The sequence below is a fragment of the Caretta caretta genome, chromosome 1 (assembly GCF_965140235.1).
Source record: "Caretta caretta isolate rCarCar2 chromosome 1, rCarCar1.hap1, whole genome shotgun sequence".
In the NCBI taxonomy this organism is placed as follows: domain Eukaryota; kingdom Metazoa; phylum Chordata; order Testudines; family Cheloniidae; genus Caretta; species Caretta caretta.
The window spans coordinates 191,201,641-191,326,470 of NC_134206.1; the positions used below are offsets into that span (position 1 = coordinate 191,201,641).

At 42.2% G+C, this 124,830-nt stretch overlaps 3 protein-coding genes across 9 annotated transcripts; 1 reads left to right on the forward strand and 2 right to left on the reverse strand.

The window, feature by feature from the left end:
- Positions 1-1,683: 1,683 nt before the first annotated feature.
- NSUN3 (NOP2/Sun RNA methyltransferase 3) lies at positions 1,684-31,132 on the reverse strand. 4 transcript variants are annotated; one of them, XM_048870100.2, is made up of 8 exons: positions 30,988-31,132; positions 23,757-23,860; positions 20,949-21,292; positions 20,620-20,667; positions 19,509-19,663; positions 18,744-18,865; positions 3,575-3,663; positions 1,684-3,038 (listed from the first exon to the last, which is right to left on the reverse strand). In XM_048870100.2, the coding sequence occupies exons 1-8, from the start codon at positions 31,081-31,083 to the stop codon at positions 2,839-2,841; spliced, it is 1,158 nt and encodes a 385-aa protein (XP_048726057.2). In that variant the 5' UTR covers positions 31,084-31,132; the 3' UTR covers positions 1,684-2,838. The 4 variants fall into 4 exon arrangements, with proteins under 4 accessions (XP_048726057.2, XP_048726084.2, XP_074974217.1 ...); XM_048870127.2 differs by lacking the exon at positions 30,988-31,132 and adding an exon at positions 30,559-30,948; XM_075118116.1 differs by lacking the exon at positions 20,620-20,667 and having other exon boundaries at positions 30,988-31,130.
- Positions 31,133-39,032: 7,900 nt separating this feature from the next.
- On the reverse strand, positions 39,033-119,161 carry ARL13B (ARF like GTPase 13B). Of its 4 annotated transcripts, XM_048870172.2 has the most exons (12): positions 118,973-119,159; positions 115,363-115,548; positions 113,195-113,265; positions 107,645-107,894; positions 72,621-72,726; positions 60,849-61,051; positions 58,983-59,097; positions 52,350-52,581; positions 51,690-51,806; positions 50,404-50,472; positions 49,298-49,338; positions 39,033-40,924 (listed from the first exon to the last, which is right to left on the reverse strand). In XM_048870172.2, exons 2-11 carry the CDS (start codon positions 115,419-115,421, stop codon positions 49,331-49,333), a joined length of 1,230 nt encoding a protein of 409 aa, XP_048726129.2. In that variant the 5' UTR covers positions 115,422-115,548; positions 118,973-119,159; the 3' UTR covers positions 39,033-40,924; positions 49,298-49,330. The 4 variants fall into 4 exon arrangements, with proteins under 4 accessions (XP_048726129.2, XP_048726101.2, XP_048726139.2 ...); XM_048870144.2 differs by lacking the exon at positions 49,298-49,338 and having other exon boundaries at positions 118,973-119,160; XM_048870182.2 differs by lacking the exons at positions 49,298-49,338; positions 50,404-50,472 and having other exon boundaries at positions 118,973-119,160.
- Positions 82,894-96,659, forward strand: STX19 (syntaxin 19). Its single transcript, XM_048870208.2, has 2 exons — positions 82,894-83,157; positions 94,551-96,659. Exon 2 carries the CDS (start codon positions 94,619-94,621, stop codon positions 95,498-95,500), a length of 882 nt encoding a protein of 293 aa, XP_048726165.1. The 5' UTR covers positions 82,894-83,157; positions 94,551-94,618; the 3' UTR covers positions 95,501-96,659.
- Positions 119,162-124,830: the final 5,669 nt, after the last annotated feature.

The following is a 124,830-nucleotide window of genomic DNA, read 5'->3' on the forward strand; positions in this document are numbered from 1 at the left end:
GGGGGTGGAGGCAATGATGTGTTTGATCACTGACTCTTCTTGTTCCGTGCTTGTTTGCTGTCTTGCTGGAGGTCATTCTTGTAGACTGTGCTGACTAGTAATTGGCACTAGCGTGCTGGAGATCTGTGCTCAATGCATCCTATGCATGCCTGCCTAGTGCGAAGACATTTTCACGCTCACATTACCTGCTCTTGATTCCACAATGTGCCAAGAATGTGCTGATACAAGACTTGATAACGGTAATATAATTAATGCAAATCAACATGGATTTATGGAAAATAGATCCTGACAAACTAACTTGTAATATCATAAAAAAAAGTTATCCAGTTTGGTTGATAAAGGTAATAGGGTTGATGCAATACACTTAGACTTCGGTAAGGTGTTTGACTTGGTACCTCATGACATTCTGATTAAAAAACGAGAGAGAGATGTAAAATTAACATGGCACACATTAAATGGATTTAAAATTGGCTAATGGATAGATCTCAAAATGGGAATTGTCATTGAGCAGATGTATTTCCAGTGGGATCTGTTCTTTTCCCTACACTATTTCACATATTTATTGATCTTTTCCCCCAAACTATTTAACATATTTATTCATGACCTGGAAGTAAACATAAAATTATCACTGATAAAGTTTGCAGATGACACAAAACCTGGGGGGATGGTAAATAATGAAGAGCACAGCTGACTGATTCAGAGTGATCTGGATCGCTTTGTAAGCTGGGCGCAAGCAAACCATATGCATTTGACTATGGCTAAATGTAATTGTATACATCTAGGAACAAAGACTGCAGGCCATACTTACTGCATGGGGGACTCTATCCTGGCAAGCTGTGACTCTGAAAAAGATTTGGGAAGTGTGGTAGATAATCAAATGATCATGAGCTCCCAATGTGACATTGTGGCCAAAACAGCTAATGTGATCCTTGGATGCATAAATTCTCGAGCAAGGGCAGAGAGGTTATTTTACCTCTTATATTTGGTGTGACAGCTGCTGGAATACTGTGTCCAGTTCTGGTGCCCAGAAGGTTATCGATAAAATTGGATAGAGTTCAAGAAGATCCATGAGAATAATTAAAGGATTAGAAAACATGCCTTATAGTAATAGACTCAAGCAGCTCAACCTAAAGGTTAAAGGGTGATTTGATTACAGTCTGGAAGTATCTACCTGGGAAACAAATATTTAATAATGGGCTCTCCAATCTAGCAGAGAAAGGTATCAAATGATCCAATGACTGGAAGTTGAAGGTAGCCAAATTCAGACTGGAAATAAGCTGCACATTTTTAACAGAGAGTAATTAGTCATTGGAAAAATTTACCAAGGGTCATTGTGGAGTCTCCATCACTGTCAAGGTTCCTTCCCCACTCTGAACGCTAGGGTACAGATGCGGGGACTTGCATGAAAACCTCCTAAGCTTACTTTTACCAGCTTAGGTTAAAACTTCCCCAAGGTACAAATTAATTTTACCCTTTGCCCTTGGATTTCCACTGCCACCACCAAACTTTATCTGGGTTCCTGAAAAAAAAACAAACGGAGTTTGGACACGTCTTTCCCCCCAAAATCCTCCCAACCCTTGCACCCCACTTCCTGGGGAAGGTTTGGTAAAAATCCTCACCAATTTGCATAAGTGTCCACGGACCCAAACCCTTGGATCTTAAGACCAATGAAAAAGCATTCAGTTTTCTTACAAGACGACTTTTAATAGAAGTAAAGGAATCACCTCTGTAAAATCAGGATGGTAGATACCTTACAGGGTAATTAGATTCAAAACACAGAGAATCCCTCTAGGCAAAACCTTAAGTTACAAAACAGACACACAGATAGGAATATTCATTCTATTCAGCACAGCTATTTTCTCAGCCATTTAAAGAAATCATAATCTAACACATACCTAGCTAGATTACTTACTAAGTTCTAAGACTCCAATTCCTGTTCTGTCTCCGGCAAAAGCATCACACAGACAGACCCAAACACTTTGTTTTTCTCCCTCCTCCCAGCTTTTGAAAGTATCTCGTCTCCTCATTGGTCATTTTGGTCAGGTGCCAGCAAGGTTACCTTTAGCTTCTTAACCCTTTACAGGTGAGAGGATTTTTCCTCTGGCCAGGAGGGATTTTAAAGGTGTTTACCCTTCCCTTTATATTTATGACAATCACTGACCAATTTTAAATCAGGATTGGATGCTGTTCAAAAAGTTATGCTCTAGGAATTATCTTGGGGAAGTTCTATGGCCTGTGTTATACAGGAGGTCAGACTAGATGAGCACAATGGCCCCTTCTGGCCTTGGAATCTAGGAATAAGCATCTACTGGACCAGGGTCTCTCATCCTGTCCTATGGAGTGTAACATGTGACACCCTCATCTGCTTCCTTCATGCCCCAAGAGATCCAGTTTACCCTTGTTTACTCTCCATCATATTCTAGTGCAAGAAAACACTGGGGATAATTTTTCCTTTCTTCAGGGTTCTCTGACCCCTGAAACAGTTATTCATAAGCAAAAGGCAAAAGGTTAAAGTTTCCTTTATAGAAAACAATATAAAATGTGTGCATTGTACTTCGACTGCTTCCCTGATGTACAAAATGTCTCTGTAGACTAAATCCTTACATTGTATATCTGTCTTCCTGTCAGCAAATTTTCATTATGAAAGTATTCTAGGATTTTTTTTTTTTTTTTTTAAACAAAACAACTTGTGTTTCTTTTTTCATTAGCAGGAATGCAAGAGCATCAGGTTTGACATACTGACTCCCTGGGACCACTTCAAAGCCAGCAGAGGTGAAAGAACTCTGCATCCTCTTGTGAAAGAGTAGTTAAGTTCTGTGCAGGTTTATTTTGTGCAGGTCAGTCACATGAGACCATGGCGAAGGTCCTGTCCACCTCAGGCAGGCACCGAAGATCCTCAGGCATTACTTTGTGAGGATAGGGAATGTTGTGTCTGATGGCCTCCAGCCAAAATTTCCTCTCTTCTTCACCGTACAGCAAGGTCTGTGTGAGTTGGCTGCTGCCCTTCACCCCAAAAGCAGATGCATTTCTGCCATGTCGTTATATAGAAGGTTAAGTCCTTTTGGAATATTCAAGATGAAACAATATATAAATAAGATATTATGGAAGCTTCGTGATCTGGAATACATTTGCTTCTGTAGACTTATACATTAATGGGCTCCACATGGGTCCAGATGCCAGAGGTTTGTGCAAGCAGATATAACTGCAGGCTTGGGCCATACTGGATATTGTCCTAGTCACAAATTAAACCTCAAATTTAATGATCGTTTGACAGCGTCTGGTATACCAGTTCACAACTCTAAATCCAGGCTACTTGGACAAATATTTGGCTCAGATGCATGAGTACAGTGTATTAAAAATAAATAAGAATTTGTCAATATGGCTTACAAATGCCACCTAGACTACGTTTTTTTTAATTTAGCTACATACATAGGCCCCCATGCTTTCCCCCTTGCTGGAAGCACTAAAAGTTCATGTGGCTGGACACCAGCAACCAGAGTGAACTCATCGGAAATGACATTGGCCAGTTCACTTATATCTACAGGCAGAACATTACTGCAGGAGTTTAGGATATGACTGATTACGTCACTGTTTTCTGCCTTCGAGAGAGTGCACGTAGAATAGACCACAGATCCTCCAGGACACAAGGCTTTAATGGCAGACCTGTAAGTAACCAAAAAAACCCAAATTTAGATCTCTCAGAGTTATTAAACATAACCAAATGGGGGAGTAGGGGACCACCAAAAAAAACCCCAAAACACCACACCTACAGGAAATAAACCTTCATCAAATTGTCATAACTGAGCATTTCATTGATAATCAGGTAATTACCTGTGTTATGTTCTGCTCTCTCATTTAAGTGTGTATTTTCAAAGTACCCTATGATATTCTTAAAGGCATATAATAATTTACAAGTAGCATTTTAATATATGATTCCAAGCGTACTTCAGAATGATCATCTTACCAACGCTTAACCAGTACTCTTTGGACCTGATTTTCTAATGGGCATGCACAACTGCAAGTGTTGTGATTGTGCATACAAACTGGGTGACAGAACATACAAATGGCCAGCTAAATACCTAGCTGGCCATTTGCACATGCAGACACCAAAATGAACATGTAACTGGAGTAACAGCACAGAATTATTAGGCTTGCAGTTTGGCATGCATTTCTGCAAATCAGACTTCCTGCTTTACTTGAAAGGTACCCTACTACTGTATCATCTTACAATCTCCCTATGATGGGTCAATAACTCTGTTTAGTAACATATTTTGGGGCTGATCCAGAAGCTTTTCCATGTATTTAACAGCTGCAGGATTGGGTCCTTAATCAGCAAATGCTTTGTCTAATCAAATGTCTCTAATTGCATGAAAGCTAAACGTTAAAATGCACAATCGCTCTATTGACAAAAATAAAACCATAGCAATTACATACAATCTCAATGTTACAAATGGCATCTGTTATTTTTCTTCAACCTCCAAACACAAGAAAAAGAAACAGGGACCCTGTTTGCTTTCAATTAAAGCAGACATCTTATTAAGGGGGAGGAAAATACAACACAATAATTTCTTAAAACGCTGAAAGGAGATCTCTGAGGCACATTCAACTACCACAGAGTAAATGTTATGGGAGCAAGGGGAAAAAAGCCATGCTACAATACAACCTATTTTTTCCAATCCTGTAGCATTCTTCATACCTAGCATCCTTAAATGTTTAAGAGAGTGACTTTTGTTGGTAAAGCTGTTGTCCTAAAACCATCTCTCTTCTAGCAATTTTCACCCGAAAGGATCCTAAGAATGATTTAGAAACGGATATGTAAACAGATCACTTCAGTCACTACTGGAATATGGCCACCTCTGGGTGAAAAGTGCCCACTTCAGTAGTTGGCAATACTAAACGCAAGTTTACTGAAGCATACCCTTCTCATTTGAAAAGGCAGCTGAATGCAATTAGTCAACGTGGAACAAAGTCCTCAACATTTCCAGAGGGCTATGCAAATATTAATGCATCTGAGTGGTCAGGACGCAGTTTTATAGCTCCTCTGGAAGACTGCACCTGCAGAGGCAGCACTTTCTAGGACCACGCTGGCCTACTGACTCAGTCGTGATCCAGTAGGAAGAACACTGCCGCCGCCGCCGCCACCACCTAATCCTGTGTAACACCATGGAGTTCCTTCCAGGGATCTCCCGCAAAACAGGCTTAACCAGACCGTGCTTCACTTTTGAGATCTGATGGGATAGGTCGTATTAGAATATATATTTAATCCGCAGAAGATATTTTGAAAAAGTGGGAGTAAGCGATGTATGATGTCTCTAAGAAACAGTTATAACAACGTGGGGAAAAAGGGTTTCAACCATTTCTCTTTTAAAATACTGCTCTTGTAGTGTCATGGAAGAATAAAGTCATATTTTGGTTTCCTGGCTTTTCATACAAAACATAATGATATTTATATCCTAGGAGCATACTTAAAACACTATTCAGCTAGATGCTTTGTTTGAAGAGGAAGTTAAAATGAGAGGTATAATTTCACCCTAGACCAATGGGGGGAGCTGTTCAGGGCAGCTCCCACTTGGCAGAAAAGTAATGCCACTTCAGAATGAGAACAGGTGGAGAAAGGAAACCGGACCTTGAAGAAAAGAACGGGCTTTCAACTTGATTGGGGGAATTTCCCCCTTTATTGGTGAAACCTCAGTAAAGAGAAGCCCAATCCAAACCAGGTTCAGGATAAGTCAAGGGTTAGAGGAGCTCTGCAAGGAAAGGAAAGCCCTGCTCAAGGAAGCGAAGGAGGCACCAGAGAGAGCAACTCTTTCAGTGATTGTTATTACAGTAAAGTTCTGTTCAGCTTCCCAAGTGAGTGGGTGTTGCTGAGTATTCCTGCCAACCCTCCTTTCTGTTCAGAGTGCAATATTCACTCCCTTCCTCCCACAAATCCTATTTAGATTTGTTGCCAGAACGAACACATGGCTTCCTGTAGTTTAATCTAATGCAGTGCTAGCAAACCTGCCATTTCTGCACATCATTCTTAGCAGGAAAATAGGGACGTGAAGTGCCCGTGCTGGCGCCAAACACACTGCGACTTCTCTGTCCTTTCTCTCTCACCCCACCCATTTGCCTCTTCACCCTCCTCTTCTCTCTGCATCTGTCTCCATTCTCTCACCATCCTATTGTCTGTAAAAGAAATGGGGCAATGTTTAGGCCAGCCAAGCCACCAGAGTGCACCTGGACGAGTGGAGCACAGCTCACTGGAAAGCAGGGCAGGTAGCCAGCAACACACATTTGACTCCACAAACAAGCACGTTGAGGGGAGTGCTGTAAATTAAGTAATATTCTTTCCTGCTTAAGGACAAGTTAGACCAGGTGCTTTAGTGCCTCTGTTGGCTGCCTGTTCTGCTTTGTTTTCATTCTAGCATTTGCAATTTATCTTTCTGAAAGGAGTTAGTTAAGGCTCAGTTGGTAGGACTGTCTTCTAATCCAAAAGACTTTGTGGTAAAGTCTCTCTTCAGAATTCAGGCTAATGTCTGACACTACAGCACAGTATTTTGAGAGGAGGTAGCACTGCTCACAGAGAACTCAGTCACTAAAAATCAAGTCCTGTCAGATGCTCAGTGCCCTCATCTACTGATACAATCAATGGCTGATCAAAAATAAAAATAAAAAAAGATAAGGCACTTGTCACCTGTCATGAGGTGCTCTGCACCTTTAAGAAACGGGCTCCAAATCTACAGACGTAATAGCATAGTTCACTTATACATCTACTACTTATTTCTAAAAATGTATGATTAAAATGGAAGCAATGTCTGGAGGGCCCTAAAAATACTTTGGTGAAAATGAAATTAAAGTACATTGCTTTAAAACAATCAGACTGCGATCATATTTGCTCCCAGCAATGCAGTTTCCTTTAATTATATTTCTTAAAACATCATAAGTCAACCTTTAGTAAAAACTTAACTATTAAAATATAAAACTAGTTACACTAATTGTGTTTTCAAAAATTTAAATCCAAGTTCATGTATTCACCATACCAGATTAAAAGTAGTATAAATTTGCACATAATTGAAATGGCTTGGAATTGAAGCTTTACTTCTTTATATTGAAGCCCTAGTTCAGTACAGGAGCAACTGCTACTTTAAGCCTTATTTTGACCTAAACTTTAAAGTAATCCAATATACATTCCTGTAAGACTATTTGTTTAAAAAGTCGTAAGAAAGACACCTGTGACTGCTTATTAACAAGGACGGGCAATTGTTAACAGGAGACTCTGTAGTACTTTTGTTGCACGTAATATCTCCATTTTTGTTCTATAGACAAGAGAAACTGTTAATAGCACTAACATTTAAATGCCTACTAACAAATCACTGCTATCAAAAGATGACCTGCACAGCAGCCTGCAAAGGCAGCTTCCTAGTTTGCCAAGTAGGTGCCTAAAATAATTACACTACTTCGGAAGAGCCAGCTTTTTGGGGCTTCAGAGGCTAACAAGCCATTGAGCATGGAAATGTACCTATATTTAGGATGCTAAAGAAAGTAGCATGGTAAGTTGCTGAGGCTCAATTTTATCCTTTAACACGCTTCATTCACAATTTCCAGGCCTACTCAGAGATATCCTCTTCCAGGTAGCTACCACTTTCAGGTGAATAATGCACATCTGTAGGTGTATAGGAAGAGAAGCTGCAAAAGATGCCATTAGGTTTTATAACAGGAGGAGAACAAGCCGAGAAGGAAGGGAAGAGAGGCACTGAGGAAGAAAATAAAATGTTTAGAGGCAAAAATAAATCCTTCCTTGGGTGTCATATGTTACTTTACAAGATATCGGAATAGTACAATTTATGGGACCCACTGTGATATCAAATACTCACAACCATTTAATCATGTTTTCAATCACTAAAGGACTGGGACATGGCAAATTAGATTTGAGGGAGACTGGCAGATATGTCTGTGGAAGTTTGTGTGATGCTTGCCCACACTATGCATGGCTTAAATAGTGATATCAACATTGCTGGATAAATAAATTACAATATTTCCAAGACAGACATATGTAATAGTCAGGGCATAGCTGTATACCATTTTTCAGATGGATGTTTAGCAAACCCAGGTACAACTCTCATGCAATTAAGAGGAGTGTAAATTCCTCTATGGTAGAAATTATGCATTTACAAAGAATTCATTGTCACTCATTTTTTACTGAATATCTCTTTCGAGACAGATTTACTAACATGCATATTGAATTACAGCAGCCAGAGGTGGAAAAGACCTATTAAGGTCATCTAATCTGACCCCCTGCCAGTGCAGGGTTGATGGATGTGATTTTGAAAAACTACATCGTATTCTAACACATACTTAATGTTTTCTTTGGTCGAAGTCTCAAGATTCACATTAAATGTAACAGGAGAGGAAACTGACACTTAAAAATTAAATTAGAAATAAAGAAAAACAGAGCAATAAGATTACTTCAGTATCTCAAAAAATAAAAAGATCTGTTAGAATCATAGAATCATAGAATATAAGGGTTGGAAGGGACCCCAGAAGGTCATCTAGTCCAACCCCCTGCTTGAAGCAGGACCAAATCCCAGTTAAATCATCCCAGCCAGGGCTTTGTCAAGCCTGACCTTAAAAACCTCTAAGGAAGGAGATTCTACCACCTCCCTAGGTAACGCATTCCAGTGTTTCACCACCCTCTTAGTGAAAAAGTTTTTCCTAATATCCAATCTAAACCTCCCCCACTGCAACTTGAGACCATTACTCCTCGTTCTGTCATCTGCTACCATTGAGAACAGTCTAGAGCCATCCTCTTTGGAACCCCCTTTCAGGTAGTTGAAAGCAGCTATCAAATCCCCCCTCATTCTTCTCTTCTGCAGGCTAAACAATCCCAGCTCCCTCAGCCTCTCCTCATAACTCATGTGTTCCAGACCCCTAATCATTTTTGTTGCCCTTCGCTGGACTCTCTCCAATTTATCCACATCCTTCTTGAAGTGTGGGGCCCAAAACTGGACACAGTACTCCAGATGAGGCCTCACCAATGTCGAATAGAGGGGAACGATCACGTCCCTCGATCTGCTCGCTATGCCCCTACTTATACATCCCAAAATGCCATTGGCCTTCTTGGCAACAAGGGCACACTGCTGACTCATATCCAGCTTCTCGTCCACTGTCAGCCCTAGGTCCTTTTCCGCAGAACTGCTGCCTAGCCATTCGGTCCCTAGTCTGTAGCTGTGCATTGGGTTCTTCCGTCCTAAGTGCAGGACCCTGCACTTATCCTTATTGAACCTCATCAGATTTCTTTTGGCCCAATCCTCCAATTTGTCTAGGTCCTTCTGTATCCTATCCCTCCCCTCCAGCGTATCTACCTCTCCTCCCAGTTGTAGAGTTGTAGAGACATGCGTTCAATGACTCTAATACTTAAATGTCACAAAAACTTTGGCGTTATCTAATGCCAAAAGGTGGGCATTTCACACTAAAAGTAAATTAAACAATGTGATAGGTTGCCATTTTATCCCTTTTTTTAAAAAATGGCATTACAAACCCAGCCTTTTATAAAACAGACATATAAGTGGATATCAAAACAATATAATATTTCGTATTACCAATCCCACGTCCCCAGATGGCTCTTTCTGTGCATGATTATATGTTCTACATCTTTTTGGAAGGGTCAGTATTAATATCACTAATTTAACCATTTTCAGTGTTAAAAGAAAGATTATATGGGTTTCAGGGCAAGTTACAAAAAATCTAACATTTCAACAGTGCCATCTTTTGGTCACTAAGCAGAAAATTGATTTTTCTGGTTTTGATCGGGGAAAAAAAAAAGCAAGGAATCGCTTCTAAACCATTCATGCAGCAAAGAATCTGAAGTCACATTTAATTCATCCACGCCCCTTCTCATTTGAGATGAATCAGACCACGCATTCCCCTCCCCCATTTCTTTAAAAATCGAACTGAGCCCAGTCCTCCCTAGAGTCATGTCAGTTATATCCCATAGTTTTTCCAAAATCAAGCTGTCAAGGCCAGGGAAATTCCGTGTGTCTACAATACCTAATTCACAATATATTGTGATGACAGCAAGGCATGGGGATGGCGTGACATCAGTACAAGTATTCTCTCTGTGTCCCAAGCATGATGCTTTCCTCTCTCCTCATTACAGTGAGCTTTGCTGCCATACAGAGACAATGCTGTTCCAAACAATAATTAAGATAAAAAAAGAAGTTATATCAAGTAATTTTTTTTAAAAAGGAAAATCTCACCTGTTTTGTTTTCCCCAGCAGCCTGAACACTTTGAAAGACAACAGGCCCCTATTATTCTGAGGCAAGCCTGGAGATGATCCTCTTGCTAACAGAGAGCTACTGTATGTCATTTATAACACCAGAAATACAGAAGCCCTGTAATAGAGGCCGACTACCTGTTTCCTTCTTGCTCGCATGCCGGTTTAACCATCAGAATTGTAACAATCAGCTGTGTAACATTCAGATATTTTATTTCCATATTAAATGTCACACCTGGTTTGCAAGTTCCCACTCTGGGTTTCCATGCTGCCATCATCACAAGTGGCAGTGCTATTTTTAGCAAGACAGCCCCTACCAGCAGGAGGCATTCCACATATGCCGCAGTCACAAAACTTAAATACTCTAGTCATGTAATCGTAATGGAAATGGCTTCTTCTCTTGCAAACTTTCAAATGCCTGAGCTGAATGAATGTTCTTTTTTATGCCAACAACTTAGTTCCCTAATTAAAAAACACCATGTTCGTTTACAGCCCAAGCAGCACTTCCTCAACAAGGGAAGGGAGAACAAAAGACTCACAAAATCTCCTAGGGACTTCATCCTGCAGCCCTAATTATTCCAGGCAGCACTACAGGTGGGATATTAAAAAGCCCCAAAGGGAGTTAGAGCTGGTCAGGAATTTTCTGACAAACAGATTTTCCTCAGAAAATGCCAATGTGTCAAACACAAAATGTTCAGTTTCAACAAAATTCCAATGAAACACATGCAGGGCTCTGTCACAAACTTGTCTGATTTCCTGCCAGCTTGCTCGGGGACCCTGGGCTTCCAGGGTCCACAGCTCTAAAGGAAATGGGTGACATGATGCATTACTGCAATAAGACACTCATATTTATGCTTCTAAGTCACATAGGGGCTTTTGAAAATCCCTCTCTATAATGATCAAAGTCAGGATTTTCTATAAGAAAAATTCATATGTATCCACTTAGCTATGCAGTCAGTTTTCAAGTACAGTGAAACTTACAGTTTATAAGGATAAACTAGATTTTTCAGTCTTTTCATACTGAAAAACAAAGATGCTAACCTTCCATTCTTTTCTCTTTTTCTACTAAACTTAGGACAAGTGAAAAGCAGCAAACTGACACCACAGGAGACTGAAAACTCCACGGTACAATCCTGCCCACGTGCTCTATCCATGCACTGAAACACCACCGCTGACACCCCTGGGTATATCAACACAGCAATTAAAACCCCGCGGCTGGCACGTGCCGGCTGACTCAGGCTCCTGGGGCTCAAGCTCAGGGGCTGTTTAACTGTGGTGTAGATATTCAGACTTGAGCTGGAGCCCAGGCTCTAGAACCCCGCAAGGTGGGAGGGTTCCCAAGCTTTTAATTGCTGTGTAGATGTACCCCATACATTTTGTTCACCCTCCAGATGCGTTCAGTTCTTGGCCTCTCTGCTGAGACTAACAGTAGTGCCAAATTAATGCCAATTATGATATTTTTGTGACAAACACACACTTGTTCATTAGGAAATTAACCAATTCCTATTTAAATACATCACTGAACGGCCTTTAGACAGTAATACTGTAGCTTTGATGTCACTCCTGACTTCAGCTGGACTTGAATGGAAGGGCTAAAGGTGAAGAGCCCTGTATCCAACTGCTACTCTCTTGAGCTACTCAAACCACTGAGATACAGACCTTGTGAAATATATTTATTTTCTGGAGTAAATTCACTGCTGTTAATTGTCACTTATAGTAGTTTTACCCTGGCTACACTGGGGTTTGTGCTGGTGCAGATACACTGATGACAGTTCGCTGATGGCTAAAATAAGAGCAAATCCCCACTGGAGATAAGACCTTATCTGGTTAACTGAGTGAAAGATGACTTCAAGAGGACTACTCATTTGCTTAAAATTAAGGACATGCTTAAGTGGTTTACTGCATGAGGACCATAGCCATCATCTGATCAAAGAGGGACAACTAACTGTAAGGAAAGGCTGGTGTGAAATGGATACAGTAGAACCGCAGAGTTAATGAACACCAGAGCTACAAACTGACTGGTCAATCACACACCTAAAATGGAACCAGAAGTACATAATCAGGCAGCAGCAGAGACAAAAAAAAAAAAAAGAGCAAATACAGTACAGTACTGTGTAAAACAAACTACTAAAAAAATAAAGGGAAAGTTTAAAAAAATATTTGACAAGCATATTTCTGTGCTTGTTTCATTTAAATTAAGATGGTTAAAAGCAGCATTTTTCTTTTGCGTGGTAAAGTTTCAAACCTGTATTAAGTGAATGGTCAGTTGTAAACTTTGGAAAGAACCATGTTTTGTTCAGAGTTATCAATATTTTAGAGTTACGAAGAGCCTCCATTCCCAAGGTGTTTGTAATTCTGAAGTTCTACTGTACATGTAATCAGAGAAATCGTGTGACCCTCTTTAGCAACATATGAAAGAAGAGTTCAATCTCTGTACAAAACACTAGAAGGCAGCAACAAATAGCAAGACTTTTTTTAAAAAACAAGAGGCTTACAAAAAATGTGAAAGTGAAAAAAACCCAGTTTTTCTCTTAAGTTTAAATAAAGCATCAGATGAAATACTCACCTTAGTTAGGACCGGGTTTAGTGATCTGTGTACCTTGTACTGCCCAATGCAATTAAATGAGTGAGTTATAACTCCCAGAAAAAAAGATCAGAAATTAAAACAGTCAACCTTTTCTGCATTACTGGATGCTGCTCTAGTAAAATAAAGTATTTTACCTATTCACATAGAGACAGAAAATCCATCTCTCCTCTGTCTGAACAGAAAGCACGATAAAAAATGACAATGAGTGGAAAGCAGCACTGTAGTTTATTTCCAATCTTGTTAAGAAAATTCACCACCTCAATGGAAACGTGCAAATAACCTAGAAATTTTGAGGGGGGAAATATATCTGGTAATGTACAACATTTACTACATATTAAATGCCCTTTTTCATTAAAAATGAATAAATTCTTCAGTGAGACCACATCACTATTTTTCAACTGCTGGAGAAAGCAGATAAACATATAATAGCTGTGTTTTGAAAAGCAGTAGTCAGCTCATTCTCTTTCAGAGGAAAGAACATTTTCAAAAGGCTGGACTCAAGGGGACAGTGCAGGTTAGGTGGTATATTAGGTTACCGTACTAGAGATTCACCTGGAGAACGGTGCTGAAAATCCTATCTTATGGCACATGGGCAAATGATGAACTCATCCTAGTCCACCCATTTGTGTAGATCTCTAAGCCATTATTTAGCAATCTCTGCTCAGGAGAAGCCTAAGACTGAAGCAGCAAGAGTAACACAGACCAGAAGCTTTGTGAGGAAGCTTGTGCAGCATTTACCTATTTGTACCTGCATTTACCTAATGCTATTAATTCCCTATTTTTCTGAATTCACTCTTTTAAGTGAAAGCATGTGTATGCAAACTTACAGAAACAAGAAGTATAAGTGGTTTTGGTAACCTCCTGGCTTCCAAAAAGAGAGGCTAACCGAAACCATTTAAAATACCATATGATTACCAACATTCCTACTAACATTGAAGTTATATATACACACAGGCACATACACAATACTGCACTTCCGTTGCATAACAGTAATACTAAAAATACATATTATGGAGTACCTGTCACAGTTCCAGAGTTAAGGTTGAATACTGTACTGCAATTCAAACACTTCATTACATACAAAGAATACAGCGTGTCCTCTCCAAAATTTCAGCTCTTATCCTGAGTACAAGATGAATTTTCCAGAAGTTTACAAATAAATCAATGAGTGACTTAAAATTAAAATAAGACCTTTAAGAAATTTAGCATTCTCTGTCAAAACATTTTTCGAACAATCTGAATAAGACAGACTCTTCAAACTTCCAATATAGTTAAAATGCACTGAAATCCTGATCATTGGCTACATTTTTAAAAGGATTACCAATTAATTTTGGCCCAAACAACCTTAGCTCTGCTGTGCAATGACATCATAAAGCAAAAAGGGGTTGGGGGGGGGGGAAATCATATTTGCCTTTAAAAATCAGTTCTCTCATCTGGGCCTGCAAACACTACTATACAGTAATCATAATTGTATGGTCATTACAAGTTGTTACTACAAGTAGGAGTTACAATTGTTTGGCTCTGCATTTCTATACCTTAATTTGAAAGTTGATTTAAAAAAAAATCACAAATTTTGGGCCAAATTTGATCTCACAGTATTAATTTATTTCATTTGCATTTCATCCATTTTATTATTATTCTCTTTCCTTCTATAGTTCATAATTACCACTAAACAATGTAAATGCTCAGCCTTTACATAGAACTAATTAATCCTAATAAAATCTCTGAAGCAGGTAGGTATTTATCCCTGTTTTACAATTCGGAAAACTGAGGCAGACACTTTAAACAACTTGCTCAAGATCAATGGAAAAGTCTCTATCGAGACAGGATTTGAACTCAGTTCCACAATCTTAGTCACACACAAGCTGTCAGAACAAGTAATTGACAATGAGTAGACCAGTATTCTCTTATTATTGCTACCACTGAATTGCTGACCCTCCTTGCACAAGTCACTTAGCTTCTCCCTGACACTGTTTCATCCTTTTTCTTGATGGGGTGTTGTGAGAATTCATTAGTGTTTGTAAAGCATCCTGAGATAAAAGATACTATAGAAATCCAAAACATTATTAAACCATTTACTGAACTCACTGAGACTATGCACACGCTTAACTACCTTGCTGAATTAGGCTCTTAATCCTTGACATGCCCCTGACAACAGGAGCCTAATAAAAATGATTTACTCTCTAAATTCCAAAATCCAGACAAGTGAAAAATTACAGTGCATATGTTGTTGAATTTACAGTCTGATTGAGCCCATTGGAAGGAAAGATATATTAATATTTTTCTACTGGAAGTTACAGATCAAAAATATATTGTCCTCACAAATCCAAATGTTTGTTGCTGCTACTGTTTGAGGCTAGTTCACTGCACATTCAGCAGATGTGATGTTTTTCTCTTCTGGATTTAGGGATAACTGTATTCAATATAATTGGGGGTGACAGGCACTTTTTTGGCTTGCTTTTAAAAACCAGGTTCCTGCTGTCAAGAGTTTTCTACATCAGGATTATAATCCAGAATGATTTATACAAATTTGGAAAATTTCAGTGAATGATGTATGCTTCCTTTTGCTAGAAGTTCACAAATTAGATTTTACATGTCAAATATTGAAAAGAGAAAACCGAAGGAGGTCAGTGTTTCAAATGTGATTGATTTCTTCAAAGGAAATGGGTGACATGATGCATTACTGCAATAAGACACTCATATTTCGGTTATCAATCATAGGTTTCTGGAAGGCCTTTTTTCTCTGGAAGTCATGCAAAAGTATCTTACACTGTTCCTATGGAGCCTTCCATAAAAAAACACTCTTTAAAAAAAAAAAACGTTACTTTATTCCTCTCTCAATTTGCCTTGATAGCTGGATACTTCTGAAGTGAATCATTGTGCGCATTTAAAAGTTTAGTGTTTGATCAATAGCTATAAAACAATACACAGCTGCAGAAACTATTTTTTGGAAAGAAAAATAATTCTTCTTTAACCCAGCTCCAAAACATGTTCATTTTATTATACTGTATTGCATTATTTAATTGTTCGTTTAATCTTTTAAAAATTATTTTCTAACACACATATACAAGGACAACAGTTGTATTAATAGTAAACCAATAGGAAAAAATATTAATTTTCATGTGGCTGGAGGCAAAAACTAAATTGCTGCTAAAATAATAAACTTTCAGGACTATTCCTTTTTCAACAAAATATAGTCAAACCAAATCTGAAAGGTATTGTCAAGGCTGAATCCCCACTCTGTCACTCCGAGTGCAGAAAGTGGGGGCCCGCAAGGATTCTAAAAATTAACACTTGCCACTCCGGGCTTGTATTAAACTCCCAAGGTTACAGCTTTTCTCTGGCCTGGGCTTGGTAAACGCTGTCACCACCCAAATGCAAAAAAATCCCTTGGACTCAGGAAGGAGCATTTGGGAATTCCTCCCTGTGGGGTACCTTCAAGCCCTTTCACACACACACACACACACCTCCGGGGAAGAGCTGAGAAAGACAACAAAGGAAATTAGCTGTTACCACCAGCTAATCAAACAGCATATGCACAAATCTCTTAGGACACCAAAAATCCAATCCTGTTCCTAAAAAGGGTGAATTTTATTAAAAACAGAAAGAAAGAAAATACATCTGGAACTTAGGCTTTTGCTAGATTTTAAAAGAGCAATTCCAAAAGTCAAGCACCCAAAATAGCTTTCTTGGGGGTTCAGTTTAAAGGTTACAACCAAACAAAAGCATCTGGGGTTAGCACAGAGGAATCCACAAGCCAATAAGAAATAACCCTAATCGCATCTTTTTAGACATTTCCTAATTTTCTTACATATCGGCGGCTCCAGCTAAGTAGGTTCCAGGTATAAATTGATAATCTATAACAGGGGCAGGCAAACTTTTTGGCCTGTGGGCCACATCGGGTTTCTGAAATTGTATGGAGGGCTGGTTAGGGGAGGCTGTGCCTCCCCAAACAGACAGGCATGGCCCAGCCCCTGCCCCCTACCCGACCCCCACGCTTCTCGCCCCCTGACAGCCCCCGGACTCCCCGCCTTAACTGCCCCCCACCACCCCATTCAACCCCCCCCTCCTTCCTGACTGCCCCCTCCTGGACCCCTGCCCCATACACACCCTCCACTCCCTGTCCCCTGACGGCCCCCCGCCGCCCCATCCAACCCCTCCTCTCCTTCTTGACTGCCTCCCCGGGACCCCTGCCCCCATTCAACTCCCGTTCCCCACCCTCTGAGTGCCCCGACCCCTATCCACGCCCCTGACCACCCCCTGCCCTCTATCCAACCCCCCCGTGCTGCTCCCTGCCCCCTTGCCACGCTGCCTGGAGCACCAGGACAGGCAGCCGCGCCATGCAGCACAGAGTATCGGTCAGGCTGGGCTCGGCAGCCCCCCTGCCCAGAGCATTGCACTGCAGGGCGGCATGGCTGCAGGGGAAGGGGGACGGTGGGGGAGGGGCTGGGGGCAAGCCTCCCAGGCCAGGAGTTCAGGGGCCAGGCAGGATGGTCCCGCGGGCCACATGTGACCCGCGGGCCGTAGTTTGCCCACCTCTGATCTATAATCATAACTGGCTTAAAGCTGCTTACAGCATTACTGCTCCATGTCCCTGAAGCCCAGAGAACAGAAAAGGGAAAGTTTCTTTCCCAATTTTAAAAAGTTCTACCTTCCCATTGGCTCTTTTGGTCAGGTGCCCACTACTTTTCTATAACCTGTGGGCTTGTTAACCCTTTACAAGTAAAGCAAGCAGAGAACAGACCAAGAGGGATTTTACAGCTAACTGGCCGGCTAGGTGTCCATCAAAGGGAGCTACTCTCTACCCCATGTATCACAGGTATTGTGGAGAAGCTTGCATTGCTGTTTCTCATGCTCTGGATAAAGAAAGGGCTTAAGTTTTCTATACTGCTGGCCTATATAACCTTGTAGAGGAATGAAATTCCTTTTCAAGTAAAATGTATAGCAAGCCTGATTTCGATTAAATTGCAAATTTTTACATAAACACTACAATTTGTATTGCTGTTTAACCTCTTATTTATAGGCATGTGCCTCAAACCCTGCAAAGCTATAACAATTCCACAGCAGCAGCAGACAAGCTAAAAACTTATGGTTCAAGCCTACAAACACATGCGCTCACATGGGTAAACCTACTGAGTTCGTGTATGTAAGTGTGGACAACACTGGGCCCTTATGCTCCTCCTGGAAACAGTCCAAATAACACAAACAGAGAGGCAGAACAATCAGAGATCTAGTGTGACAACTCTAGTGGTAACCATCACTGACTGGCATGTTTGTCATCAAATTAGCCTAAAAGTGAACTTCAAGTGATAATTCTGCTGAAAAGTAACAGAGAAAAATGCCTGATCAGAATTTCCACGATTGGACATGGATTCAGACCACTTCACTGAAAGTGGACATGGATTCTTGCCGGGTAAGCAGGCATTATAAAATGGTTTTTAAAAACAATTATAAACCATACTTAAACCTCTGCTTAAAACGGGGAATACGGCCAGAATCAAAAATACCTCTAAAGCCACAATGAACTTTTTAGGTGCTCCCTCTGTGTTTGTTTCTGTATCATAGCAGGGTGTTTTGAATCATTCTGCAAATGAGGCAAGTATTAAATGAAGATGCACTCTTAATGAAGTCAATAGAATGGCACGGACTGTACGTCAGTTGATAATTTGGACCCTGGTGTTTGTATTGCAGTTCTACATTTAAATGATTCTACATTAACTCTTATTGAATTTTAAAATTTAACAATATTACAGACTGTAGCACATTCTGCACTTACAGAGTAGGAGGAGTACTGTACATGAAACTTGGATTTGGTTGTTACACATACCGAATCTTGCCACAATATTATTTAATTTAATCACAAGAAAGCTTCTTTAACAGCTTTTCTTTCCACTTCTCACCTTAATAGCTGAACCTGTAGAGCAGACAACTCCTTCCTTTGGATGAGTCTAAGTGTAGCTTGCTGAATATCAGAAGAGAATAACCAACTTCTGTCATTTGAACACGGAGCATCCAGCAGTACCTGTACAGCCAATGAGTAAAAGAATGAACAAAAGTATTACCTGTAAAGAAGTTAACTATCTGTGCAATGCATCCTATTCGAAAGTATTGGAATATAATTTCTGTAGAAAATTTACAGCATCATTTTTTGCATTTTAGAAGCGTGAAGAAACAACCAGTTTAAAACATTTTACTGTTTTTGTGCATTTCTGAGACCAACCACACCCTATTTACTGCACCATGAACATTATTATAATTATCACCTGAATAGCTCCCACCCTTGATCTCCCTTGCTTATTCACCTATTTAAATGTTACAGAGTACTAACTGCTGTGCACTATTCATAATTCAATGTGATGAGTCAATAAGCAACACCATGTAACGTATGCTCAAACACACATGCACGAAGTCTCAACAGTTCAAAGTTTAAGGTATGCAGAAAACATCTGGTCAACTCAGTAGACTCCTCCCAGACAAATCAGAAGGACCATCAAATGGAGAATAAGTTTTAACATTAAAATAAAAAGTTTCATCTTCCCTTCATGAGCATTTCACGGGACATGGTCAAACAGCTACAGATTACAGGTTACAGTAGGAAAGGAAGGAACAGAACAATAAAAGTATCATTTTAATTCCATCAGCCTGTCAATACATAATGGTTCTACCTTGTCGTACAATTCAGGATAGAGATCTCCCATCTGTCTCCCATCCAGTTCAGAGAGAGTAATTAAATTCATCAGGGGCTCTGGGATGAAGGATTCTAGTGTCTGCTTCAGCCACCTTGATCTCAGACTATCATACTCATTGCAGCGAAGATGACCTAAACATAAATTAACTAGAATCAGTGCTCTTAAATTTTTATCCATATTAGAAGTTACAATTACGGATGTTTCAGTATTTCCCTGGGATTGTCAGAGATTATAACGTGTGTGCTTATATTACTGCACATTCTACCACACTGACGGATTTTTATAAACTTTCAACATGCTCCTAAAAGGTGATCCATAAATATTTAGTAATAAATACCTACAGAGTGGAAAACTTTCACAGTAAAACAAACTTAAAACGGTAACCCATATTCAAAGAGCAGTGGTATGAGTATTTTTCTGAGATCTTTCTACTGCTATGAGGAGGATACATGTCATTTTTTAATTCATCACAAGCTTGGTCCTCATCTTATGTTCCCAAACAAAGCATTTCAATTCCTCACCTACCAGAGGCTGGTCACCTACTTATACTGACATAAACACAGTTGCTTTTTTTATTTCTAGTCCTATAGCCATGACAATTACCCATTTAGATTAAACCTTGCTGTATACAGGCATTGCTCCAAGCAACAGAATCTCATTTTCCTCCTGCTCTTGCCCTTAGATACTCAATACTCCCATTCATTTTCCTTGCCTTTAGTCCCTCATGACACCACAAGAACCATAGCAGGCTGTGGATATGACCTATGTATACCATAACACGCACTCTCTTTCGGTTGAAATCGTCCTCCTAAAGCTTATTAATTACTTTTGCCAACAATCTGACCACCTTACAGCTAAGGTGTAGAACAACCCCCGGCACAAGTACTCCCTCCTCCAAAGATTCTCACTCTGCTAAATGAACTTGGGCCCATCCCTTTTATGCACCATCTACACACCCTGAGATTGCTTTATGTTCTTGTCCAGCCAACCCTGTGCAATTAACATACCGTATTATCACAAAGATGTAAAAATATTTGACACTTGGAAAAAGCTTGTTTTCCTGCACTAAGAACTCTGATTAACTTACAGTTACAGGAACATGCTTGGCAGCAGTACACGATACACAGAGTACATTCTAGACAGGAAGAAAAAGCAGCACCACTTGGTTTTTCAATCTGCATTAATATGAAGCCCATTTACATAGTCACATGTCCAAGTTTTTGTCCTTACTAATACTAGGACAAACTGACTTCACAATATTCTGATTTCAACAATCTGAATCTACTGAGTACAGCGTCCCTTTTAAACTAAATTTTAATCTCACAACATACACAAACATGCCTTCTAATAACTTTGATAACTGCTCCTGGAACCTGATTTCTGTATTTTAATTGGCACAACAATAAAATACATTACCTGGCCAGGCACACTGCAGCATAGCTATTGATTTACCGCCTGGAGCAGCACACATATCCAAAATCCTTTCCCCATCCTTTATTTCCAATGCCAGCACCGGCAGAAGTGAAGCAGCATTCAGCAGATAATATTCCTTGAGTTTACCAATCTGGTGTTTTTGTGCAGGGAATCTTCCAGGAGTTCTACTGATGTAACATTTTAATGATCCTGGGAGATAGGGTAAGGTTTCCTGAAAGAGACTACGATATCCCTTCAAACGCAAGTTGTTCTTCAGTTCAGAGGAAAAGCTGAATTTATTAAGCAGAACAGCATATTGCCAGCACAATGGTGATGTGAGCACCTCCCTGGAGGTTTAAAAAGGAAAAACAAAGCAGAGTTATATTTAATAAGTGGCAGGTTACAGTTAAGTTTCCATAACGTAGCAAGCCCTTCATCTCAGGGAATTAGAGCAAACACCACAGCTAGGTTTTGTGCTCGCCCACAGTTATGGTATTTTAAGTGTGTTCCGGTGGTTTGAGCCTGTTTCCACAGGTTAATTATGAATTATGTAATGAAGAATTTCCTTCTATAGTTTTAAATGTGTTACTTTTCAATTTCATGAAATATCCCTTTGTTCTCATGTCAAGAGAAAGGATAAATAGGGATACTTGGTTTACCTCCATTATTGTTATAAACAGGAACTCAGGAGTGTACAAACATAGAGAAGCTGTGAACTCATTTGTAAAAAAGACAGAAACAAAAAACCCTAATGCTGCTCCCAATTAATCTTTCACCTTGCTTTTTTAAATCAACCCTTCATGTATTCTTTAATAACCAATGTATAATACTGTGGCTCTCAGAAATAAAAGGTATTTTGCTCCATACTAAAACTTGTCACATAGTAAATGGTCTCTGCAAATAAGGAAATTTTCATGTCTGAAATCGGGGGCTGGGGGAGGGAGGGGAGTTTAATGCATTTGGTTTTCACTGAAAAGGATAACAGTGTTTGCTGATTTGGAATCCTTTTTGCATTCTTTGAAAAAAATAAAACCAACAGGGCTTTGTTAGCATTTACATTTTGGGAGACGTAAGTCAAACAATGGACTGATCTGACTGATACTGACTAGCTGAATCCATAAAACTAAAAAGTGACTCCAAGAGCAGATCAAATGGGCACTACAATAAACACACTTCATCCAACATCCATTATAATCTTCTTTGAAGTTTTCTGAAAATAAACACGCAAACAAAACAAAAAAATAAATATTACAGATGGTCTTTTAATACTAGGGAAAGTTACCAAATAAATCAAATGCAAATCTGTTTATATATTAGGCTCCCCAATCTTCTTTGAAAACTGTTAGGAAACAATTCGGAAGGATGTGGTTTAACAATGTGACTAGCCAATGAGGACAGAGACAAAAAGCATCTGATAAGCAGCTCTGACTTACACTAAAATATTTTGCAGCACTATCCCATCGTGGCTTGGCCCTGTCCACATGGTACTAGAAAACTATCTAATGAGAACTATATTCTAATTATGTTTTGCCATCCTGCCAATTTAGAAAATAATGTTCTCCAACTCTACCTCTAAGGGGCAGATCTTCAGTTGTGTAAACTGTGAAAGCTCTGTTGAAATATCTTGGGGATGTCACGTAATTTCTATGTGACTCCGTTTTGCCGTTTGTAACATAGGAATAATGATCTCACCACAGGATGTAGCAGGAGAAGAAGCTGAATAGTGAGAGAATGTTATTTTAATAAAACAGAGCTCAGAAAAGTACCCAGGGAAATAAATATAATTCATGATCAATCAAGTTACTTCTCGTTCTGTAATTGGAGTGATTCCTCTTTTATACCGGTGAATATTTCTGAAGTTCATTTTATCTTTTTTTGGTCACCGTCTCTGATATAATTATTGTTTCCTCATTTTTCAGTAAATTGCTACCGAAGTATAAAATATGAAACTCGCTGATGCATCTCCCCTCCTTTGAACACATAAAGGGTTTTCCGTAGGCCAAATCCTGGTGCTACTGGAGTCAAAGCAAAAATCCCATTGACTTCAGCCAGACCATAATTTGGCCCTAAGTATTGTGAGGAGGAAAGAGAAGGAAGAAAGAACAGAAAGAAAAAAGGAAATCAGGAGGGAGGAGGAGAAAAAGAAAAAAAATATATTTGTTTCTCTTTACTTGTCATGGAACGTTACAGAGAGACTAAGGAACTGTTTATCTTATTTCTCTTAAAACTGGCTGTATTCACAATTGTTTTGCTTTTTTGACATTATTCAGACACGTTCAAGATAAAAATAATAAAAGCTATTTTGTTATGAAATATTCCCTCATTTTAACTGTTTTCCAGTTTGTAAGTCTGTCTTGAAGGTCATCATGACACTCACTGATGAAGCAATTCAAGGCTATGACTAATACTTAGCTTTCAGCTCATACTATTGTCTCTTTTTCTTTCCACAACTAAGCGGAAACTAAGTGAGTTATGGATAAGGCATCCAGCCTTTATATTTTCAATTCCTTGAGGGGATTTGTGCAAGTGGGATAATGTCCCATCAAGAATGAAAAGATAAGATTCCATATGTTAATAAAAGGGTCATGTCACCTAAATGTATCTCTACATCAGGCGATGTGATCTTTCCTGCACATTCCCTCATTTCCCAGATGCTTGACTAGAATTATTAAAGACAAGTGCTCATCTATCATTCCATGCTGGTATCCTAGTTTCTCCATAAAATAATCAGAAGCACAATTTCCAGTTTGTATGAATTCTATATAGTTCTTTGCAGTTATTTTATGGGGTCATAAAAAGAGAAAAAATAACCTGACTGTGCTCCATGCCTCTCCCAGCTCCTTCATGTATTGCTTCTCAAAGTGATCCAGAACAACTTGGCAGATCTGCTTTTGAGGCTTCCCTTCTGATTTCAGCTTAGAGGGAGGGGGAAAAAGTCACCATGAAAAACTATTAGCCTAAGATTGCAGTACATCAGATTTTAAATACATCTGTTTGGATTAATAATGACATTAAGGTGCTCAGGTACCCCACTGATGGGCATGGTATACATATTTTCAGGGCTGGCAACAGGAATTTTGGAGCCCTCTGTAAAATATGATGTATGAATACCATCTCTCCTGACCTGTGAACAAATCATCCAAACTGTATGCTCAAGATGCTCCGTCCCTGTGATTGCCAAATAAATTACAAGGATCCTGGGGCGCCAACATACCAGGAGCAAAATAAACAAACCATCATTAAGGAGATTATATCCCTAGAAAATTAGCACCCCTGCCAAGGAACCCCTCTCAACGTATCTAACTAAAAGACAGATGTTAAAGTGCATCCTTGTGCAAGTCATATGGAATCCAATCCTGCTTTGAAGAATTATAGTAACTGCTTTCTTCTAGGAGTGAATAAGAATGGTAGAATTAATTCAACTGTACGTTTTGTTTGTTTTACTTACATACACAAAGAAAATTCCTAGCAATATTTAGGGACTCATTCTACAGAATCAATCCACTGAGGTAGCTATTTGGTCTTCTGTACCAGATTAAGCTATTTAAAGAAGTTCTGCAAAGGAAAACACTGGGTTTGTGCTCTTTTTTTGCTTTTTTCGGGAATTCTGTGCCAAAAATATAAAAATTCTGCGTATTTTATTCATAAATAAATAAATGTGGAGACTCCAGCATGGCAGTGGGGAGGACAGGCCACCAGCTGCATGAAGGTGGGAGGCCACCCTGCAGCCCTCGCCCCAGGACACGGACTTGGTGGTGAGGCTGCACCTGACCCTGACACAGTGCAAGAGCCGGGCCTGCCCCAGAAGCACCCCGGGCCCTGTCCCCCTGCTCCAGATGCACCAAGATAGCAAGTGAGAGGGACAGACACTCACACATCCAGGTATGGGGCAGGCAGGCTCAGCCTACGCAGGAGCCAAGTGTGGAGGGGCTTAGTGTGGGGGGATCCAGGTGTGGGGAGAGAGGATTCTGTGTGGGGCAATCTGGGTGTGGGTGGCTCAGTGGGGGGGGAATCTGGATTCACAGTAGAGGTGCCAACCCTCCAGGATTGTCCCGGTGTCTGCAGGAATTAAAGATTAATCTTTAATTAAAGATTATGTCATGTGTTGAAACTTCCTGGAATACAACCAACCAAAACTGGCAACCCTAATGCACAGGGACTAGTTGTGGGGTCCAGGTAAAGGTAGTTCGGGCTCAGCAGGGCAGGTCTGGGTGTTGGGAATGGGCTCAGTAGGGGGGTCCAGATACTGGGGGCTTAGTGGGGAGGTCTGGGTGCAGCTGGTTGGAGCTCAGTGGGGGTGGGGGTCCAGGTGTGGGGTGCTTGTCAGGATGACCCAGGTGCAGGAGGGTGGGACTTGTCTGGGTGGGGGTTCAAGTTCGGAGGGCTCAGCGGAGAATAGTCTGGGTGCAGTGCTGAGGGGCTGGATGCAGGGGCTTGGGCTTAGCCGGGGGAGGGAGGGGAGTTCAGGTGCAGGGGGGGTCTGGGAGCACGGGGTGAGGCTCAATGGGGTATGTGGCTGGGGGACTTGGTAGGGGGATTCTGGGTGTGAGGGGTTGAGGTTTGTTGTGGGGGGGTCTGGGTATGGGGGGGTCCAGATGCATCGGGGTTGGGCACATGGGGGAGCAGATCCCCATACAGTGACTCCTCCCCCTGCAGCTTAGGAGCAATTGGGGCAGGAAGTGCCGGGGGGGGGAGAGAGGGGTGGAAATACGGAGCTTCCTGCATTTCCTCAGCCACTCCTTGCATGGGAAGAGGAAGTCCCATCCTACCCAGCCCAGCCGGGACTAGCAGATGAGTGCTTCCCTGTAGTGATTTACCTCCACACGGGCTGGTCTGGGGGTGTGTGAAACTACATGCCCACACTGCTGTGGAGGGGTGCGTGACCGCTCTTGCAGCTTCCCTTTGCTTCCCCAGCATTTTTATGCGGGGAAGCAAAGAAATCTGCCAGAGACATGAATTCTGGTGCAGAATTCCACCCAAAGTATTCTTTAGGCCAGGGGTAGGCAACCTGTGGCATGCGAGCTGATTTTCAGTGGCACTCACACTGCCCGGGTCCTGGCCACAGGTCCGGGGGTCTCTGCATTTTAATTTAATTTTAAACGAAGCTTCTTAAACATTTTAAAATCCTTATTTACTTTACATACAACAACAGTTTAGTTATATATTATAGACTTATAGAAAGAGACCTTCTATAAACATTAAAATGTATTACTGGCACGCGAAACCTTAAATTAGAGTTACTAAATGAAGACTCGGCACACCACTTCTGAAAGGCTGCCGACCCCTGCTTTAAACTATATAAAGAGGGGACTAAAAGGCTGGAAGGAAAAGTGCTTTTAAAAGAGGAAGGATTGGAGTGGTGTTTGTTTGTTTTTTTTTAAATAGAATTGAGGTCTTGTGTTCCATTTCCCTTGGAAGACTTCGGATGACTGGAGAACTAGTTGGATTAGTAAATCAAACCTACTATGGCAGTGAAGCTTGAGCGATTGAGAGAAGAAGGGATTTTTAGACAGCCTGTTTACAATGTTGCTTTTGTTTGTGGGCATTCGTTAAGCATCTGCGTTAACAAAAACATCTAACACATAATTAGGAGGAAAAATCTCTTGGCTAAAGAGTCAATACTCCTGCACCTTCAATTAACAGATATGAAAACTTCTCTTTCCAGTTCTGTGGCTCAGCAAGGAGACCTCCAGCAAAAAGCAAGAAAGCAAAACTTGATAATTCTAAGGCATAAAAAAGCCAAGAAAATAAACTGAAGAAAAAAATTCATTTTTTTTCAGGTCTTCTTCATATCTCATAAAGATACAAAAATAAAAACCAGCACCAACATATTCTTTCTCCTTCCTCCCCTCCCCACACACACTTTGTAGATCACCTTTAAGCAGGGAAATTGACAGAACTATGGAACCAACATAACCAATTTGTGCAGATTATTATTATTTTACAGAGATGTGTAATGGGGCTGCACATGTGTATCTGAAAATATAATCTGAAATTAACAGGTATAGTTGAGAGCATAATTACATCAGCAGAATCTCTATCACTGGTGATAATACAAAAGAACAGAGTTTGACTGTCAGGCTATTTATCTACACTAGAAAGGGTTGTACTTGTTTTCAGCAATGATGCAATTATATTTTTGCTGAAAACTGTTATAGATTTTTCTTCCTTAAAACATAAAGTACATATGTGGGGCTGGTATGTAGGGGGGGAAATTTACTTGCATATTAAGTAAGTCTTATTTAAAATCAGAGTGGCACACTGCATATGGACCTCCACATCGTCATTTTAGTATGTCACTTTTCAGGGTAGAAATATACTTGTAAGTACCCAATGAAAAGCTAAGCATAGGAGCCCTGAAGTATATAAGGAGGAAAATAAAAACACAGTTATTTATAAAAACTGGCTACTGTTTACAAAAGCTCTGTAAAGCAGTCAGTTGGTTTAGATTTTAGACGCAATAATTTAGGACCAAATTGCAGGCAGAGAGAAGTGGCCTGATACACAGGAGCTGGGATACACCTACTGTATTTCTTCACCTGCTAGTTCTGTGATGTTAAAAGTTAAGGCCCCAGTCCTGCATGTGGGTGGACCTCTGGGCCTACGCAGAGCCCCTGAAGTCAATGTGGGTCTGTCCAAAGGGTACTCTATGCAGGAGTGGGACCCACAATATCTGAGCTGGTTGGAATATTTTTGACCACCAAAAAATGTCAAGACCACTTTTTCTATTTTCTGGCCCACTGAGCCCCAACCAGCTTCACCTGGACCCCCACCCAATCAAGCCCCACTCCCCCAGCATCCAGACACGCCCCCACTGAGCCCCATCTCCCCACACTCAGACCCCCCTGCTGAGCCCCAACCTCCTTCACCTGGATCCCCTGCAGAGTCCCATTGCCTCTGCACCCGGACCCCCCAAACAAGCCCCTGTGCAGCCAGATCCCCCACTGAGCCACCCGCACCCAGACTGCCCCACACACAGAAACCTCCCACCCCACACTAAGTCCCTCCACACTTGGATCCTGCTGGGCTGAGCCTGCCCACCCACACCTGGTGCACCTGGCACAGAGGGGCAGGCCCAGCCCTTGCATTGTGTCCGGGTTGGGTGCAGCCTCACTGCTGAGTCCCTGTACCGGGGGAGGTGGGGGCTCCAGGGTGATCTCCCATCTCAATGCAGCCAGTTGGCCAGTGCTCCCTACTGTCATGCTGGAGCCTCCACATTTATTTATTGACAAATAAAATATGCAGAACTTTGCAGAATTTAAAAATATTGTGCGCATAATTTTTATTTTTTGGCACAGAACTCCTTCAGTAATAAAAAAATCAAAAGTCAGGGCCCTCCAAAACCATAAGACTGGCTTAAAAAAATCATGAACCACTAGTTTCAAGTAGCTTTTTCCTCCACCTCCTTTGTCAGGGCTTTTGTCAACACAGGGAAATTTGCCAGCATACCTATAATAATTATACCAGTATGACTTTGTGTGTGGACATTCTTATTCTGCAAGAAGACTATCCACTCAGGGAGCTACACTGGTAAATGGTGGATGCTGTATAACTTGAACTGCTTAACTGTGAATTCGGTGTAACTGTAGTCTTTAAGCCATGATTTGAGGACGCCGATAACTCAGCCAGAGGTCAGGGGTCTATTACAGGAGTGGATGGGTAAAGTTCTGTGTCCTGCATTGTGCAGGAGGTCAGACCAGATGATCATGATGATCCCTTTTGACCTTAATGTCTATGAGTCTGTAACTATAGTAGAGGTTCTCAAACTGTGGGTTGGGACCCCATTTTAATGGGGTCGCCAGGGCCAGCATTAGACTTGCTGGGAACCAGGGCTGAATCTGAAGCCCAAGCTTCACCTGGGGCAGCAGGGCCAGGATCTACCCCCCAACCTCCTGGGTCATGCAGTAATCATGTTGTCAAAAGGGGGTCGGCGGCAAAATTAAGTTTGTGAACTCCTGAACTATAGAAATATAATCATACCAGTACAGGTAAGCCAATGACTTTCCCACGTAGATGAGCCCTTGCCCTCTCTCCACTGCACACAGGAAAACTCAGAAAAATCATGTGATGTTAAAGAAAGCTCCCTGTTACCCAGCACTGCCGACATGCAGCATTCAAAAATCGTGAGTCAAACTCTAAAAATTCATCAGAGTGGCTTACCAAACCCACCACCATTTCAAACAACGAAGTTGGGGCTTTTTTTTCTTTGCTTTCCAAGGCCCCTACGCACATTTAGATCACAATATAAAAGCTTAATCCCACAATCAAGAATAAAAGGAGTACTTGTGGCACCTTAGAGACAAACAAATTTATTTGAGCATAAGCTTTTGTGAGCTACAAAGTGAGCTGTAGCTCACAAAAGCTTATGCCCAAATAAATTTGTTCGTCTCTAAGGTGCCACAAGTCCTCCTTTTCTTTTTGCTAATACAGACTAACACGGCTGCTACTCTGAAAACAATCAAGAATAGGGCCCTACCAAAATCACGGTCCGTTTTGGTCAATTACACAGTCATCGAATTTTTAAAATAGTAAATTTCATGATTTCAGATATTTAAAACTGAAATTTCAGTGTCATAATTGCAGAGGTCCTGACCCAAAAAGGAGTTGGGGTGAGGGACAAGGGTGTATTATTGTAGGGGGGCTCATGGTACTTCCTTACTTCGGCGCTGCTGCCTTCAGAACTGGCCAGCTGGAGACCGGCGGCTGCCTGCTCTGAGCCCAGCGTCAGCCAGAGCACAGAAGTAAGGATGGCATGTTATTGCCACCCTGACTTCTGCACTGCTGCCCTCAGAGCTGGGCCCTGAGTTGGCAGCTGCCACTGTCAGGCCACCAAGTTCTGAAGGCAGCAGTGCAGAAGTAAGGGTGGCATAGCATAGGCGCCGACTCCGTGGGTGGTCTAGGGCTGGATCACCCATGGGGAAAAATTAGTGGATGCTACACACTCACTGGCAGCCAAGCTCCCCCTTCCTCGCCTCTTCCCCCCAGAGCGTGCTGCGTCCCCACTCCTCCCCAGCGTCCCCACTCCACCCCAGCGCTCCCCCGCCCCCCTGCTGCTGCCACCTAACAGCTGTTTGGCAGTGCTTAGGACTTTCCAGGAGGGACGCGGCACACTTATGGGAGGAGGTGGAGAAGAGGCGGGGCAGGGGCGGGGAACTGGGGGCAGGGGTGGGGCCAAGCACCCACTGGGCAGAGGGGAAGTTGGCACCTATGTGGCATGGTATGGTATTGACAAGAGCTGGGCGCCCCGCCAACAGCCACCACTCTCCGGCCACCCAGCTCTGAAGTCAGTGCAGAAGTCAGGGTGGCAATACCATGATCCCTGTAAAATAAATTTGTGATCCCCCCCCCCCCCCGCCAACTCCCTTTTGGGTGAGGACCCCCATTTGAGAAACGCTGGTCTCCCATGAAATCTATACAGTATAGAGTAAAAAGCACACAAAAGACCAGATTTCGCAGAGGGAAGACCAGTCTTCACGGTCCCCGACGCATTTTTCATGGCCGCGAATTTGGCAGGGCCCTAATCTTGAAGGCCCAGTGGGAAAAAAATGGAAATGAACACCAAGGTTGTCACAACCCCAGGAACTGGCGCTTTAAAAATAAAAAAACAACATACTCCGCGCGAGTCTAGCCGTGGAGATGGCAACCCTGGGAGGCAGCGCTCACTGCAGCAGCCCTGGAGAAGAGGGGAGGAAGAAGCGGTGCTGGACCCTGCTGCCGCTCTCCTCCCTCGCGCCCCCGCCTGCCCACTAACAGCTCGGGGGGTTGCTGGGGTCGAGCGATTTCTCCCCCAGCTTCACTCCGGACTCTTTGCAGAGCGGAGGCCGACTCCCCTCCGGCGCTCAGCGGCCCTGCCGGCCCGGCCCCAGCGCAAGCTTGGGGGCGCAGTGGGGCAGGAGGAAGGGCTCTTTCCCAAGGGCAAGGGGGCCCGACTCCCTCCCCAATCTCCGGAGCTGTTTGCCTACTGCCGGCCACTGGCTGTTGCTACCGCACACTGGCCCACCCCGCGCAGCAGCCTTCCCGAGGCCCGGCCCCCGCCTCTCACCCGCTCCTGGGCCAGGGAAGGGGCCCCCCGCGGCCCACAGGAGGCAGCGAGCTGGCGGCACAGCCGGGCTGGGGCGCGCAGCAGCAGCCGCCGCATGGGGAAGAGGCGCCGGGCCCGGCGTGTGGGCCGCGCTCAGGGGAGGGGCCGCGTGGCCGGCTGCGCGCCCTGGCGGGGGGGTCGCAGAGCGGGCGGGGCTCAGCGCCAAACAGCGCCGCCCCCACAGAGAGGACACAGGCGGGGCGAGGCCGGGCCGGGCCGGGCTCAGCTGAGCTCGCTCAAGGGCTGCGGCGCCACCTCGCTGCTGCTGGAGCTGGGCGGGCCACGAGAAAGGCCGCTGCGGTGCACTGCTGAGGCTGGAGCACCGAGCTGCCCGGGCGGGCTGACAGGCCATCTCACTGACCGCCTCCCCTCCTGGCGCCCTTGCACACGCAGCTGCCCGCTCGTGTGTCATCATCCCGAGCCAAGCTGCTGCTCTTGCTCGCAGAAAGCGGCACCTCACAGCATCGCTCAGTCCTGCGATCGAAATCTGCCACGCTCATTTTCACAGGGCAAACACGAAAGGAGGACTTGGAGCACCTTAGAGACTAACCAATTTATTTGAGCATGAGCTTTCGTGAGCTACAGCTCACTTCATCGGATGAAGCTGTAGCTGACGAAAGCTCATGCTCAAATAAATTGGTTAGTCTCTAAGGTGCCCCAAGTCCTCCTTTTCTTTTTGCGAATACAGACTAACACGGCTGTTACTCTGAAACCTTTCACAGGGCAGTTTCCCCTCCCCCTCCAAAGTCACATGAGGAGGAATTCCCCACCCTGCAGGCAAAGACGCTCCCTCTCCACCACCTCAATCCATCAGTCGCGATTGCCAACTCCACAGAGAAGGAAGTCACCAGACAAACCCTGAAAGGTCGCTAGATGTAGCTGTTGAAGCACTCAAAAAGAGTCAAAAATGTCACCGAAAAACTTCCAGAAAATTCAACAGAGAATGATATATATACACACACAGGTGAGTATAGTCACAAAATCATTCACAAGCAGCTCAACAGTGTTAATAAAATCTATTCCATGCTCCTCTTACTACATTGTGTTGCACACCAGAAGCAACAACAGTATGCATTCGATGAAGTGAGCTGTAGCTCACGAAAGCTCATGCTCAAATAAATTGGTTAGTCTCTAAGGTGCCACAAGTACTCCTTCTCTTTTTGCGAACACAGACTAACACGGCTGTTACTCTGAAACAGTAGGCTGTCATCACCAGGAGGGCGCCCTCTGCTCATGGTAAAGGGCACATTGTACACTGCAGCGCTGGTTAATTTCAGCGGAGGCCAGGGTTGGTTAATTTCAGATGAGCCTCCCTTTCTTGCCAGCCTGGATTTGAGCAGACAGGTTAGTGAAAGGGAGGGCCCAGAACAAGGGGTAAGAGGACCTTCGCTCGGCGCTGCAGAAAGCCAAGAAAGTAGACTTAAAAACAAAAATCCGTTAGCTGGACCCCTTCCCTCCTGCTTCCAGGATTTCATTTCTCAAAACAGCTGGGCAGCTAACCCCAGGCCAAGCCAAGGGAAGGAGTAAAGGGGAACTGAAATCAGGCTAGCTTCACTTTTGATCCTGTAGTAAGGGCTTAATTCCTGGGGGCACAGTGTCCAGTCTCATCCCACCCCATCTTCCAGCCATGGGGCTCTCCTCACTGGCTAACCTGCCTCCCCCTCCCAGCCTGCTTCATTAGCCATCTTTCCCTGCATCACAGAGTGTACTATCTACTACAAAGAAAGAACACATTTGGGTAAAAACAAGCCCTAGCTAATGTGCTGCTGTCTCCAAAGCGTGTCTGGCTTTAGCGAAGTATTTAATTGGCCTCCACAAACTTCTTTTCCTCACCTGCAGATTATAGTGATATCAGCCCAAGGAGCCCTAGAATGTGCTTCCTTCCAAGGACATGCTCAAGTGAGATGTAATGACAATGATGTAGTGTGCAACAGAATGTAGTAAGAGGAGCATGGAATGGATTTTATTAACACTATTGAGCTGCTTGTGAATGATTTTGTGACTATACATATTGGTGACTTCTTTCTCTGAGTGTCACTGTAATTGGCAGTAAAAGTCACTAGATTTGTCAGTGGTCACTTCAACACTTATTTTCTCACTAGGGAAACCAAACAGTCATTAAATCTAGTGACAAAGTCGGTAAGTTGGCAACACATCTCCCCACAATATGCAATCCTGCCTCCTCCACTATCCTCCTCCAAAAATACCTCTGGAACCTGGCTCTCACTCTGTGGTGTCTCCCTGAATAGCTTCATTTGTGTCTGTTTCTGTTGATTCCCTCAGTGGCACCAGATCCTCTTGGGAACAGAGGGCCCTTCAGCAGCAATCCTAGCAACTGGGGGATCATGGTGGCAACCTCAGCCCTATAACTTTAAAGACCTGTCTCTTGCAAAAATAAGTGGCTACTAACATCCTACATTGAAATGGTGCAAGTAGCGAAGGCAAGGGAGCACACAGAATAATGTGAGGTTGAGGCCTTATCTCATGGCCAATCAGAGCTAGGAAAGCTCCTAGCCCTTTGAGGTTTCTGGCCTCACATTGCCACAGCTCAGCTTCCATTTCTGGTGTTTCATGAGATGGTGTAGAGTAGAACCTCAGAGTTACAAACTGACCAGTCAACCACACATTTCATTTGGAACCGGAAGTATACCATGGGGCAGCAGACAAAAATAAAAAAAGCAAGTACAGTACAGTACTGTGTTAAACGTAAACTACTTAAAAAAAAAGAAAGCAGCACTTTTCTTCTGCATAGTAAAGTTTCAAAGCTGTATTAAGTCAATGTTCAGCTGTAAACTTTTGAAAGAACTATAACATCTTGTTCATAGAATACTAGAAGATTAGGGTTAGGAGAGACCTCAGGAGGTCATCTAGTCCAACCCTAGCTCAAAATTCAGAATTACAAACATGTTGGGAATGGAAATTGTTCGTAACTCTGAAATGTTCCCTGAGAGTAGAAGTCTGAGGTTCTACTGTACATTAAAATGAGTGCTGGTTACAGATACCAAGCCAAAAAAAAAAAAATACAACCCATTTACCAGAAAATCCAGGATGTTTTCAGTATGTTGATAATTCAGCCTCAGGGGGGAAAAAAAAAAAAATCAAACAACAAGAACAAGCAAGATGGAAATACTAAATAGTATAGGTTAAACAAGTCCTCTTAAAATCAATCCTATCTATTTTTAAAGAGCTGAATTCGTCTGGTACAGTACTTGGCCTTCAAATTTATTACTTTCACAATGAATTCCTTTATTTTCATCTTTTTCATTCGTGAGGCTAGCTTTATAAAAAAACTAAGAGCATGCCTCCTACAAAATATTGTCACCAAATTTAGAAGCTTGTCTAAGATTAGTCAAACCAAGCCCCAGAGAAAGAGACAGAAGTCAAAATAAAGCTTTATATATACACTCTCAAATATCAACTGCAAAAGGTCTGGGGATTTTTTTTTTTAATTAAATGCCAACTTCTGTAAGATACTGAACGTGGATAAAAATACTCATGGTGAAACATACAGGGCCAAGTTCTTTGCATTGTAACTCCATTAAAGCCAATAATTGATGCCAGAACTGATCTCCTGTTTACCTTACTTATCAAACAAATACCATAAACATTTTGAAAGAACCATCCCACTCTAAACATTTATCAGTCCATTAGTGTGTGGTGCTGCTAATGTCACCCACTGTGGCAGAAACTAGGATGTCTGCAGCACAGTTCTCAGGATGTTAGAAAGGCAATTTGGTTAAAATACATTACTTTTGCTTTATAAAAATAGACTTTTTTGAATCTTACTAATTAACTTTTTAGCAGAACCTTTGGTGGCCCATGGACTGCAGTGGAAGTTGAGCTCTGCAATTTTTGAAAAACCAAGCCACAGCTATTAATACTAACAGTTTCTGCACCATAAACAGTACAGTAAGTTATCTGCAGTACTGATCTGGGGGGGTTACTTTGGATGAAAAGTTAAACAATGTCCCCTACAATGACTAGAAGTCAAACTAGCTTCTTTCAAGATTCCGGGCTCCATTTCAGGGAAGCAGAAGCGAGGTGGACTAGCTCTCAAAAGCCTCTAGCATTTTCAGAAAGAGGGGCACAAGCCCAGATATCTTGGACTAGAGAGAGGTCAACATTCAAAAATACCAAAGGCAGTGCCACCCCTCAGCAACTGTGCACCTGAATCCTCAGAGAGTACTCCCATGCTCTCCAAAGAAGGCATGACATTGTGCCAGTGCGGATTTCTTTACCTCTGCACAGTCCAGCTGCAAGGGTTGTGGGGTTTCTCTTCTTCCCCCTGAAGCAAAGTAGAATGCTGGGACCTTGGTGTTTCTCCTTTACAAGCTAAGACACAGGCCTTCAATGTTAGGTATAACACCTGCAGGTGGGCATGGTCCTGGATGGTCAGATGAGGTTAGATTTAGCAAGAGTCCAGCAGATGTTACTGAAAGTCTGAATCATATCCAACATATCTTGATTGCAGTGGGTAGCAAATTTAAAGCTTTAGTTGAAAGCTATCCAAAATTTAAAATTACAGGATCATGTAAATAAATGCTATCCTCCTAGAGCCCGTAATGGGGAAGTTGCTGAAAGTTTCAAGATATTTCTTCCTCCCACTGAATAATGAATGTGTTGGGGCTAGATAAATTTTGAGATACTGCTTATGTGCAATAGTACACTGTATCCGGGGAAGGCCGATTAGGAAACAATTTCCAAGAAGCCTGCAAAATATGCCACATTCCAAGGAACAGGAAAATACAGAAATAGATGTGTAAAGCAGACATTAGCGGTCAAGAGTGAGAGGCACCTCATTTTCTCAAGCATTACAGTATTTTTTGGCACAGAAAACTATTTGGCCATTCATACAAGAATGAATAAATCTGGCTCTAAACCGATAACTTTAATAAAATGTGAGCGTTCATGCTCCAGTAGTGGGCCAGGCTGACAGATAAATAACTCAACATTGTCTCCATAGGTGCTGACTCTGTGGGTGTTGTGGGGCTGGAGCACCGAAGGGGAAAAATTAGCAGGTGCTCTGCACCGCCAGCAGCCAAGCTCCCCCGCCCCCACCCCTCCATCTCTCCTGAGCGCACCGTGTCCCTGCTCCTCTGCCTCCCAGCGCTTCCCACCCGCTGCCTAATGGCTGTTTGGCAGTGCTTAGGACTTTCCGGGAGGGAGGGGGAGGAGTGGGGATCCAGGGCGCTCGGAGGAGGAGGTGGTAAAGAGGCAGGGCAGGTGAAGGGACTTGGGGGAAGGGGGTGAAATTGAGGCAGGATGAGGGTGGTGCATGGGTGGGCAGAGCATCCATGGGGCAGAGGGGAAGTCGGTGCCTATGATTGTCTCTATACAGAATAAATGCTGAGCTGAAGCATGGATATTTATTTTAGAAATTTGGAGCACAAACATCCATTTCATATAAACACTTATGCCAAATTTTAAAAATAATAGGACTTCTAACCTGAGCGTCTGGATTTCCACTTCTCAAGAAGAGAGGAAATTCAAAATAGAGGCCATACGGGACACTGCAGTCAACCAAGCACAAACAGTTTAGTTTATATAAACATCCTAGGTATGCGACTTTCAAAAGTGCCCAGCATGTGTCTAACTCTACTCGAGCTGAAGTCAATGTTAGGCCAATGCTGAGTGCTTTCGAAAATCTCATGCTACAGTTTCCCAGTTAGAGATCAATCCATTTTTATGACAGTTGGTGGGGGGTGTTACTGTGTGAAACAGTCACAATCCTATAATCTTTCCTCACAACCAGTGCAAGGGGAGTGAAGTCAGCACCATATTCACTGGGGAGCAGGCAGTGCTTTGCAGCTTGCCACAGTGCATTATTTTCCTAAAGTAGTTTGTTGTGGAGTACAGATCACCCTCTAGTAAGTGCCAATGTGATCTTAGGTAAGATAGCAAAGTGTATCCAAACAGCAGGAAAAAAAAAAACTTGAACATGTCTCTGCCCTAATGGAAACTTTTATTATTAGCTTTCTAGTCACTTCTATGAATCTCATTAATGGCATTTCTATTGAAATAATTTAGGATGGTGTTTCCTTTTGAGGAAACAACAGTATCCTGAGCTGAATGAACTCCAAAGGTGGCAGCCAAGGAGACAGTTATCACAAAGTTAGCAATGAAGCACCCTGAAGTTATCATACTGAACATCATTGCTATCTGAAGTGGCATCACTAGGCCAAGAAGCACGGCTTTCAGGCCAAAATATATATATATATATATGTTTGTGATGGAGAGAGAGAAGAAAAACAAGTACAGAATAATCTCCAGCTGGTAAAGTTATCATTGTGTGTACCTTTCAATGGTAAGATTCTGTGCAGTGCCTCTAAGAAGCCCAGCACAGAACCACAGCCCAAGGGGGTGGGAGCTAAGATGGCTTTAAATCCTACAGGGCTGTCTAAGTTACCCCAAGCCTCCTCATGCTGTCTTATGGGGCAGAGTGCTGTTCAGAATCTCTGCAATGCTGCAGCCTTTGCAACTGACACCCCCAACATCCTCTTGATTTGACAACTATCTACAACTGCCTTTTGCAGTTCTCACCCTGTGTGAAATCTTCTGGGACCTCTGTAGATTTCTTTGTCCCCTTTAGCCATCATAAACGGCTGCAACAGGGTGAGGTGTCTAATGTTATGAGTATCCATTATTTCAGATCCAGTTTTCTCCTGCTCCCATGTTAAGTGTGGGGTTCTCTCACTTATTGTAAATGTACATGAAAAATGATAAATCAGAAAAATGTGGCTGTAGACAACGTGAAGCTTTAATGATTGCACTGCACTTTTAGAACACAAAGTTCTAAATATTATTTACACTAAAAAAAATTAAGCATTTCAGTAAACTTTGTGTCCTCCTCCCCTTCCCTTATTTGGAACAGGGTGAAAGGAGTTAAAGAAAAAGATTGATTTGCCTTTTGAATCATTAATTATATTTTAACATTAATGTAGCATTTGCAGCCACTATTTCCCATATGTTATGAAGCTATGTGGGGGTCTTCTCTCACCTATCTTTTCGCATGTCCCATAAAGAAGTTAAAATGTTACATAGATAGCGACTTTATCTAAGAGAACAGTTGCATGTGCAAATCATCCATGTATTTAAGAGCAAGTGCTCTTAAGAGTTGAATACATTGATAAATGCACAAGGATAAAATCTCAAACACACAATTTAAGACAAATACAGAACTTCACTAGCCCAATTTTATAGTTTGCTCAAATCTGGTAGTACCTCCTACTGACTCAAAGATTAATAGTTAAGTGCACTAGTGAGGCCTCAAGAAGTATTTAAAATAGTATTTTTTTATAATATACGACAAATATAAATATAAATCTATAACTGTCAAAATACATGAAGTACTTATTTTGGCTGGGTTTTTTTTTGTTTGTTTTTTAATTTGTTCACTCTCTCACTAATTCATGGTATTTAGCAATGCAAATTGCAAAATGGTTCCCACAGTCATTAATAAGAATTCATGAGGTTCTTCTGTACTTGCCCCCCAAAAGTATTTAATATGTAATAAAGAAAACACTTAGATGCTGTACATTAGTTTTATTCTATACACAGTGACCGTCAACAAATAAAAAGCTGATGTAGTATAAAATAATGAGAAAAACAATGCTGTCAATTACAGTACACTTTCATATATAAAACTGTATGAAAAATATTTCTAGTAATTTGGTCTCATAACAATATAAATTTAACAGTAGAAACAAATTTTGAATATGAGAAATATCATTGTTTTAAGTTTCAGTTTCTCATTTAATTTCCCTGCCAGCTTTCTTTTTAGTTGCACTTTAAAAAGAGAAACAAAGACTTTCATTAATTTAATTTGTTTTGCATATAGATAAAGAAAAAACTCAAAGGTCAAGATGAAACTGAAAAAAGTGTCAAACTGCAGTACATAGACCCCTCAAACCAAAGGAATGTGTATGACAAGGTAACTAATTACATGTATGTGTATGACATGGTAAGATTAATGGGATTATGCGTGTAAACTTTTAAGGAAAGAATGCTAAATATTAAGACATGTTTATTGAAAGCAAGCCAAAGTACATCACAATAGTATCATTATTTACTCAAACAGAACCCTGTCACCATACCAGACCCTTTACCACTACCAGGGAAGTATTCTCCTGCTATTTCCAGTCACATTCAAATGGTTTTATACATACCCATTACTCACTGAATTTGAGTTCTCTCTCTTCCCAATGCAATACACATCCTTAATGTTAGTGACGGTTTTGCTTTAGTTAAAACAAACTAATATTTTAAACCATTAAGTAAGGGTTACATTTCAAAAGAATTGTGTGGGGTTTTAGCTGTCACTCCCATTGACTTTAACAAGAGTCATGTGGCTAAAACCTCATGCAATGCTTTCAAATGTTAAGGTAGCTGATGAATATATTTCACTGCATTATCACGGCCTAGTGTTTTTTGCTAGTATGAGATGATGGGAAGCTGGTAGCGTAATAGAAAGTCACCATTGCCTGCCTATTCCAAAAACCTTTGATTTAGGACCTGTGCTTTTTTCACAAATGCTTTCAACCTCACTATAACGTTGTAGGGAAGGTTTTCCAGTCACCAGCAACTAAGTAGTAAAATTATACGTACACATATGGTATAGAAATTATTCTCCCAAATGTAACAGAATACAAACTTATATCAAAACATTTGAAGTACAGTAAATCCAATTCTCTCCTCCAACACACCACTCCCTTTTAAAAAAATAAATATGACAGGGGCACATTATTTGGAAGGTTAGAATTAGGCTCATTACATTGCCTTAAAAATCTCTGCTTTTTACATTTTCAATATGACATTTTTAGTGTTTTATATAACACATTAAACAGACATGTATGCTAACTGATTTGATTTTTCACCAGAATTCTTAGTTGAAATGAGTTCAAAATTTCAATTGTGTGCAATTCTATGTTATAGCACATAATATAATATTCAATTAAGATATTTGAAAACATATTTACTATGCATATCAACTCCCATTTAACAAAACAAAAAAATGATCCATAAGAAGAAAACTTTTAGGCAGTCCATTCAAATACCATAATTATGTGTAAAATCCGTTTATCTTAAAAACCCCAGAGACTGGCAGAAGGGCAATATATGAATAATTAGGGCAACTGGTGACATAAATCCCAACCAAAATGTATTGCTATTATAAAGTAAACATAAAAGTCAATATATTCATATGGGTAAAGCTATCAACAAATTTTTAACACTTTCTAGACACCATTTTGATGGCGAGTAACAGGCATTAATGTTAAATCAAATTCCCAAATAAAATATTAGAAAAAATTATAAAAATATAGTTAACGTTTGTAGCATATAATTCTCTATATTCACTCTAACATGCACACATCTTACAAAATGCCTTAAAATTATTAGCTGTAGAGATATGGATTACTACACAACATATGAATGACAGTCTTGATGTGCACACCCAATCCATTTGCATTTGGTCTTGAAGGTGTTTTTCTTCAGGGTTATAGCTATATAGTCTGGCAAGTAAACCCCAATATGAAACCCAACAGTACTAACCTGATCCCAAATTCCACGTGCGTGCAAGTGCTCTCAAACATTTCTGTTCTCCATGTCCCTGTTAACCCCTGAAGAAGAGCTGGTGAGAATGTGAACAGTAACTAATAAGCCAAGTAGAAAATCTCATCAATCCAGTCCAGTAGAACTAACCCGTGGCAGAAAAGAAAATGGGTTCTTATTGTCTCATCTCACAGCAACTCTTTAAACAGTATCCAAGTAGGAAAAATTGTTATAATTTTGTGATTAAGTTAAAAATGTAGAATGTGATCTGGTTAAGAAATGACATCATGGGTGTCGCTGTTAGGTCTCTGCCGTATAGTCAATGGAGGTAGCGGCTTTCCATAGAAATCTACATAAACAACATACCAGAAGAAAAACATGTTAGAATCGAATTTACATCATCTTTTTCAAAAGGACAGATTAATTCTGTTGAATTCTTGCTGCTTTAAAAACCAGGCAGACCACAATTTTAGGGCCAGATCCTGCAAACAATTACTACCCTGTGTAGCATTTACTAATGCTAGTAGTACTATTGATTTAAATGGGGTTAATCACATTATTAAGCATTATACCCGATAAAAAGTGTTTGTAGGACCAACCATTTAGAAAAGCATCCAAACACAGCACTGTTGAATACTGCAGGCATATACAGGCCTGACTAAGTCTAGCAATTATGCAACTGCAAAATCAGGGACAGGGACACCTCTTCTAGTAAAGAAAATTAGGCCTAATTTTTCAAAAATGACCAGTGATTCTGGGCACTTGACTTCACACACCTTAACAGGGCCGGATTTTCAGAAAGTACTGAATGGCCACTCTCTGAAAATCCAGTGTTCTAGTGGTGTCTCAGTTTGGGCAGCCAGACATTAAGGTATCCGAAATCACTAATTACTTTGGAAAATGTAGACCCCAATCTTTAATTTTGACACTACAGCGTGCGTGCGTATTTCTGCTTTCTTGGTCTAAACATCACCAATAAAAATAACTTCATAAACATGTGCTGCTATTACCAAGTTCATTTTTCATTTTCTGACCATATTGACATAGGACCACAACTCACATAGACATGCTCGAATGATCGGATGACTTGATTGGGTGACCTAAAATTATGGCAAATTACAGGTATGCCATGTTGCTCTGGTAAGATATAAATATTTCATATGAATTAAAAATGGCAGTTATTTTATGCTTGATTATTATGTTTCCTTGCTCATATAACTTCTATTATAGGGTAATCATGTTTACAGTGTCCAGGTTAAAAATCACTCATCTTGGTGGTTGTTTTGCTCAAAATCTCCAAGTCATTGTACAATACATATTAAGAAATCAGTACTTTGGAGTAAGCCTACTAATGGATTGTAAGAGTAACTTGGAAACAATAACTAAAAAAAATATATAGTGGTTAGATTACATGGCTAGGCTTTATTTTGTTTCTCTTTCCTTGGAGGAACTGCTCAGTTCCTTCAGGAAGATGCATAGACCAGATCTTCTGGTCTCAGCTATGTAAAGTCTTGGAAACATGCTGAACACTGCACATTCTGAAGAAGACAGAACTGAATAGATAACACCACTTAAAATAATAATAAAAATTAATAATAATTCATAGGTGACAGAAATTGGCAAGTGCTACCCAGACCTTGCAAGAAGAAGGTATAAAAATTAGAATTGCTGGTGTGGTCAAAATGGCATTGCTCCTCAATGTTTGTAGTTTTCAACTGTGCCGTTTAATGAATTACATACATAAAATTTGATAGAATTTGACTGAAAACTCTTCTTTTATTCTCCTCTAAGTGAGTATGTGTCCAAAAATCTGAAACCACTTATATTTTAGTTCTTATAATAATCATGCTAGCCCTCTGAATCGGATATTGTAATCATTTTTAGCCATCAGTGCAATGAGTTTGCTGCCAGCAATGGGTTTTCAGGTGCGAAAATTTGCTTTCCAGCACCAAGTTACAAGCATGACACAACAAGGAAAGAGGTCCTGCCTTACATAAACAGTTATTTTTACAAACTTGCATGCAAATTAGTATATGCAAAATATTAAAAATAAAATAAAGTGTCAAGAATGGTTGGTAACAAGAAACAGGTGGAAAACAGGAAAATGTACAAGCAACTTTTTGAACCCTTTGAATCTCAATTTCAGTAGTATTGACAATGGAACTGTAAATCTTAAACCAATTATAGCTTGCCATTGCAAATTTTCAAATTTTTTTTAAACTCACAACATTGAATATATATTCCAATTCACATTAAAAATATATGCCTTTACAAGAGTTTTTATCTATAAATATAATGACCTGTGGTGAAGCAGTTTTTAGGATCTAGAACTAACAAAGGCAAGTAAATTCAGGTCTTACTCCTTAAGTACATGTATACATGTTAGCAAGATCAGGGTTTTATTTTTCCCCATTGTACTTAGGATAAGATCGGTTACTGAAGACTAGTTTTACACTGATGTAAATTCATTGAGTTACTCCCATTTTACAGCAGTGGTGAGAAGAGAATCAGGAGCACAACATTGACAGAACCATTTTGAATCCTAACAGGGTAAATGAAAGCTTTTGAGAGGCTTCTGTTATAGTCAGCCTCTCACTAAGTGTAACTAAAAAGGAATTTTAAGAAGATTGGGTTTGGAAGGCAATTTAAGCTCCTGCAGATAAAATAGGAGAGGATTTATGCAAATACATCCTTCATCAGGAATAATGTGACATTCATTTACAAGTGTTGTGCTACAGTAACTTGCATAGTTGGCAAAGTTTCAAACTTTAGTTAAAATAATTGCTTAATTAAAGTTTCATATAACTGGCTATACTGCCTGTTGGCTCTGCCTAAACATCCTTCATACAACTCTCCACAAAGAACGATGGAAGAATGATAAGATTCAGATCCTAAATAACCTGATCATCATGTTTACTGTATGTTACTATAGTAAGTCAACAGCGGTAAGTAAAAATTTTATTCTCTGATAACACTCAAACAGCATTATAACCAGAGCCTTGCAGGTTTCTTTTACTGCATAGTACACAGTACTGATTTTTAGATCTCTCTATATTGCCATCACTGTACTATGTGTCTACTACACATCTAGAAATAGTCCAACATTTTTAAAAAGATAGATACAAATATTTCAAATTACTCTCCTACTCTTACTAACATAGATTCACACAAAAGTGAATAGGAATACTAAGGGAGCACTTGTGGTATTTCATGAGCATAGACAGAAACTAAAGCCACAGAAGTCACATTTAAGGGGGTGGAGGCTTTAGATTCCCGTATGATGTGCTTGCTTTATTGACCTATCAAATATTTTTATAATACATTCTTTACAAGTGACTTGGGTAAAAAAACATGTTATAAAGTTATGACTGTGCATGAGTACGAGATGCAGTTTGAAGTTTAACAAATTGGTTATTTTCAGTGGATTTTTCTTGGCTAAAAGGCCCCAGAACTACTCTAAGGGCTAGTCTACATTACCAGGAGGATTGACTGGCAGCGATCGATCCAGCGGGGGGTCGATTTATCGTGTCTAGTCTAAATGTGATAAATCGACCGCCAAGCGCTCTCCCGTTGACTCTGGTACTCCACCAGAGTGAGAGGCGCAGGCGGAGTCAACGGGGGAGCATCAGCTGTCGACCAACCACGGCGGTAAGTAGATCTAAGTACATAGACTTCAGCTACGTTCTTCACGTAGGTGAAGTTGCGTAACTTAGATCGAACCCCCCACCACCACCCCAGTGCAGACCAGGCCTGAGTAGAGCACCTGCAAAAAGAATTCTCTCATCCTACAGTAATTGTGGTTCTTTGAGATATTGCAGTTTGTGTGGATCCCACTGTAGGTGTGCATGTACCTCATGTGCATGAGATGGGATTATTTGAAAAGCAGTGTCCATTGCCTCCTTGTACTCTTATGAGAGGGCATAAAGGGTGCAGCACCTGCAACTCTCCCCAGTTCCTTTGCAATTCAAAGCCTGGGCTAGCTCAAGACTGTGAAAAACAGGGATGGAGAGCAGGTTGTGAGATCCACACTGACTACCTCACCTTAAAGGAACTTGCAGTAACTGTCTGTTAAGTAACCTTTCTTCTTTGAGTTTGTCAGTGCAGATCACACTGCAGGTGACTGGCATGCTGTATCCCCTCAGGATGGTGGAGATGAAGAGTTTCAACTGTATCAGTCCAACAGCGACTGTAGAACTGCTCTCCCGACCTTTCCACCTGATCTAGCTGCTGACTACAAGGCACCGTGTTTGACAAAGGAGGTTACTTGTTGCTGCCGTACAGATCTCTGATATTGGCATACTTGTGAAGCAAGTGGTGGACTGCTGCTTATGCTCCGGTTTAGCATGCTTTGCAGTTTGTTGGAAGAGGTACAACATCCAACTGGGAACACAGCTTCATTGCTATATCCTTCATTACCTGCAACATGGCCTTTAGAAAACCCTGGCTGTGACTAGATATAGACAGGGTGACCGTCTGAACAGCTCAGTCCTCGAAACATAATAAAGTAAACTCCTGAATACCTCTAGTGTATGTAATTTCTTTTCTCACAGTTCAGTATGGCTTTGGGAAGAAAACTGGAATGTTGATTGCTTAAGGCAGTCTCAGAATTTCAACTAAGGAAGCAACTTATGGGGGGAGGGCAGGGGTATCAGCAACACCTTTTCACTACGGAATGTTGTATGGACAGAATCAGCCATATGTGTTTGAAGCTCCCTCACTCATCTAGGTGAAGTGAGAACACTAGGAAGACAGTATTCAGAGCAAAGTGATGCAAGAGCATTCTGAGAGAGAATAAAATGGAAACTCTATGAGCCTCGGGGGGACTATATTGAGGTCCCAGGCAGGGGGTAGGTTTTCTGACCTATGAGTAAGTATGTAATAACACTTTGAGAAACTTCAGTACTGAAGATGGATGAGAAAGGGAAATAGGTAGGGGGGAAGATATGGAAATGAATGGGATAGCCATGGGCAATGATGTTCAACACCCACTTGTCTGAAGCGATATCAGACCAAGCCCGATGGAACAGGCAATGTGGCTTCTTAAGATGGCTGCTGTCTCCTGATCATTTCTGATGTGGTTCCTGACATTCCTGTCAAATCTGCTGTTTAGCTGCTAGGGTGATGGGGGCGATGGAGGAGGCAAATGATCTGAAGTATTGCAATGGTTTCTGCGGTGGTTAGACCCGATATCTACCCTAAAAACAGGGGTGAGCCTGCTGTCTCTCTGTTCAGGCTGATATTTGTAGGACTTCCTAGAGGGGGTAGTGTATAAATCCCTAGTGACCCCAGAGTGGCCCTTAAATTTTTCAATTACTGGAGTGCTTTGTCCGTTCTTTTGCTGAAGAGCTCATTCCCTCGAGCAGGTGGTCCTATATGGTGTCTTGGATCTCCTTTGGTATTTCAGATATCAAGAGCCATGGTCACAACTGTGGCCATACCAGAGGCATCTATGGCTGCCCAGAGAGCTGTTCTAGAAACTGTTTTTGCATGTCAGGAAATTACATCTGGCAAACAACTCGTCTTAGTTTGCCACACAGACTTGCAGTCAGGCAGATGAGTAGACTTTGCACCCATAAAGGTCCAGTTTTTGGGGGTGTTTGTTCTTGGGCTTGCCTTTGTTGAGTTTTGACTTTTCTACCTCTGATGTTGGTGGTCTGGGTAGTGATGTCACAAGGGAGCCTGTAGTCCTCCTCTTCCTGGAGGTACAAGAGGGAAAGCTGCTGAGACACACCTGAGATGGCAGCCCCCATTCAGGCCAGCGTGGCCAGGGCAACATGTTATACAGGTACTGGCCAGTTGCAGCTGTTGGCCCAATGCCACTCATACCTCCTTTGTAGCAGTGCCCTGAGAGAGGGATCTCTGGTACAAGCTGTAGGGTTGGCTCTCAGAAAGTAGAGAACCATCTCTGCTCAACACCATGGAGCAGGCGTAAACCAGAGATGGTGAAGAGTAAGACCCTTCAAATGACAGTGCCATGGAGTAAGGGTTCAGATCCAGTTCTGGTGCTGGGTACTACCCTGATACAAATGATGTTCCCAGAGGGGATCTCAACAGTTGAGAAAGCATACATAGGGCTTGTAATTGGCAGGGTGGTTGGTGCTGGTGCCTTCATTGATACTAGTTTACTGCATTTTGCTCCTTCCTCAGACTCTTTGACCTTGGAGGAGTGAAGATGCTTCTCCTCCCTATGGGATGGTGTCTCCTGATGCTCAGAGCTGTGTTTGAGCTCCACTTTCTTTTGGTCTCACCGCTCTGTTGGTGCACCAGTGCTGGCTCCAATGATGACACTGTCTGAGCCAGAGGCGCCGCTGCCAAAGATGGGGTTGTCAACACTGGCATCAATGCAGTGGTGACCAGTACTGAAGGACTTGGTCAATGTCAACATAACCAGTGCCAATTTTGGCATCATCTTTCCTGCCATTCTTTCATTACTGGACTTTGTGATATTACTCCTGAGGGCATTCTGCGCCAAAAAAATAAAAATTCTGCATACAATATTTTAAAATTCTGCAAACTTCTACACATTTTATGTGTCAAATAAACGTGGAGGCTCCAGCATGGCACTGAGGAGCACAAGCCACTGGCTGCACCGAGATGGGCGATCACTCTGCAGCTCTTCCACTGCCCTTCCCTCTCCCCCCAGGCCATGGACTCAGCAGTAAGGCTGCACCCAACCCTGACACAGCACAAGGACCGGGCCTGCCTCAGAACCACCCCAAGGCCCTGCCCCTCTGTCCCAGGTGCGCGAGGTGTGGGCAGGCAGGCTCGGCCCGACAGGATCAAAGTGTGGAAGGGCTTAGTGTAGGGGCATTCAGGTGTGGGTGAAGAGGGTTCAGTATGGGGCAATCTGGGTGCAGGCAGCTCAGAGGTGGATCCGGGTGCAGGACGGGATCTGGATGCACTGGGGTTTGTTGGGGGGTTCTGGGTGCAAGGGTAATGCGACTCTGCAGGGGAGTCCAGGTGAAGGTGGTTGGAGCTCAGTGAGTGTCTGGGGGTGGGGGAGAAAGTTTGGCAGGGGGTCTGAGTGTGGGGGTTCAGATACTGTGGGGAGTGGGGCTCACAGGTGGGGAATCCAGGTGCAGCTAGCTGGGGCTCGGTGGGGTGGAGATCTGGGTCCGGGTGACTTGGCAGGTTGGTCCAGGTGCAGGGGGAGTGGGGCTCAGCATGGGGGGTTCTGGACAGTGATCCTTCCCCCTGCAGCTGAGGAGCGACGGGTGCAAGAAGCAGGGGCAGTTGCAGAGCTTCCTGCAGCCTGGGGAGAAATCTAGGGGTGGGTCTGACCAACTCTGGATGCTGCTCAGGGGAAGAGGAAGTTCTGTCCAGCCCAGCTGGGACTACCAACTGAGCCCAGCGCAGGGCAGGAGACACCAGCCAGGTCTTTCCCAGTCCAGCCTCCTGCCTCACAGTGATTTACCATTCTGCTGGCTGCCCTGGGCACCCAGAACATACTGCTGGAGAGGGTTGCATGACCACTCTTGTGGCTTCCCTTTGCTTCACCATCAGAAAGTCATTTTTCTGCAGGGAAGCAAAGAAATCTGCAGGGGACATGAATTCTGTGCATGTGCAGTGGTGCAAAATTCCCCCAGGAGTATGATATGGTGTCTGCTCAACAGAGCACTACCTAATGATAACTCTTTCAGTTGCTCTTTGGAGGTGGTCATCTCCTCTGCCTCATGGATCACTCAAGTAGGTGTAGCTTCAGTCAGGTGTAGCTTCCCTAGACTTGAGAGTCCCTGGGGAGAAGCATTTGGATACTGAACACCTATTAGGAATATGGTTCTCCCTCAGACAGAATAGACATCAACTATACCTATCAAAACAGGGATGAATCCGTCACAGGTTGGGAAGGGATTAAACTGTGAAGGTTTGGAGTCTGCCATGAGAGTACTTTGTTAGTGCAAAGTACAGAGGAGAGGGCTGGATGGTAGCTTTTTAAAAAAATGTTCAATGACGGGAGCATGAAAGTAAAGATTTGTTCACAAAGTTGGTTGAAAAGAAATGATTTAAAAGTGGGTTGAACATTCACCAGGTTCCGTCTTGCTGCCATAGGCAAAAAGAAGGAACTGAAGGACGGTCACAGCCGTTCCGCCCTTTATGCCCTAGCATGGGAGCATGAGGCAGCACAGGGACCATGGTAGCCCCAACAGACACTGTTAACCATGTGATCTCATGCACCAGAATGCCTAAAGTGGGAGTCACACTAACATACTCGAAGAACTACTTCAATTTTTAAACTTCAGCAAATATTATGTATAGCTGGGGACAAAAGGACCTGAAATCACAAAACAAAATGGATTTCATTGCTCTAGGATTTAAGAAGTTGTTTCACAGAGCTAGTTACTGGGAAAATTTTGCACTAGTTAAATAAATCCCTGAGAACAAGGGTAAACAATGTTTTTGCCCTTGCTTAGATCCAAACTCCCATAATCTTCAATGGATACCTCCAGTCAATAGGAGTTCCTCTCAAAGCATCTTTCATTCAAGGATCTCAAAGTGCTTTTAAAGTATTATCACAATTTTACAGATGGTAAAACTGAGGAATACAGAGGTTAGGTGACTTGTCAAAGGTCACACACAACTAGTGGCAGAGCTGGGAATAGAGCTTCGGTCTCTTGATTTCCAGTCCCGTGCTCTAGCCACAAACCAGAAAGTCTCACTTATGAGCAAATCAGATGTAAGCAAAGAATATGACCCTTTCCCTTCCCTTCCCTCCCCTCCCTACCTCTTTTCTGGCTTTTCTTTCTCTTTCTTCTCTTTAAACTCCTTAAAAGAAGAGTAAGATTGTTTTATGATAAGATTTGATTAATATAAACTACAGATTACTTCTTTTATTGCACGTAACAGTGTCTCCTGTAGAAAGTAATTTTTTTCTTTTAAAATCTCATTTCACTTATATCCATTTGATCAGAATTTGAAAAAACACTAACATGCAAGAAAAATAACGTACGCTATAAAAGCCTCTGTATGGCACTGGGAACAGGCTGTAATACCAGACAATATAGAAAACATCTCCTGCAGGGTCTGCCATAAAAGGAGATGTTTTATGCAAACAAAGAATACTGAAATTATTTCTGCCCTAAATAAATACTTAAATTGTTATTAGAATTAAGAGAAATAATAATTCAGCTCAAGGAGGAAAAGTTAAAACCAGGAATCTCCTACATTTTAATACAAGTTACTAAGCTTAATCCTCCCAGCATTTGCAGTTTACAGGGACTTTTCCTATTACAGTGTAAGCTATCTAATTCAAAGGTGCACAGATGCCTTTAATTTTCATTCTGGCAATAAAATGTATCCAGATCTATGCCACAGTACACATGGATGATGCCCATAACAAGTTACCTTTTTTTTTTTTTTTTTTTAAATTAAATGCAGTTTTGTTTTAAAATATTTTGGAACTGTCAAATTATAGTTCCTCACATTCAGGATGTTGCCAATACATATGGAAAACTGAAATGTATACTTGATTTACTTCTAAGTTTTAAAAAAGTTTTAGACTACTATGAAGTAAAAAAAAGTGTTTGATTTTGAAATGTTTAGGGATGGGCCCTGTTACTGCAGTATTATATGGTATATCATAAGAGGTAGGTGTATGCTATTGTACAAACATCCTCAAATGATTTATGACACAACATGCTTTGAACTCCTATTGGGGGAAAAGGAAATAAAGAGAACACACATTAAAAAAAAAGAACTTAAAATCTAAAAGATGCTTTTAACAAGCAAAGGGTTAGTTTTTGGTTGAAGGTATTAAAGAAATAAAAAAGTGAAGAATGGAACGAATGTATAAGAGAACAACGAATAGTGCTCTTTTTTTAAAAAAATTACCAGTATGACGGGTTTCACCAAGAGGTTCAAGTTTTCGAAGTCTATTAACTTTGGGGGTTCCCCAGCCAACTAAAGAAAAACAAACACATTAAAAAAAGTACCACTCTGTCAAAATATTTGGCTCTGAAGAAAAGCTGGGAGGGAGGGGGAATCTTTCTCCTCAGGAGACAAGAAAGTATTAGGGGGTGGGGGAAGGAATACTTTATATATGGTGTATTAGTGAATCCACTGAAAACAAATTATTATTTAAAATGCAATGTAAAGCAGCAGTGAAAAATATCTTAATATTTTAGAGAGTTGCACTTACTGAATTTTCTTGAACTTTTGTTAATGCAACAGACAAAACACTTTCCCTGTTTCCCCAGTTTTACACTTTCAATCTAATACTAACTGCATACACTGTAAGAGATTCCATCAATAGATGTAGTTACTGAAAAAATTACCCAAATTAAAAGCTGGAAGAACAGTGTACTTCAATCAGATAGGAGAAGCAGATCATCCTGAAAATCAGGACAGTAGCCATTTGTAAGACAAGATATCTAAATCATCTCTGAAATATTTTTGTACCTGCCTGTTAATTGCTGTAGGTACCATCAGTTTTTTTTTTTCCTGTCATAGAAGTAATGTTCAAGTTATACCAAGGTGCATGATTTCCAAGATCTGTGAGGAGTTCAAAAGATTAAGTTTTCTACTGGCAGCTTTACATATTAATAATCAGATTTTTCCTACTCAGCACATTATGAGCTTTCTTGGAAGGATGTCACTGGGCCTTCTTTTGGCTTTCTGGAAAGCAAGTGATTGTGCGTTTTCTCCAGCTGTTCCTATTGAAGAAGCTCACAATATGACGAGCAAGAAATCAGAATGGTCACACGTTACATTTAAGTAATATTAACAATTTATAAAGGGTTATTATTGATATATGTAGTTATACCAAATAAATTACATCTAAATGGGGAATTATTGAAGCATAGTATATATTACTCTTCTACAGCCATGCTGGTCAATTTTCCCAACCCCTAACTAGGAACTGAGCAAATATACCCTGCAGGTTAGCTTGCCCTTGTGAGTTGAGAGACTTAGGCAAAGCCTACTGACAGAATGATAGTGCTCAACAGCCTCGTACAAGTGGGGATCTACATGGGCAATTCTCAAAAGAAACTAATCAAACTATGATGGCATAATCCTGGGTGAAAACGGTTTTTCTCTGCATGTTTAAAAAGCCAAGTCTTTTAAGGGCCCAGCTTTCATGAACTGGCACACTTATTACCACAAGGTATTTAACTCACCTGGTGGAAGAGGTGGAGGTGGGGTCGGATTTTTGGGAACAGCTTCCTCTGCATTGACTGGTTCCACCCTGTGACTCCTTTTTAACTTCAGTTTCTTTGTTTTCTTTTTACTGGTATCTACAACAAATGGAAAGACAATAGTTCATGGACCACACATTTACTGTTAAGAATGAACTCTACTATACTGTACAGATGTGTCCTTTTGATGACTATAAGCATTGGGATGGACCGCTCTACGTATTTTCATTCTGTATGCAATGAACAGCAGTCCTGACATGATATATAACACACACAACTGACTTTTAAACCTTATTACTGTAAATAATCATGTATGTACATGTAAGATCCAAAGTTTGTCTTTAGATAGGTGAGTACAACTCATTGATATTAATGCAAGGTGTGGTATGGATTTGAAGGTACTGGTAAAAATGGGTCGATTGTAACTGGATAAGACTGATGAATACACTAATTCTTGGTTGAATTATGACATTCCTCTGTACAGTAACATAATTGTGCATTTGTATCTTTCAGTTATTTGTGTTGTGGCATGCACAAAGTCATACAGACACAGGGAAGAGTTGGGTGAAAAATAAGAATCAAATTAAATATAACAATGGTAGTTAAGACAGTAAGTGGCTATATTCAAATTGGAGTTATCACCTGAATCAAGGCATTCTGAGGTTTGTTGGTCACCCTCTTCTTCATGCTCCAATTGCTGTGCGAGTGCAGATTTGTATGTTTCTATCAGTCTATAATCATTTGTTTTTTGGCTACAGCTACTGGTCAGGCTCTGTGTATCCATTTGTTCCTGCTCTGCTTTAGGTTTCAAGGCAATGGCATCTTTTTCAATCTCCATCCTCTGCCTCTTCTCTTGTTCAATTCTTTTTTCATTCTAGCAAAAGTAATACAAGACATCATCTTAATATTTAGTGTCAGAGACTGCTCTAAAAAGATAGGAATAGGATCCTAAACACAGGGGGGTAAGACACAGAGACCGTTTTTAAAAAAAATTTTCATGTGTAGCATAATTAACAAGTTTCAAGAATGTGCAAAAGAGGAAATAAAACCCCAAGGTTCACAAGATGCTGCTCAAGATTTAACCTGGAAAAATGAACAACTAAAAGCTCTAGAAGTGATTTTAGATTTCTGAGCGGTAACCAGTTTAGGGAGGAATGGCTGCATACAGCTTCATGACCAAAATGTGTTTTCATTCTTTTTACTTTTTTTAAATGCCATGCGAGAAAAAGATAAAAGTACAAATAGCGTCAATACCCCAAGCCAGAGAATTAAAAACTTTTACTAACTTCAATTTCTATTCGTTTATTTTGTTTTGAAAAACACACACCTTTTGAAATACCTTGCAAATCACCATTTTGTCTTGGTGGAACACTGATTACGTAATGCAGACTTGATAGAGTATCTGCTCTATAAGTTTCACATAATCAGCAGCTCTGCAGCACTTGTAGCACTCTTCTTCTCCCCCCGCCCCACAGATGTGCAGTACTGTAGGATCCTGTGAAATCTGTCATTGTGCACATAGCTGACTTTACAGGATATGATCGTGTGGATGCTTGTACTGGAGAGTAGGACCAAGCCTTGATTATTTACATTTATCAGAGCTCACTATTTTTTCTATAAGCACAATATCTTAAATTAAAAAACAAAGAAAAATATGGTACACTAAATATGAATCTGATGACTATTTGAATTAAAAGGATGTGTCTGAAGAAAACTATTTATACAGTTTTCATATTTCATAACACACAATTCCAACAGCTCTAAACCAACCAAAAATACTGTATTATGCCGCAAGTCTGTATGGTTAAGTAAGGGATGGACCCTATATGACTGGGGCACATGGTTGAAACAGCTCCCATAAAGCCAAAATAAAAACCCCCTTTTGCAACAAAAATTTAAAAAAAAAAAGAGTGAATGAAGCTGATTCCAATTAAATGGGAAACCGAAAATGGCTTCTTCTGAACACTGCAACAGTTTATTCTGAAAATTCTGCAGTAAACTGCATGGCAAACAAAACATTTTTCTTAAACCGGTACTAAGATATTTCTTTATTGTTAGATTACTGATACAACTTCACAGCACACAAAAAACACTTACTAACCTTTTGCAACTTGTTCTGAGATGTGTTGCTCTTGCCCATTCCAGGTTAGATGACTCCCAAGCAGTACCCCAGGAGGTGGGCTCAGAGTTCATGGACACTCTTCTGTAACTGCCTTGGGCAATGCTGTAGTGGGATGCGAAGGTATGCACCAACCACCAGGTTGCGACTCTGTAGATGTCCTGAATTTGGACCTGCGTGAGACATGCTGCCGATGAAGCCTGGGCTTGTGTGGAGTGAGCGGTTAAGGACGGACGGAGGCAGGACATTCGCCTGCTCATAGCAGGCCCAAATACAGGCAGTTATCCAGGACAAGATCTCTAGTTGGACACAGGAAGCCCTCTCATCCTTTCCGCTATTGCTACAAAGAGTTGTGTGGACTTGCAGAAGGGTTTTGTCCTTCTCAATATAAAAAGCAAGGGCAAGCCTAACGTCCGAGTGAAGCCGCCATTCCTCAGAGTTCTTGTGATATTTCTGGAAGAGACTGGTAGGAAAATGGCTTGCTTGTTATAGAATTGTGACACCACCATTGGTAGGAAAGCCAAATTGGGGCACAGTTGGACCTTAAAGAACACAGTATAGTAAGGCAGTTCTGACATAAAGACCTGGATTTCAGAGACCCTTCTGGCTGAGGTGATCACCACTAGGAAGGCAACCTTCCAAGAGAGAAGTAGCAGGGGGCACGATGCTAACTGCTTAAAGGGGAGACTTGTGAGTCTTGACAGAACCAGGTTTAAGTTCCATGGGGAGGTCGGCTCACGGACCTGAGAACACAGCCTCTCCAGCCCCTTGAGAAACCGTATGGTCATCGCCTGGGAAAACACTAACCTGCTGTTCACTGGAGGGTGGAATGCTGAGATGGCTGCTAAGAGTACCTTGATAGATATGAGAGCCAGGCCCTGCTGCTTTAAGTGGAGGAAACAGACCAAGATAGACTGGAGGGAAGATTGAGATGGAGAGAGAGTGGATTGAGAAGCTCAAATCAGGAAATGCTTCTACTTGCCCAGGTAGGTAGCCTTGGTGGAAGCCTGTCTACCTAGAAAGATCTGCTGGACCTGTTCCGAGCAAGCCTGTTCTTCTGGGTTCAGCCATGCAGCATCCACGCAGTTGGGTGCAAGGAGACGAGGTTTGGGGAAGCAACCAGCTACGGTCTTGTGAAATTAGGTCTGGATCGAGTGGGAGTGAGAGAGAGTGGGGTTGCCGCTCTCCAAGAGCATGCCAAACTAGTGTTGATATGGCCATGCCAGGGCTATCAGAATAACTCTCACCTTGTCCCGTTTGATTTTTAGGAGGACCTTGTGAACCAAGGGGATCGGGGGAAAGGCATAGAATAGGAGATCTGTCCATGGGTGGAGGAAAGCATTGGAGAGGGAGACTGGGCTGTGCCTGCGCAGCAAACAAAACTGATGGCACTTCCTGTTCTGCCTGGTAGTAACCAGGTCCACCTGGGGAGGCCCCCCCCCTTTGGAAGATGAACCTGATGACCAAAGGTGAAAGGAACACTCGTGGTGAGAGAAAAGGGAACTGCTGAGCTTATCAGCCAATACATTCTGCGCTCCTGTGAAATGGGACACCTCAAGATGAATGGAGTGCTTTGCACAGAAGTCCCACAGATGGATGGCTTCCTGACACGGGGCCAGAGATCAAGCCCCACCCTGCTTGTTGATGTAAAACATGGCCACAGTATTGTCTCTCAGAACTTGCACCACCTCGCCTGAGATCTGGGGAAGGAACACTTGGCATGCTAAGCGTACTGCCCTGAGCTCCCTGACATTTATGTGCAGGGAGAGTTCCTCTTGGGACCAGAGGCCCTGAGTTCTGAGTTCGACTCCCCACTCTAAGTCTGACACATCCGAGATTGAAGTATATGCTGCCATGTGCCTCAATAGCTTGAAGCAAACCTGAGCTGTCATGATTGGGTGGACCTTGACACTGGATATCAGGTCTGACATGGGCTTGAATCAGGCCTCCAGCAGAAAGGCTCTGGCTTAGGTTGAGTCGAGCACCGCCCCAATAAATGTTATTCTCTGAACTGAGAAAAGAGTGACTTCTGCTCGTTTATCAACAGACCCAGCGATCGGAAGGTGGCTCGGACCATGCTGATACTGTTCTGTACTTAAGCCTGCTACCAACCTGTGATCAGCCAGTCAAGGTACGAGTAGAGCTGGACACCTCACCGTCTGACGAAGGCTGCTACTATCGCCATACATTTTGTGAAAACTCGGGGGGCTGCCAATAGGCCAAAGCGAACAGCAGTGAATTGGTAATGGTATTGACCAACTATAAAACTAAGAAATCTTCTGTGGCCAAAGACGACAGAAATGTTAAAGTATGCATCCTTTAAGTCGAGGGTGGCGAACCAGTCTCCTGGATCCAGGGAGGGAATGATGGAAGCCAGGGAGACCATGCGGAACCTCAGTTTCTGTTGAGGTGATGCAGGTCCAAGATGGGCCAGAGGCCTCCTTTGGGATTAGAAAATACCAGGAATAAAACCCCCTCCCTCTCAAGTCTTGTGGAACCTCCTCCACAACCCCCATCCGTAGGACAGATTGAACCTCCTGGACGAGGAGTTGCTCATGAGATGGGTGCCTGAAGAGCGATGGGAGGGAGAGGTGGATAAAAACTCACGGGTATACCTGACTGTCCCTGTACTTGGGACCCAATGGGTTGATGTTATGTATGACCATGCTGGGCTGAATAGGGACAGACAGTCCAAAACAAAAAGGGGAGTCAGATCCGAAATGGTGACTGGCACAGTGCCCTCTGACACACCTTTAAAAAGCCTTCTTAGGCCCCCCAGAGTACCTCTGAGAGCCCGACGGGAGTGGTTGGTGCCATTTATAACCTCTCCCTTTACTCTTGTAGAAGCTGATGGAGTGTAAACGCCTAAAGACCATGGGGTGGCTCTCGAGTCCTTTAGGCCATGAAGTCTCGCGTCTGTCTGCTCCGAGAAAAGAGAGGAGTCTTCAAAGGGGAGGCTCTGGATGGACCGTTGGACCCTGTGAGGAAGCCCGGAGGACTGGAGCCAAGAATAACGCCTCATGGTGACAGTGAAGGCCATTATCCTAGCTGCTGAGTCGGCAGCATCCAGACCCTCCAGGAGAGAGGTCCTGGCCACATTCCTACTCTGCTCCATGAGGGCAGCAAACTCCTGCCTTGAATCTTGGGGTAAGGAATCCTAAAACTAGCCAAGGAGTCTGATAGATTATAATAGTATTTCTCCATCAAAGCTTGCTGGTTGGAGAGATGCAGTTGAAGGGTACCCGTTGAATAAACCTTTCTTCCAGAAAGGTCCAGTCTCTTAGCGTCCTTTTGTTTGGGGGTTGCACTCGACTGGCCCTGCCTGTCCCTATTTGCTGCAGGCACCACCAGGGACCCTGAGGAGGAAAGGGTGTGAGTACATGTATTTGAACCATGGGTATAATACTTCTTCTCTGCCCTCTCTGAGGTGGGGGACAGAGAAGGAGCTTGCCACAGGGACTTGACTGGTCCCATTACTGCCTCATTGATGGGTAAGGCCACTTTGGAGGGAGCTGCTGCCACCAGGATATCAATAAGGCTGTGTGATGCCTCTGAGCTACTCAAATTTCGAGACCCAGGTCCACAGCCACCTGATTCAGAAGGTCTGATGGGCCCTGAAGTCATCCTATGGAAGCAGGCTACTGGGTCCCGGGACAGCCTCGCCTGGGGAGGATGAGGAGGTAGCTTGCATCAGAGGGGCTCCTTCCTCTTCCTCAAGTATGTTCACCTGAGTCAACTCCTGAACATTGGTATCGGGGTCAGTATCGCAGTCGGGGTCTGGTGCCAAGTGGGAAGGAGCAGTAGCCCATCTCTTGGAAACCACCAAGTAGGAGCGATGGGAGGTAGGACCTGGTACTGGGGAAAACCCTCAGGGATTCCAGTAAGGCTATGGCATAGGCCAGTGGCCCATTGGTCAGGTGCTGGCAGGGGGACTGGAACTGAAGTCCAGTGGCAGATAGGCTGGGTACTGGTGAAGGGCTTTAGGTTGCACATAAGGTCATCTTGACACCGGGATCAGGGATGGCTTTTCCTTAGAGGGTGCCAGGGGGCCAAGTGCCGGGAAGAATCCTGACGCTCCTTGTTCCCTCCTACTTCCGGTCACTGGAACTGACAGATGTCCCATTGAAAAGCCCCCAGGGTCTATGGATCGGTCAGACCACTGGTACCACAGTGGCTTCCAGGTGTCAGAGGAGGGTCCCACACTGGACTTAATGCTTTACGTGGAGTCGACGGTGCCATCACAGGACCAGGAGAGGAAGAGTAGCCTGGCATGGGTCTCACTGTGCTGCCTTCCTCCGCTTGCCTTTTTTCTGCACCAGTGAGCACTTTCTGTCGGTGAATTGCCTTTTCTGCTTCTTCCTTGGCACTGGAGATGGTGAATGGTCCTGGGAAGAGCTCAGTGCCAGAGTGCTTCACGCTGACGCCAGTGTGCTTGGTGCTGAATCCATGAGGGCGGCTTCCATTTGGATAGCTGTCAGCCTAATGTCCCTGTCTTTTTTAGTGCAGGATCTGAAGTTCTGACACATCTGGCACTTGTCTTTCAAGTGAGTCTCCTGCAAGCACTTCAAGCAGCTGGAGCGTGGGTCACTCACAGGCACAGGTTTGCCACAGAAGGTACAAGGCTTGAAGCCTGGGCACCAGGGCATGCCCAGGCCTTGGGGTGAAGGAGTCCCAGGAACTACATATTTACACTATGTACACTAACACTAATTACAAAAACTATATACACTGAACTATGATAACTAAGAATGAAGTTAGAGTCCAAAAACCACTGACAAGAAAGCCTTGCCAGAGCAAGTGGGGTCGTTCCAGCAACCGTCATGGGCGGTAAGAAGTAAATGAGAGGGTACGTGGCTGGCAGTGCCCCTTATAGCGACACATAAGCACGCAGCTGCAGAGGGTGCTAGAGCCGGCCTGACAGATACCACTGAGGGTAAAATCTCCAGCAACAGTGCATGTGGCATGTTACACAGGTAACATGGAATGGACAAGAACAAACACTCAAAAGAAACCAAGATTCTCATGATGAAAGCTATCACAATGTGTATGCAACTTTATAGATGAACAAAACTCTCAAGAGCCCAGATTTGTATAATTGCTCAGATACCTCTGTTAACTGTAGGTCCAATATGATTGACATTTCTAAATATTCCTACCTCAGTGATTACAGTAGATATTGGCTGGAAGGGGTTGCTAGAAATTGGCTCAGAGTCAACCTCCTTAGGTACATTTCTTCCTTCACATTCAGTTTCTTTTCTCTCCCTTTGTTCTCTATTTTTTTGGTTAAAAAACAGAAGAATCTTGAAGCAATAGAATCAGAAATATTAGAACACTTATTAGGTCATCTAATTCATCCCCCAACTCATGCTAGATTGTTTTTTTTACAGTATGTCTTTGTGTTTTGAATACTGTACTCCAAACTGATGGAGTTTTAAGCTAACCTAAAAAAAGAAAGATTGAAAACTAACTCCATAAAATCAATTATTTAGCTCTAAATGGCCTGGGACCAGGCTACCTGAAACTGCCTCCCTCCTCACAACATGCTGCCACAGTTATGATCAGCAGAGCTACAGGCTGATTCCCCCTCTACAAGCTACAGACAGGGCTGCTAGCAGGATGTTCTGAATAATGGCTCTGGAATGTCCTCTGATCCCCGCTGTGCTTTAGCCCATATTTGTCCATTTTCACTGCATCCTTTCTACAGAGCCCACTTGTTTCACCTGGGCTTTGACATGAGTTCAGGAAGAATGAAGTATTGGCCAGTACATTGGGGTGTTATCTGTATTTAGAGCAGCTGCTTGGTAGAAAGGGCCTGTACTACATTAAATCCTTGCAATTTATCTAGCACGGCTTTTCCTTGGATTAATACTAAGGTAAATGGGGGACTGCTGATAGCTCAGCATTGGTACTACAGCACTACATTTCACAGAAGTCCTTTATGGGTAATTCTAACTGGCTAATTAAAGCCTTGCATGAGAACTTTGGTTGTTTGTTTACTTAAATTTATAATCACTTGAACAGCGCACACCCAAGGCAATGCCTGGGAACAGGTGTAGTGCTGATTAAAACTGATGTGAATAAATTCTCTGGCTGATGCATTCTGAAGTAACTGCACTTAGAGGGAACTCTTGGGGAGACCTGTCTGAATGGAATTGCAGTAACCAATCTGGGAAGTTATTAAAGTATAGATTGAAACAGAATTCCACCTGAGTTATTAATACATACAAATATCTCATGACAAGAGATTTATCTGATGCAAATAGCCAAATGAAAGTTCCATGATAACTGTTAAATCTAAACCCCCAACTGCTGTCAGAAATAACAAAGTCTACAGCTGGGAGGATGACTCACCATCCCTGCCCATCCTGGCTAATAGCCATTGATGGACCTATCCTCCATGAACTTCTCTAGTTCTTTTTTGAACCGTTACAGTCTTGGCCTTCACAACACCCTCTGGCAAGGAGTTTGACAGGTTGACTATGCGTTGTGTGAAGAATTACTTCCTTTTGTTTGTTTTAAACCTGCTGCCTATTAATTTCATATGGTGGCCCCTAGTTCTTGTGTTATGAGGAGTAAACAACACTTCCTTATTTACTTTCTCCACACCAGTCATGATTTTATAGACCTCCAGCACATCCCCCCTTAGTCATCTCTTTTCCAAGCTAAAAAGTCCCAGTCTTATTACTCTCTCCTCATATGGCAGCTGTTCCATACCCCTTATTTTTGTTGCCCTTTTCTGAACCCTTTCCAATTACAATATATCTTTTTTGAGATGGGGCAACCACATCTGCATGCAGTATTCAAGATGTAATCGAACCATGGATTTATATAGAGGCAAGATGATATTTTCTGTCTTATTATCTCTCTCTTAATGATTCCCAACGTTCTGTTAACTTTTTTGACTGCTGCTGAACACTGAGTGGATGTTTTCAGAGAATTCTCCACAACGAATCGTTAACATGACCGTTTTATTCATGGAACCCCTTCATGTGGAGGAAAGAAAGCCAAGGAAGGTAGAATACCTTTCTTCTCGTATCTTCCTTACTCGTTCAGCTCTTTCTCGCTTCTCTTGTTCCTCATATGCTTTTTGCTCTGTTGTGTCTTTTTGTACGCGCTCATTTAAGGCATCAAAATCTTTTGCTATAGTATGTAGCAGCCAATACAGACCTTTTCTTATAGATTTGTCAATTTTTTTCCCATAGCCCATGACAGCTGAGCAAGGCTCCTGTAAATTTAATAGAGAAAGTAAAGGGGAAAAAGAATAATTATATCTCTGATCACATTCCTAAATTATAAACAATGAAGTCTTAGCAAATGGTTAGTATGTATTCAAAATATTGTTTCAGCTAAAGCACTACACATTTAAAATATCTTGTAAATTTAAGAGTTTTTTGCCAACATGTAAATCATGAGTTTCATCCAAATTCCTTATTTCCAGTCCCACTCCAGTAACAGTAGAATTCTCTAGAGTCAATAGAAAAGACGGGCACACAATTCCTCTGTCCCACTCACAAGTACCATGAGAATCCAACCATATTCTTCTCACAATAGCACTGCTTTATGAGTAGTCTAAATTATGCATTCCATCTTTTCCTTGCAAATCCAAATATAGCAACTTCAGAAGTCGATCCATTCTCTAATGACTGATTGACCCCTTAAGCCTTCCTCTGCATAACAGCTAAACTGTTCATGCTACTTTAAATATGAAAGAAAAAAGTTTTCCATTAATTGTTTTCAGAATAAAGTAGTTAATTCTCCCGCGATTATATCACCAACCAAATGTTCATGCCTTTGATACACTATTTTTTTAATTATACATAAAGCACCAAAACTGTGCATGGAGTTTATAAACAACTTACAGAAGAAAACAATATTACCTGCTAAGGACCTACTACACCACAATCCCAGTTTGGCTCTAACATTATATGCTCCTGCACTCTAGAGAGCTGTGTTCACCTTCCTAGGTTTAAATCAGCATGTTGTTTACCAGTGAAAGCTGCAGCATCTGATGGTAGAGCCAAATCACTGAGAAGATCAACAGGTAGCACCATCATATCCTCTGACTTGGTTTCCCTCATTAGCTGTTTACAGGGCTTTCTGCAGCATGGCAGTAACTAACTCCAAAGTCTCACAGAGACTATATCTGGATATAGGAAGTGACAGTATTTTCAAATTAATAGATACTATAATGGTAAATACATTAAATGTAACTGGGGGTTACAAATCACTTGCTTGTTGGTAGGATATCTGCAAGTTTCATTGTGAGTTTTCTTTAAATCATTGTTTTTCTGCATAATAAAATGAATGATGTTGGAAACTGTCAACACTCTGAGCTAAGGGGAAAACACTGTGCCCCAAGACTAGCATGACTTTTATAAGGGATGAAGATGCTCTTGACTGACCATATCAAGTTGCACAGAAGTCAATCTTTTCTGTCTAGGAAGTGAAAACGACTATGTAGTGTGTTTTGTAAAAAAGACAAATAAGACCTACCACACTTAGCTTCCATAAAACATTCTTTGACACACGAAGGACCAATACATTCCTTACAAGTACGTCAGTGTTCTCAGTTCGTAAATTTCTTTGATCTAACAAGACAGAGCTGACAGCTCTGTGCATTTTGAGAAAAAAACCTCTTTGGAAAAGTTTATTGAGAAAACACTTCTTAATTCCTATCTTGGCATGGCATATATTAGAAAACTAGGGCATGTCTTTCACAGAAACTTGTGACATACTACTAAAGTTGAGCAAGAGGAAACAAGTTAGCTTCCTGGTTCTGTTAGAGATAATGGAATGTAGGAGACATTTCCCTGTAGGAATCCATAATCTTAAATACTTTAGCAAGAGTTTTAAATGGAGACATTAAGGGCCTGATTTTCAGAAATGCTGAGCACCTGCAGCTCTTGCTGACGTCAGTGCTATGGGCCCTCAGTACTTCTGAAAAAACAGGCACTGTATCGTTTCAGGATATCATGCGCCCAGCCCCCGCTCTCAGTGGCTCCCGACTGCAGCTCTGGGTGGAGGGCACAGACAAGTTCCATTGCGGGCAAGGGGCTAAGTTCCCTCTAAGCTGCACAGCTGGCTATAAAGGGCCGCGCAGGTGGGGAGAGGAGCCCCTCCCCTGGCCCTGCCAAGCACAGCCCCACCAGAGCTGCTGTGGCTGCGGAGAGGTGCCTATCACCTGGCTTCAAGTTGCTGTGGCAAGAAAGGGCTTCGGGGGAGTCCTCTCTCCCTGCCGCAGCCCCAGGGGGCCTACATCCCAAACCCCTCATCCCCAGCCCCACCCCAGAGCTTGCACCCCCAGCCAGAGCCTTCACCCCGCCCCCTGCATTAGAACCCTCTCCCTCAGCCCTGACCCCCCCACACACACTCCCAACCCCTTGGCCCCACCCCCACCACACATCACCTCCATATTGGTGCACATAACAAAATTCATTCCACACATGGACCTAAAAAATTAGAGGGAACACTGGTAAGGGGCAAGGACAACAGAAAAAAGTTGGGGGACCACTGGCTTAGACCACTTCAGAGTTTTGAGAAAGAGGTTACAGCAGTTTTTCAGATCTTTACAAAACATTCTGTTAACGCTTTTAGAGAAAGTGTCCTTGTTATAGGTATTCCTCCAGAAATTGTCTCTAACGTGTACAGACTTGTGAACAGTCAAGGCTTGTGCGGTCTTAGAAGTTTCCTAAAGACCCTGTTTTTCTTTGCTTTCTTATGCTCCAAATATAGAGTGCAAACCACCTATATCAGGGGTAGGCAAACTATGGCCCATCAGGGCTTTGGATCCAGCCTGCGGGATTGCCACCCCCATGGTGCTGCAGGGCCCGCGCCACTTCCATTGGCCGGGAACAGGGAACTGCAGCCAATGGGAGCTTCGGGGTAGTGAACTGCAGTCGAGGGGAGCACATGGAGGCCTCTGCCCCCCGTCCTCCCCCAAGGGGCTGCAGGGACATGGTGCTGTCTGCTTCTGAAAGGGGCGCAGGGCCAGGGAGCCTGCCTAAGCCCCACTGCATGCCGCTGCCACCCTGGAGCCGCTCAAGGTAAGCAGTGCCGCACTCGGCCGGAGCCCACACCCCAAACCCCTCCTGCACCCTGAACCCCAACCCCCTGCCCTGAGCCCCCAGCTACACATCTCCTGCACCTCAACCCCCTGCCGCATCCCGGACCCCTCCTGCACCCCAACCCCCTGCCCTGAGCCCCCTCGTACACGCTACATCCCTCCTCCGCCCCAACCCCTTGCCCTGAGCCTCTTCCTGCACACCACACTCCCTCCTACACCCCAACCCCCTGCCCCTGCCCCAGCCCTACATTCATGGCCCCTCATGCAATTCCCCCACCCAGATGTGGCCCTCGGATCAAAAAGTTTGCCCACCCCTGACCTATATAGTAAGATATACTCCTCCTGCTATACTGTCAAAGTTCTAAAAATGAAAAAGCCTGCACTAGACAGAACGGTGAGAGTCCACACTCATTTCATGACTCTGGAGAGCAGTCAAATTAAAACAGGCATTTTACATTTAATCATAGATTTCACAGTCATCACCTCTAACTGAAAGGAGTAAGGGACTAGGATGGACTGCAGGTCTGATCCAGTATGGCAATTCTTATGTTGCTAGGAAACAAAGCTTTTTTTAATCCAGTCATACACTCTATCCAACCTTTACTGAATTAATTTTGGAGACAGGTTGGTTGTTTGGGAATTATCCTTTGAGCGACGGGAAAGCCCTTCTGAGCCAAGATAAAACAACTAGGCTAAGTCTCAGACTTCCTAGAGACAAAGGGAGAAAAATCCCAACTTCCGGTTCTTCAGGATATGCAGTGAGTTCTCTGCATTTGCGTGTCTTGCTACATAGAATCATAGAATCATAGAATATAAGGGTTGGAAGGGACCCCAGAAGGTCATCTAGTCCAACCCCCTGCTCGAAGCAGGACCAATTCCCAGTTAAATCATCCCAGCCAGGGCTTTGTCAAGCCTGACCTTAAAAACCTCTAAGGAAGGAGATTCTACCACCTCCCTAGGTAACGCATTCCAGTGTTTCACCACCCTCTTAGTGAAAAAGTTTTTCCTAATATCCAATCTAAACCTCCCCCACTGCAGCTTGAGACCATTACTCCTCGTTCTGTCATCTGATACCATTGAGAACAGTCTAGAGCCATCCTCTTTGGAACCCCCTTTCAGGTAGTTGAAAGCAGCTATCAAATCCCCCCTCATTCTTCTCTTCTGCAGGCTAAACAATCCCAGCTCCCTCAGCCTCTCCTCATAACTCATGTGTTCCAGACCCCTAATCATTTTCGTTGCCCTTCACTAGACTCTCTCCAATTTATCCACATCCTTCTTGAAATGTGGGGCCCAAAACTGGACACAGTACTCCAGATGAGGCCTCACCAATGTCGAATAGAGGGGAACGATCACGTCCCTCGATCTGCTCGCTATGCCCCTACTTATACATCCCAAAATGACATTGGCCTTCTTGGCAACAAGGGCACACTGCTGACTCATATCCAGCTTCTCGTCCACTGTCACCCCTAGGTCCTTTTCCGCAGAACTGCTGCCTAGCCATTCGGTCCCTAGTCTGTAGCTGTGCATTGGGTTCTTCCGTCCTAAGTGCAGGACCCTGCACTTATCCTTATTGAACCTCATCAGATTTCTTTTGGCCCAATCCTCCAATTTGTCTAGGTCCTTCTGTATCCTATCCCTCCCCTCCAGCGTATCTACCACTCCTCCCAGTTTAGTATCATCCGCAAATTTGCTGAGAGTGCAATCCACACCATCCTCCAGATCATTTATGAAGATATTGAACAAAACCGGCCCCAGGACCGACCCTTGGGGCACTCCACTTGATACCGGCTGCCAACTAGACATGGAGCCATTGATAACTACCCGTTGAGCCCGACAATCTAGCCAGCTTTCTACCCACCTTGTAGTGCATTCATCCAGCCCATACTTCCTTAACTTGCTGACAAGAATACTGTGGGAGACCGTGTCAAAAGCTTTGCTAAAGTCAAGAAACAATACATCCACTGCTTTCCCTTCATCCACAGAACCAGTAATCTCATCATAGAAGGCGATTAGATTAGTCAGGCATGACCTTCCCTTGGTGAATCCATGCTGGCTGTTCCTGATCACTTTCCTCTCATGCAAGTGCTTCTGGATTGATTCTTTGAGGACCTGCTCCATGATTTTTCCAGGGACTGAAGTGAGGCTGACTGGCCTGTAGTTCCCAGGATCCTCCTTCTTCCCTTTTTTAAAGATTGGCACTACATTAGCCTTTTTCCAGTCATCCGGGACTTCCCCGGTTCGCCACGAGTTTTCAAAGATAATGGCCAATGGCTCTGCAATCACAGCCGCCAGTTCCTTCAGCACTCTCGGATGCAACTCGTCCGGCCCCATGGACTTGTGCACGTCCAGCTTTTCTAAATAGTCCCTAACCACCTCTATCTCCACAGAGGGCTGGCCATCTCTTCCCCATTTTGTGATGCCCAGCGTAGCAGTCTGGGAGCTGACCTTGTTAGTGAAAACAGAGGCAAAAAAAGCATTGAGGACATTAGCTTTTTCCACATCCTCTGTCACTAGGTTGCCTCCCTCATTCAGTAAGGGGCCCACACTTTCCTTGGCTTTCTTCTTGTTGCCAACATACCTGAAGAAACCCTTCTTGTTACTCTTGACATCTCTGGCTAGCTGTAGCTCCAGGTGCGATTTGGCCCTCCTGATAACATTCCTACATGCCCGAGCAATATTTTTATACTCTTCCCTGGTCATATGTCCAACCTTCCACTTCTTGTAAGCTTCTTTTTTATGTTTAAGATCCGCTAAGATTTCACCATTAAGCCAAGCTGGTCGCCTGCCATCAGCTGGTCGCCTGCCATCAGCTGGTTTGCCAACTCAACATAAGCCATTCAAGTGCAACTGTATTTGGCAAAATTAGTGGGGGGGAGTTTTGTCTTTGCACTCTTTACTAATTTTTGTTATCAGAATTTTCTCTGGAGAGCATGTCTACATTACAAAATTAAGTCGACTTAAGTCAACGTACAACCACTGCAGCGATTAATTTGATATTTAATGTCCACATTATGCTCCTTCTGATGGCAGTGCGCGTCCTCACCAGGAGAACTTGCACCAATTTAACTGACAGCCTGGGGCATTGTGGAGCATTTGCGGCCCAGGGCTGACCGCCTGAGCCCTGCCGCCCAGGCTTTGGCTCTCCTCCCTCACTAGGAGGCAGCAGCAGGACTCCAGCTGTCAGCCTCAGGCAGCAATAGACAATGTAAGCAACACTGTCTATATGGACACTGCGTCGACCTAACTACATCAACTTAACATTATACCTCTTGTGGAGATGGAGTTATTAAGTCAGAGTAGTGAGCAACTTACATTGGCGGGAGCGACATTTTAGTGTGGAGCCTTACAGAGTTAGCTCAATGTAAGCTGCCTTATGTCAACCTAACTCTGCAGTGTAGACCAGTTAGATTCTTGAAGAACATGGTGAAGCGGCCTGCTGTAGATCAAAGCTGCAGCATGGATAGAACTGCTTTACGTGACAGTACCAAATATATAAACTAGACGATAAACTGAAGGATGAACAATCTAGAGAGAAAAGTGAATATTCTTGGAGAGATTATAGCAGTGCAATGAGTCACTTGGAAGTATCTTCCCTACAAATATTTCCTTATGTGAAAAAGACTTCACACTATCAAAGCTAGTGTTATAAAGTCAAATCCTCGTTACATCAAGTGATCTTGATGCTAAATCCAAAAAAATATGCCGTCATTCACTGCAACTTCTTGTAACAATATGTAACTCATTAATAATCTGACTGCCATTAGCTTTAAAACTAAGGTAATTTTACTTTATAATGCTTTTGTTTCCACTTTAAAACTGATGATACAATTTGGCAATGTAGGTGGGTGGGTGCAGGGGGAAGAGCAGGAAATCAACTCAACTACAGGTTATACTACTCTGATTCAAAATGGATCACTGAAAGAAAACATATAACTAGGTAGGCCTACATGGCTCAGGGGATTGGTAGTGGAATTCAAACCAGTGGCCCTTGATGTTTTTGTGTCAGTTACACTAGGTAGCGACCAAGATTTGCTAGCCCATGTTCAATGGTTATCATCTGTTCAGCTTTTGAAGCACTGTTTTGAAAACACACAGTTTGAGCCCCAATGTGGACACATGGTAAATTTGAGACCCTAATTATGTCTGAGATAGCCATAGCCTTGGCTGTGATTATTTTCTTTGTGAACACTTCTTTACTGGCAAATTGGACTAAGACCAACCAGTCCCCAATTTTTTTCACAAAAAGATCCAGTTTGTGGTAACTCCGTTTAAAGAAGGTTAGGTGACAGCACAAATATGGGGCCAAAATCTTATTTGAAAAAACTGTGTTTAAAACCTAATAAGAATCCAAGGTCAGAACCCAGTTTCCTCTTCTGTTTTTAACAAGGTTTGGATCTAACAATACTGGCTGACCAAACAATCTTTAAACCAAGTTAGCATGAGAAGATAGTTACCTTTTCCATAACTGGTGCTCGAGATGTGTTGCTCATGTCTACTCCACAATCGGTGTGCATGCTTGCCACGTGCACTGGTACCGGAAGTTTTTCCCCTTAGCAATACCCATAGGGGAGCGCCCCTAGCGACCCCTGGAGTGGCGCCTCCATGGAGTGGTATAAGGGGCGCTGCGTGCTCCCCCCACCCTCAGTTCCTTCTTGCCAGACAACTTCGACAGAAGGGAAGGAGGGCGGGATGTGGAATACACATGAGCAACACATCTCGAAGAACACTAGTTACGGAAAAGGTAACTGTCTTTTCTTCTTCCAGTGATTGCTCACGTGTATTCCACAATAGGTGATTCCAAGCTATTTCTGTTGGAGGTGGGTAGGAGTTCACAGGCTCTCGGGACGGAGTACGGCCCTGCCAAACACGGCGTCCTCCCTGGTTTGGGAGACTATCGCATAGTGCTAGGTGAACGTGTGAACTAAAGACCACGTGGCAGCCCTACAAATGTCCTGAATGGGGGCATGGGCCAAAAAGGCAGCTGACGAGGCCTACGCCCTAGTTGAGTGTGCCCTCACAACTGGTGGTGGAGGGATTCCCACCAGGTCATAACAGGTACAGCTGCACGAGGTGATCCAGTTAGAGAGCAGCTGAGTGGAGATCGGCCGACCTTTCATGCGTTCGGCCGAGGCGATGAAGAGCTGCGAGGACTTCCTAAACAGCTTAGCCCGCTCCAGGTAAAAAGCCAGAGCCTGTCTCACGTCCAGCGTGTGGAGGTGGCGTTCCTTACTGGACATATGGGCCTTGGGGCAGAGGATCGGGAAAAATGTCCTGACCCATGTGATTGACGGAAACCACCTTCGGGAGGAACGAGGAGTGTAGACGGAGCTGGACCTTATCTTTATGAAACACCATTTACGGGGGCTCGGAGGTCAGGGCCCTGAGTTCTGAGACCCGCCTAGCTGACGTGATCACTACCAGGAAGGCTACTTTCCACAAGAGGTGCGACCAGGAGCACGTAGCTAGCAGCTCAAACGGGGAACCTGTGAAGCAGGCCAGCAGCAGGTTCAGATCCCACTGTGGGACTGGGGGCCGAATGTATGGGAAGAGACTATCCAATCCCTTAAGGGATCAGCCGGTCATAGCATGGGAGAATAACATGTGGCCCTGCACCGGCAGATGGTAGGACAATATGGCCGCCAGGTGCACCTTCACTGACAAGGGCACCAGGCCCCGGGCTCTAAGGTGAAGGAGGTAGTCCAGAATAAGCTGGCCACTGGGAGACTCCCCACTTGTCCGCCCATCTGGAAAACCAAGACCACTTTGCCAAGTAGGCTCATCGCGTGGAGGGCCACCTGCTTTCGAGCACGTCCTTTCCTCCTTACCTAACCATTGAGCAGCCACACCATGAGGTTTGAATGTCGCTAGGTTGGGGTGGAGGAGGCGGCCCTGGTCCTGGGATAGCAGGTCTGGGAGGGCCGGCAACAGCCATGGCGGGGCAACCGCCAGGCCCGTGAGGGTCCCGTACCAATGCTGCCTGGGCCATGCCGAGGCAATCAGGAGGACCCAGGCCTTGTCCATCTTTATCTTTTCCAGGACCCTGCCAATCAGTGGGAACAGGGGGAAGGCATACAGAAACTTGCCTGACCAGGACAGGAGGAAGGCATCTGAGACAGCTCCCCGTCCCAGCCCCCTTCAGAGCAGAACCGGGGACAGCAATGGTTCTGCCAAGATGCGAACGGGTCCACCTGAGGAGTTCCCCACACTTGGAAAAGTCTGTGCACCACCTCTGGGTCGAGAGACCACTCGTGCTGAGAAGTAGTCGTCCATGCTCAAACAATCCGCCCTCACGTTCCGAGCGCCCAGCAGATGGAAGGCCTGTAGGCAGATGTCGTGGGCTATACAAAAGTGCCACAGCCTGAGGGCTACGCGGCAGAGGGCAGAAGATCTGGCCCCGACCTGCCTGTTGATGTAGAACATCGAGGCGGTGTTGTCCGTGAGGACCCTGACCACCCAGCCCTCCAGGTGCAAGCGGAAGGCCATGCACGCCAGCCATACCGCCCTGAGCTCCTTGACATTTATGTGTCGGGTCAAATCCTGAGCCGACCACAGACCTTGGGTCTGAACGCTCCCCATGTGGGGCCCCCCCAATCGCAGGTCCGACACGTCAGACACCAGTTCCAGTGACGTGGCCCTGCCCCTGAACGTATTTCTCGGGGAGGACCACCTCCTTAGGGAGGTGAGCACTTTGTCCATCCTGTCCCTGGCCTGGGAGAACTCTGAGGCCAACCAAAGCTGGACAGGCTAAACGGGAGGACAGTAAATTGGCAGTGTTCCCACCATGAAACGGAGAAAGCATCTGTGCCCCTCAAATATATGAATATGGAAGTACACGTCCAGCAGATCGAGGTCGGCGTACCAGTCCCCGGGATCCAGGGAGGGGATGATGGAGGTTAGGAAGACCATGCGGAACTTGAGCTTCACCATGTACTGGTTCAGGCCTCGCAGGTCCAAGATGGGCCTGAGCTGCCCCTTTGGCCTTCGGGATAAGAAAATAGTGGGAGTAGTATCCCATGCCTTTGAACTCCTCCGGTACTGCTTCCTAGGCCCAGGAGCTGCCCCACCTCCTATTCAAGCAGAGCCTCGTGCGAGGGGTGAGTTGGGTGGGGAAGAAGTAAACTGGAGAGTGTAGTCCCGGGAGATGGTGTTGAGGACCCATAGGTCCGAGGTTAGCCGCGACCACTCCGGGAGGAAAGCACACAACCGATTGGAGAAGGGAAGCTTTACTGAGGGTGGATCCCAGATGAGAACTGTCAGGGCGCCCCCTGGCATCCCATCAAAACTGCCTTTTCCCTGCCTGCTTGCCCTTGGAGGACCCAGGCTGAGGGGCAGGCCAAGACTGCCTCTGCGGGCACCTCTTATAGTCCTGAGACTTCTTATAAGCAGACTCGGAACTTTGGCGTCGTCTGCCTCGGTCCCGCCGGTATTCGCTCCTCGAGGTGGAGTGGTGCAGAGAGTCCCGATCGGACGGAATCCAGACAGCCAGCCTGGGGGGCGTCGAGGGCTGTCCACATGGACTTTGCTCTCAACAGTTGCTGGGTGGCAAACGGCGTCAGGAATGTTCCCTCGACCAGGACCGAGCCGGGGGTGACTGCAGAGATCCCAGCGGCAGCTTGCCTCTGGAGAGCATGGCCGACATCAGCAGTGCTCCTGGTACCAGCATGGATGTAACATCCCGGGCCGCTTACAGGGCCTCCAGTGTGGAGGGCATCCAGACATCTGGGGAAGCCTGCTCCGAATGGGCCGCGCTACTCCGCTCGACTTGAGTCGGAGGCCTACGGGGCCAGTTAAGATTGAGGACTGCCTGACATGGGTCTAGCCTCTGTCCCAGATTTACTCCTGTGTTGCGGCAAAGGCGGCCTCTTCCTAGGCTTCTTGGTGCGTTCCATAGACGAGAAGCGGTGCCATCTAGTTGATGGCGCCGAAGGGTCACCGTGCACCGACACCGCGGTGCCCGGTGCCGACTTGGAGTGGCGCTCCAGAGCCGGGGTCAGCACCAACTCCATCAGAATAGCCTGGAGCCTAATGTCCCTTTCTCTCTCGGTCTGAGGCTTAAAGGACTTGCAAATCTCGCAGCAATCGCTGAGATGGGTTTCCCCCAAACAGCATAAACAGTCCGCGTGCGGATCACTCACTGGCATGGATCGCCTACAAGTGTCGCATGACTTAAAACCCGGGGCGCAGGGCATGCCCCGGCCCAGGCGCTTTGGCTGAACTGAACTAAACTAACCAACTACAGGTACTAACACTGAATGAACAAGCAGTTCTGGGGACAAGCTACAGCAAAGCTGGAGCAGAGCAGTTCCGTCGCACTTTCAATGGCAGCAAGAAGGAAGTGAGGGTGGGGGGAGCGCACAGCGCCCCTTATACTGTACCATGGAGGCACCACTCCAGGGGTCGCTCCCCTACGGGTACTGTCAGGGCAAAAACTTCTGGCACTAGTTCACGTGGCGAGCACGCACACCTATTGTGGAATTCACATGAGCAATCACTCAAAGAAGAATAATTTTAATATGATTTCAAACTGGTTCAGCCTGAGCTCATGTACAGATGGGGCCCTAGAAAGGATTCCTTCTGGACAGGCAAGGGGCACAAAGGCAGGGTGAGACCTGGAACTGTTTGTACTGCAGACCAACATGCTGTGTCTTTGCTGGGATTACAGGACCACATTATCACCTCTCCTAAGCATTACATTTATACGAATAAATCAAGTACAGTAAGATATACTTACAATCTGACACAGACATTTATGCTCATTGACAAGCTTTTCCAGCGATAAGCACTCAATTACATCTGCTTCTGCCAACGCTCCTTCTCGGTCCTGCTTATTTGCCAGCCTAAAGAAAAGATGACCAAAAGTGAGAAAGCAAGTAAAGGCACTTACCACTCTGATCCACAACCAGAGCCAAGCAGGTTAGAGGCCAGTTCAGAAAACAAACTCCATATATATATTTCAGACTAATTTGGGATGGATGGGAGCAGGAGAGAGGGAAAGTAGTGAAAACTAGCTTGTTACTCGTTTAAAAATTATGGTTCTGGTGTCCTTATCTACTCAATAAAAAAGCAACTATTAATCCATACATTTTAAACTTTCAAAGAACTACACAAATATCAGTCCACATAATGCACCCATGAATTAGGCAAGTACGTTTTACAAACGGGTAAACAGGCTGAGGGATGAAGTGATTTATTCTGACGGACGAAGTGATTTATTCAAGGCCACATAGTAAAATCTGTGGCAGTCTCTGTACTAGAACTCAGGACTCCGACTTCTACTCCCGTCCTCATTCCTCTAGATCAGTGCTTCTCAAGCTCTCTGATGTGGGGTCTGGCAATTTTTTCCCCCCAATGTGAGCACAGAGTGGCAGCCAATGGCTAACGGACCGGCACCAGTCCGCAGACAACCACTTTGAGTAACTCTGCTCTAGATCAATGTTTGTCAACCTTTTTGATACCAAGGACTGGCTTGCTGCCTTCCTAAACTGTGTCAGAGATCTCAGGGACCAGCGCCGGTCCACAGACTGGTCATTGAGAAACACTGCTCTAGATCATGCTTGAGACCATTCCAGGTCCTCCTATACTCCAGTGTTCCACCTACTGAAGACCCATGACTTGAAATCTAGATGATTGCAGTCAGTCAGGGATAGCTCCAACTCTTACTTCCTCAGTGGAAGAAAACTAACAAGACTCTAGAGTCATAACTATCAATAGGAATTATAGTTGTATTACAGCAGTACCCAGCTACTCTCATCTGGACTGGGGTCCTATTGTGCTAGAAGCTGTACAAAGGAAGGCAGTCCTTTCTCCAAAGAGAGCGTACAATCTAAGTCTCAATCCTGCAAGCTGCTCCGCATGGACAGAATCTTGTGTCTGCATGAAGGTGTCCGTAGAATCTGGGGCCCAAAATACATGCAACACCCAAAGTGTGGGGGGCGGGGGGAGGCATACAATCAAAAGCATACAATTGACAAAGCACCTACTACTCTCAATAAGGTGCCATCAAATTGGCCTATTTCTTATACACATTGCAGCAAAGAGACGTAAAGGAGAAGGTATATAGGAATCATCATACTGGATCAGACATGATCCATATAATCCAATATCCTGTTTTTAAGAATGGCCAACACCAGATGCTGCAGAGAAGATGCAAGAAACCCCATACTAAGCAGAGGCAAGATAATGAGCCCACATGTAGGTCTCTGTCTTTTCTCTAATAGAGATTGGCGCTTACAACCTGAAAATGACGTTTTATCTCCATTCTAATTCTCTTTTTGTTACCAGTCACTGTTATAATTCTGAATAATCTTGTTCTATATATAAACATCCACTCCCACTTTGAATCTTGCTCAGTCATTGTCACAGGATGTTGTTGCATGGAGTTCAGCAGTCTAATCAGAGGTATGGGAAAAAGTATTTCCTTATAGTAGATTTGAATTTGCCACCTCTTAGTTTAATCGAAGGTCCCTTTGTTCTTATGTTACACGACAGGGAAAAGACATACTTCATGTAAGGCCTTAAGGATCAACTCAAGGAGGATGTCCTAGGTATACAGGGCAGCAGAGAGGAAGATACAAATATATTTGCATAGGAAGATGATGGCCACCGCACTGAAAGACCAAATCCTGTTCAGGAATCACTATTCATGCAGCTTTAGTCAAGGCCCCTTTTACAACCAAAAGCACTTGTAATATTTTCATAAGCAGAACCTTTTGGAAAATACTGCAAAATCTGCTGGGGAAGACCACAGAAACCAACTAACAGACTCTGCATGTCCCAAATTTGGGACACTCTCAGAGGCCAAACACTCTTTTGGAAGTATTTCACTTCTCTTGAAATCAGCTTGTGTGACCATAGACTACAAGTATCTGCTTTACCAGCCTATACCTATCATCTTTCTCCAAAAGCTTGGTTTAGTTTTACCCCATTACCCACCATTTTCTTCCATTAAATGCGCCATCATTACATGTCAATGTGTGTCCATCTTCCCAATACACAAATACTAAAACCTCTTGAAAATTGTAATACTATATAACAGGGATAGGCAACCTTTGGCATGCGGCCCGCCAGGGTAAGCGCCTTGGCGGGCCGGGCCCATTTGTTTACCTGCCATGTCTGCAGGTTCGGCAGATTGCAGCTCCCACTGGCTGGGGTTCGCCACTCCAAGCCAATGGGAGCTGTGGGAAGCAGTGGCCAGCACATCCCTCAGCCCGCGCCATTTCCTGCAGCCCCCATTGGTTTGGAGCAGCGAAACCCGCCCAGTGGGCGCTGCGATCAGCCGGACCTGCAGACGCGGCAGGTAAACAAACCAGCCCGGCCCACCAGGGGGCTTACCCTGGCGAGCCGCGTGCCAAAGGTTGCTGATCCCTGCTATATAATGTGATGTACTTTTCTCAATTTTACCATAATTGTATCTGAGTGAAACAGTATGCAGAGAAGCACGCGAGAACACTTACTTTGAGCTTTGCAAATAATCCTAACTTTAAATGTTTCAGAAAAAGCATTTATTGAAGAGAGACCTTTTTCTTAGTCGTCTTTTTCCAGATCCATAACTAAGATAAACATGCAATCAGCTGTTTGACAGTTTTCTGAGGCGCCTACAGTCACACAAATAGATTATTGCTTACTAAAAAAACAAATGCAGAGACACAGATGTAATCCAAACTATCTTCTGTAAAACTAGACAACAAGAAACAACGCAAGTCACACAAATTCACTGATTCATTTTAAAATTTTAATGTTGGAAGATTTCCTAGGTTATTTAGTGGGACTTTAACATGTTAAATTTGCAAATTTTTAAAAAAACAACCACTTATTTAGCTTTTCTTGAATGCCTCTGGTTCCAAAAGGATTGAACAAAGTCTGATGACATCAGTACAACGAATAATAGTTCTCTGAGCAACCACATTGCTATTAAAAGATCGGTGGCAACACAATATGGCATTTTCCCTCCTTTTACCTGTTTTAATTAAAAACTAATAATTCTTGAAACCTTCCACCATGGCAATACTGCTCCTTGGCAAATCTCTTTCAACTGTGAGATTGCCATTTAGCAATATATTTCCCTGGCGTTATTTTCCTCCTCCTGAAAGCGACAGTAACTATCTACTGTGCTTGTAGATGATGCAGAACATTTTGGGATACAAGCATAAATCAAAGTAATGTTATTTTGAACTTTCTGTAACTGCTATGATTCTATACTAAATAGAAAACCAGCAACAGCAAAGAACACTGCATAGCAGCAAGAAGTCTGAAAATTACACCCCCCTCTCCTTAATATATTTCATTAAAAGTAATTATATTTTGAAATGAGCACCATCAAAAAGTCTTTCACAATCCTCCCATTGCGATGAAACTTGTATATGAATTTTTGAAAAAAACCCCCAACAACTGTCACCTCCACAAAGGCAAGACACTACATTTGTTTGTTGTTACATTTGAGGAGCCAAATACCATATCTCCATAGCCAATACCATAGCCTGTGCTTTGGACCCATTTCATTCCTGACTGGAGAAAGCCAGTGCTTAAGAACTGGTTCAACTGTTGGCAGAAACTGTCAGCACCTCTTTAAGGGCAGGTTGCCAGCTTTTGTTAATCTACGTACTTTAGTTACAGAACTATTCATGTTACTGGTGCTGCACTAGACAGAATTGGCAGATCACCTGGTGAGGGATTAAGAGCAATACGGCTACAGATAGACTCAGCTGCCTTCAATACCATTGATTATAGGGTGTAGCTGGCTTGTCTGCAAACCCACAGAAAAGACAGATGGAGCTGCAATTTGGCAATTTAATTCCCATCAGGGAAATGCCAGAGGCAACAGAAAAGCAATAACTTAGAACTACCCACTGCTCTCATATGAGAGTTTCTACAGGGCTCCATTTTGCTCCCACATCTTGTTCAATTGGTGCATAGAGCCAACAATGTTTTCAGCATGCTCAAATGACCCCCAGCTCTATTCCTCTCTTATCCAATCTAGCCAGTGCTATTAAATGCCTTACTCAAGATATGGTGAAGACTGGGAAATGAATGAGAAGCTGAAGTTAAATCCAAGAGAAAATTGCGATGATGCTGGAAGGTTGGGGAAAGTAACCAGGAAATAAGGTGACAATTACAACTGCTTCCTTAACTGAGGGTGTACATCTACAGTTTGTTACAAGAATTCAGTCTGGAAGTACTGTTGGATCCACAGCATCTCCCACCCATGCCTGGGCCAGAAACTGTGATATGTTTAGACACAGATCTTGCTGCCATGATTCACCAATTGTCACTCTGAGATTAGATTACTGCAGTGTGCTCTTGATTACTGCATCTTAATTCAAAGTGCACTGAACCTGGTACAGAATGTGACAGCCCTCTTGGACTATGGCTACATTACGATATGGCTATGCCCCTACAGCCTTGACACTAAAAAGCATGCAGCGTAGCTGCTGTTCGTCGGCAGGAGAACGCTCTCCTGCCGACAAACAACTTACACCCCGCACAAGCGGTAGCAGCTTTGTCGGCAGAAGCGCTCTCCTTCCAACGAAGTGCTGTTCAGACCGGCACATTTGTTGTTCGGGGGCGTGTGTGTGGGTTTTTTTAAACACCCCTGAATGACAAAAGTTTTGCCAATGAAGTGCCAGTGTAGACAAACCCTTGGTGAGCATGCACCATTTTGTATGACACCTGTGCTTTATGATTTGCACTGGTTTCCAGGTGGAGTTTTAACATGACACCCAAAATGACAGACCAATTCTCGCCTCTCACCACACTATTCTAATTGCAGTTGGTGGAGGCATTCAGACAGGATCCCACTGAAAGAAAGGAAATTGTTGGCTGGGTATGTATTCTCCATTAGCAGACCTCAGCTGCGAAGGGCACTCTTTCCTTTCCTTCAAAATAACCCAAATCTGTTGATGTTCAGAGCATGCAAAGTCTATCTTCATACACAAAATTTTGTCATGCAATAAGGACCATTTCTAGCTGGGATTCGGGGGGAGGGGAATACTTATTGGTCATTTTCTAATTGAGTGGCTACTCCTCTTTCTGTTATAGGTGTGTAGAGACCTTTCATTATACATTAACAAATCTTTAAAACGGTAAATTTTAAATTTGGTTTCCTGTTAATTTTTTCCTTCATTGTGACTGAACATTCGTTTGCTCATAAACAAGAAAGAAATCTCCTTGTAAAGATGAGTGTCAATATCTTAGACAGAGATTAAGAAAAATATTTAAAGGAACACTAAGCTTCCAATGAAAACAGTTTTTAAACAAATCAACATTCCCCTGATATGCTTGAAACACAGCAGCATTAAAAACCTAAAAGTACAACTGACTTGACTTTCATTGTCCAAGTGCAAGAAGCATAAAAAAAAAGTAAACAAAGAGCATAAATGGTGACACGGAACATTGAGTACATAGGTACAACAATACTTACAACATATGATTTTTAAATTGAAAGTGCACCCTTTAAATTAAGACCTTTTTAAATTATGTGAAAGTCACCCACTGACTTACTGAATTCTGTCTTAGCCCAGGTTTACACTGGGTTTACATAAAAGGTTTTCCGTATAGAGCTACACAGCAAACCCTCCTAGCATAGATGCAACTTATATCAACACCAGCACGCCTTTGCTGGTTTGGCAAACAAAATGAGCTCTACTTGCACATGGACGGTTATGCCAGTATAACTGCATCTACACTAGGGCTTTCGCCCGTATAAAAGACTGCCAAAAAAAAAAAACCAAAATCACCCCCTGCCCCCCCCCCCCCCCCCATTACTGTATCAGCACAGCGTTTAGTATAATGTGATGCTTTCTCAGGACACCCAGGACTGAGAGTCACCTTGTTATCCTGCACTCATGAAAGAGTCTTTCTTGTGGTAGCTGGTTGTCAGCACCTGTACTCCAATTGCCTTTCACCCACTAAGACAAGGTGGGTGAAGTAATATCTTTTATTGGACCAACAATAAAAAATTACCTCGCCCATCTTGTCTCTCTAGTACCCTGGGACCGACACAGCAACAAGTGCACTGCTTTCACTCAACCTCTCCCCTCAGGACTCTGCCAGTCCTACTTTACTTTGCAGTTTAACAATAGGTGCATCCAACCCCTGAAACCCCAGGGATAGCTCAGTGGTTTGCGCATTGGCCTACTAAACCCAGGGTTGTGAGTTCAATCCTTGAGGGGGCCATTTAGGGAAAATGGGGCAAAAACTGGGGATTGGTCCTGCTTTGAGCAGAGGGTTGGACTAGATGACCTCCTGAGGTCTCTTCCAACCCTGATATTCTATGAAGACTTTTCCCTGTAGTATCTAGCCCAGGGGTGGGCAAACTACGGCCCGCGGGCCGCATCTGGCCTGTCAGATGTTTTAATCTGACCTTCGAGCTCCCGCAGGGGAGCAAGGTCTGGGGCTTGCCCTGCTCCAGCACTCCACCCGGAGAATGGGGTCGGGGGCTGGCCCCAGTCTGCGCATGCCATGGCACCACATGGCTCCCGGAAACAGTGGCATGTCCCCCCGAGGCTCCTATGTAGGGGCAGCCAGGGGGCTTCGCACGCTGCCCCCACTCCAAGCACTGCCACCACAGGCAATGGGAGCTGCAGGGGTGGCATCTGTGGATGGAGAAGCATGCAGAGCTGGCTGGCAATGCCTACACCAGTGGGGAGACACGCTGCTACTTCTGGGAACTGCTTGAGGTAAGCGCCACCTGGAGCCTGTACCCCTGACCTCCTCCCAAGCTCCAACCCCCTGTCCCAGCCCTGATCCCCCTCCCACCCTCCGAACACTCTGTCCCAGCACAGAGCACCCTTCTGTGCCCCAACCTCCTCATCTCCAGCCCCACCCCAGAGCCCACACCCCTAGCAGGAGACCTCACACCCTCCCACACTCCAACCCCCAATTTCATGAGCATTCTATGGCTCGCCATACAATTTCCATATCCAGAGGTGTCCCTCAGGCCAAAAAGTTTGCCCACCCCTGGTCTAGCCCCTCTGACTAGAACTCACAGTAATTACCAGGTTCACTACTGCAAAGGGAACAGCATACATACAAAAGCTTGTTTGATTCAACGGAATATCAGCTCTCACGTAACACAGAACTTCAATCAATTTAAAGTGAAAACAAGCATATTAACGAAGTTTAAGATTTAAGAGACACTGAGCAAGGCTAATAAGAACAACAGGTTACAAATAAAACAAACGTAGAACATGATTTCTAGAGACTACAACTCAGCGGCTGCAATCCTTGTCTGAAGCAGTCTTATCTCACCTAAGCCTTTTCTGCAGTGTTTCAACCCAGGTTGGTTGAGATCCTGTTTTCGTGAATGTAATAAACTGCCAAGTTACCCACTCACGTGCAGAATAAAAGAAGGGTCCTGGTTCCTTCCTTTTATGACCCCAAAGTCCATTGTTTTTGTCCCCAGAGTCAGGATGACTCCTTGTGATTTCCTTACTGGGGTGCTGGCTCCAAGGTGTCTTCCATACTCTGGTTTGTTTCACATTCTCCGCTGACCTGTTTTTCCTGTTGACTTTCACATGTAAATAGGACTCTGTGTTGACCTTATGCTCAAATAAATTGGTTAGTCTCTAAGGTGCCACAAGTACTCCTTTTCTTTTTGCGAATACAGACTAACACGGCTGTTACCCTGAAACCTGTGTTGACCTTACAATATTTAATTTACACTGGAGACAGGGATAGTTGAATACACATGATCTGATCTGGCAGAAGACCTGTTTGTCAACTCTCCCTTGTTATAGACTTTTAAAACATTACGTCAGTATAAATACACACAGTTCTTTACATACTGTCAGTACATTCCACCATATTAATGATCAGCATGTCCTCGGCTTTCACTTGCTAGCTCACATGATATTCTTTACAGATAAATACTGTGAAAGCAGTGTGTTGGTACAGTGAGTGTGTCAGGGCTGAGAACAGTTACTGTTACAGAACATGGAACCCTTTGCCAGTTGGATTCTTGGGAACACATACAGACATGACCTTAAAACTAGACTATAAACTATTCAGTGTATCTCCTTATGTGTTTGTGTAGCTCCAAGCACAAGACCCCCATGATCCATGACCCCAAAGCACTACCATACGTACAGGCTAGGAGCTAAACTTTTGCCTAGAGACTGTAGCTCAAGGTGTATTTGCACACATGGCTTCTAAACAAGACAGCGTATGGGGCATTTTGCACAAAAGATATTCTTCAATTGAATGTAAATTGAAAATGGAGGGGTGGGGGAGAGGGAGCGAATAGCATGTGGGAATGACAATCTTGTGAGTGCCACCCTGGGTATGGTAAATAGCTACTACACAACACTACAATGTCCCAAAAGCTGGCAGGAGATGATCTGGTTGCAGGACACCATCTAGAATATTTAGAAAACAGAGGACGAACAAATGTAAACATTCTTTTATAGTAATAGAGAAATAAAATTCTAGCTTCAATGTTAAAGTAGGTCCCGTCCTCATTGACAACCCCTTGAGGAGAATCTAAAAGGTAGCTTCACAGAAATACTATTCTTATACCTAAGGTCAGCCCAGTCAACCAAGGACATCAAATATGAAGCGAAACTTATTTTCCCACACACACTGACATAAGCCTAGCCATGACAACTAAAAGGAAGGAGATTGCTGAGGACAAGATTTTTTTTAAAAATGGGTACCTAAGTTTAGGCTTGTAAGTCTGTCATTTTGCACCTGAACATCCGGTCTCATTTTCAAAAATGTTGGCCACCCAGCATTTCCCAGTGCACTTTACTTGGAGCTGCTGGATGCTCAGAGCTTTTGTAAACCAGGCCACTGAATCAAGTGCATAATAGACAAGGGACCCTAACCTTAGGAATCCTCACTATTTTCCACCTCTTTTCCCACCTCTGCAGCATGGGGAGCAGGTCACTTGTTTTGATCAAGTGAGATATACCCACATAATACTTTCCCTGCCATTACAAGGGCCTTGAGCATTGATACACCTCAGCACCTCCACCTATTCTCTGCCTCTGGAACACGTTGTATCACACTGTAATACTTTGGTCTAAATGGGTTGTTGGATTTAGTGTGCAGCTGCTGGGTGGTGTTGGTGACCTGTGACATGGAAGAAGTCAGACTAGATGATCTGATGGTCCCTTCTGGCCTTAAACTCTGAATATTTGGACAAAGTATTGAGGCTTCTATACCTGGCATAAGTAACAATTACATAAGAAGTGAAATAACTAAGTATTTACCTCTGTTGGACAAGGTAAAGATCCAGAGAAGAGGACACAACTGGTGAAGAGAACTGATTAAGATGATACAACCTACAAATGCTTGGAGGGAATAGATTTTTACTGGTAAAGGTTGGCAAACATTGATTTCATCATACACAAATCGATGAAAAAATATTTCCATTAATGATAATCAAAACTTACAGATGGGCAAAGTAAGAAAAATGCTGCTTGAGAATTTAGTTTGAAGCATATTTACTTTGTACACTTTGACATGCGATGTTGACAATTTGGGTTTTAAATGGGTATAAGCTTTAACTTTTTTAATTCGTCATTAAATAATTATCTGACCCCCATAATTTCCCACAGCTGTGAAAATTTAAAATTGATAAAAATAAAAAAAATCTTATAAACAAACACTGATATTATCCATTGAAATAAAAAATAAATGAAAATTGAATTCTGACAAGCCTAAACATGTTCCTGTGTTATCTTTGGACTCAATTTATGAACTGAGTTAAAGACTTAAAATACTGACTGTTGGGGGGCCTACGCTTCCAAACTAGTTTTGTGAATAGGTCAGTGAGCCTTCCTCCCCCGCTTCAATGTAGAACTTCAATTCCTGTTCAAGGAGGTTTTTGGTTTTTATTTTGTTTTAAATGAATATTGTACTTCCAGCCTACAAATAATGTGTCTAAGAAGCTAGTCACAGGAACTTTCTGCTATTGGTCAATTATAATAAAATGAACCTCCTCTAACGCAAGGCTGAGTCTCCAACTGGCAGAACCAGATTCCTCAAGAGTAAAGTAACCAGTTTGCTCTTCTACTGTAGTACTACTTGCAAGGAGTCAGCTTTTCATACCACAGCTCTCCGAGATGCACCCTCCAGACCATTATTTAAGAACCAGGAGGAGCAGGCATGCAGAAACTGTTTAACAGAAAGGCACTCAAGACACATTACTTAAGCAAATGGTCAAAGTCATACTTTTCAGGATACACTGAATTTCACCCTTAGAAGTAGGATTCCAGCACCGAAGAACAAAACAAAACAAAAGACGACTGCCACCAGCACAGCATTATAAGGTAAACAGTTGGTTTTATTTTGCATTAACAGTTGCAAATATTACAGAAACAGTTTGCAGTACAGTTTAAAATGAAATAACTAAGTGTGAAGATACACAAATAGAGGCTGTCTCCCCTGCTCAGAATTTGACAGTGCTACTAGTAAATATGCTCTCAACAATTCTACTGCTCATGTATATGGATGCTAATTTGTGAGACAAGTTTTAATGCATAAATGTATTTTTCTGGAAGTGTGCCAGAATTACCTTAAAGGAAAGGACTTGCTTTTAATTTTTCAAGTCAGTAGAATCGTTAATTAGGAAGGTTCATGTTTTAAAACTGCGAGAGGCATACATGAAAACATACCTGAAGTGATAAACCAGCAGAGTGCTTCACTCAGTTTGTCAAATTAAGTTTACCAAGTGAAAAACTGCATACACAGAAGAGCACGCTTATTTTATTTTAATTTTATATTAAGATACTTGGGTTTCTTTTAAGATTGCATATTAACATTTACTTCTGCATATGTTAAAGTCAAAGCACTAAAACTTTTAGATCAATTAGGATTTTTATGATGACTAGAGCTTTTGAACTTTATTTGAAGAGTCATGGGAAAGGGCGTGTTTGTGCACATTTAGTAGTACTGACATCATGCATCTGGCATTTAAGAAAAGTATTGCTGATACACAGACGAGCATTCAGTAAAAAGTTCTGTTCACCTATAGGCAAAATCTGAACGTCTCATAATAATACAAAATAACTTACTCCTTGATTTGCCTATTTCTAAAATTTAAGACACCTGAGCCACAGAAACATGAATGCTACATGTTTCTGAAATCCAACAGATGGTTTAGTGGATTAATCCAAATATGGAAAAAGGACACTTTCACATTAATGTCATGTTGCACATTTCCATATTTATATCTGAAGTTCCATCATACATGAAAGAATTTTACAAAACCAGTTTTACTTTTCTCTCTTTTTTTGCCCGTCTCTCAGCTTGGCTCAAGATCCAGTGATTTTCATGCATAAGTACAATGCTGAAACGTAAATACTGAAGGGGTTTATTGACTCCTATCTTGCCAACGGATTTTCTTTAAGTAGTATCTTAAAAACATTTCTATGTGGAATAATTTTTGTAAAAGCCTGTGACTACAGAACCTAAAATTTTGGACCCAATTTGACCTCACAAGATAAATCATGTATTGCCTTCAAATGTGATTCTCTCTAATTGATTCTAAAGCCTTTGTACTTCCCAAAATTCTAAAATACTGCCCATCAAAAACCATGAACAGTGAAGGGTACCACAAATTCAGAAAATGTACAGTATCAGAAATGCTAGCAATAGCAGAAGTAATTCAATAGGAATGGCTTTCCATGAGCAACAGTGGTTTCATTTACAGATCACGGATACTGGTCTCTCTCTCCCCTCCGCCAAGGTAGTGTATAAACCAAGATTCTTACCATATGTAATGGGAAAAACAAAGGAGAGTTACGTGCATGTGGATGCACAGAGGAGATCTGATCATAACACTGATCTGCAAAGGAAAAGCAAGTCGGTTATGCTTTTCTGCACTTCATGGTATATAGAGGCAGCCTGAATTTATTACTTGTATTAATAATTCATAATTAAAATAAATGCATTTATGTATTTATTTTTAAAAAGGTGTTCAATTTGGTTTTGTTGTTGTTTATAACATTAGAAATTCTGGTCTTCTCTACCTTGTTCTTCCTGCAAGGCCATATGGACAACAAATAGAATGACTTACTCCTACTAATACCAAGAAAGTGAAACCTCAGCAATTAAGACAGGAAAGGATTTTTATTCCCTGTTTACACTGTGTTTTTCATTTATGCCTATTTAACTCAAACACCTGGCCTAGAGTTGAGAGAAAAGATTTCTTTAGATTCCACATCCCTTCCCCTTCAACTAAGGGCTTAGTAAGTTCCCCTGCAATTTTTTAGTCTTCCAGTGAAATCTCTGGCAAAGTCATAGAAGACAAGACTATATTGATGGTATTTCTAACATATAAAACAAACATACAAAAACTCACACTTTCAGTCCTCCTTATATATTATGACAGAACGAGAAAGCAAGCCTCCTTTGAGTCCCATCTCCTCTCTTTGCAGAACACCTTTAACTGATATTAACCAAGTAAAATATTACAAAATTAAACTAGCTAATCTAAAATTGATTTTTAGCTATAAGTAGTCTCCTACCTTCTATTTCCAAAACAACAGACTCAGTTTACAGTATGTTCTGGATTTGCTGAGAAGTGTGACAGTCACATAATCCACCAGTGCTTTTTTTGTACTTACCAATAAATTGGCACTGGTATTTCTTTCTCAAATACAGTGAATTATACTACTTTACCTCTCAAACTGGGCCTTCTGTACCTTCACTTTTAAAGCAGAACTCCCCTTTTAAAATAGTGAGTTATCCTGAAAAACGTGTTAGTCTGTATTTGCAAAAAGAAAAGGAGTACTTGTGGCACCTTAGAGACTAACCAATTTATTTGAGCATAAGCTTTCGCCAGCTACAGCTCACTTCCTCAGATGCATACCTGATGAAAAACTGGTGGCATGATATGCCTTGAAGTAAGGTGCTGCAGTACCATCCACCTGCTATGGGGATGGAATGAAGAGTTTGTATACATGCATTTGGAAGGAGATTAAAGAGAATCAACTTTATCCAATTCAAGATTCCCCCCAGCCAACTCCACCACCTCTAAGTATAGGATATACTTAGAAATATAGTAATAATCTTTCTATGTCTTAGTTTTATTTGTAGCCATTTCTAGTGCAGCTCCTTTCTTAGGCTACCACTTGAAGTAATCATCCTAATGACAATTCTAACTCTTTTCAGAGTTAATAGCCGTGTTAGTCTGTATTCGCAAAAAGAAAAGGAGTACTTGTGGCACCTTAGAGACTAACCAATTTATTTGAGCATAAGCTTTCGTGAGCTACAGCTCACTTCATCGGATGCATACTGTGGAAAGTGTAGAAGATCTTTTTATATACACACAAAGCATGAAAAAATACCTCCTCCCACTCCACTCTCCTGCTGGTAATAGCTTATTTAAAGTGATCACTCTCCTTACAATGTGTATGATAATCAAGGTGGGCCATTTCCAGCACAAATCCAGGGTTTAACAAGAACGTCGGGGGGGGGGGGTGTAGGAAAAAACAAGGGGAAATAGGTTACCTTGCATAATGACTTAGCCACTCCCAGTCTCTATTCAAGCCTAAGTTAATTGTATCCAATTTGCAAATGAATTCCAATTCAACAGTTCCGCGTTGGAGTCTGGATTTGAATTTTTTTTGTTGTAATATCACAACTTGTCTGTAATCACGTGACCAGAGAGATTGACGTGTTCTCCGACTGGTTTATGAATGTTATGGGAGGAGGTATTTTTTTCATGCTTTGTGTGTATATAAAAAGATCTTCTACACTTTCCACAGTATGCATCTGATGAAGTGAGCTGTAGCTCACGAAAGCTTATGCTCAAATAAACTGGTTAGTCTCTAAGGTGCCACAAGTACTCCTTTTCTTTTTGCGAATTCTAACTCTTGTTTCACTTAGAACAACTTACTCTGTGAATCATTCCTGCCACACTTCTGAATCCTATTCCTATTTACTGGGAGTGTTTTCTCAAAGCTCTCCACCCTGTACTATTTGAATCATGACTCATGACTTTGAATCAAACAGGCTCTATCCAGAGAGAACTCTGAGTTCAACACAAGGATTCCAAACTTCAGGCTGAAGGGTGGGCAGACAGATAGACAATAGATTGTAACTGGTATTTTCCTATGTCTATGCACAGGATTTAAACTATATGTAAACACGTTATAAAGGAGAAGGAACTGGAAACCTTCCACAGACAAAAGACTGAAGACTTAATAATCCAGCTCTAGCCTTGTAGAAATTGGGTAATGGGATATAAAGCCTTTCATCTGTAGCTCATTGGATTCTGTTTGACCCAGATCATACTAAGAGCTAGTTGGGTGTCCAATGTAAAGAGAATTGGTGGGTTTAGTCTACTTCCTCATATAACTGTGTCCATAAAAAAAAAAAACTTGTCAGCTTTGTTAGCAGTAGCATCTCAGGGGCCATGGGTTGGTTCATCATGAAGGTTTAAGATCTCTCTCACCCGCAAAGGCAGAGCAGTACAGAAAGTTACACTACTACTGCCTCTGCTATACTGCACTTGCATAGAGAACTTCATTGTGGAGTCAGCATACAGTTGATGTGTGCTCTTTGCACAGTGCCATTCTTTTGATAAAAATACTGAAAGTTGTCTGGAAAGCTCTCTCACATGACAGTAAAGCTCTGTTTCATGGTTACAATGTCAGCATTCTGGTCTGGCAGCTGTGAAATGGGACCAAGCACTAGTTGGCAATCTACAGAGTAAATTTTTAGTCTCCAGTTGTATAAGTCAGAAGAGCAAGCCTTGAATGGTCTAGGTAGCTACCAGATGCTACAGAAATTAAATGCATTGATTTCACCCATCTCCCATGCTACCCGGTTTTATTGCCCTCAAAGTATAGCAGTGGCTGAGCTTCCAAAATAGTCACCACTGCAGCAGAGGTTTGCCTAATTTTCATTGGGGGAGTTTTGTGATTTGCAGTTGTGGTATTATATTTGCAACAATCAAGTAAAGGTGCAGCTACTCCATTTTGTAGCCACAAATGAACTGAAAAAAGGTCAGCATCTCCATTACTCATTTTGAAAACCCTGTCAGTTTTTTTTAAAAGAGGCACTGACAACATTAAGACATTTTTAAAGTTAGGATATTAGTTATGGTAAAAGCCACGTTAGAAACTTTAAAAAGCTCCATTCTGGTTTCTAATTAAGTTTATCCACTCCCATTACACAGCTTGCCTGTTTCGGCAGTTAGTAAAAGAGTGGTTTGTCAGTCTGGACTTCCAGGTGCAGTGTTCATTTAACAGCAAGAGGCCACCTCCAGGCTGTTAGTGTTGAGTTCTGGAAGTCCATACTGCATGCACTTCTCACTTTCCATTACCCAAAGAAACAGTGAGATACAGCACAAATGCTATCTTTATGCGTGGGAATTGTGATTATTATTATTATGGCAATGTTTAAAATAAAGGATCCAGAACTTGCAGGTTCTAATCCAAATCCTGGTTTTGCCAATGACTCAATGTGTACAAGATACTTGACTTCTTATCTCAGTTTCCCCAACTGTAAATAGAGGCAATAAGATGTTTACGTCACAGGAACATGTGGAGAATCAGCTGTTATAGAGCACTTTGAAGGCATAAAAGCTTACACAGACTATAACTCACAACAGCCACCATTTCTTCCCATTCCACTAATGTTAGAGCTTCAGCCCATTCTCAACCCTGTACTATCTCAGCTGCTCACAATCCCCTCCTCCACCCAACATCTCAAGGCTAGCAATCTACAGTAATTCTCATGCTTCCCAGAACATAATGGCTTCACAAAATTCTGCAGTTCCCTCTCCTGGAGTTTACCAGTCCCTCAGAAATCCTAAAATCCTTACCATTATGTCCAAAGAAATCACTTTTTTCCCTGTCTGTCACATCCAGAACCACCCAAACCCCCCTCAGACAACCCCCTCATTAATACCACTAGTCCTTCCAGCTCTTAAAGCTTGTTCCTTGTTTTCCCCTCAAACCTGTCCTCTACTCCGACTCCCAGTTTGACACACTGCACCCAATACCATCACTTTTCCTCAAAACCTACTCATGCTAATTGCCAAGTATCTAAATACACCCCTCTCTGCTTACAGCAGAGTCCTGTTCCAGGCACCCTCTATCAACAACCCTATAAGGAGTCAGTGGCAGAGCCTACCTGCAGCAAGCTAGGACAGCTGTATGGACAAACAGCCCCCAAAGCACTCGCTCTAGTATGATCCCAATTCCTTTGTGCCAGTTGGACGTCACATTCTTAACGTAAGCCTCAAGCATCAGCATTTTTAACGTAAGCATTATTGCCTGCTACTGGTTACTTTTTCAACACAATGGACAACGATGTTGCACTATAAATATGCAGTGCAGTTTAACACACTATAGCAACCTTCAGTATATAAAGCCTGTCATAGCGATTATGTTTTTTCAGGCTGAACAACCTTCACAGAGTCCCTCTGTTTGCTACATTCCTTTTATTGCACAACATATAACACACACACACAGAGATACCCAGAGTGTTTATCGTGAATAATTCATTTTTTACAATATGCACAAATGCAGCGTTTTAAAAATAGAAGCTGGTCTAACTGGACTGAATTTGGCATAGAAACAGAAAATGTGACCCGTTCCAATACAATTTAAGAATAGCTATTTTTCCATGAACATCAGCTCGTTTAACATTTTAAAGCAGTGACTTTTTTTAATAGAGTAAAGATTCATCAAGCCTGCTTACCATTTTATAAACAAAAAAATTAGCTTGAAAATCCCGTAAGCAAGGTGTTTTAAATTAAAAAAAGAAAACCTATGCCTGCACTTAATTTTTCTTCTGTATCTACTTTAATGCAGCATTTGGGATAACGTCACTGGAAGATTTTACAGAAAAATGTTGAAAGCATAACAATTTCTTCTCCAATTCTGTGAGAAAATACACAAGCAAAGCTGCTGCACAAACTGAAAATTCAGATCTAATATAATTTTTTCCATGTGGAGCAAAAAGTATTTTAACTATAGGCATTTCAAATGTTACACATCTCACTGAGCCTATTCTTGCACTACTAATATGAGACACCTAAGAATGACAACTTGGACTCTAGACCACACTACACTCTTAAAACTTTGCTCCCAGTCACTGTGCTCAAAAGTGACTGTCATGCAGGGTTCTTCTCTCTCATATAGTCTATAGCGTTGTTTCTGAACACAGTTGTAATATAGCTTGGAACCATGTTAGAAATGGATACCAACTGTGTTTACAGCCATTTAAAGCTGCACTGTTTGACTGAAAATACTGAGCACTTACACCGCTTGTTTTGAGCTACAGCATAAATGAGACTACCAGCAATTACACAATCTGCCTATCCCCCACTTCAACTTGTCAACTGTATTTACCTGAAACTTCTGACTCTGCATTTTTCTTAGTTGCCAACACACTGACAAGCTTAATTGGCAAGCAGTGTTTGCAGGCAGGGACTAGGCTGTTAGGATGTAAGATATGGAACTAAGTTTCAATTGCTTACATTCCATTCCCTCTAAGACTGTAAAGTAAAAGCACAAAGTCGTCCAATTATTAACAGCTATTTAAAGTGTTTTCCTCTTAACTCTGTGAGTTTAATATTTGAACACTAATTGCTCAGTCTGTGAGTGCATGGGGAAAGATAGGAGACTGGTATTCTGAATATTCCAGTACACAGTCCCAGGACATTCATACACTATCACTACATTTTCCTATAAAGAAGTGTGCGTTCACCAATTTGAAGATAATGTCACTCAAATACTTGGAAACTAAGTAGACAGTTGTTTAAAGATATACAAAACACATACAAAATCCAAAAACAGTGTTTTTCTGCTATTGCATGTTTACACTAACAGAGTTGGCAGCCAACTTTTAATATGGTTATAACTGGTTTTGAAGGGGTAACATGGTGACTGCTTGTTTTAAAGTTTTCCAACAATTAACTGCAAATCATTCAGCTTCACAAAAGCTCTATCTTGCCACCCCATTACCACCAATGGTGTGCCCTTATAACTTGCCTTTTAATTATAGGCTTCTTAAATCATACTAAATTAACACGGGTCAACAGACGTGTTAGGTTATGCTAAAACAGATTTTCAGGTCACTTCTCTGAAGTTTTATTCAGCACTCCTGATTACTTTCACATGCCCCAATCTGAACTTTCCCTGGAGCAGTCTAAATGGTGCCAAGCAATTCTGAAACATTTCAAAAGAATGTTATCTCTAAAAAATCACGTCTTCTACTATGGGCAGATGTACAGTAAGTTTAGCAATGCTAAGGAATTATTGTAACATGAATACATCATGCAAGGGCTTCTTTGCTTTGAGCAAAATAATGTTTTCCAGTAGATTAACAGGCTTGCCTGAACTTAAGTCTCTGTACATTACCAAAACACTGACACTGGTGGATTTGTTGGCTCTTAGAAAATTATTACATTGTATCACAAAAAACTATAAGATAGCAGCAAAAACCAAGAAAAAACAAGGAGAGCAGGGGAAGATTACCAATGCAAGGATACAGTATCTATCTCTTCTCCAATTACTTATGGCCCGCAGCAAAAAGTCTTAACACAGTTTACATTTATGGTTGGGTTTGATTTCCTGTTAAATCTTCCTGTGGACAGGCATATTTAAGTTTGTTGGAAATATATTCCCAAGCGTTTAGTTTAATAACTTTTCATTATGCAAAAATGTATTTAGGGACCTTAAGTGTAGACTAGGGAACAGAGAAACTACAACTGTACTATTATTTAAGGTGTTCACACTACTGTGTAAATATGTACAAAAGGTATGTTGCATACTGACAATTTATAGGAATCACTCCTTCACTGTCATTACGTGTGTCACTGCTTCGATGATATATAAACACACTGAACTTGATTGTTAAAGATCTTCACTTTTTTTAAAAACATCAGTATATTAAAAAGTTATCCTATCACCACCAAAAAAACAGCCAAAATGGCACTACATTCCACTAGTTTACACTTACTAACTGTGGACGCAACTCTTTACGCAGTAACTCTAAGCAATTTTGAATTATTTGAAGGTTATAGAGTTGAATCTTGGCAGTATGATGGTGAACTCTGATAACGTTTTTAAAGCCCTTCTGTAATGTAACCTGCTTCATATATTCTAATGTGTTCTGATCTAATTGGTGAAGTTCATCTGAAGATTAACCTTGTGCAAAATGTAGACTTCAATTAAGAGCGGTGGGAAATTTTCAAGATAGGATGCAGTTGAACTCCCCCTATTAAGTCCATAGGAAGGGAGATGTAGTGTCCCAGTCTGCACAAATCCTCCATTTTTGCCACTAGTGAGAAGTTTATCCTAAAGGTAAAGATAAGAGAGAGTAAACCTACCTAAATGCTAACTGTTAGAACATTTGGATCATCTCTGTAGACGCAATGAAAAGGATTTCAGAGCCAAACAACAAACCATGACTGTAGTCATGGTACTGTGTATAATTATGTAAGGACCAGTGAACAATTTACAATAAGTTTTCATCATTTATCCTTTGTCACAGCAGGCAGTAATGACCTCTATAGCTAAGGACGCACAGAAGTTGATTTTACAACCCCATTATCACATGCTCCTCTCTTCCTTCAGTCTTTACCTCTTACTTTGAAATTTTCCATTCTTGCTTTTTGCCAAATGGTAAGTTTTTTGGAAAATTTGAGCAAAACATTAGTTATTTTTGAGTTCAAGGAGAGTGGGGGAGTGTTGTGTTTTTCTTCAGTGCACATGATGAGAAATTTCTACTAGCCAAACTTTAATAAAAACAGTACTACAGCACTAGTTGGTTGATATCTGAGTTGACATTCCAAATGTACATACCTGTTTTGCTGACTAGACCTATGGTTCCTGATCATTCACAGAAAAGATTATAAACATAATTTAATCCAGAAGTGATCTACCCTTGGTAATTTGTTGCTCTGTTACATCTAACATAGACGTATTACATTGACAACTCGTTATCCTGATAGACAAAGCAGCAGTTTGGAATCAACATGAACAAATTTAGACATTAAAGAAAATCCTAACTTTGTTTAGATTAGATATAAACAATTTATTTTCCATTTTATATGTAGAATATATTTCCCATTCAACACATAAAGAATCTGTTAAAGAAAGCACTGAAAAGTCACTAACTTCACATTTAATGATGCTTGTGTAATTTACACTCCCAAGTGTAGTTATCTTCGGTTTATAATTTTAATATATTCCTCCTGTCTCAGATCTAGTATAATCAATGTTTAATTCCAGAAAAGTTTCAGAGTCATGTTGTAGATGTCCTCTGGAAAAATGTTTGGGCTGACTAAAGCTTTGAGACATTAAAATGAATTTTACACTAGTAGCTCCAAATATAAGGTCATCAGGTACTATACAACTTTCTCGTATTATGCTGTACTTGCACAAAAATCCTGAACTAGACAGTTACCCCAAGTCCTATTCCAGAGCAGTAGCTGGGAACGGAGATTCTACTGCAAAAACAATCCCATCAATTATTTTCTCCTTTGATGGGGGGGTGAGGGGTAGGAAGAGGAGAAGAAGGCTGAACAGCAGTAGCTCTGAAACAGCCACAAAAATGTCACTACATTAAAACATGTCAATTCCACATTTGAGATACCAGCCCATACAAGGTTTTTCACCACCCTGTTTAAGACTACCACTATTTGAAAGCCCCCATGAGTCTGTGAGCCAGCAATAAGCACAAGCAACACAAGCAGCCATCTGGGGCTCTGCTCCATGTAATGACCCGTACAGTATAACATTTAACTAAATACTTTAAAACTATTGCACACCAAAGACAGTGTAAGCTAAACATTCAAAGAAAGCTTCACTCCAAGAGTGCTGTTTTGTTAAAGTTGCGTCGTCAGACATTGGTTTCATTCCCTTTCAAAATCCTGTGTTCGTAACTCTGAGGTTCTACTGTACTTCTAATAAAGGCAGAGAAAATCTTCCAACTACACTACCATGAATGCTGTATGCACCAAATACAACTTACAGAACAATAAAGGAATTTTAAAAGAAGCTACCCTTAGTTTAACTATACAGGCCTTGGAGGGGGGGTTGGGGGGGCAGAGATTTCTAAACCATGTTAAACAAAAGGCCTAAAATAGCTTTTCCAAACAAAAATGTTTCACTTTTAAAGGTCTAGCCTATAACATCCCAGGACTAGAAATTAAGGGCTGTGATGCCCATTGGGAAGCTGAGAATGGTATAAAACTCCTGTTCTAATCCTGCAAATTCAGAGCTATGCTAGTAGGAATTTCACCTCACACTCCAAGAATTCATATTAAAACGTAAATTTAATAATTTTTTTCAAACAATTTTTTTTCCCAAACATGCCCTACCTTCATTTTCTAATCAATTTTAATTTCTAGATACCAAATCATAAAACTACTGCTGTCCCAGGACTGAACAGCCCATCTTGGACTTCAGGCCAGTGTACATATAGGGAGTAAATTCTGCACTGAAAACACTGGGATATGCTCTTAACTGGCACCTGTTTGATGCAAGTCAAAGGCTTGCGGTTTTATGTTCACTGCAATTTATCAAATAGCTGTAATCACCAGATACAAGGTTTATTTAGTCAGATGCTCATATTCTCCCATTTGCTGCTTTTTTGACATCTTATCTCTGTGCACAGGAACAGCTCTCTGCCATCTGCATAGCCAGTTTGTGTGCAGATAATTGCTAAACAGGGATTTTGTTGTTGTTGTTACATTTAGGATTACAGTGACTTCAACTCATAAGGAAAGACAAAGTTAGCCTGCTGTTCCTTGCATGACGGAAAAAAATGAAAGACCGCCTTCAAGAACTTAAACTGCGAGCAAAAGAACTGCAGCTAGCTGAAGAGAACAGCTGTGTGCCTGGGGTGAAGGAAGACTACCAAGTAGAGTTTGAACAGCAAGCTATTATTTATGAGAAAGAGCCCATAACTGAGAGGCACCTAAATGAAATCCAGAGACTTCAGGACGAGATTAGTAACTTGGCAGAAGATGTTCAAAAGTTTGGTCAGCAGCAGAAAAACCTCATGTCCTCAATGAGAAGGTTTAGTGTTATTAAAAAGGAGTCCAACATTACAAGAGAAATAAAAATTCAAGCAGAGCATGTAAGTAAATGCTTGGATGAACTGTCAAAAACAGTGAAGAAGTCTGAAAGCGAACACGGGCCATCTTCCGCTGTTGCAAGAATCCTTACATCTCAGCATGCATTCCTTTTCCTGCGTTTCCAAAACACCATGCTTTCATACAATGATGCTATAACAGCCAAGCAGGAGAAATGCAAGACATTCATTGTCCGCCAGCTTGACGTGGTTGGGAAAGAGGTCTCCGAGGAAGAAGTGAACGATATGCTTCAACAAGGAAAATGGGAGATTTTCAATGAAAATCTGCTTACTGAAGTCAAAATCACTAAAGCTCAACTATCAGAGATTGAACAAAGACACAAAGAATTGGTCAATCTGGAGAACCATATCAAAGACTTGAAGGAATTTTTTATCCAGATCTCGCTTCTGGTGGAGGAACAAGGAGAAATCATCAACAACATTGAAATGGGTGTAAACAATACTCAAGATTATGTTCAAACATCAAGAGAGAAGTTTAGACTCGCAGCCAGGTATAGAAAGAGAAACCTTTGTAAAACAATATGTTGCTGGTGTTGTCCACGCTGCAGATAACAAAAAGGGATGATTCTCAAATTTCACAGGCTACCATTTTGCCAGTAGAACTTTTGGAGCAGCTCTGTGGGTTCCATTTACACTTCAGTTTGTTTCTGCTTACTCTCCCCACCTCGAGGGCTCTTTCCTTTTACTTCTGTGCATCTCACACTAAAAAAAAAAAAAATCCTATCTGTGCCCCTGCAAGTGGCTCTTCCTGGCAGAACTAGAGAAGTAGTACCTAGGGATTCTCAGCAGTTTTTCTGCTTCTGTTAGGCTGTGGTAGAAGGGTTACATTGGAAACACAGATGAAGTGGAAAGATCACCTTTTCTGATCCTACCAACCCAGAGTAATCCTGCTTTACAAGAGGTTGTCCAGTGGAGCTGGTGGGTTATCACAGTGACCAGTGTGAGATAAAGGCAAGGTCACAGGAGGTTCCGCCAGTGGTGCTGGGAAGTATTAACAGTATTGCTAACACCAAACATTCAGAAGTCATGTGTCGGGCCCCAAAAACCCTGAGAGTGGCTTAGTTATGTTTTTTAAAAACAAAATAAGTTTAAGGTTATTTTTATTTGCCTTCTGGTTTTTGAGCCTTCAGCTTGCATCTGAGTCATGTTTTCAGGCTTTTCTCAACAACTATGAGGGCAAGCAATTTTTTTTTTATTTTTTTTTTTTAAATTTGCAAGCTGAGATATCTATTTAATCACTTTTCTCCAGGAACTGAGGCTTTAAATTAAAACATCATATACAGCTAGAATCGTGGTAAAAATCAAAAGTGTTGCCAACTGGAGAGGGGAACCACGCACATTTCTCCATTTATAAAATGTATGAATTATATTTCTGTCCAGAGTGAATGTATGTGTCTATGATGTGTAATTAATGTGTCTATATCTTAATTATTTAAATATAAGGACTGAACCAAACAAAAGTTCAAGAAACCCTGCCTAAAATATTATTCTCATGAAGTGCACATTTTAACAAACACCACCTGTTTCCACAAGATCCCATGTGTTATAGATGTACATATTGCATTCTTATCTGTGAAAGAAATGTGTTACCAGTCCAGCTCTTCCTGCTAACACTGTAGGGATGTTTAATAAAACACTGTTTACTTCAAAGGAAAAAACGCTTCTATTTTTTAATATGGAATAAAGCCCAGGTTTTCAACAAGCTATGAAAATAATTTTCCATCTAGGAGGAACTAAATAGTGAAAGAATTTTGTTTCTGCTGTCCGTATTAGAACACAATAAGACAAATATATAATATATTGCCAAGGTTTTGAGAGGAAAGAAAAAAAACTGGCACATGGCTCAAAATGTGTAAAGATCCCTGGTCATATTTTGTCAAGCAAAGGCTGCTATTAATTGATGAAAGTAGAACGTATATAGACATTGTGAGACTTGGATGTGGATCGTTTATGTTGGTTAGCCAAGGTGCTTGAAGTATATGTGCACAACTAATAAAAACACAAGATCTTGTTAGGGCAGTTTACTAGAACATAAAATGGGCTTTCTATAGCCGCAGAGTTATACAGAAACGCTAACAGACAAGGAAAATACATTTTGGTTAGAAAAGTGCGTTAGACAGTCATGATTGTGTTATGCAACTATTTGATACATTAGCAGCTACAGTCCCTCATTAACAAAATAGATCGCAGAAAAGAAAAATAACTTTCTGCCTTGAAAATACAACATTTCCCCTTGCCCTACCCAGCAATCTATTATAAGTCTCAAGGGCTATCACTGACATTTTTATGAAATTTACTCTCTCATTGCCATGCTTTCAAGCACTTAGAGAGAGAAGATCATTTTTAATAATGCCAGCAGGCTGGATATTTGTCTACATAATATGAGATCTAGACCCTCCCTCCCAATTAGAGCATAGGGGAATTTATGCACAAAAGAAGAAAAACCATTAGCATTAGAGATCTGTTTAAACTGCTACGACATCGATGAGAGAACTGACCCATATGAATCACATGAACACAAGTCTTACTTTCTATTACTCTAACTTATTTTCCACTGTTATTCACTGCATATAAAATATTGATTAGCCATTTAAGTGTTCCAACACTCTTACAAGACCTACGTTAGCAAAACAAGCTTAGCAAATTAAGCAGTAGTGTTGTATGGCAAAGAAAATGTAGTAGGTCAATGTCTTTAGATACTACTTCTAGCTATGGATAAAATAAAAAGCAGATGCCAACAGGATCTAGAGAGAGATGTCTTAAAAGGACATTAAACTCCAAGACATAATTATTACTGATAACCACATTCTGACGGGTTCCCCCTGGAGTGCCACTTGGAACTGGTGTAACACTGAGCCAGCCTGTGCTCCCTTTAACTGTATTGCTGTGACAAGCTGCAGACCCGCTCTCGGTCTCACATTTTCACCAGCAGACATACACGTAGGGACACACCCAGCTGTTGTAACATGCAAAAAGGCTTTCTGACTACCCCATGCATGGGAAGGCTTCAGCAAAGGAACTACCCAGATACTCAAGTGCACACCCCCCTCTGGAGTGCAAACTGAAAATTACACCGTCTTACGCTGCACAGAGAACTGTACAGCGTAAGCTCATGAAATTCACTCCTTCCCTCAATGTGGGGACACAAATGCAACAGGTTTTTGCCCCCCAGTTATGAATTCCACATACTGGGTTATGACCAAAACAAAACAAGTTTATCAACAACAAAAGGTAGATTTTAAATTTACTGTAAGGGATAGTAAACAGATCAAAGCAGATTACCTAGTAAATGAAACAAACATGCAAGCTAAGCTCAATATCCTAAAGAAATTGGTTATAACTAGGAAATTCTCACCTAAATGTTGTTTTAGGCAGATTGCAGAGGTTCTTGAAGGCAAGCTGCTCTTGCTTGCAGCTTAAAACTCTAGGTATTTCTTTCATAGGCCGGACACCTTTCCAGCCTGGGCTCAGCTCTTCTCTCCCCAGTCTTTTTCTTAGATGTTTCCAGCAGTCATCTTGGGCGGGGAGACAGTGAAGAATGACCCACATTGAGGTCACTCCCCTGCCTCAAATAGTTTTTGCATATGGCGGGAAGCCTTTGTTTCCAAACTTAGTTCCCATGCCCGTCAGTGGAAAAACACTGATATTCCAAGATGGATTCCAGTAACAGGTAACTTGATCACATGACCCTACAGCCATAACTCAAAGACTAATTGTAAGGTCCTCAGGAAGCCTTTCCAGGAAGGGAGGAGTTTAGCTTCTTCAAAGACCTATTGTTCTGTCTAATGGCTCTTCCTCACAGCGAGCCATCTAGACAGACTGCATTCTGTCTTGTGGGCTTTCCCCTGGTGTAAACCCACTGGTAATTGATGCACAGTCAATATTCCTAACTTCGGATACAGAAATGATACATGCAAACAAATAGGATAATTATATTCAGTAAATCACAACCTTTTCAATGATACCTCACTTGACCCATCTTGCATAAAATACATCTTAGTTATGCCATAATCACATCATAATATCTCTATGAAGAATATGGGGCATAATGTCTCACACACCTTACAAAACTAAGGTGACATGAAACAGATCCAGAAAATATTTTCACTTTTGTATAGAGCCTTTCAGCAAAGTTGCTCAAAATATTTTCATTTAAATGTTGACAAAAAATGGCTTTTCAGTCAAAATGGAAATTTTCACTCACACCTCTCAGTTTGGTTGAGATTCGGTTTTTTCAACAAAAATTTAAAAAAACTGATTAAAAGTTTGTGTGTGAAAACCATTTTTTTTTTTAAAAAAAACCCAAACACTAACCATTTTTTGGTACTGTCAAAAAGTTAAAGGTTTTTTCAGCAAATTGAAAAACACTCTTTAAAAATTACAATGAAACCCCCCCCCCACCATTTTTCAACTCATGCTCTTTCCACCTGCAGGATCCTACAGTACTGCATGAGGTGTCAGCAGCCAACATATCTGCAGATTTTATGAAAGACATGATGTCCCATGGATCAGTCTTTCATATGCTGCTCTCAGTATGCACTTCTAATACATACAGCTATGTCTAGGAAACATATGAATGAGGCTCACAGAATTTACAATGTGTCTCATTCATATTTCTCTCTCTCTCCCCTAATTTAGCTACTAATCTGAATGATTTCACATTGATGGTCATCTTCAGGTAGAATGTAACTGAGCCATTCTATAGCTCCATTACCTGGGAAATATCTGCCCAAAGATCTTGCATTGTGCTTTTTAAGTGGGGAAAAATAGACTAAGCCCTATTTCCACTAGAATGGGATTATAGTTTAGGGCCTTTAACTGAAAGCGCCCAATGGAACATCAATTGCGTTGTAGCTGCAGGTTGTGGGGGGAGCTTGTAAATTGTTTACTGCTACAATGATGCTCATATATAAACACTAGCAACTTCGAAGTTAACCACTGCACAAAGCAGTGGGCCAAAATGTCAGCACGTAACAGCTTAAAAGAACCTTGAATATAGTTTTATTTAGACACTTAACGGAAATCTATCAGGTCTCACAAACTATATCCCAGAGATATGAACAGCATGATTTTTTTATGCTAAAACAAAACCCAATTATACTAAATCAAAAATACACTGCAGTCATGGTTTCTTAAAGTACAGCTCAAGTAAAAAAAAAATTATATCTAAAAATAACAAAGGAACCATTTAATCCAGAAGGTCTGTTCCCTGTGTGTATTCAGTTATATTTGTTAATGGTAATAGAGGAAAAGAGATACACAATTTTTACTGCTTTTTACTTATTAGCCCTGCTCAATTTTACAGGAACCAGATTCTACTTATTCTTGTGCATCAACACAATTACTGACCTACCGCCTTTCCAAAAGTGTTCACCGACTGTGCAACTTTGAATTTCTGTACACTCAACTTGACACACCCAGGTTTTGATTTTCAGAAAAACTGAGTGCCCACAGCTATAGTGATAAAATGGAGGACACACTTCAATTGGCATTTATTTTACCTGACATGGACTGGAATTGTATTTGGACAAGCTCTTATAGAAGTTCAGACATATCAGTTAATGCAAAGGGAGATGGCAGATCTAGAAACTCTATCCAGCTGTATTAAATAGACATCAGTGGTGTCCTCTCATCTGGAATACCCTATACTTCATACAGAACTGGTTATCCTGTCTCAAAAAGATATTGCAGCAATCAAGGAGGGGCTCAGAGAATGGTGACAAGAACGATTACAGGCATGGGAAAATCCTCATATGCAGAGTTTAAAAAATTGGGATTGCTTATTTTAGGAAATGAATAAAATAAAAGGGGATATGACATAAGCATATAAAATAATAAGTGGTAGAGAGAAGAGTGGTCGGGGACTTGTGCTCTCCCTGTCTCATATCACAAAACAAAGGGGACAATGAAATTAGAAGGTGGCAAATCAAAACTGATAAAAGTTAGAATAAGAAACTCAATTACACCTGAATTAACTGAAGCCAAGAATTTAGCAACATTCAAAAAGGGAGTGGACATGTATATGCATAACAAGAATATTCAGAATTATCATAATTAATGATAAAAATTCTGGAAGGGATATAAACCCTCGTGTTTCAGGGCATATCCTAGCTCCAGTTCTTAGAGAGAGTTTTGAGACCCTGTGTATGGGGCTAATTATCACGTTTCTGCTTTCTTACTGCACCTCTCTCTGCAGTATCAGGAACTAACTGCTGTTGGAGATAGGATTCCGGACTAGATGGACCTATGGACTGCTACAGCATGGCAATTTTATGGACATGAAACTGACCCCCTCTTTGGAAGGACACATTTTAATTTTAGTCGTAATCTATCATCCAGTTGCACTTACCAATATCAACATACGTTTGGGAACAGGGCTGCTCTGGGGCAGCTGCAAAGATGGAATTCTTTGTGAAAAAAAACTATTCCTGCATTGATTGTAATCAACACCTTCTATCAGAGAGTCTAATTGCGCTTAACAAACATTAATTTACTCTCGGCATCACCATTCTAATTGAGGTGCTATCATCATTTCACAGATGAGCAAACTGGAGGAAGAAACATTTAAGAGCCTGATTTTCAAACCACCATATGATTATGCATATATAAGCCAGGCATCTTCATGCACCCATGACCAGTTAGGCGCATAACTCACCATGTAACTACAATTACTGTGTGTATACAATTGCGGTATTTGAATACATATAATTGCACCGGTTCTATTAAAAAGAAAAAGAAGATCAGGCACTACACTGACTTGTTGAAGGTGACAAGAGGTTTGTGGCAGAGCTGAGACCAGAACCTGAGCTGAGTTCCATTTCTGTGCCTTTACCACCATCATTCCTTCCCCATGCAATTTTTATTCGACACTGATGGAACTGGAGCTGCTCTCTAATAATTTATGAATGCTCTACGTTAACATGGTTACTGGGATATTTACTGTATGACTATATTGGTTTTGTTTAACTGGGGGCTATAAACAAAATAATGCAGGAAACAAAAGCAAGGCTCAAAATAAGCCACCTTTCAGCAAACACTTGAAGGTTATTAAGGACTGTTAGTTTTAAAGAGTCTACCTCCTCCTTAGCCAGTCTGCAAATCCAATTTTGTCTAGAAGGGCCACAAGCCAACCTAGGCAGAAGAACAAATGAGTACAGCAGGTCAGAAAGTCTCTCTGAAGAGAGGGGGGTAGTTGTTCAGGGGAACCAAGTGGAGACACGCAGAAGTGAGGCCTAATTAGGTTAGCATCAGGGATGACAAGCCTTAGGTATGACTGACATGCATGTAGACATTTAAAATCCTCTCTCTAAATGCTTTCTTCCTATTCCTACAGTACTTTGTTTTAAGAAGGGGATACGGTCACTATATTCACTACTGTCAGACTCCTGAAAGGAAGAACTACAAGTGTCAGAGCTCAGGCAGACAGTCTAGATAAGCACGGTTGATTAAACAGGGTGCTATATCCCAGGGCCCAATCTAAGAGTGGGAGAATTGTGGAATTCCACTCCAGGAGAGGATAAGGCACAAGGCCTAAGACATGAGAGGGAACACAGAATGCAGAGGTGCAGCTAGACTTGCAACCAGGACAGCCAAAATGAGTGATTGCCTGATTAAAAAAGGGATACAGCTTCCTTGGAAGAGGGATGGTTTTCTATGGCCTTGCATTCAATAATTGATAAGCAGATTGCTTATTAAACAGATTACAGACATGCAATAAGACTTACTTGCTGTACAGAAAATCAGAGACGGTCCTATGTACGTTCTAATACTTCAACGTATGAACAACACAAGCATTTGCTTTTGTATGAGTGAATAATCTTACGTAGTACATGATAATTTAGGAAAGACAGATCAAAACAGTGCTAGCCATGTTAAAATGATGGCATTTAACTCAATCTCCAATAGGTATTTCATGCTTAAAAAGAAACATTAATATCTATTTTTTCTATTCAGTGATCAGATCTCAACCATTCTCATCACTCTTCAGCACACATATGCTGAAAATGAAGTGGAATTGAGCTGTGACTCCAGAGACTGGTTCCTTCCATTTAGTTATGTCATCATTCACCTGATACTTTGTTTTTCGTGTGTGTGTAGCTTTTTCTCTTAATTTCAACAGAGTAGAAAAAAAATTAAAAACATTTTCTTAACAGTTAAACATACTTTACTAGAGCCATAAAGTTCTACTTTCTAGAACTTTATCTTTAAAAGTCAGTGCATCATTTACTAAATCTTAGTACAAGAAAAGAACAGAGAAAGAGAACATATTGCACGAATCCTGGAAAAAGGTCCACCGACTCGTGTGGGGTCATGGGGCTGTGCATGGGTGAATCCCTTTTCAGGACTAGGATTTATGGACAACATGAATTTTGGCAGCGTGCCACAAATCCTGTACTGTCAATCAGCTAAAAAGCAACAACTTCAACAAACTTGAAGATTGAGTTAGCCCACTGCATGATGATTATGGTGCTGACCCTGCAATTAGATCCATGCAGGTAGGACCATATGCCTTTGTCAAGTCCACTGAAGTCACAGAGGCTCTGTATGGGCACAAAAACCCCACCTTTCCCAACTACAGGATCAGCCAGCACCTAGAGATTTTATAACGGAAACCTGAACATTTTTTATTCATTTAGAGAGATTACACAGTCATCAACTGTCACAATTTCATTTTTAAAAACACTGTTGGTTAAAATATTTTTAGAAATAGATTTATTGTCTTCCTGGTACCACTAACACCATCATAGATAATAAAGATGACAAGTAAAAAACCCAATTTACTTTTCAACATTTATGCTGTTTCCCAGCACTTAAGCTTTAAAGCAAAGAGCTTCCCCTCCAAATTATATGCATGGTAACCTTGTAGATAACATTTGTTATGTAAGGCTAAACTGATACACTGTATATATATGGTATTATAAAATCCCATCTTGTGCCTGCCACACATGGGTTTTGTCCTAGTTTACCATTTGTGACTTCCAAGTTTCTTTTGACAGAGCTGTTGTACAGTACTATTTTTGCACAATTATTCTAAAAATAGAATTAGTAAAGTTTGTTATTTCTGGTGTTATTCAAATATTTGTTTTTAACAAAAAACTCTAGAAGAAGTAGAATTTTAGAAGTCAATCATATTCAAACAAAATGTAATGTTCTTCTCGTTGCTAGACCTTCTGAAACCCTCAACTTTTTTTTAAAATTAAGCATAGGCACCAAAGCAAAAACAAATCCCGACTGCTATTAAAGTAAGCTCTCTCTAATTAGATTTTTCTGATCATGTACCAGTAGCACCACCTTGTGTTAGATACGCACAACTTATGAATGCTTAAATTTACTGGTAATTAGAGCTGGGCAAATAACTGTTTTTTTTTATTCAATGGCAGTTGTAAAAAAAAAATTGAAGAGATTCAGTTTGGACTGAATGCACTGTTTTGCATTTGGTATTTTTTTTTAAAAGCAAATAAAATGAAAGGCTAGATTCACAAATGAAGAGGCAGCGGTACCCCTTATAACCAACAGCCCGGTGGTTAGGGCACTCACCTCTGGAACAGGGACTGGAACCCAGGTATGCTCCCTAACCCCTGAATATAGAGTCACACTATCTTCTCCTCACCCCGGCCCAATGGCTATTCAAATATTTTATACTAAGAGAAAAGCTTCAACAGAATGAGAGTGTCCCACTCCAGAATACCCCATAGCCTGGTGGTTGGGATACTCACTGGGATGCAACAGATCCGATCCAGAGAAGGGATTTGAACCCAGGGCTCCCCCATCCCAGTTGAGTGCCTAGCAACTGGACAATTGTGCATATGGGTGGAGGAGGTATGTTGTGATTACTGGGCCTAGAAGTTTATCCTAACAGTGAGCTCAACTGTAGAAAATGAAAGTGTGACGTTCGTAAGAAATCTCAATAAGCACCTGTAAAAAGGTGCAGAAGAAACAAAAAGATTAGTTAAAAACAAAAAAGCCTATGGTATAACTCAAGGACTGTGTTAAGATCATGCTTGATAAACAAGAACTAACACTGGAATATCACAAATTAGGTCTAGTTGATGGACAACATAGTGAAGAGATAGGCTGTTCTGCCCATCACTCCCTTTTGGGGTTCTCAAAGTGTCTTTTTGTAAGCGGAAAATTAGCAGAGGAAAAGCTGGCTAATGTGATGCTGACTGACAAATATAAGAGAAGGGGAAGGAGTGAGCTGCCATCCCTACTGTCTCCTAGGACCCTGGACCTGCTTCATCCTAACCCTGAATGAGGTCCCAACCAAAAAAGGTCAGAGAGAGGGAACCAGATAACACTGCCACCTCCACTGGTGGCACAAGTTTCCCAATGGTCAAAATGGCTGATAACACTATGTACTGTGCCTGTGTTTCTCCAGCAGTGAGGTTGCAAGTGAAAGTCAACATCAGAGACAGAAGCTGCATTTTTTTATCTTTGCTGTTCTTTTCTCTCTCCTTTTGTGTGTGCTTGTCTTGTTTTCTTCTCTAGGAAATGGAATCCAACTTTAACAAGAACAGCAACAACAGCTCCAACCCAGCTCAACTAACTATCTTTTTTTGGAGAAAAGGATTTATCACCATCTTTAATACCATCAAAGACTGTCAGAAAAGGGTTTTTCCTCTTTCTAAAAACGTCTGCAGTTTAGGAGAAAGGGAACAAAGGATGTTTTTAAAATGCAAGTCTTACTTAATACTTTACATTTCAAATGCTTTCCCTGTTTCTTCTTCATTTTCTATATCTTTAATAAAAGGTTAAAAAGGGATTTTTAATTCTGTGCTGTAATGGTATTAAATAGGCTAAGGTTTCTGTGTACCAAACCCTGAATCATGTTTGACCCTATCTAATGTTGGGCAGTGGCTGGGTTATATTAACACCTTTGACTCTTTAGTCCCCTTTATTCCTTCTAAATTAACTCAATAGGCAGCACCACCATCACTACCTCCTCTTCCCGTGGTTTTGTGAATGATGCCTAAATCCCCTTATGAATCTAACCACAAAAAATCAAAGTGTTTCACTAGGATAGTGTCAAAACGAACCATTTTTTGTTTCAGCCAAAACAATTCACTGAAGTGAATCCAAAATGTGCAGATTTTGGAGAAAAATTCACCTGAAAAACTATGCCCAGCACTACTGGTAATATAAAATATAAAGAGCCATTTATAAAAATAATGTTATCATCACTGCATAAGCCTGTACTGATGTTTTCACACAATATACCACACCAAACTGCCTTGAAACTACTGTATCGATGGAAACACTACCGAAGTATTAAGTACAAAAATATTATGTTATTTGTTAAACTTCTCTACTTTTACTGAAACAAACGTGAATAAACTGCACTTACAACAGACTAAATAAGAGGATCAAATGCCACAAATGTAATTAGAGTATTCATGACACTCAGTTCAAGATGAAAGATCAATGTTCTGAATAAGCTCAAAAAAAAGAATTAGCCCCCTAACACCACGATGCTTAGACTGATGTGTAAAAATACGTCAGTAACACCACAATACAGTACAGCAACTGTAATACCGTGTAGGCAGTCATGGGCTAAGGAGGAAGGTCCTCTCATGCATCAGTAACTAGTTAAAAGGCAGGAAACACTGTTAGTTTTCACAGTGGAGAGATGCAAATGGCAAGGTCCCTCAGGGCTCTGTAACACGACCAGTGCTGTTCAACATACTCATAAATGAATTGGAAAAAGGGGTAAACAGTCAGGTAGCAAAATCTGGAGACAACAGAAAAAAAATCAATCAAGATAGTCCAAAGCAGACTGAAGAGTTACAAAGAGATCTCACAAAATTAAGTGAGTGGGCAACAAAATGGCAGATGAAATTCAATATTGATAAATGCATATGGGAAAACATTCCCAGCTATACCTACAAAGTGATGGAGTCTAAATTAACTGATACCACTCAAGAAAGATCTTGGGGTCATTTTGAATAGTGCTCGGGAAACATCTGCTCAATGCGCAGCGGTTGTCAAAAAACCCCGAACAGAATATTAGGAACCATTAAAACAAAATTGACTGGGGTGGAAAATAGCTTCCATATAAGAAGAAATTAAAAAGACTGACTGTTCATCTTAGAAACGGTTAAAGGGGTTATGATGGAAGTCTATAAAATCATGAATTGTATGGAGAAAGTGAATAAGGAAGTGTTATTTACTCCTTCACATAACTCAAGAACCAGGGTTTTCCAATGAAATTAATAGGAAGCAGGGTAAAAACAAACATAAGGAAGTACTACTCCACACAATGCATAGTCATCCATGGAACTCCTTGCCCAGGGATCTTGTGAAGGCCAAAAGTATAACTGGGATAAAAAAAGAATTAGGTGAGTTCATGGAAGATAGCTCCATCAATGAGTATGAGCCAAGATGGTCAGGGATGCATCTCCATGTTCTGGGTGTCCCTAAACCTCTGACAATCAGAAGCTGAGACTAGATGACAGGGGATGGATCACTCAATAAACTGCCCTGTTCTGTTCATTCCCTCTGAAGCATCTAGCCCGTGAGAAGACAGGATCCTGAGCTAGAAGGAACACTGGTCTGACCAAATGCAGCCATTATTTTGTTCTTATGTAACGATACTAAAAGAGGTAAGGCCAAGGGGGAAGAATTATCGTACTAATCTGAATACATACAACATTTAATAAGTTATAGATTAGTAGTAAAACATTTATTCGTGTTACTTACACTAATATAGGCTTCCCAGATATCCTAGGATGCCTTAGAACTTCAGTCACGATCTCTTTCGTCTCTTCCATTCTCTCTGTGTCACTGGAATCCACAACAAATATTATCCCATATGCCTCAGCATAGTAATTCTTCCAGATGCCTCGTATTCGTTTTCCACCTCCTAAGTCAAAGATAGTGACTTCAAACCTTTCCTGTTTAAGGTCAATTTTAGAAAATCCCACTGTTGGAGCTACATCTTCAGGAGACTCTGCCAAATCATAAAGAAAACATTTGCTGAAAGATTCGTTTAGCTATAACAATTTCATTTATTTTATGATTTGTATGTCAAAATTCAGAGTCTAAGCCCATACAATTAAAATGGCCAATACACTTCTAATTACATGTTTTAGGTTACATTTCCCCCTCTCCCCAGGAAAACAAGTTTGAAACGTTAATTCCAGAAGAACATGTGCTTCTTTATGAGAATTATCTTGTCTTTAAAAAAAGAAAAACAAAAACAAAAAAAAACCACCTATACAAGGAGCAGGTGAAAAACAGTGTAAGAATACCTGTGACTGACTCACATTTATTATGGATTTCTATAAGATGTAAGTACAAGTCTAATCATCTGTGCACTATTTATGTGGTGTTAAACTAACTTTAAAATAAAAAACAGAGCACAACAAATTAATGGGTTATGAGCAGGCCCTGATGTGTTCCACCAACTTTAATCCTTGCCACAGAATTGTGTTCATGAACCTCAGATTTCATTACAAAAACTTAGCCCTTAGGGTTGCTGAGACAGCGTTGGGGAAAAAAAAAAGAACCAAGCCTAAAGAGATGTACCAAATGTCTGCCCAACTCTACAGAAGAGTGTGAAACAATAGCAGTATGAGATGTGAATTACCCCATTAGTCTCAAACAAGGCTTTGTGGAAGTTTTTGCAGCAGTGGAATTTGGTATTTTTCCAGGATGTCATAGATTTTGTCATTTTGCTGTAGTCACATGCTCAGAATTTGTTGCCTGCCCTGCTAGGACCAGCCTGCAGCTGTCTCAAGGCTGATTCCCCAATCTGGCACTTCAAGTGCAGAAGGTGGGGGTCCGCAAGGATTCTAAAAATTAATACTGGCCACTCCAAGCTTGTATTAAACTCCCAAGGTTACAGCTTCTCTCTGACCCTGGATGGCTAGATGCTGCCACCACCCAAGTGAAGAGAAACAAACAAAAAAAACCTTTAGACCCAGGAAGGCACTCTTGGGAATTCCTGCCTGTTGGGTACCCTCAAGCCCTTTCACCACCACCCCTCTGTGGAAGAGCTGAGAAAGAAAACAAAGGAAATCAGCTTTTGCCACCAGCTAATTAAACAACATATGCACAAACCTCTTAGGACCCAAAAATCCTAACTGGTTCTTAAAAAAAGGTAAATTTTATTAAAAACAAAAAGAAAACATACATCTGGAACATATTAACTATTGTTAGATTTAAGAAGAGCAAATATAATAATTAAGCATCAAGAATGGTCTTCTTGAGGTCCAGCTTAATGGTTACAAGCAAAACAAAAGCTTTTAGGAATTAACACAGAGTCGTCCACAAGCCATAAAGAAAAAAAAAAAGAGATAAACCTAATTGCGTCTTCCTAGACATTTCCTGATCTACTTACATATCTGGGGTTTCAAATGAGTAGTTTCTAGGTACGATGTAATGATTTTTCATACCTGGAGCAAGCTTTTACAGCATAGTCCAGTCCTGTCCCTGCTGTCTGGGAGAACAACCACAGATACACAAAAAAGGAGTCTTGTTTCAATTTTTAAAATTTCTAGCCTTCCCATTGGCTGTTTTGGCCAGGTGCCCACTCATTTCCTTTTACCTATGTATGCAGTCAGACTTTTTAACCCTTTACAGGAAAAGCAAGTAGAGAACAGCTACCAAGAGGGATTTTATAGTTAACTGGCTGGCTGGGTGTCCATAAAAGGGAGCTACCCCCCACTTCATTTATCACAGCCTTCTTCTCACTTTCCAGCTCCTCCCTTGGAGGGAGCGAATTAGATTTCTGTGCGCTGTTACGTAGAACCAGGCAACAGAGGATTACGGAGTGACAGCTGGAGTCCTGCTCGCAGAAAGAAAGCAGGAAGAGTCAGAAGCAGGAGCCTGAAGAACTTTGCAGCAGCTGAGGCTTGTGAAACTGGAAAGATGAACCACTGGAACGGGTATAAGCACTCTCCCTCACTGACACACCAGGGAATGGCAATTCTGAGCCAGACCACATAGACAAAATCATAGGAGCCAAGACCCAGGCTGCACTGCCAGGATATATGGAAAAATGTATAGTATAGTGAAAAAAATGCCATCTTCAAAAATAACAGACATTTTATGCTGAGTATTTTCAACTATGAGCCATAATTGTGTGTGTTTGTGGGGGAGGCACAGTGAGAGCTAAGGGTATTTTTCATGGTTGCAGAACATGTTAATGTTGTTGCAGAATTTTAGAGGCTGCCACTGCAGAATTTAGTCCCATTGTACCGTGAAGTACAGAGGGCCCAGACTACGATGGACAGTCTTTTCTGTGAAACTTTCCTGGCTGCAGATGCCTCATAGCAAGTCTTTGCCCACTGTGCTGGCTGGTCCAGGTCTTGTGAGTTCTGAGAGTCGAAATACATTAAGGTGCATATATTTGGAATACGTGTGCATTACAACAATGCACTCAATTAAAACTATGTTCACCATCCAATAGTATTAATGACCCCCAAGCATAACTAAACAATTAGCTACTATCAACCCTGAAAACTAATCGAATGCACTCTCCTCCATGAGGTCAGTTGAGAAAAACAAATGTGACATTTCTAGGTCAAGCTGTTTTCACAACAAAGTATTAAGAAACTTTCAACAGAGTCAGAGTCTCTTAATATGGAACCCCATATTGGAAATATCTAGTCCACTTTTGGTTCCATCTTTCTAGAAGAAGTTTATCCTGGAAGAGGACTTTTCGGTCAAATTAGTTTGTTTTGCTGATGGAGGTGTTAGTATCAGTGCTGAAATAATGGCAGATTAAATATCAACTATGGATTCATGGTCTTTAAAAAAAAAAAGATCCAGAAGGACAGAGTTGGGGGGGAAGTCTTCATAACTTCATGTACACCTGATAAATCCATTGATTTACTGACCTGCAACTAGCATTTGGGGCAGAGAGTTTGCCTTCATACCTGTCAGTATATTGCATAGCACATCCTAGATGCTAAATTAAATGTACACAGCTGGAAAAACCTTCCATCTCCTCAAACACAAAGTTACACCAAACATTTGTCTTTAAAAGCACCAGTTTTATCCGATTCCAATTATGGCCTGCATGCATGTGCATTAGTCAGTGGAGAGGGGAAAGAGAAAATTCTCTCCAAAGCCAAATGAGCTCTTGCTGTAGAAAATGTCTAGGAAGTTGCTGGTGCTTTCCTGGTTATAAATGAGGATATAAAAATGTATCATTAGAACCATCTTTTAAGTTATATACACACCATTTCCTTCTTCAGATTCCTTTCCTAATTATACTGACAGTCAATATCATAAAACAGGTTATACTTAAAACATTGACTTTACATAAAGTTTACTGATGTATGCACATTGCAGTATATTTCATCAGAAAGCAATTTCTGTACAAAGAAATCAGATCTATTGATTTCTCTAACCTATGCTAATAAGTGAAATGTCTCATTAACCAGACGAAACACTTTATATCCTTGCAATAATTCAAACAAAATTATGAGACAGAATTTCAGTCCTAAAAGAACTCTGGATAATTTTTCTCTCTCTTTCTGTAAAAAAGCTAGCAATTTATAGTCAGCTCCTTCTCTAACAGAAACAGCATCTTACCCTATCAGGAAAAATATATATTGCATGTGCCAGAAAATGAACTACTGAAAAACTACCCATATTCTAAGAGACATGCATGGCCATCAAACATGAGCATGCACTCTCACCCAGAGCAGATGCACACATGAATTGTGCACACATAGCTACACAAACCCCAGATGCAGGTGCACACAGACAAACAGGGTGCACGCACCTAGGTTCTCACCTCTTTGAAAATTTAGGCTTAGAATTTTAAAAAAGCCCAAGGTAATTATGTGCTAAACTTCCACTGAATTTAAATGGGAACTGGGGGCCTAATTCCTTTCAGATCCCTTGACTCACTGGACTAAGACTGGGGTTTTTACGATGGATTCATCTGCAGGATTGGGGCCTATATTATCAAAGCAAGAGGCCCAAATAAAAGTCATTTTTATAAGGGACACCACAAACTCAGGTGGGTAGAATGAAGGGGGAATTCACTTCTGTCTCAAAGTGTTGTACATCATGTAATTACAAGTGACACTTATAGTTCAGGGCAACTGCACCCACATTCCACTCTATGGCCCAGCAGGAGCACCAACAGGCCAGGCTCCTCAGCTATCACCTCTCGAGTGGATTCACATTTCCCTCCCTCTTGATGGGTGAACTTCGAGGCTGTACAGTTCCCTGACTGTGCTGTGATATTCAGCCTAAAGAGGCCTGTTTTGCCATTTTTTCCAAAGATAAATACACAATAAAATTGCCACAGTTCTAAGTTACCACACAGCCCTTTATAAGCAAACATTTATTCTTAAGGTGAAAGCATTACAGAGAAAAACATTAAAAACAATAAAAGAACCGACACGCATGCTAATGAGCTTACCAAGGATCACTCCCTCACTCCAAAAAGGGTTCTGTTTGGTTATTAGTCCTCCTAACCCAACACAGGGGTTTTTCCTGTGGTCACAAGTTCATCACAGCTTCAGCTCACAACCAGCTGATGTCTTATGGGACCTCAATGGGCCAAAGATATACTTGCTACCTTTCCTTAAGGCCTGGGAGCCACATCTGGACTAGAGGCCCTTTCTGTTTGCTGAATCAGAAAGAAGGCCCTGAGTCAGTTTTAACTCAGGCTATTTATCCAAAATTCCTCTGACTGTTGGTTCCTGGAGAATTCAGTTTGAACAAGCACAGCTTCCACCACTGGAAAGAGGCTTGCCTATCTGGAGGAGGTGTGCCCTGAGTGAGTGTGCCAAAGCACCTCCCTACCTCCCCCGTTTTTAGTTCCTGGGGGGCTGTGGTCTCCCCTCCCCCATGTAAATACACACAATCCCTCAATAGGACATTGACATTTTCATTTTTAATAAAATCAACTCCTAAAATATTTAAACTTAATTCAATAAAGTTTGTCCAGGACATTGTCATAGCTGCCACAACACCTAAGAATACTAAAACTGAAAGAAGATCTTTTCCCCACAGTGTGTCTCTCTCTGCTTTTGACAGCAATTTTGTGTCATTTGTTTCACTCTTTTCTTTGTAGAGTCAGTTTTGCCCTGTTTGGAATATCCATTTAAACAGAGGAGCATAAAAACCCTTTCTAAATCCTTTTAAAGAGATGTAAGAATTGAGGTCATATCATTTAGGATTTTTTTTTTAAGTTGGTCATTTTAAAAAGAGGCTTTGAGTTGACCAGCATATTTAGTCTTAAAATGCTTAGTTCAGAACTTCATATAAAGATTTACTGCTTACCTCCTTGGATTCCTTTCACTGTAGCAGTTTTACCAGCATTATCAAGTCCCACCATCACCAGTGTCACCTTCCTTCAGAAGGGCGAAAAAAAAAAAAGGTATTTCAAGGCTTTTTTTCCTAGTTGAACATTGTGTTGGACTTTTACAAGTATTTGAATGCATGAATAACAAAAAGTTACCACAAGCTGTAAAACCAATAGGCTTCAAAATATCCAGTACCAGAGAGACTTATGCTTGTTTATTTGGTGTTTGACATACAACCAGCTGATCAGAGAGTGCAGTAATAAAGAGATAAGCTTAATACTGGATGATAATATAACTTGAAGAGATACATATAAGACTTAATGATTTTGCCTTTAATTTGTATTTGTCTTTTGGAAATTGAATCCCAGGTACCATCTATTTGAATTCCATATTTTTGGCATGGTTATATTCTCTTTAACTACCACCATAACTTCCATTTCCCCCGTTTCCTTCAACACAAACTAAAACTAAAGCCCTATCCACACTGAGGATTTGATCATACTGCAACCATCAGTGTAGCTGCACCACTGAAATACTCCACTGCAGACAAGGAAAGTTATCCCAGTTGCAAGCAGAGTAACTTACGCTCTACAGGTGCGAACAGCAGCATTGCCTGTGTACGCTATGTGTTCATATTGGTAAAGCTATATCAATGTCTAACCAAGGCAAATCCCCAAGGCCACAATGAAGGTATTAGTTCCTACTGATGAGCAATACAACAAATACGTCACTTGTGCTGTAGCCCTTTTAAAGTCACATACACCCCTCTCTCTCCGAGGTTAGGATTATTTAAAATACAGCAATAAGGAAATATACTTTCATTACTTTCTCAATAATTCAAGTGATCTTGAAGGGATTTGTGAAACAGAAGACAAAAAAGAGAAGCTTTTGAAACCAACACCTTCTCTAATCTCATTTTAAAAATAGGTAAAACTGATATTTTGGCTTAGTTGGGTGGCAAGTCCCTAAATTCCACTAATTAAGGGGACACTAAATAAAACATGGTTATTTCCAATCTCCTTCAGAATATGGTAGCATTTTGTGACAGGCTAAGTTTGTGAGCTGCACACCAATTTCTTCAGGGCTTCCAGAAGAACAAGAGGAGGTAGTGCAAGAGGTGGAGAGCAGGATCACAATGAATTCCAGTGGTGGCAATAAGCAGCAACCAAAAGAATCAAGTGAAATAAGTAGAAAAGTCTGCAAGTGTTTGTCAGATAAGTGGGTGAGGTTTGTGACACCACTAAACATACTCATGTGGCCCATTTGACAAGCTTGGATTCTGCAGAATCCACATTTTTAAAATTAAGTTTCTAGCTCTCAAGGCTGTCAAGAAATTCTTCCAAGGTACACCAAACATAAACAAATGTATTGTTCTCCTGAGTCTAGAAACTGACAATCCAAAACAATGGCTCTGGGAGGTGTCAGCAATTCCGTCCAGAGAAAGGGGAGAAAAAAAACAGGAAGGAAGATGTGGAAGGAAAAGAAACCGAGAGGAGAAACAACAGTGGTTCCAAATGTGACACTACTCTACCAGACTGCAACAATAGGACAGCTAAATAATGATAATTAAAACTAAAATTTCATAAAGGCCATATTCTACCCTTGATCTTTGTTCAAAGCTCTCAATGATATAACATCTGATGTAGATAAAGGGTAGTATATCTACCCTTAAATGTATATCCCTACCAACAGACAATAATTAAAAACAAAATCCAGAATGAGTTTGACAGCCATACATTAGACATTTTAAGTCACTGCTCTTCTCTGTCCCAATTCCCAACATAAGTCCACACAAAAGAGAAAGGTAAATATGTTGAACTTCACGAATTCTTTCAGTCAGAAACAAATTACCTGAGTAACTGATCATTGGTTTGTGTTTTCTTTTTTATAACTCAAAAAAGATGTCTGATTTTCTCTCAAAGAAAAAACAATTATGCACCTTAGGTTCTGGTCTTTGATGTAAAAAAAAATAAAATAAAATAAAAAATCAGGTTTTATCAAAGGGTAGCTAAGAAGAAAAGTAAGACAGACAAAATGGTAGTACAGAGTAACCCTGGACATATAGTACAATACATAGAGATCTTTGAGATTCTTTGGGATGAAAGCCACTGTAGAAACAGAATACTCTCATTTGCTTAATCTTACCTGACAGGCTCCTGCCACCCTTTTAACCAGTTACAGCAATTGGCCATCAGACTAAACATCCCTCTTTGCCAGCCATCCAACGCCAAGGAAGCTACTGAAATCGTGTGTAGACAGGTCAGAGAACTCCAGTGAGAGAGACAAGGTGGTGGAGGAGCAGAGAGCACCAGCTCAGGTACAGTCTCGTCACTAGTAGCAATGAGGAAAAACAAAACAAAGAACACAGTCAGTCCCCAAGCGTAACAAAGCAAACTTTCTTTCCCTTATTGGAAAGAGCCATCCCCCTTATAACCGTCCCTATCCTAAGGCTCTGTTTACCCTGGGCATTATTTCAGTCATCTGTGCAGTGCTAAATTACTGTAGATGAGGAAATCTGCAACTTGCACCAGTAGGATTTACCCAGTTTTCAAGCAGAGACAAACCCCACGGAACAAATTGCAGCTTTCTTGGATGACCCATCACACAGCTATGCTGGTGGTTGAAATCAGTGATAATTCCAAGTGTAGTCAAGATCGAAAATCCTCATGGGAGGAGCATCAGCACATAGGCCTTGGGAAAAGGAGATGGAGCTATTTTTAAATGTAAACTTTCAAATTGGTCAGGCTTCTGATTGCTTATCTACCCAGATTTGGAGACTTAAGAGTAGTCTCAGATGCTTCCTCTTCCCCATATGCTTTGCCAGTGCCAATTTTTGTAGGATTTACAATCCCATTTCCCTGTTTGTTTTCTGGAGTGATGGGGGAATATTTCTCTCTCCTCTGTTGCTATGTAAAACACCCACACAAACAAAGGCCACTGATTATACCTAAAGCTTATGCCCAAATAAATTTGTTAGTCTCTAAGGTGCCACAAGGACTCCTCATTGTTTTTGCTGATACAGACTAACAGGGCTACCACTATGAAACTTGATTATACACAATGAGCAGTCAAATGCAAAGTAAACAAAAAATTAAAAATGGTCTCATTTCAAGGTAGAATGACCTTAGGTGTTATAAACAACAGTAGGAGACAAGTGTGATTTTTAAATTAAGTGTCCCTTCAAGTTTATGCTGCTGGGACAGAAAAAGCATACCACAACTAATAATTAACCATAGTAGCTTTCCTATTATCTAGTGGTTGATATGGAAGGGTATGGGAACCACCCTTCCTAACACCACCATTCCTCTCTCCACTAGACTCAGCAGCAGCAAAGAAGCCCATATCTCCATTGCCAGCTTCTGGGAAGCACAAGTATGCTGGGATTGCTACCAGGAAACTGTCCTCAGAATCTACTCAGAGATATTGGTTCTAATGCCAGCCTCTGACTAATGAGGCTTCAAAATTTATCAGCAGCTTATCTGGCAGCTTGGAGACAGATTTCTCACCACGAACATTCCAAAGCTTTCCAGGGGTGGAACGAGTGCCTCTACAACCACACTCCTTTCCTAGCCTCTTGGTTGCTGGTGGAAGGAAGTCTTCAGTAAAATAGTCATCTCAGAGTCTCTCTCCTCCTCCCCCATCAATAACTACATCACCTATTTTTGCTACTGCTTATGGCTTTCCCAGAGAGTACCATGAAACCAGTAGTTCAGGGGCTCTCAAACGGGGGATCGTGACTCCTCAGGGGGTCGAAAGGTTATTATCTGGGGGGGTCACGAGCTGTCAGCCTCCACCCCAAACCCCATTTAGCCTCCAGAATTGATAATAGTGTTAATTATTTTAAAAAATTAATTTATGAGGGGGGGTATCACACTTGAGGCTTACTTTGTGAAAGGGGTCACCAATACAAACATTTGAGAACCACTGCAGTAGTTCTTGATGGCTTCTCTGCTGCCTACAGGGTTTGAATGTCAAGGACAAAACAGAGCAGAATCTTGTTAATTTCACTCTGCTGTTGCTGCTCAGCAAAGCTAGGAGCAATCACAAAGGACTGGAACCCAAATATGCGGTTCTCTTTCACTTTCAGGGACAAAGCCTATGAGATATAAATGTAGGCAAACCATTATCAGGAAAAAATACTATATCTATGAACAAAGTCAGTGGAACAAAACTAAAACACATGTTTTTGTATCTTCATAGTGTAAGGCAAAACTGTTTCTAGGTAAACCACCATCATATCTTAGATTACCAGACAATTTTTGACTTTGCTGTGGTGATGTAAGCTGAGGGTGCGGAATTTTCATCCAAGACAACAGTCTGATGACTCACTTATAAACTAATTAAAAAAAAAAAAGCTTTTAAGACTACCTCTCCCCAAGAAGTGTTTTAATTTAATCACATTTGGCTGTATATTTATCACATACCTGCCTGGCTTGTCTTTAAATTTGAATTTTAGAAGAGGGGATGGGATTATTTTAGCTGTATTTTATTTTGAACAAAAATTCAAGGCGGTTTCAACAGTAAAAGCTTTTTGGCAAAAAATTTAATACTCTTCCTACCAGCGAAAACTAACTTAACAGATGTACAGAATAAGAAGGAACACTACTATGCTATAAGAAAAGGAGTACTTGTGGCACCTTTGAGACTAACCAATTTATTTGAGCATAAGCTTTCGTGAGCTACAGCTCACTATGCATCCGATGAAGTGAGCTGTAGCTCACGAAAGCTTATGCTCAAATAAATTGGTTAGTCTCTAAGGTGCCACAGGTACTCCTTTTCTTTTTGCGAATACAGACTAACACGGCTGTTACTCTGAAACCTGTTACTATGCTATGAGACAGTAACAGACAGAGCTACTAGGAAGGATAGTTGAACCACTAAAAGTTGTTCTTCTGTAATGCAAAGTTACTGCACAAACATATCCATGCATCCTTGTTGCAGTGTCCAGCCACTACCCTGCAGACAGGTCTAGTGTACTGGTCTCTTCCACCCTGGGAAGAGATGGTCTTCCGGGTGATACCAAAGATCCACTCTACTCTGTGGAGAGAGTTCATATATTGTTTGCACTGTTGTCCCGGCCAGGTCAGTTTCAGACTATTAGAGAGACAAGGTAGGGAAGATATTTTCTTTTATTGGACCTACTTCTGTTGATGAGAGAGAGTCAAGCTTTGGAGCCACACTGAGCTCATTCCCCCCAAACACACACCCCTATGAGAAAAGCAATGCCTAGCTCCAAAGCTTGTCTCTCTCTCTCTCTCCCCAAGAGAAGTAAGGTCCAATACAAGATGTTACCTCACCCACCTTGTCTCACTGCAGACTTAACAGTCTGCCCAAAGTTTTGCCCACAAACTTCTCTTCCAGGACTGGAGCAACCCGCCCTTGGCCAGGAAGACAGGCCGGCTGCCCCCACCACCCCGGGGGGAATGAGGCGCCGCAACGCCCAGCCCCGGCGTGACGCTCCCGGCAGCAGCCCCCAGGGTCTAGGGCCAAGCTCCCCCCGTCCCCCCGCGCGTGAAGCCGGGACGCGGCTCCGGCACCTGTCCGGTGGGAAAGCGCCCCCGAGGGGCTGGCGGGGGGGGGGGGGGGGGCAAGCAGGGCCCGCGGTCACCACGAACCAGCCCAGACAGCCCCGGCCGGGACATCAACGGCGGCGCGCAGGCGCGAGGGGAGCCGGGGCAGGCGCCGGGCGCGGAAGGGGGGGTGGGGGGGGGCGCGTTGAGAGGCTCAAGCCGGGCGCGCGCGGCCGCCCCGTTACCTGGCGCTCAGCGGCGGGGCGAGGCGACGAAGCCGCGCAGGCGCCTGTAGCCCCGCCCGCCGGCTGCTGCCCCCGCGCCGCGCCCTGCCCCCGCCATGAGGGCCCCGGAAGCGGGGAGTCCGCGTTCCGGTCGGTAGCTCCGCTCAGAACCGGCTCCTCCGGGCCCAACGCGGCCGCTGGGGTGGCACGTGACCGGATCTCCCCCCACCCCCCCTCCTCCCCCCTTCCCTGCGCTCGCCCATTGGCTGGGGTCGGGGCCACACGGAGACCGGTACAAGCGAGGCAGGAGGGGCACGTAACTAGGATGGTCACCCGTGGTGACCGGGAAGGGGCGGGGCCACCATGGTAGCCAAACGAGGGGGCGGAACTGTGGGAGAGCCAATCGGGAGCGGGGGGGGGGATTTTTGTTGCTCGAGGAGAAAGGGCAACCAATTGTGTCACGGGGGCGGGGATAGAACTCTTGGGGCGGTTGAGAGACTCCAGCTGCCAGCCCCCGGCGCGGGGGCACGCACGCGCACATATACAGAGTGCTGCGGGGGGCGGGGCTAGGGCTCGCTCCATCGCTGGAGAAGGACCACGGTGTCCTCGGCGTGTAAATTACGTGGCTCCCAGCTACGCTGGAGGAGTGCTATAGCCACCCACCCTTGAATTACACCGCGTGACAACGCCAGCAAATTCCCAGTCCCAGACTTTCCCCCAGCAATGTGTGTCTTGTCCTGCCCAGCTCCCCCCTGGACAGCACAAGCTCATAGAAAGCCTGTCATTTCATGCATAGAAAATGATGTGCACAACCCATGTTATCCCAAATGCTTCAATCCAAACACACTGCTTTAGATAAAACAATAAAACAAGTTTATTAACTACAGGATAGGTTTTAAGTGATTACAAGTAATGAGGCATAACTGTAACTGTTTGTTGGTTACAAGAAAATAAAACACACAATGCCTAAATTAAACTAAATTAGTTCAAACTCTCACCCATTGTTCGAACAGTCTTACCGGCTGAATTTATTTCAATGCCCCAGTTCAATGCTGCTTCCTTTGTTCTTCAGGTGTTGCGGATGCCATAGGCAAAGAGAAAGGGCTTAATTTGGGATGTCTGCTTTCCCTTCTTTTAGTGCTGTCTTTTCTTCAAGAAGCAGCTCCGGGGGAGGTTTAGGAGACAGAAAGTGTGTGTGGACAGAAACCCCAAGCTGTTGTTTCTTTGACCAGATGTAGATTTTTCACCCACACCCTCTGTCCTGCCAAAAAATGGCTACTTAACCCAGTGATGGTGCATTTGATTTTGTTGACACCCGACTAAGGTGTCAGCTTGACTTCTGTCTCTGGGCAACTTGTCTGTGACCGCTCCCCAGACTTTGAAGTTCAGGAACATGTCTTAGTTATATCATACGCAGGAATCTTATAACTTTGCATAAAAGGTTGCCACACATATTTTACCAGGACACTGATAATCAACAAATTATGTGTTTTCAAATGATACACCACAAGGCATACCTTATATAAAATGACAGGTTTCAGAGTAACAGCCGTGTTAGTCTGTATTCGCAAAAAGAAAAGGAGTACTTGTGGCACCTTAGAGACTAACCAATTTATTTGAGCATAAGCTTTTGTGAGCTACAGCTCACTTCATCGGATGCATACCGTGGAAAATACAGAAGATGTTTTTATACACACAGACCATGAAAAAATGGGTGTTTATCACTACAAAAAGTTTTCTCTCCCCCCACCCCACTCTCCTGCTGGTAATAGCTTATCTAAAGTGATCACTCTCCTTACAATGTGTATGATAATCAAGGTGGGCCATTTCCAGCACAAATCCAGGTTTTCTCCCCACCCCACCCCCCAAAATACAACACACACTTTGCTTCTCTACAAAAGAAAAAAGACACTAAACTTTCTAAACTACTACATGCCACAAGGGGCCACAGCAATGGTTCCCTCAACCCACCCAGCAATATTGTTAATCTATCCAACTATACTCTTAGCCCAGCAGAAGCAGCTGTCCTATCTCGGGGCCTCTCCTTCTGCCCCTCCACCCCCCACGAACATGATACAGTTCTGTGGTGACCTAGAATCCTATTTTCGACTTCTCCGACTCAAAGAATATTTCCAACACACCTCTGAACAACATCCTAATCCACAGAGACCTCCCTACCAACACTACAAAAAGAAGGATTTTGGGTGGACTCCTCCTGAAGGTCAAGACAGCAGACTGGACTTCTACATAGAGTGCTTCTGCCATCGTGCACGGGCTGAAATTGTGGAAAAGCAGCATCACTTGCCCCACAACCTCAGCCGTGCAGAACACAATGCCATCCACAGCCTCAGAAACAACTCTGACAACAAAATCAAAAAGGCTGACAAAGGAGGTGCTGTTGTCACCATGAATAGGTCGGAATATGAACAAGAGCAGCTCTCCAACACCACTTTCTACAAGCCATTACCCTCTGATCCCACTGAGAGTTACCAAAAGAAACTACAGCATTTGCTGAAGAAACTCCCGAAAAAGAAAAAGCACAAGATCAAATCCGCACAGACACACCCCTGGAACCGCGACCTGGGATATTCTATCTACTACCCAAGATCCATAAACCTGGAAATCCTGGGCGCCCCATCATCTCAGGCATTGGCACCCTGACAGCGGGATTGTCTGGCTATGTAGACTCCCTCCTCAGGCCCTACGCTACCAGCACTCCCAGCTACCTTCGAGACACCACTGACTTCCTGAGGAAATTACAATCCATCGGTGATCTTCCTGATAACACCATCCTGGCCACTATGGATGTAAAAGCCCTCTACACCAACATTCCACACAAAGATGGACGACAAGCCATCAAGAACGCTATCCCCGATAATGTCACGGCTAACCTGGTGGCTGAACTTTGTGACTTTGTCCTTACCCATAACTATTTCACATTTGGGACAATGTATACCTTCAAATCAGCGGCACTGCTATGGGTACCCGCATGGCCCAACAGTATACCAACATTTTTATGGCTGACTTAGAACAACGCTTCCCCAGCTCTCGTCCCCTAACGCCCCTACTCTACTTGCGCTATATTGATGACATCTTTATCATCTGGACCATGGAAAAGAAGCCCTTGAGGAATTCCACCGTGATTTCAACAATTTCCATCTCACCATCAACCTCAGTCTGGTCCAGTGCACACAAGAGATCCACTTTCTGGACACTACAGTGCTAATAAACGATGGTCACATAAACACCACCCTATACCGGAAACCTACTGACCGCTATGCCTACCTACATGCCTCCAGCTTTCACCCTGACCACACCACATGATCCATTGTCTACAGCCAAGCTCTGCGATACAACCGCATTTGCTCCAACCCCTCAGACAGAGACAAACACCTACAAGATCTCTATCAAGCATTCTTACAACTACAATACCCACCTGCGGAAGTGAAGAAGATTGATAGAGCCAGAAGAGTTCCCAGAAGTCACCTACTACAGGACAGGCCCAACAAAGAAAATAACAGAACGCCACGAGCCATCACCTTCAGCCCCCAACTAAAACCCCTCCAACGCATTATCAAGGATCTACAACCTATCCTAAAGGATGACCCAACACTCTCACAAATCTTGGGAGACAGGCCAGTCCTTGCCTACAGACAGCCCCCCAACCTGAAGCAAATACTCACCAGCAACCACATACAACACAACAGAACCACTAACCCAGGAACCTATCCTTACAACGAAGCCCGTTGCCAACTGTGCCCACATATCTATTCAGGGGACACCATCACAGGGCCTAATCACATCAGCCACACTATCAGAGGCTCGTTCACCTGCACATCTACCAATGTGATATATGCCATCATGTGCCAGCAATGCCCCTCTGCCATATACATTGGTCAAACTGGACAGTCTCTACGTAAAAGAACAAATGGACACAAATCAGATGTCAAGAATTATAACGTTCATAAACCAGTCGGAGAACACTTCAATCTCTCTGGTCACTCGATTTCTAATCTCAAAGTGAGTATCCTTCAACAAAAAAACTTATAAAACAGACTCCAGTGAGAGACTGCTGAATTGGAATTAATTTGCAAATTGGATACAATTAACTTAGGCTTGAATAGAGACTGGGAATGGTTGATTTATTATAAAAAGTAACGTATTTCCAATTGTTTATTCCTTCCACCCCCCCCCCACTGTTCCTCAGACGTTCTTGTTAAACCCTGGATTTGTGCTGGAAATGGCCCACCTTGATTATCATACACATTGTAAGGAGAGTAACAGCCGTGTTAGTCTGTATTCGCAAAAGAAAAGGAGTACTTGTGGCACCTTAGAGACTAACCAATTTACAGCTCACGAAAGCTTATGCTCAAATAGATTGGTTAGTCTCTAAGGTGCCAAAAGTACTCCTTTTCTTTTTATTGTAAGGCGAGTGATCACTTTAGGTAAGCTATTATCAGCAGGAGAGTGGGGTGGGGGGAGAGAAAACCTTTTGTAGTGATAAACACCCATTTTTTCATGGTCTGTGTGTATAAAAACATCCTCTGTATTTTCCACAGTATGCATCTGATGAAGTGAGCTGTAGCTCACGAAAGCTTATGCTCAAATAAATTGGTTAGTCTCTAAGGTGCTACAAGTACTCCTTTTCTTTTATCTAAAGGGATCACTCTCCTTACAATGTGTATGATAATTAAGGTGGTCCATTTCCAGCACAAATCCAGGTTTTCTCCCCCTCACCCCTCTCACCACACCCCACTCTCCTGTTCGTAATAGCTTATCTAAAGTGATCACTCTCCTTACAATGTGTATGATAATCAAGGTGGGCCATTTCCAGCACAAATTCAGGGTTTAACAAGAACGTCAGAGGAACAGTGGGGGGAGGAATAAACAAGGGGAAATAGGTTACTTTTTATAATGACTCAACCATTCCCAGTCTCTATTCAAGCCTAAGTTAATTGTATCCAATTTGCAAATTAATTCCAATTCAGCAATCTCTCTTTGGAGTCTGTTTCTGAAGTTTTTCTGTTGTAATATCGCAACTTTCATGTCTGTAATCGCGTGACCAGAGAGATTGAAGTGTTCTCCGACTGGTTTATGAACGTTATAATTCTTGACATCTGATTTGTGTCCATTTATTCTTTTACGTAGAGACTGTCCAGTTTGACCAATGTACATGGCAGAGGGGCATTGCTGGCACATGATGGCATATATCACATTGGTAGATGTGCAGGTGAACGAGCCTCTGATAGTGTGGCTGATATGATTAGGCCCTGTGATGGTGTCCCCTGAATAGATATGTGGGTACAGTTGGCAACGGGCTTTGTTGCAAGGATAGGTTCCTGGGTTAGTGGTTCTGTTGCGTGGTATGTGGTTGCTGGTGAGTATTCGCTTCAGGTTGGGAGGCTGTCTGTAGGCAAGGACTGGCCTGTCTCCCAAGATTTGTGAGAGTGTTGAGTCGTCCTTCAGGATAGGTTGTAGATCCTTGATAATGTGTTGGAGGGGTTTTAGTTGGGGGCTGAAGGTGACGGCTAGTGGCGTTCTGTTATTTTCTTTGTTGGGCCTGTCCTGTAGTAGGTGACTTCTGGGAACTCTTCTGGCTCTATCAATCTGTTTCTTCACTTCTGCAGGTGGGTACTGTAGTTGTAAGAATGCTTGATAGAGATCTTGTAGGTGTTTGTCTCTGTCTGAGGGGTTGGAGCAAATGCGGTTGTATCGCAGAGCTTGGCTGTAGACAATGGATCGTGTGGTGTGTCAGGGTGAAAGCTGAAGGCATGTAGGTAGGCATAGCGGTCAGTAGGTTTCCGGTATAGGGTGGTGTTTATGTGACCATCATTTATTAGCACTGTAGTGTCCAGGAAGTGGAGCTCTTGTGTGAATTG

Excerpts from the sequence above, each read along its gene's own strand:
- ARL13B (XM_048870144.2), bottom strand. The coding sequence starts at position 115,421 with ATGTTTAGTCTGATGGCCAATTGCTGTAACTGGTTAAAAGGGTGGCAG. Across the intron at positions 113,266-115,362 it reads GGGTGGCAGGAGCCTGTCAG|GAAGGTGACACTGGTGATGG; the intron begins GTAAGATTAAGC and ends GCCCTTCTGAAG. Across the intron at positions 72,727-107,644 it reads TCTGGGAAGCCTATATTAGT|GCTGGCAAATAAGCAGGACC; the intron begins GTAAGTAACACG and ends TCTTTTCTTTAG.
- NSUN3 (XM_048870100.2), bottom strand. The coding sequence starts at position 31,083 with ATGCGGCGGCTGCTGCTGCGCGCCCCAGCCCGGCTGTGCCGCCAGCTC. Across the intron at positions 19,664-20,619 it reads CCAAGCATGTTCCTGTAACT|GTCATCTTCGCTGCAATGAG; the intron begins GTAAGTTAATCA and ends ATTTATGTTTAG. Across the intron at positions 3,039-3,574 it reads AAACAGTGACGTAATCAGTC|GACATGGCAGAAATGCATCT; the intron begins ATATCCTAAACT and ends CTTCTATATAAC.
- STX19 (XM_048870208.2), top strand. The coding sequence starts at position 94,619 with ATGAAAGACCGCCTTCAAGAACTTAAACTGCGAGCAAAAGAACTGCAG.